Source organism: Pinus tabuliformis, chromosome 5_1 (assembly GCF_031772625.1).
Source record: "Pinus tabuliformis cultivar Carrire ecotype Pingquan chromosome 5_1, CPIR1, whole genome shotgun sequence".
NCBI lineage: Eukaryota > Viridiplantae > Streptophyta > Pinopsida > Pinales > Pinaceae > Pinus > Pinus tabuliformis.
The window spans coordinates 136,799,101-136,920,996 of NC_142305.1; the positions used below are offsets into that span (position 1 = coordinate 136,799,101).

The window sequence follows — 121,896 nt, forward strand, 5'->3', positions numbered from 1 at the left end:
CCGTCATCCTCACAAACATTCTGACAAACAATCGTCAACCTCCACCATCCCGACGAGTTTTGTTGGTCACTAGAGTAACACTCATAAAAATAAAAAATTGATTGGAAAGGATGCATGGTTAATATAATTACATATTATAATCAGCTATAGATAGTTTAATTTATTAATAGTTATAATATACTATTAATTATAGTTACAATTAATTATTAATTTAATAATATATGTGTGTTTGTGTGTGTGTATATATATATAAAGAAACAAATCAAACTTGAACAAAACACACCACCAGTTATTCGAACAATGATGATGAGCGAATTTAGTAAAAAATTGAACGATTTTGAGAGGAGATTCAAGCAGACTGACAAAAAAGTTACAAAACTAAAAGAAAAACATGAAAATTTAGAGAATTGTCTTAGGAAAAATTATAGTGCCATTCATAAGGACTAGAAAACCTACGAAACTTGATTGATCATAATCACAATCAACCGATGAGTATGTTGGGCCAAATCCATCAATCAAAGAATAACATAGCCACTCATCAACAAGACTCTTCAAATACATCAAATTTATCAAGCTCACATCACATTCATAAATCTAGGCATTCATCTACCATACTAGATCTACAAAACAATATACCAAATCTTTAATATATGATGATTTCAAACCAAATTCCCTCATACAATCAATCGATTGTCACATACCAATGAAGAGCAAAGCTCGAGTTGTCGAAATTTGATGGTAATGAGAAACATGGTGTAGCATGGTTTAATAAAGTAGAGGAGTATTTTGAGATTTACAATATTGACAATGACAATGAAAAAATCAAACATGCATCTGTGCAGCTTGAAGACGACTCATATAACTGGTACATGTGGTGGAAGAAATCAACATATGCAACCAGTTGGAGTAAATTTAGAGATAATTTCTTTAAACGATTTCCAGGTGTCAAGGAAGAAGAGTTCTTCACAAAATCACCAGAATACAACAAAAGGGAAGTGTGGACGAGTATACTAGAGAATGGGAAATTCTAGCTACACTAGTACCCGGATTATTAGAAAAATGTCTTACTCAATCATACATCACTAGACTTAAACCATATCTCCAAAATGAACTTAAGCTTCATGATGTTACATCTATGGAAGAAGCGATACGAAAAGCAAAAGCTGCAGAAAAGAAAATTCGAAAATATACCATTGCCAAAAGTTGAAAGAGTATATTCAAAACGAAGGATTCCCTAAACTTCTGACATGGAGAACACAAAATACGTTCCACCACATCTAAGAGGAGGAAAAACTAATCTAGAGGTGCAAAGAATAAAAGAAGGTAAATGAAAACGTTGTGGCGAAAAATGGGACCCCAAACACAAATGTTTAAAGTGAAATGATACCAAGAACTTATATAAATGTGAAGCAAAAAATAATTCGGATAGCGAAGAATCAAACATAGAAGAAGTTGAGGATTCTCAACAATTTTCCCAAGAATCAGACAACAAAAATGTTCTGCAATTATCCTTATCAACAATGACAGGAATAGCCTAGCCCCATATCTTAATGTTAAAAAGACATATCAAAAAGAACAATGTAATGGTTATAATAAAAACAAGAAGCACTCACAATTTTGTTGACGCAAATCTTGCAAAAAGGTTGAATCTTTTCACATATCCAATGCCTAATATGAAAGTGATTGTAGCAGATTGAAGGAAAATGGAAGGAGTGGAGAAATGACATAAGGTTAAACTACATATTCAGGACTACAATTTAGAATCCCCATTTTACACCATACTACTAGGAATGGATGTATTCTTAGGTATCCAATCGCTACAAACCTTAGGCACTTACTCTACCAACCATCAAAAACAATTTATAAAGTTTATATGGGAAGGACAAAATATAAGTTATATGGTTTTCAACCACCTAAAATCAGATTGTATAATCCCATCAAATGGTGAAGTTAAAAAAGGAGCACCAACATATATAGTGCAATGTCATCAGATGGAAATATTGACCTCAAAATTAATTAGCGAAAGCCCGCTGAGATTCACACTGAGATTCAGGAGTTAACTCAAAAACACAAGAAAGTATTCCTAGATTTACCACTAGTGAAACCTCCTATAAGAGAGATTGAACACATTATCGAAGCCAAAGTAGGCTCAAATCCTAGTAACATCAAACCATATCGGTACCCCATTATCAAAAAATAGAAATCGAAAGGATAATCCAAGACCTACTAAAGTGTGGTATCATTGCAAAAAGTAGAAGTCCTTATGCAACTCTTGTAGTCCTTGTTTAGAAGAAGGATGGATCTTTCAGGTTATGTATTGATTACAGAGGATTGAATAAGATAACAATAAAAAACAATTTTCTATAGATGAAATGTTGGATGAACTACATGGAGCTTAGTATTTTCTAAATTGGATTTGAGATCAAGGTACTACCAAATCAAAGTAAGATTTGAAGATATGGAAAGACTGTTTTTCGAACTCGTGAAGGACATTACGAATTCAAGGTTATGCCATTCGGATTAACTAATGCCCCAGCCACCTTCCAAACAACCATGAATGAAGTATTCCGCCCATACTTCAAGAAATTTTTGTTAGTCTTCTTTGAAGACATCTTGATATATAGTAAAACATGGGGTGAGCATCTTAAACGCTTGGAACGAGTTCTTTCTCTTTTAGGAAAGAAACAATTCTGTGCAAAGATGTCAAAATGCACCTTCAGTAAGGAAGAAGTAGAGTATTTGGGACATTTGATATCACATAAAGGACTGAAGGTAGATCCAAACAAGATTAAATATATTAAGAAAAGTCTTTCGGTAGAAATCACATAAGAGAAATTTTTGCCCAACGCGTTTCGAACCAACAAATGTGGTTTATCATCAGGACCAGATAACATTAACCCAAGCTAGCTAATATTTCTAAATTAAGAGGATTTTTGGGTTTAACGGAATAAGATCGAAGGTTTATTCGAAGTTATGCTCATGTCACCGCACCCCTAACAAACCTTTTAAAGAAGAACTCATTCCAATGGGATGACAATGCAAAAAAGTGTTTCAAAACCTAAAGAAATTATGCCCACTACACTTTTGTTATCAAATTCAAACTTTTCAAAACCTTTTGTAATCAAATGTGATGCCTCAGGTTTTGGAATAGGAGTAGTGTTGGTGCAAAATGGCCATCCAATAGAATTTGAAAACAGGAAGCTCAATAAAATAGAATGTTTAAAATCTACATACGACAAGGAAATGCTCACCATTATGCATGCATTAGCCAAACGGACACAATATCTCTTGGGAAGTAAGTTTTTGATATGAAAAAATCATAATAGTCTTCAATACCTTTTCCAACAAAAAATGCTTTCTAAAGAACAATAAAAACAAATCGAAAAAATTGCCACTTTTGACATGGAGATATTACATAAGAAGGGGAAAGAGAACATAATCACAGATGCTTTATCCCGAAAATATGAAAAGTCACCATTGTTTGCAATTTTAGTTGTAGTCCCAGAATGGCTTAATGAAATTCGAAGTGAGTATGCAAAAGATACAAAAACATGCGCTATAATCAATAATCCTGCTCAAAATTCAAAATTCAAAATTCGAAAAGAAAAACAATGTTCTTTGGTATAAAGGAAGAATTTACCTAAGCCCAAATTCAAAATTGAAGTCCAAAGTTCTCAAGGAATCCCATGATTCGTTAGCAGCAGGACGTGTGGGTTTCTATATAACCTACTATAATGCACATTAATCATTTTTCTAGAAGGGGATAAATAATGATATTCAAAAATACATCGCAAAATGTGATCAATACCAAAGAAATAAAAATGAGAACATTGCGATGAGAACATTACGACCCCCGGATTGCTCCATCCCCTAGATATTCCAAACCAAAAGTGGGAAGAAATATCAATGGACTTGATTGAAGCCTTACCTGTGTCAGATGGAAAAGACAAAATCCTCGTAGTAGTTGACAGGCTCACCAAGTATGTACACTTCATGGGAATAAAGAAATCGAACTCCGCAAAACAAAATCGTTGAGGTATTTTGCAAAAACGTCTACAAATTACACAGATTTCTAAAAGTAATTGTTAGTGGTAAGAGACCAAATTTAAAGGTAATTTCTAGAATGATTTTTTCAAACAAATTGGAACGTACCTCAACATGAGTTCAGCTTATCATCCTCATATAGACGATCAAACAAAAATTGACAGTAAATGTTTAAAAGCTTACCTTTGTTGTTATGCAACAGACAAACAAAATAAGTGGGTTCAATGGTTACACCTCACTGAATGGTCGTACAATTCCAATTATTACACTTCAACCAAAATGACTTCATTTTAAACTCTTTACCGTTATGAATCTCCTAAATGGAAGGAATTTGCCAATATCGAAACAAAATTTCCAGCAATAAAAGAGCAATTAGAAGAAACCCAAAAATTCTTTCAAACACTGACAGAAAATCTAAATATTGTAAGAAATCATATGAAATAGCAAGCCAACCAATGTAGAACATACAAAGATTTTGGGGTTGGATAATGGGTATTTGTTAAGCTTCAACCTTACAAGCAATTATCCCTAAAGCAACAAGGGAAAAACAAATTAGCACCAAAGTTCTACAGAATGTATCATATTTAACAGAAAGATCAACCAAGTAGCATATAGTTTGAGCCTTCTTGATAAAAGCCACATTCACAATGTTTTCCATGTATCTTGCCTCAAAAAGACACTTGCACAAACACTAAGCAGCCCACACGACACTTTCGATATTAAATGATGAAGGGAAGATCATTTTAGAACCAGAAGGAATCATCATCACTAGGGAAAAAAATTGCGATCATGAATAATTAAAGAATATCTTATTATGTGGAAGAACCTAACTAAAGAAGAAGCCTCTTGAGAGACAGAAAAATTTCGTCAACAACACCTTTCATTACCTATGCTTTGAGGACAAAGCATTTTTCTCGAGGAAGGCAGTGTTGTGTATAAAAATTAAATGGATATTGATTACGATTAATTAGGTATCAGGGGCGTGATTAAAAGATTATGATCTAAACACACCTGAGGCTATATATTTAAACAACAAAATTCATTTTTTTCATATATATATATTCAATTGTCTCTGCTTCAACAAGCTTTCTTTGCCATTTGTAGTAACGCCTACTTCTCCGTTCCATAGTGATGTTTTCCCTAAATAAACATCGGGGGAGTTTTATAGAGCTAATGTTTATGTGTGCCTACTGCACCCCCTTTTATGTAGATGGACCTTTTCCACATAATCCATATGGATTATATCAGTTGTAATCTGCCCTCTCAACTAACATAAATAAAGACGTGAGCCTAACCGTTAGTAAAACTGATTTGTGTCTGGGGTGTTTTTCAAAACCAGTATGTAGATGGACCTTTTCCATTTAATCCATATGGATTATATCATTTGTAATCTGCTCTCTCAACTAATATAAACTAATATAAATAAAGACGTGATCCCGACAGTTAGTAAAACTGATTTGTGTTTGGGGTGTTTTTCAAAACCAGTAAGGTGAACTCTTTCAGGATACATGCTTGTACCCACTATTGCGAGGCCTATTGCGAGGCCTCTTGTGGGGAATGCTAACTTGTGCTTTTCTATTTAAATTTTTATATTTTCATGTGCTCATATCCATATCATATTTCTGACCACTGTGCATTGTGTGAGGGATATCGTGATCAAGTGCTTCAGCTTCCTTTTACATGGTATCAGAGCTATTTGGCATCTGGTCCTAAATTCTATCATCTATATGGCTAACAAATGTAAACAATATGTTAGGCCCTCTAGCTGATCCTAAATTCTATCATGTAGATGGTTAAAAAATCTAAACAATAAGTTAGACACTCTAGCCTCCATATTAAGCAAAAAGTTAAAACACAATTATATAGAAGGCAAATGCATTAATATAAAGGCCATAAAGCCCAAAGTTGCAGTCCAGAATAGCATGTAAGTTGGCCACTATTCCAACCCATCCCTATGGACAACGAAAAAATATTTTACAAATCTTATTTGATAAATTTTGTTAACTTTCATCATTTTTCTCAGACGATGTTAACAATAGACTCCAATTTTTAGTGTAACACCCTTCAGTTACCCTGTATAAGTCTACTCTTGGTCTTCCAGAGATCGTTTCCGAGCTTTTAGATCAAGTTCAAGGCTGTCTGGCAATGGATGTGCTCTTCCTCGGCGAAAAAAGACAGCCAAAGCCTTCATTTTGCGGCACAAATCAAATACCTGCAGATAAAAAGGCACAATGAGAAATATAAAGCTCAAACTTCTTCAAGGAAACACAGCTCAGCTTGTTGCGGTGGCATGCATGTTAGTTAGTAGAAAACAACTTCTGAAGATAGTTGATATATATTCCGTGACAAATTATGAAAAAGTATAAAATTAATGACCATCAAATCTCCATTTGCAGAAAGGGTAGGGTAAAACCATTATATGGAAATGAGAACTAGTGACATCAGCCAATTTAATTGATATGCACAATGGAATGTTGGGATTTGCCACCAGTACATAATAGATAATGATAGACAACATAAGATAAGATATTTTTATTACTGTCCTTTAATGTTCAAAATCGGTCGAGAGAGAAGAGCAGGTCACAATCGTAACGTGGGAGTGCTTAGGCAACTCCTAATTGCCCAAAAAAAAACAAATGAGAATGACAAGAGTAAGCAGGAAGGGGTAAACCAAGAGGGGAAACCTTAACATAGAGAAAGACACTAAACTATACTCCAAGTAGAAGTAGATGTAAAGGTGAAAGAGGTCCCCATCATCATCAATGACTGACCAATGCAAAACTGCTCTTCACTCCAAGGCATAAATTGCAGTGCCGGTCTTGCACATATCGGCCAAGCAGATGGTGATCACTGATCAGTTTACACTATCTTCTGTCTGCCCTCAACTCCCAGGCAATACAAAGTAATTACTGCTAATTACATTCGGTCTTGACAGTTGTTATTATGACTTGACTGACGATATCAGTTCTTATTCCACTAGCCACAACACAAGTATATGAACTAATAGCATTAGTGGTTTGGGGGTAATGAATACAAGATACGCTAAAACACAAACTTGACCCACATAGTACAAGAGATAAAGATGAGCCTTTTTTACCAATGAGGTAAGTCCACATGCAAACCAATGATAAAGGCATTGAATTATCTAAGAACACAGGAAAACGCTGCAGGCTTCGATGCATCAGAACCTTTAATGAGACAAATAGAAAAACTACAAAAGATTCTCAGAAATAGAAAAACTACTGGTCAGATAAATAAATGAACCTTTTCGAGAGATCTTACTAAACATGTGCAACAGAATTTGACGGTTATCATTGCATTTAAGTTTGCTAATGCAAAGAAAAGCTTACCGATGATGCATCAAGTTCGGCAACACCAGCACAGCCCTGCCCACGCTGATTTTCCAACAAGTTGCAATAATTTATAGCATCATTTTCATCTTCAAATACCTGCCTTACATAAGAAGATAGATAAAGAATATAAACGCTATATTAGTTGAATATGGTGAAATAAAGATTTTTATCCATTAAAAACTGATACCATCATCCCTTTCATGCTAAACAGAAACTGTAAACCAGAGGAAATTTTAAGAATGCGACAAGTTAAAAAGTTAGTTATGCTGCGAAGAGTTAAAAAAGAAACCAAAGAGCCCTCAAAAGAAAGTTTAAAGTTTCTTCTAGATGCTTCTTAAAAAAAAATATTATAGCCAATGGATAAACAGAATCCAGAATATTTGTCAAGAGTTAAACAAGAAACCGGTAAACAGCGAATTGATAACTGATAGGCCAGGTGTCACTTAGGAATTTCCTGAAAAGAAAGTTTCTTGTTGAACATGTGTTCTATCATGGACTATGCACTAAAGGTCAGGAACGTTTACCGGTGATCTTGGGTGGTTTGGATAATGATTTCATTCATATGGGCCTACAAATGTGTTAACTCCTAGTTGTGTGTTACATATAGAAAATCTAAGCTAAATAATAATAAATACTAAATACGATAAACATAGAAATACAATAATTATTTTTTAAAGGAATACTATATAAGTCATATGTTAATTAAGAGACATGACTTTTAATGAAAAGACATACTTGACAATATTTATACAGGTCCTTATTGTAAATTTATCATCTTTATTCAATCATCTTTTTATACATCAAATGTTTTATTATTTTGAATATTTTCATATTTTATTGAGCAATTTGAGTGCAGTTACTCCATTGGTATCGAATCGAGGTTCCAATCAGCCATATAACTGCTGCATCTGTACCTCTATCACATCCATACAGCCATGGTGTCTGTACAACATCATCCGTCAGTCATACAGCCATCCCCATACGTACCTTCCACAGTTGTATGATTACAGTTCATCGTATGGATTACAGCTGCTTTCATACAACAATTCATACCTAAGATTAAACATTGACATACTATTCCATAGAACAATTCAAACATGTAATTTAAACAATGCAATACAGATTCTATGCAACAAGTCCACACAAAAATTAAACATTGTTGTACAAATTCTATATGACAGCTCATACAAGTAATGTAAACAGTGTCGTACATATTCTGCATGACATTGATGCACAATTGGAGTTTTTTTTTTTTTTTTTGTAAGCTTGTATACTTTATATTATATTTGCAAATACGCACAGTACATTCTGAAGATAGACTACAAGATCAAGTCTGATCTTGAATGATTCTGAGAACTCTGATCTGTTGAAAAGTGTAACTAGGTTTGGTCTTCATAATGACATGTAATTGTGATTTTTGTAAATGATGAAAAGAAGAAAAATAAAATTATTATTAATGCTTGCTTCATGGGTTTCATGAGCAAGAGATTTTACTTTTAGATGGCTCCCATTGAGAGCCTTTAGGATTTGTCATTAATGTCAAAAAGAGTCAATGTCATGTATCAAGAACCCTTCTTGGGCATATTACAAATGTATATGAGTCTATAGAATTGCCATGAAGCCCTCCAAAGACAAGCACAAGGTCTCCTCTTCAAGTCGGCCTCAAGATGAAATAGAAAACTCATGTCGGCTCACCTAAATGAAGACACAACGATTCATAATCTCATGTTGGCTAATTACATCGACGGACTACTATAAATAGGCAGCTCAGCCTATTCCACAGTCAACAAGTTCGGATCTCTCTGAAATTCAGGTGACAAAGTACAGTAACAAGTTCGGATACCTCTGTAATTCAGATAGGAGATTGCAGTGAGCCGTTTGGATCTCAGAGAAGAAAGGTTTCGGTGTCATAACAGAGAAGCACAGTTTGGACAAGGGTATTGAAGCTACAGTTTGGTGTAATTGCAGAGGTCACAGTGCGGATTGGAACAGAGAAGTTAGACAAAGTTTCGGTGATACCACAATGACATCCCCTCACTGTCTCAGTGCTATATCACAGTAAGGATCTCGGTGTAATCTTTGTCTCACAGAAAAGAGAATTCGGTGCCACCACAGCAAAGAGAATTTGGTTTCACCACAGCAAAGGGGATTCGGTGCTACCACAGGAAGAAAGTCACAAGTGTGTGACAAGGTCTCGGTGCTATTACATGAAGAAGGTCTCGGTGCTACGTCAAAGAAGAGAACTTGTGTCTTGGTCTTGGAGTGGCTAATAGGTCAAGGGTCTTGGTCTTGGTATTCGTCAATTGGAACCTCTATAAGAAGAATTGGAATCTCTATAAGCACTTCAAGGATAAAGATCACATAATCTTGGAGAAAGTCAAAACCCCTCCCTTATCCTTAAAGAAGATCATCCGAAGAAGCATCAAGACATCCTCATCAATCACCATCAACAAAGGGATCAAGTTGAAGATTTTATCTTCATTTGACAAGTACCTTTTCTTCTATAATCTAATCTAGTAAAATGACTTCTATAATCTAATCTTGGTATTCGTCAATTGGAATCTCTATAAGAAGAATTGGAATCTCTATGAGCACTTCAAGAATAAAGATCACATCATCTTGGAGAAAGTCAAAACCCTAGAAAAATTTATGGGATCTACACTCATTCACCACCTAAGAAGTCTAAGTATCTTGAAGGCTAGTTATCCAAAGAAGGCTAAAGGCATTGTCATCATCTTCAAAAGGCTATAAGGAAAGTTCCCTCTCAATAAGGACCCCTCCCTTATCCTTAAAGAAGATCATCCAAGGAAGCATCAAGACATCCTCATCAATCACCATCAACAAAGGGATCAAGTTGAAGATTTTATCTTCACTTGACAAGTAAGTACCTTTTCTTCTATAATGTAATCTAGTAAAATGACTTCGTTTTGCAAGGAGATCTATAAGCTAGTTGGGTCATCAAACTTCCTTGCATGGAAAAGGAGGATAGAAATAGTCCTCGAAGAAAATGAAGCCATTGATCATATCAATGGAAAAGTATCCAAACCATCTGAAGGTCAAGCATTATTTGAATACATGGAAAGGGATCAAAGGGCTCAAGGGATTCTTATGAAATTAGTCAAAGGTCCCCTCATTCCCTATATAACAAGATTGGAGACATCAAAAGAGATATATGATAAGCTGGTAGAACTATTCTCTGAAGATGCGATAAGAAAGGTCATATCACTTAGATCTGATCTACACAAATTGAAGGTATCAAAGGATGAAGGGATATCTTCATAAGATCTCAACTGCAAGATCTAGGAGAGATGATATCGGATAAGGAAATAATCTTCATTGTTCTAAATACACTAACTGATGAACAAGGTAACAAATGTCTATGAGGATAAGAAAGCTATCCCATTCAACAACTTGTGGTTTCTATGCAAGATAGGAGAAGACAGGTTGAGGGCAAAAAGTGTTCAAACATTTGTCGGAAGGAAAGGGAAGTTTGGAAAATTTGGTCCTCAGAAAGGAAAGAAGAACATAGCTAAGATTCAATGCTATGGATGTAAAAATTATGGACATTACAGGAAATATTGTCCTAAGCTCAAAAGGGACAATAACAAAAGAGGAAGAGAAGAGATCTCTACTATGACTGAGATACTCTTCCTCACCAAAGTTCATTTCATAGTTCCTAAGTCTTCTGTTATAAGATATGGCTATAATAAATGATGGGATGCATCATGGCATCATAGAAGCATTAGAAGCAAGAGCTCATGACATCTCCATAGGGAAACATGAAGGATAGCTGGAACAAAATCTATGGCAGTCAACTATGAAGGTTATAGCTCTTGGGAACCTCATTGGAAACTTAAGGAAAGGAAGAAGTCATCCAGGACAAGTCTCATCATACCTCAGTCAAAAAGGAAACATCTGTTGATGGGGATATTCAAGATCCTCAAATTTCTCTGATGAAATCTTCATCGAAAGGTTCACCGATCTAGAGAGGAAACAAAGTGTTTCATCAGGAATTCCAATTTGTGGAATTCATGGGATGATGGTATGATAGATGGAAGCAGATCAAGGGATTGAAGCTCTTTTCAATCAAGGAAGTTGCTAAAAGAAGCCTAGATGACCTAAAGGTAAATGAGGTATGTATGTTTGTATTCAATACTATAAAGTCGTGTCATATGGTTGCATGTAACATGGATCATTGCTCTATCTTGAGTAGCATGATCAAAGGAAAAGGATCTCCTCCTCTAAAAGTATGCAAGAAGGCATATGTCACACTAGATGAAATCAACATAATATGTCCTCATATGAAAATGAGGCGGTTGACAATAATTAGAGGGTCAATTTCTTGAGGAAAAATCAATTTCTCTGAGAGAGCGACAAAGAAATCGGATTTCTCCAGTTCAAGGATTACCAAAGGCAGAGAGAGCAGCCAGTATTTTCCTTGCAGAACAGATCTCTAGCTAGACGCAGTATTTTGGAGGAAGAAAGAGCACACACTGAGGGAAACTTTCCTCAAGGGACTTCTAGCTTCAATTTTCTCTTGCAGATCAACAGTCGTTGTGAGTGTTGACCTCTACCAGTCAACTACCCATGCAGTACACCCCCTTTTTCTTTGCAAGAAAGGGGCAGCACCTGATCAACGTGTCCGTGCCATCCAACAGTCATCAGCAGCTTGATCAATCTAATTGTAAACCCAGTCTGCATGTATTAATTGTAAATAATCTTAGCAGACATGAGTCGTGTATGTGAATTGCCTAGGTGGACCTAACTTTCTAGTGGTAATCTACGTCCCGGAAGGTTTTTCGTCTCACCGATCCATGGATCGGCAGAGTTTTCCTTCAAACCTGACCCCAAAGCCGGGATGGATTTTGTCATTAGAACTTTAGGAAAATCCTAGTGTGTTAATCTGCTAGATTATAGTTGTGTCGCAGAACTGGGTGATTTGTGAGGGTCTGTATTAAAGGGGTTTTCCCCCTTAAGATGTAAATTTGTAAAAGTCATCATGAAATGTGTCTTGAGGGTCGAAAAATGTTGTAAATCCCCTCATGAGTCCTAAGTCCTAGGTCCTAGGTGATGTTTCCGAAGGCTTAGTTCGATGATCCATTTAAAAAATGAAATAAAATAATAAAATAAATAAAAATTAAGAAATTTAAAAATTAAAAAATTAAAAAAATAATAAAAAATTAAAAAAAAAATTAAAATTTAAAAAATGAAATAAATAAAAAATAATAAAAAATTTAAAAAATTTTGAAATAAAATAAAAAAATAATAAAAAATTAAAAAAATAAAGCAAAAAACCTAACTAATAAAATAATAATATTTTAAGTGAATAAATCGGCGGATGAGATCAAGAGATGTCTTGATCCTCATCAACGGTCGAGATCATTTCTACATGGATCGTTCGAACTAGCCGTTGGGATCATTTCCTTTATATAGGGTCTTAGGTGGTCATTTCAAATTGGATCTGTGAGTCTTGTACTGAAGAAGCTCTCTTGTAAATCTGTTTCTGGTTAATAAAAGAAGACTTTGGGGTCCATATCTTGCTGGTGTTACTCTCTTAAAATGCTGTGAAATTGTTTCATTTTCTGCATATGTTATTTTCAGCCGTTAATAATAGCTTTTTGTAGAGTATTGTGAGCACAGGTATCTTGTTCACTTGCTGGGGTTTGGGTGCTATTAGGGTTTCTGAAGTAATGGCAGGTATCTCCATTACTTCCTGAGATCTAGCAGCGTTTTTGCCCTCTTTACTGATGGTTGTTTCTGAGCTGTGCAGAAAAACCCTTATTGAAGAAGATTTGGTGGGCGTTAGGGGAAGTTCTCGGTTGAACCAGCCAACTCCCGCAAGCATTTTTTGCTGAGCCCAGTGGGATTTGATCCTGGGTCTATCATTCGGTTTATTTTTCTAAGTTTGCATGAGAGATTTTCTGAAGTTCTTCACAATGACAATCTGAAATTTCTGTTCTTTAAAATGTTTTCCGTGCTTATTGCTAAATCTGGCTGTTAAAGGGGCCAAATTTGTACATTAATCGTTGTTCTAGGGTTTTAATTTTTGCTTTATGCAGTTTTCATTAGGGTTTAGGGTTCTTAGGTTCCATTTTATCACATGAAAATTTTCGAAATTATTTTGGGCAGGTAAATCAAATTTCACCCGTGGCTCCCATGCCCTGTCAACAGCCACTGCTCCATCAGCTCCATCCGCCATCGAACCTGCAAACAACATCCAAATCCTTCGATTTAATCGAATATGGCAGGCAGATTGAAAGCACATCTTGAGGCCATTATTATTACAAGAGCAGTGTGAAAATTCGTTTCAGAATCGATTCTTAAAAAATAGGATCACTTGCTCAATCAACTGAAGGCGCTGGTGGTGGTTATGACTCTCTAACAGGCGGGGGTGTTGCTGATAATATTAGAACAACTGGGTAAACGCTTAAAGCTACATTGATATCATATGCCGTGTGGAGAAATTGCGGCTGGACTGTACGTGGCAATCTTTTGTGCGTCGAAACCATTTCACCAGCATTTCAAAATCGACCCACGCATCTTTCTAAAAACGCCGTCGACAAGGCCTGCGGATCTGGTTTTCAGTTGATCTCATTGTATTGTGTATTATCACGTGGACCTGCAAACGAGTTAAGCGTTAAAGTCATTGTTGTGTGCGTTGTGCATGGAGATCAGGGTCACGATTTCCATTTCAGCCGTCGACTATAGAGACTCAGCGTTGGCTATCCGTCGAAGACTTTAAACCATCACGCAGGCGAATAATAATCCATCTCGCAGGTGAAATCGCTTCCACGCCGTCAAAATAACCTGCAAACTCTCATTTCAGCCACCAAATCGTGAAGACCAGGTATATGCGTTTCTCATTTTACTGTAGCGTGAAATCGTTTTTTTTCCATTTGCAAATGCGTGGTTTAGTTTAAGCGTAGGTAATGAGATCGATTTTTATTTTAGTTACGTTTTCATTTTTTTTTTAGTTATAGTTTCATTTCTTAGGTCATAGCTTAATATGTCTAGGTTTTTTTTAGATTCGTTGTGTGTTTTGTCATGAAAGTTTTATATAAAAAAAATAAAAAAGGTTCATTTTAATTAGATTTTGTAAATTTTTTTAAAAGTTTTAATTTTAGAATTTAATTTAAAGTAACGTAGATTTTAATTTATATTTAGTCTAGGTTTTGTTTTATTTAGATTTTAATTTAGTCTTTTAAATGTTACTTTTAAATATAAAAAATAAAAAGATTTTTTGGTTTAGTTTAATTTTTTATTTATAGTTTAGTTTTAGAATAAATTTTAAATTTTAAATTTTTAGATTTTTAATTTTCATTTTTATAATATTGAAAAATTTATAAAAAAAAAAAAAAGAAAAAAAAAAAAATTTAAAAAATTTTGTGGGAAATTATTTTTGCGAGTCTCAGGAATTTTCACGTTATATGTTTTATGCTGAGATGCTAAATTTTCAAGTTGAGATACAAAATATGATATCTGGTTAATGGTTCATGACTCGTGATGGTTTAAAGCATTCATCTTTCAAAATTTTTAATTGCTGGATATCGTTTTGGTCATTTTAAGAGCATTGTGATTTAGCTGATGACAAATGATTGCTGTTCACAGTTCATGTTTCTATATCATCTAACAAGTAATCGTTTTAACCACAATCTCTTAAGGCACTGGTCTGCTAAGTTAATCAAATCTATCTGGTGTTTTTCATATCGTGTCTCGTGTCTCCCAACCAACTGGTCGACAATTGGTCTCATCATCCCACAGGGACTACCCCCCTTAGCCGCGGGAGACAGGCTTAAACGGAGGGATCGGGGATCAGAGTGACAGCCCCCGGTCTGAGCGTTGTCGTGTCAATCCGCGCGACAACATTTTTTGGCGCTGTTGCCGCGGAATTTGTTTTCTCGGCGTTTCAACGACAATCTTCCTTCTCATTGTTTATCTTTTCATCTGGCCCGGCAACGCCAACATTTTTTGGCGCCGTTGCCGGGGATAGAGTTTTTCTGTCCTTGGTGTTTCAACATCTTTTCATCATTCATTGCTCATCTTTCTATCATTCATTTGAGCCGGCAACGCCAACATTTTTTGTCGCCGTTGCCAGGGATACTTTTTCTCGGTGTTTCAAACGACAATCATCCTTCTCATTTCTTATCTTTACATCTGGCCCGGCAACGCCAACATTTTTTGGCGCCGTTGCCAGGGACAGAGTTTTTCTGTTCCTGGAGTTTCATCGACATTCACCTTCTCATCTTTCTCATCTCTCATTTTGAGCTGGCAAATTCAACCTTTTGGGTTATCATTTGGATCTTTTATTGCCTTATTTTTCGCCATATCAGTAGCATCTCTTCGGTTTGTTTCTTGTTTGGGTGGCGACTCCACTTTCTCATTCTTCCCAGACAAGAAGCTTTCCTCATATCTGCTTGTGGTTACTTTTTGGATCCTAGAATCAGATTCATTGTTCAAGTGGCGACTCCACTGTTTTCATCTCTTGATTTTCTTGAGCAGATATCTAGTTCTATCATTCATCTAATCCCTTATCATTCATCATGGATTATTCATTTAAGCCATGTCGTTTTACTGAACGTCTCCATGATTTTCCGGAAGATGCCATTCCTAAGTTAACTATTTTCTCGGGTGGTGATCCAATCGCTGTTAGAAGGCATCTAGTCTTGTTTACTCGCATCATGATCATATACTGTAGATCCCCTCAGTTTAATCATGAAGATATCAAAATGCGTCTATTTTTCCTTTCTTTAGAAGATGATGCTTTGAATTGGTTTAACAATTTTCCAAAGGAATCTTTCACTTCTTTAGAAGACATTGTCGATGCTTTTAAAAATAGATATGGTTACCAAACAGCTTGCCTTCTGCCTCTAAAATTGTGCAACAGAATGAAAGTAATTTGATAAGAGGTCCAGCTGAAAGATCCCAAGACTATTCATCATGTCAGAATGTGTCATCCACCGGAAATATTGCAGATCAAGTTCATGATAGTGAAAAATCAGGGACAAATGACGATGAAAGGGAAGAGCAAAAACAAATTTTACGAGATCTAATGATGCTGGTGAGAAATATGGAAATCAATCAAACTAATTATGTCAATGATGTTAAAACTTTATGCACCCACCTGGAAAAACGTAATAGGGAGCTGGAGGTCACGCAAAATCAGCATGCTAAAGAAATTCAGGCCATAAAAACTAAGTATGAAACAGAAATTAGAAGTATGCAAAGTAGGATGTCAGGCTTAGAAGAAAATATGATGACCATGAAAGCTGATCATGATAGGGAAATCGATTCTATGCAAAACAGGTTGTTAACTATGGACGAAGAAATGACTATCATGACATTCGATCATAATAATCAGTTGGCCACCATGCACGCAAATCATAGAGAAGAAATAAACTCCATGCAGCATTGCTTGATGGACATAAAGGAAAAGAATGATAAAGTAATAAAACACATGCAAGAGCACCATGCCATACAAATCAGTGCTATAAGGGATGAATGCTCTAGTCAGATGGATGCCATTAGAATACAAGTTCAAAAGATTCAACAATGGTCAGATGATAAGAGAAACCAGGAGCCTTCTCATTTGCTGCAACAAGCTTCATCTTATTATGAGGAGGTCATTAGTTCAATTGAAAGATGGTTAATTGAAGGTGATCCGGATAGATTTAAGAATGATAAAGATCAGATGCAGGATAAAGAAAGACATATCACGCATACTTCATCTGATAGTTCCAGGTCATCAGTAATTCCACCTGCCAGAAAGAAAAAACGTAAGAGAAAGAAAATAAGAAGAAGATTTGACGCATCAGACGGCTGCGAGCAGCTTGATTTTCGGATAGGAAAAAGTCCTACCATATGCAAAATTGGACATGGCACATTCGACAAGCAGCCGACAGATTTGCCTGAAAGCAGGCAAATGCTTAGTATGCACTTTATTGAACACATGTGATGCCATGGGGCATCTTTTGTATCGTATTTCTAACTCTACTCCTTGTCTTTTCAGCATTTCATTTCTGTTTTAGGATTAGATTTACTTTTCATGTTATTAGATAGTTAATAAATGAAGAGCTTTTATCTTTCCTGTGTTTAATGTATATGATGATTTTGGATGGACGCTACTTATTTTTGTGTTGTATGGATGCAGATTCTGGATTCTCACATTCCTGCAAGCAGCAACGTGTCCCCAAGTAGAGCCAGATGTTGACCTCTACCGGTCAACTACCCATGCAGTACACCCCCTTTTTCTTTGCAAGAAAGGGGCAGCACCTGATCAGCGTGTCCGTGCCATCCAGCAGTCATCAGCAGCTTGATCAATCTAATTGTAAACCCAGTCTGCATGTATTAATTGTAAATAATCTTAGCAGACATGAGTCGTGTATGTGAATTGCCTAGGTGGACCTAACTTTCTAGTGGTAATCTACGTCCTGGAAGGTTTTTCGTCTCACCGATCCATGGATCGGCAGAGTTTTCCTTCAAACCTGACCCCAAAGCCGGGATGGATTTTGTCATTAGAACTTTAGGAAAATCCTAGTGTGTTAATCTGCTAGATTATAGTTGTGTCGCAGAACTAGGTGATTTGTGAGGGTCTGTATTAAAGGGGTTTTCCCCCTTAAGATGTAAATTTGTAAAAGTCATCATGAAATGTGTCTTGAGGGTCGAAAAATGTTGTAAATCCCCTCATGAGTCCTAAGTCCTAGGTCCTAGGTGATGTTTCTGAAGGCTTAGTTCGATGATCCATTTAAAAAATGAAAAAAAATAATAAAATAAATAAAAATTAAGAAATTTTAAAATTTTAAAAATGAAAAAAAATAATAAAAAATTAAAAAAAAAAATTTAAATTTAAAAAATGAAATAAATAAAAAATAATAAAAAATTTAAAAATTTTTGAAATAAAATAAAAAAATAATAAAAAATTAAAAAAATAAAGCAAAAACCCTAACTAATAAAATAATAATAATTTAAGTGAATAAATCGACAGATGAGATCAAGAGATGTCTTGATCCTCATCAACGGTCGAGATCATTTCTACATGGATCATTCGAACTAGCCGTTGGGATCATTTCCTTTATATAGGGTCTTAGGTGGTCATTTCAAATTGGATCTGTGAGTCTTGTACTGAAGAAGCTCTCTTGTAAATCTGTTTCTGGTTAATAAAAGAAGACTTTGGGGTCCATATCTTGCTGGTGTTACTCTCTTAAAATGCTGTGAGATTGTTTCATTTTCTGCATATGTTATTTTCAGCCGTTAATAATAGCTTTTTGTAGAGTATTGTGAGCACAAGTATCTTGTTCACTTGCTGGGGTTTGGGTGCTGTTAGGGTTTCTGAAGTAATGGCAGGTATCTCCATTACTTCCTGAGATCTAGCAGCATTTTTGCCCTCTTTACTGATGGTTGTTTCTGAGCTGTGCAGAAAAACCCTTATTGAAGAAGATTTGGTGGGCGTTAGGGGAAGTTCTCGGCTGAACCAGCCAACTCCCGCAAGCATTTTTTGCTGAGCCCAGTGGGATTTGATCCTGGGTCTATCATTCGGTTTATTTTTCTAAGTTTGCATGAGAGATTTTTTGAAGTTCTTCACAGTGACAATCTGAAATTTCTGTTCTTTAAAATGTTTTCCGTGCTTATTGCTAAATCTGGTTGTTAAAGGGGCCAAATTTGTACATTAATCCGTTGTTCTAGGGTTTTAATTTTTGCTTTATGCAGTTTTCATTAGGGTTTAGGGTTCTTAGGTTCCATTTTATCACATGAAAATTTTCGAAATTATTTTTGGCAGGTAAATCAGATTTCACCCGTGGCTCCCATGCCCTGTCAGCAGCCACTGCTCCATCAGCTCCATCCGCCATCGAACCTGCAAACAACATCCAAATCCTTCGATTTAATCGAATATGGTAGGCAGATTGAAAGCACATCTTGAGGCCATTATTATTACAAGCGCAGTGTGAAAATTCGTTTCAGAATCGATTCTTAAACAATAGGATCACTTGCTCAATCAACAGAAGGCGCTGGTGGTGGTTATGGCTCTCTAACAGGTGGGGATGCTGCTGATGGTACTAGATCTACTGCTCGTGGTGCTGAAACAACTGGGTAAACGCGTGAAGCTACATTGATATCATATGACATGTGGAGAAATTGCGGCTGGACTGTACGTGGCAATCTTTTGTGCGTCGAAACCATTTCACCAGCATTTCAAAATCGACCCACGCATCTTTCTAAAAACGTCGTCGGCAAGGCCTGCGGATCTGGTTTTCAGTTGATCTCATTGTATTGTGTATTATCACGTGGACCTGCAAACGAGTTAAGCGTTAAAGTCATTGCTGTGTGCGTTGTGCATGGAGATCAGGGTCACGATTTCCATTTCAGCCGTCGACTGTAGAGACTCAGCGTTGGCTATCCGTCGAAGACTTTTAAACCATCACGCAGGCGAATAATAATCCATCTCGCAGGTGAAATCGCTTCCACGCCGTCAAAATAACCTGCAAACTCTCATTTCAGCCACCAAATCGTGAAGACCAGGTATATGCGTTTCTCATTTTACTGTAGCGTGAAATCGTTTTTTTTCCATTTGCAAATGCGTGGTTTAGTTTAAGCATAGGTAATGAGATCGATTTTTATTTTAGTTACGTTTTCATTTTTTTTTTAGTTATAGTTTCATTTCTTAGGTCATAGCTTAATATGTCTAGGTTTTTTTTAGATTCGTTGTGTGTTTTGTCATGAAAGTTTTATATAAAAAAAATAAAAAAGGGTTCATTTTAATTAGATTTTATAAATTTTTTTTAAAAGTTTTGATTTTAGAATTTAATTTAAAGTAACGTAGATTTTAATTTATATTTAGTCTAGGTTTTGTTTTATTTAGATTTTAATTTAGTCTTTTAAATTTTACTTTTAAATATAAAAAATAAAAAGATTTTTTGGTTTAGTTTAATTTTTTATTTATAGTTTAGTTTTAGAATAGATTTTAAATTTTAAATTTTTAGATTTTTAATTTTCATTTTTATAATATTGAAAAATAAAAAATAAAAAAAAATAAAAAGATTTAAAAAATTTTGTGGGAAATTATTTTTGCGAGTCTCAGGAATTTTCACGTTATATGTTTTATGCTGAGATGCTAAATTTTCAAGTTGAGATACGAAATATGATATCTGGTTAATGGTTCATGACTCGTGGTGGTTTAAAGCATTCATCTTTCAAAATTTTCAATTGTTGGATATCGTTTTGGTCATTTTAAGAGCATTGTGATTTAGCTGATGACAAATGATTGCTGTTCACAGTTCATGTTTCTATATCATCTAACAAGTAATCGTTTTAACCACAATCTCTTAAGGCACTGGTCTGCTAAGTTAATCAAATCTATATGGTGTTTTTCATATCGTGTCTCGTGTCTCCCAACCAACTGGTCGACAGTTGGTCTCATCATCCCACAGGGACTACCCCCCTTAGCCGCGGGAGACAGGCTTAAACGGAGGGATCGGGGATCAGAGTGACAGCCCCCGGTCTGAGCGTTGTCGTGTCAATCCGCGCGACAACAGTGAGCAGATTTACTCACTCCAGCAAAGAGTGCGTAGAAGCCTAGCAACAACTGAGCAAAGAGAAGAGGAGGATTTCGACTTATTTTGTTGAGATGGCCACAGATGGGCAATTTCCGTGGAAGAGTAGTAGATTAGATCCAATTGCTACAGATTTTTCACATGGATCAATATCCTTGCTATGGGAGCCCAACATAATTAGTAGCAGGAGGATCACATTATCAGTAGGTGCAGTCAGTCATTTTGATGACAATTACATAGCTAGTTGTAGTCAGTACCTGGGAGATAGTTGCAAAACTAGTTGAAGTGACACGGGTAGTGTGAATTGGCCAGTTGCAGTATGTAGGTGCAGTTCCAGCTAGGGGATTCACAACGCAAACCTATATAGTCCAGTTTCTAGCACAGGAGGACAGTGTGAGTTGCCAGGAGGGAGCAAAGAGATTTCCCATAGGGAGATCCAGACTCGGCGGGAGTCTAGTTTCAGAGGGAGCAACCCTGTGGAATCTAGTACTTCAGGATCTAGGGAGATTAGACTCATTATTGCAGTAGTTGCAGAAGCATCAGCAGAGCATTAACAACAACAGTATGAATAGATCAGATTTCACGATGATGACAGCCATACCTCCAGGAGTGAGGTGGGGTGACTTGGTGTTGTAGCCCCAGAGTGCTATAGATGGGTAGGATTCATGAGGAGGTCCACCTCTTGAATCAGTACCTTGCTACAAGAGCCCACAATATTCAGTAGCAGGATGGATCACTGGCAGTAGATGCAGTCAATGTTGATTTCTCGTAGCATCAGATGTGTTCTAAGTCCCAAAATTTGCAGGGAGGCTTAGACACATGCATTCTCCAATACCCAGAAATCGTTATGGAAAATTCCACTCGGAGACAGTTTTATTAAAATAATTAATTATTTTTAATGGGACCCTAAGTCTAAACTTAGGAAATTAAAATAATTAAAGGGTATTAATCTAACTGTGGATGAAAATTCTAAAAGAAGACGAGAATCAAGCCAAAATGATCTAAGCCATTGATTAGAAGTTAATCTGGGTCGTTGGTTGTCCAACAGAAAGATATAAGAAGAGGCTTGAATGGCACTTGGAGAACACATTGAGTGAAGATCAGAGGATCGATTTTCTGAAACAGAGCAGCTACCAGAGAGAATTTCGAAGTGATCTTTTGCAGTGAAGGGTAGGGATAGTAGTCGGTGAGGAGTTTTCCTGGGCCGGAGAATACAAGGCAAAGAGGACAGAACGACGTCCAGGGAGAGGCTGACGCTGGCCCACGCAGTGGCAGCGCAAAGCCTAGAGGGGGATCGAATTCTTGCTGAGGAAATCGAGTTTCAGAAATCGAGAGCCGGGGTGTGAGACCGAGAGGCTGGAAAGCGAATTTTCTGGCCAGCAGAGGATCTGAAGGAGGAGCATAGTCCCTAGCAGAGGTGACGCAGTTTTGCGCAGAAGCTGACGCAGAAGGGACGTAGAGCCTCTATTCTAGTGAGATCAGAGTCAGATTCTTCCAGTGACAGGGTGAGAGCATCTCACTACATGTTTTGTCCAGTTTCTCTCTGTATAGGATTGCCAATTGGGCATCCAATTGTACTCAGAATTACTATTGCATAATAATAAAACCCTCAGTTGTTGCACCGATTTTCCCACATTGGGTTTTTCCGGGGACATTTGTCCAAAAATAACCGTGTAGATGTGTTGTGTATTTCTTTCTTGTTCAGTTTCTTGTTTCCGCATTTTATTTAAATGGTGAAGGCTACAGTGTATTAGTTTCGGTGTTTACTGTACGAAACAGTAAATAATTTTGTTCAGTAATTAAAAAATAGAAGAAACGTAATCAATTGTTGCAGTAGAAATTTGAGCATCCAACTTTTCACAAGGAATCAGAGTTGCAGGTGAAACAAGAGCAGCGCTGGAAGAGCCCAGCGCTAAAGGAAGAAGGGAAGTCGAAGTGTTGCATAAGCAGCAAATCAAATCCTGAGAGGGAGTGCGCCGTTCAAGCCAAGAGGGCAAGATTTTCCTGGTAAATCTCTCTGAGTGAGTCGACAGAGAGGTAGGATTTCCAGATCGATATTTGTTTGCGTCAGAGGGAGCAGCACAGCAAAAGCTTCAGCAAAGAGGGGTTTCTGGTGTGACGCAATTTTCTGCAGGCAGTTGCTGGGCAAAAAGACGTCAGAAGGAAGAAGAGAGACACTTGAGGGAATTTCTTCCTTAGAGAGTTCCTGGCCAGAGAATTCGAATTCTCATTTGTTGAGCAGCGACAGGAGAGAGGAGGTCATTTGACACTTTCGTTTGGTAGAGATGGCGGCCAGTGGGTTGAGAGATCAGGATCGGTTGGATGGTGCATCCAACTATGTGATATGGAAGGCAAAGATGTCATGCCTTCTGGATGACCATTTTCTCAAAGATCTACGTCGACAGCGTGGTAGTTGAGCCTGCAGATCCAGATCCGCTCAAGAAGTACAAGGGAGAAATGGCGAAGACCAAGAGAATGATCCTTGACGGAGTGAAGGATCATGTAGTCTGTCACATTGTTGGCAGAGACACTGCCAAGGAGATGTGGGATGCCTTGTCGACGCTATATCAGGGATCTTCCAAGCAGCGAAAGATGTACTTGGAGCAAAAGATGAGATCTATGTAGATGCAGAAGGGGGAACACATTGATTCGTTCCTTACTAAGCTTCAAGAGACCCGAGACAAGCTGGCAACTATGGGGTCAACACCTCAAGCTTCTGAGATGGTAAGATTGGCCCTGAATTCAGTTTCTGAGGAGTGGCAAGTTTTTGTCCAGAGCATCCTGGGCAGGGCGACTTTGCCAGACTGGGATGGAATGTGGGAAGCTCTTAAGCAGGAAGAGCTGAGGAGAGACTTGGTCAAGTGTAAACTTGACGAGAGCAGCAGCAGTGTGTCGAAGCCCAAGGAGGAGGAAAAGAATGCAACCCTCGCATCTAAGGGGTAGCGGGAGCAGCGGAAGAACAAGAAAGATGTCTCGAAGATTAAATGCTTCAGGTGTGGTGAATTCGGTCAATATGCTACACAATGTCCTCTTAGGAAGAAGGGCAAGGATTAGAAGCATGATCCAAAGGTTGCAGCTGCAAAGATCGAGGAGGAGTTTGTCATGACAACCCAGACATCTCCAGGAGGGAGGTGGGGAGATTTAGAGTTGTAGTTTGAGAGTATTGCAGTTGGGTAGGATCCTTGAGGAGTCCACCTCTCGGATCAATTCCTTGCTACGGGAGCCCAAATCAGAAGTAGCAGGATGGACCAATGTCAGTTGGTGCAAAGGAGTGTTGGAGTGACAGTTGCAATGGCTAGGAGCACCAGAGACTGAGCAAAGCAGAGCAGAGTGGCAGCAGTGCAGTTGGCACAGAGCAGAGCTCAGCAGCAGCGCAAAGGCTTCAAAGGGTCAGCGTAGAGACTAGCAACAGCCAAACTCCAGCAACGAGATGCGTCATACTGAACACTTGTTCAGTAATTTGGGATGCTTTTCCGTTACTGATGTAGTAGCAACAACAATTGGAGAAGGTTGCAGTGCAGATGTAGTATTGGCAGTGGCAGTGCCAGTAGCAGCACAGATGCAAAATTGAGAGGGAGTTGCAGTACGGATGCAGTGTTGACAGTGGCAGGGTCAGCAATAGTACGGATGTAGTGTTGATAGTGGCAGGGTCAGCGACAGTACAGATGCAGCATTTGCACAGTAGTTGGTGGACAGGATGTCAGACATCAGCAGCGCAGAAGGAGATGTTACAGAACACAGTGATGCTTCAACAGGGTGCATTGCTAGACATTCATCGCTAAGAGGGAGTGTTGATCTCTGGTAGCATCGGATGTGGTCTAAGTCTCAAAATTTGCAGGGAGACTTAGACACATGCATTCGCCAATACCCAAAAATAGTTTTGGGAAATTCCACTCGAAGACAATTTTATTAAAATAATTAATTATTTTTAACCCTAAGTCTAAACTTAGGAAATTAAAATAATTAAAGGGTATTAATCTACCTGTGGGTGAAACTTCTAGAAGAAGACGAGGATCAATCCAAAATGATCTAAGCCATTGATTAGAAGTTAATATAGGTCATTGGTTGTCCAACAAAAAGATATAAGAAGAGGCTTGAGGGGCACTTGAAGAACACATCGAGTGAAGATCAGAAGATCGATTTTCTGAAGTAGAGCAGCTGCCGGCAAGAATTTTGAAGTGATCTTTTGTAGTGAGGGGTGGGGATAATATCCGGTGAGGAGTTTCCCCGACTCGGAGAAAACAAGGCAAAGAGGACAGAACGACAACCAGAGAGAGGTTGACGCTGGCCCACGCAATGCTAACACATGAGCAAGGCAGAGTCTAGAGGGAGATCGAATTCCTGCTAAGGAAAGCGAATTTCAGAAGTCGGGAGCCAAGAGTCGGGGTGTGACACCATGAGGCTGGAAATCAAATTTTTTGGCCAACAGAGGATCCGAATGAGGAGGAGCACAGTCCCTAGTAGAGGTGACGCACAGACTGTGTGGGATTGGCACAGTTCTATGCAGAAGTTGACGTAGAAGGGACGCAGAGCCTCTATTCCAACAAGATCAAAGTCGAATTCTTCCAGTGACAAGGTGAGAGCATCTCACTACTTGTTTTGTCCAATTGCTCTCTGTATAGGATAGCCAGTTGGGCATCTAATGAATTGTAATCAGAATTTCTACTGAATAATAATAAAACCCTTAGTTGTTGCACTGGTTTTCCCACACTGGGTTTTTCCAAGGACATTTGTCCAAAAATAACTATGTAGATGTGTTGTGTATTTCTTTCTTGTTCAGCTTCTTGTTTCCGCATTTTATGTAAATGGGAAGGTTGCAGTGTATTTGTTTTGGTGTTTACTGTAGGAAACAATAAATAATTTTGTTCAGTAATTAACAAATAGAAGAAACATAATCAATTGCAACCGTAGAAATTTAGGCATCCAAATTTTCACAGTGAAATGCCAAAGTTGTTGAAGTTTCTAACTTTACTTAGTTTAGAAAACCTTCATGCACTTTTTCTGATTTATTCCTACCTACTTGTTATTATTCTTTAAGTTATTTACAAAGTAAATACTGAAAATAAACACCAGTGCATGCTCAACATATTACAGATCAGCAAATAAAAGAAACGAGAACAAACACACCACATGACACCATTATTTTTGGAACAATGTCCTCGGAAAAACCCAATGCGGGAAAACCAGTGCAGCCATCTAAGGGTTTTCTTATTAAGCAATATCAGAGTACAATTTGGGTGTCGTAACTGGCCTACCCAACAAAGAATTTCCTTAGCAACTATACCTCACAGTTTGAGAGAAATCTCCTGGCTGAAACCCCAGAAAACCCTTCTGGCAGCTCTTCAGCACAAAATGCTCCTGCAACCCCAGCGTCAGCCCCTCTGTCTCACGCTAGCCCTGCGTCAACCCCAGGAGGCCCTACACCAACTCTGGGAGCCTCTGCGTTAGCTACGCTAGCCCCTCTGGTGCTCTGCGCAGCACTTGGCTACCTCTACGTGGCCCTCTGTGAGACCTTGCTGGCTCTGCGTCACTCTCCTTGGCTGCTGCGCTGCTCTCCTAGCACAATCTTTACCTTCTTTGTTCCTCTATACTCAATGCCCCTCAGTTGCTCTCTCGATCACTAATTCTATCTCTCTTAGCAAACCCCACTCTAGAGAATAGAATCACTAATCATTTGCTGTGATCTCCAAGTGACCCTCAAGCATCCTCTTATACTTTTCCTGTTGACGATTCAATGGCCGAGATTAAGTCCCTAATCAACGACTAAGATTAGATCTAGCTTGATCCATGTCTTTTGGACCACTCTAACACAGATTCAAATTAATACACATTAATATTTTATTTTCCCTAAGTTTAGACTTAGGGACTCCATTAAAAATATTAATTATTTTAATATCTCCTGGTCTGTTTAGAATCTGCTCAAACCCTTTCTAGGTATTGGAGATCTCATGTGCTCCAACCTCTCCACCAAAGTTCGTGGCTAGAGCACATCAGATGCTACCCCAAATCAACACTCCCTCTTAGCGAGCAATGTGCTCTAACAATACTCCTCACTGAGTATTATTTTTATCATCCAGCATTGGTACCTGTGCTGATGCTAGGCCTCCCTGCCCAACATTCTCTGCAGTGCTGCCTCCTATACTGCTGCCCATGGTTCTGCCACTGCTGCATCTGTACGACAACTCCCTCTCATCCATGTTGTTGTTGGTCCTTTCTCCTAGCACTGCATCCGCACTGCACCTTCTCTCATCATGCTACATTGTGCTGCACACCGCTGCACTGCAACTCAGTTACTGAGAAGTGAGAAACTGACCTGACCTCCCTGTTGGGCTAGAAACACCCTCTGATGTTGAAGCTACCTCTACCGCTGACAAGTGCTCCCTCTCTGACCTCTGCGCTGCTACAACAACTCCTTGCATCTCGCATCGTTGGACACCTCTCTGGGCCTTCCTGCACTGGTGCAACACTTCTGTGCTTCTCGCACTGTTGCAGCCTACTAGCTCTGCGTTGTCTCGGGACTCCTTCACTGTAGCTCTCTCTGCCGCTCCATCCGCATCCGTCTCTACCCACCCAGCCAGTCCTACTACTCCTCGTCGAGGCTCCTGTAGCAAGGTCTAATCCAAGAGGCTAGGTACCTGAAGGATCTTGCCCCTCAACGCCTGTAGTCCTCCCGACTACAGCTCGATGTCTCCCCACTTCCGCTCAAGTGGCGCGTGTGCACTCATGGCACAATCATCGTCTGTCAAAACTTCCTTCTCTGCCCGTGCTGGCACTGCCTTAATCTCGGAAGACTCTCCCTTACTCCTCTTCCTTGGGCATTGGGTCGCATAATGACCCATCTCCCCATAGTGGAAACACTTTATCTTGGATAGATCTTTCTTCTTCCACTTCTCCTGCTTTCCCTCAGATGCTAGGGCCACATCCTCCTCCTCCTGCTGAACTTTGATCCCTTTGCTGATGCTACCTGTCTTCGACTGCCGTCTGATCTCTTCCTGGAGAAGAGTTGTCGACATCTCGTCCCATGGTAGGAAAGTCCCTCTGCCCAGGATGCTCTAGACAAACACTTCCCACTCTTCTGAGACAGCATTCATGGTTGTCCTCACCATAAGCTCCTGATTCGGTGTCACTCCTATAGCAGTCAACTGATCTCGGATCTCATTCAACCCTCTGAGGAAGGAATCAATCATTTGACCCTTCTTCATCTGATACGACCTCATCTGGTTCTCGAGCGGCATTCTTCTCTGCACAAAAGTACGCTGGTAAAGGTTCTTGAGAGCCTCTCACATCTAAACTGTCGTTTCCTTCTCGGCTATATGTGGTACCACATGATCCTTGACCCCGTCAAGGATAATGCACTTGGTCCTCGCCATCGCCTCTTTGTACTTGTCATTATCATTTGGGTCGACTGGGACAGTTATTATCTTCAAGGCGAAGTTCTTGACACGATTCCTGTCAAGCACTGATAAGATTCTGGTCTTCTAGACTGTGAAGTTCGATGCTCTGTCCAGTCTATCCTGGTCTCTTACCCCGTGTAGTGCCATGATGCTCCTCTACTTCCCTCTTGGAAGTTCTCTTCTGGACTCCCTCTGAGTCCTGATTTCCCTCCTGGAAATCCTCCTGCCACTTGTCGAGATGCCCCCTACTCTGATCATCTTGTGCAACTGCACTGCTGATCCAGGTTCCTCGGCTAGAAACCCTTGGTGACAACTCCTCTGGCCCTGCTCTGTTAGGTACTATTTTGACTACAATACCTCACCAGCTCCACTCTTCATTATTTCTGCAGCCTTCTAGACTCCAGCAACTGCCTCTCTATGGACTGCGTCAATCCCTCTCTGCCCCATGCTGGCTCTGCATCACCCCAGATGGGTCTACGTAAGCCCTGGGATGCCCTGTGTCAGCCCTCTGGCCCTCTGCGTCAGCAACGCTGACCTCTCTGAGGCGTTGCGCAGATCTCGGCTTCTTCTGTGTGGCTCTAGCTGGCTCTGCTTCACACTTCCTTGGCTTCTGCGCTGCTAGAAACAACTTTTGTCACCTCGGGACAGCCGTTTTCTGCTGCTATTGCTCCACTCGGCTGATGTCTTTTAGTCCTTCTGTGATCTGCAACCTCGCTCTGATACCATGTTAAAGTTTCTAACTTTACTTAGTTTGGAAACCCTTCATGCACTTTTTCTGATTTATTCCTACCTACTTGTTATTATTCTTTAACAAGTTATTTACAAAGTAAATACTGAAAATAAACACCAATGCATGCTCAACATATTACAGATCAGCAATTAAAAGAAACAAGAACAAACACACCACATGACACCATTACTTTTGGAACAATGTCCCCGGAAAAACCGGTGCAGCTATCTGAGGGTTTTCTTATTAAGCAATATCAGAGTACAATCTGGGTGCCGTAAGTGGCCTACCCAACATATGATTTCCTTAGCAGCTATAACTCATAGTTTGAGAGAAATCTCCTGGCTGAAACCCCAGAAAACCCTTCCGGCAGCTCTTCAGCACAAAACGGCTCCTGCAACACCAGCATCTGCCCAATCTGGATTGTGTCAGCCCCTCTCTGTCTCACGCTGGTCCTGCGTCAGCCCCAAGAGGCCCTGCGTCAGCTCTGGGAGCCTCTGCATCAGCTGCGCTAGCCCCTCTGGTGCTTTGTGCAGCACTTGGCTACCTCTGCGTGGCCCTGTGTGAGCCCTTGCTGGCTCTGTGTCACTCTCCTTGGCTTCTGCACTGCTCTCCTGGCACAATCTCTGCCTTCTTTGTCCTTTGTACTCAATGTCCCTCAGCTGCTCTCCCAATCACTGATTCTATCTCTCTTAGCAAACCTCACTCTAGAGAATAGAATCACTGATCATTTGGTGTGATCTCCAAATGACCATCAAGCCTCCTCTTATACTTTTCCTGTTGATGATTCAACGACCGAGATTAAGTCCCTAATCAACGGCTAAGATTAGATCTGGCTTGGTCTATGTCTTTTGGACCACTCTAACACAGATTCATATTAATACACATTAATATTTTAGTTTCCCTAAGTTTAGACTTAGGGACTCCATTAAAAATATTAATTATTTTAATATCCCCTGATTTGTTCAGAATCTGCTCAAATCATTTCTGGGTATTGGAGATCTCATGTGCCCCAACCTCTCCACCAAATTTCATGGCTAGATCACATCCAATGCTACCCCAAATCAACAAAAGTGACAAATGCAGAGTCTAGTTGCATGTCGGATGTCGGGGAGCGCAGTGCAGAGTTGGAAGTAGTGCAGTTGGCACAGTGCAGAGTTGGAAGTAGTGCAGTTGGCACAATGCAGAGTCAGTTGCAGCGCAAATGCCTCAGTGACAGCAAAGATACTAGCAACAGTCAGAGACACGGGTGACAAATGTATCAGACTAATCACAGTTGATTCAGTGTTTTGGATGCTTTTCAGTTGCAACAGCGGCAGATGAGAGGGAGTTGCAGTGTTGGCAGCAGTTCAGCAGAGTCAGCAGTAGCACATATCAGAGTTGCGCACTGGTTGGTAGGCAGCAGCAGCCAGACATCAGCAGCATGACAAAAGATGATGCAGAAACAAGGTGTTGTTTCAGTGGGTTACAGCACTAGAACACATTCCTCGCTAAGAGACAGTGTTAGTTTTTGTAGCATTGGATGTGTTCTAGCCACAAAATTTTGTGGAGAGGCTAGAATACATGAGATCTCCAAAACCCAAAAATCGTTTCTAGAAATTCCACCTAGAGATGACTTAATTAGATTATTAGTCGTTTTTTAAATATTTCCCAACTCTAAACTTGGGTAATATGGCTAATTAATCAGAATTAATTAAGTTATGGTGTGAATCTTCTAGAAACTCACACTGAGCCAGAAGGGGCCTGCATCATCCACGCAGAGACTGCAGGAGTGACGCAGAGAGCCAGAGAGGTTGCGCAAAGTCTCAGTAGGCTGACGCAGAGGGTTTCAAGCTAATGCAGAGGGTTTCAGGCTGACACAGAGGCCAACAAGGCTGATGCTGGGCTTCAGATTGTGCTGGAGAGGGATTTCATGGAGCAAGCTTTCCGAATACCTGTTTCCAAAGAGAGGTATTGCTGCCAGATTTTTGATCTATGTCGGGTTAGCCAGTTTGGCACCCAATGTACTCAGAAAAGAGTTGTTTAATAATAAAACCCTCAGATAGTTGCATCGGTTTTCCCACATTGGGTTTTTCCCAGGGACATTAGTCCAAAAAATAACGGCCTCATTTGTGTGCTTGTTTCCATTTCCTTTAGTTGATGATCTGTAATGTGTTGAGCATGCACTTATATTTATTTTCAGTGTTTACATGGTAAATAACTTGTTAATTAACAGAACAAGTAGGTAGGAATAAATCAATAAAGTGCATGGAGGGTTTCTAACTGGTAGACTTAGAAACTTCAACATGGTATCAAAGGGTGGTTGCAAATCACAGGAGAACTGAGGACATCAACAGAGCAGAGCAGCAGCAGCAGAAAACAGTTGTCCCGAGTAACAAAAGTTGTTCCTAGCAGCAAGGAAGGGGTGATGCAGTGCATGCTTCGTCAAGTTCGAGCCAAGAAGAGGCTATGCAGAGGCTGAAGGAGGCAAGGACAGGCTCACGCAGAGGCCAGGAGGGCTGACGCAGTTGGCTGAGAGAGCTAGTTTGCCGGTGTCGGGACTGCACAAAGCCTAGGAGCTCTCACCTTCAGGTTGTTGGGGTTTAGAAGGCTGTGGGTAAGTTGCGGAGTGGAGTTGGTAGGGTACTGTAGTCAGAACAGTACCTAAAAAGGCAAGGCTAAGGAGAAGGGAGTTGCTACCGAGGGTTTCTAGTCGAAAAATCCGGATCAGTGGTGCAGTTGCACAGACGATCAGAGTAGGGGGCATCTCGACATCGGCAGAAGGGTTTCCAAGAGGGAAATCAAGGCTCAAAGGGAGTCACATCGAGAACTTCCAAGAAAGAAGTAGAAGAGCAGCATGGCACTACACGGAGTAAGAGACCAGGACAGACTGGACGGAGCCTCAAACTTCGTAGTCGGAAGGCCAAAATCTTATCCGTACTTGACAGAGATCATGTCAAGCACTTCTCCTTAAGGACAATAGCGATCCCAGTTGACCCAACTGATAACAACAAGTATGAGGAGGCAATGGCGAGGACCATGAGCATCATCCTTGACGGGGTCAAGGACCATGTAGTGCCACACATTGCCGAGAAGGAAACGACAAATGAGATGTGGGAGGCCCTAAAGAAATTGTACCAGCATACTTTTGTGCAGAGAAGGATGTTACTAGAAAATCAGTTGCCGTCATACCAAATGAAGAAGGGAGAACCGATCGACACCTTCCTCGGTCGACTGAATGAGATCCGAGATCAGCTGACTTCCATAGGGGCCATGTTGGAATAGGAATTGATGGTGAGAACTCTGAATGCAGTCTCAGAAGACTGGGAGGTATTTGTCCAGAGTATACTGGGCAGAGCAACCCTTCCACATTGGGAGGAAATGTGGGTGGCTCATCGCCAAGAAGAGATCAGAAGGCTAAGCAAGACGGGAAGCAACGGCAAGGGGATCAAAGTCAAGCACGAGGAGGAGGATGTAGACCTAGCATCTAAAGTAAAGCAACAGAAATAGAAGAAGAAGGACCTCTCCAAGGTAAAACGCTTCTACTGTGGGGAGCTGGGTCATTATGCGACCTAGTGTCCAAGGAAGAAGAACAAGGGAGAGGCCTTTGAGACCAAGGCAGCGCCAGCAAGGGCAGAGAAGGAAGTGGAGACAGACGATGACTGTGCCATGAGTGCACACACGCCAATAGAGCAGAAGTGGGGAGACATCGAGTTGCAGTCAGACGGACTATAGGCGATGAGGGGCAAGATCCTCGAGGTACCCAGCCTCTTGGATTAGACCTTGATACGGGAGCCCCGAAGAGGAGTAGCAGGACTGGCGGATGTGGATAGAGACAAATGCGGATGAAGCGGCAAAGAGAGCTACAATGCAAAATTCCCAGGACAGTGCGAGGCTAGCAGGCTGCAACAGTGTGAGAGGCACGAGAGTGTTGCACCAGTGCAGGATGGCACAGAGAGGTGTGCAACGGTGCGAGATGCAGGGAGTTGTTGCAGCAGCGCAGAGGTTAGAGAGGGAGCACTTGTCAGCGACAGAGAGAGCTTCAGCATCAAGAGTACTCTAGCCTGACAGAGAGGTCAGAGTTGGGAGATCAGTTACTTACTTCTCAGTAACTGAGTTGCAGTGCAGCAGTTAGCAGTGGTAGTGCTATGGGCAGCACGATGCAGCATGATGAGAGGAGATGCAGCGCAGACACAGCAGTAGTAGTGGTAGGGCCATGGACAGCAGCACGAATGCAGAGGGAGTTGTCGTACAGATGCAGCAATGGCAGTGGCAGAGCTATGGGCAGCAGTACAGGATGCAATGGTGCAGAGAATGATGTGCAACAGGCCTAGCATCAACACAGGGATCGATGCCAGATAATCAAGGTGATACTCAGTAAGAAGTATTGCTAGAGCACAATCCTCGCTGAGAGGGAGTGTTGATTTGGGGTAGCATCAGATGTGCTCTAGCCACGAAATTTCGTGGAGAGGTTAGGGGACATGAGATCTCCAATACCCAGAAAGGGTTTGGAAATATTCTAAACAGTTTGGGAAATATTAAAATAATTAATATTTTTAATGGAGTCCCTAAGTTTAAATTTAGGGAAATTAAAATATTAATGTGAATTAATATAAAATTGTGTTAGAATGGTCCAAAAGACATGGATCAGGCCAGATCTAATCTTGGTCGTCGACTAGGGACTTAATCTCGGCCGTTGATTTGTCAACGAGAAAAGTATAAGAGGAGACTTGAGGGTCACTTGGAGAACACACCAGAGTGATCAGTCATTCTATTCTCTAAAGCGGGGTTTGCTAAGAGAAATAGAATCAATGATCAGTTGCACCGAGGGGCAGTGAGTACGAGGCAGAGAGACAGGAAGAGTGCCGAGAGACTAGCACAGAAGTAGAGAGAGGCAAACGCAGAGCCAAAGAGAGCCACGCAGAGGCAGCAGAGACTGCGCAGAGCCAGAAGGGGCCTGCATCATCCACGCAGAGGCTGGAGGAGTGACGCAGAGAGCCAGAGAGGCTGCGCAGAGTCTCAATAGGCTGACGCAGAGGGTTTTAGGCTGACGCTAGGCTTCAGATTGTGCTGGAGAGGGATTTCGTGGAGCAAGCTTTCCGAATTCCTGTTTTCGAAGAGAGGTATTGCTGCCAGATTTTTTATCTCTATCGGGTTAGCCAGTTTGGCACCCAATGTACTCGAAAAAGAGTTGCTTAATAATAAAACCCTCAGATAGCTGCACCGGTTTTCCTGCATTGGGTTTTTTCCGGGGACATTAGTCCAAAAAATAACAGTGTCATTTGTGTGCTTGTTTCTGTTTCCTTAAATTGATGATCTGTAATGTGTTGAGCATGCACTTGTATTTATTTTCAGTATTTACATGGTAAATAACCTGTTAATTAACAGAACAAGTAGATAGGAATAAATCAGTAAAGTACATGGAGGGCTTCTAACTGATAGACTTAGAAACTTCAACAATAATATTAAAACCCTCAGCTGTTGCAACGGTTTTCACGAGTTGGGTTTTTCCAGGGACTTAGTCCAAAAGTAACGGTGTATTTTGTGTGTGTGCATCTATTTCTTCCAACATTTTTATTTCTTCCACAGTATTTGTTTTGTGAAGGTTGCAATGTATTTGTTTCAATATTTGTCGTAGCACACAACAAATGATTTGTTTAATTAAATTAACAAATAGAAGAAATAACATCAGTGGTTGCAATAGGATTCGGGGTTAGCCGAATTTTCACAATATGATGCTGCTATACAGATAGGTTACCAATCCGATTCTTCTTATGAGAAATTCTTCATATTAAGAATGAGCAAGTACCATTATGAATACCTCCCTAGTTAAGAGGGAGTGTTGAAAAGTGTAACTAGGTTTGGTCTTCATAATGACATGTAATTGTGATTTTGTAAATGATAAAAAGAAAAAGAAAAAAAAAATTATTATTGTAACACTTGCTTCATGGGTTTCATGAGCAAGAAATTTTATTTTTAGATGGCTCCCAATGAGAGCCTTTAGGATTTGTCATTAAAGTAAAAAAGAGGTAATGTCATGTATGAAGAACCCTTCTTGGGCATATTACAAATGTATATGAGTCTATAGAATTGTCATGAAGCCCTCCAGAGACAAGTACAAGTTCAACTCTTCAAGCCGGCCTCAAGATGAAGTAGAAAACTCATGTCGGCTCACCTAAATGAAGACACAACTATTCATAATCTCATGTCGGCTAATTACATGGACGGACTACTATAAATAGGCAAATCAGTCTATTCCACAGTCAACAAGTTCGAATCTCTCTAAAATTTGGGTGACAAAGTACAGTAACAAGTTTGGATACCTCTGTGATTCGGAGAGGAGATTGTAGTGATGCGTTCGGATCTTATAGAAGAAAGGTTTCGGTGTCATAACAAAGCAGCACAGTTCGGAAAAGGGTATAGAAGCTACAGTTCGATGTAATTGCAGAGGTCACAATGTGGATTGGAGCAAAGAAGTTAGACAAAGTTTCGGTGATACCCCAGTGGCGTCCCCTCACTGTCTCGGTGCTATATCACAGTAAGGATCTTGGTGTAATCTCTGTCTCACAGAAATGAGAATTCGGTGTTGATTTTTGGTAGCATCGGATGTGCTCTAGCATTGAAATTTGGAGAGACTAAGGCACATGAGATCTCCAAGACCCAGAAATCGTTTTGAGAAATTCCACACGGATGAGGGGTTATTAAAATAATTAATATTTTTAATGGGTTCCTAATCTAAACTTAGGAAAATAAAAATATTAATGAGTATTAATAAAGATAAGGGTGGGAAGCTTCTAAGAGACGAGGATCAAGTTTGTTTTAATCTTAGCCGTTGATTAGGAACTTAATCTCGGCCGTTGATTCGTCAAGAAGAAAAGTATAAGAGAAGACTTGAGGATCATTTGGAGACACACCGACAAATACTCAATATCTCAAGGAAAATCGATTCTCAAGTAGAGGAGATTGATTTCAAAGGGAGAGTTGCAGGGTGGAGGAAGAGGAGGGCATCAGCAGCAGGCAGTGACTGAGGAGGAGGTGATGCAGGGACAGTGGGAGACAGCACAGAGAAAGACGCGATCCAGAGGAGAGACACAGAGCTTACGCAAGCTGACGCAAAGCCACTTAGAGCCACACTGGGCCACGCAGAGTGATGCAGGGGCGACGCAGAAGTGGGAGCAGGGTCTCCAAAGTGTCAAAAGGTCTCAAAGGGAAAGTCTCAGGTGTTTTATTTCAGTCCCTTTGTAAATCATTCCTTGTAAAACCAATTGTTGCCGAAGATTAATAAAGCCCTCATCTGCTGCACCAATTTTCCCACATTGGGTTTTTCCGGGGACAATTGTCCAAAAATATCTATGTTGATGTGATTGGTTCTTGTGCATGTATTTTTTCTCTGGGTAATTGTGTGATAAATATAGTAGAATTTATTTTAATATTTGTTGAAGGGATTTCGTAAATAACTTATTGTGAATAATAAGTAGGTGAAATAAATCAGTTGCTGCAGTAGTAGAATTTCAGTTTAGAAATTTTCACATGGTATCGGAGCAGAGATCCAGAAACAAGAGAGGAAAATCGATTATGGGTCAAGAGCATGATGCAGAGGCATCCACTCAAGAGGACTCGCGCAGATTTCTAGAAGAATGCACAAGGAACATAAATTACGATTATTCTATGTTAGCTTCCAAATTGGAAGAAGAAGTCGCTTGCTTAGCAAGCTTTGCCTCCTCAGAGGTTTGGTATATAGATAGTGGAGCTTCCTGGCATATGACAGGAATCCGAGAATGTTTTTCAGATTATCAAGAAGAAAGAATGAATTTTCAGATCACCATGGGAAATAAGGCAAAGTGTACTCCAATAGGAAGAGGTACTATAGTTTTTCAAATCGAAGCAGGAGAGCGGCTTCGAGCAACCAATGTGTTGCATGTGTCAGGATTGGGGATGAACTTACTTTTCGTATCTCACCTTCAAAACAAGGGCTATGACATTTTCTTCATTAAGGAGAAAGTATATGTCAAACACCCGAGTTGGAAAAAGAAGGCCCAGATTGGAATCAAAAGTAATAGGTTGTACAGGTTGTAGCTAGAATCACCAATGGCACTGATAGGCAGTAATGGAGAGAAAGATTTGAATGAACTATGGCACAAGAGGATGGGACACTTACACCATGGGGCTCTGAGAATTCTCAGGAAAATAGTATGAGGAGTTCCAGAACTAAGTACCGAACAAGATGATGTATGCATAGGGTGCGCTCCGGGAAAGTACGCCAAAAGCAGCGTTTTCCAGAAGTAACAATAGGGCTAAGAGTGTGCTAGGATTGATACACTTAGACATCTACGGACCGATGTCCACAAAAGCTCTTAGTGGTGTCGAATACTTCATCACCTTCATCGATGACCATTCCAAGAAGACTTGGATCTACTTTCTGAAAACCAAGGATGAGGTTTTCGGTCGATTCAAAGAGTTCAAGGCTCTAGTGGAGAATCTAATAGGAAAGAAGATAAAAGTGTTGCGCTCAGACAATGGTGGAGAGTATGTTGACAAGGACTTCACCGATTTTTGCGCTAAGGAAGGCATCAGAAGAGAGTGGACAACTCCCTACAATCCGGAGCAGAATGGAGTAGCAGAAAGGAAAAACAAGACTATTGTGGAAGCAGCTAGGGCAATGTTGTATGATCAGGATATGCCTAAATTCTTGTGGGCAGAAGCATGCAGCACGACAGTTTATGTCCAAAACAGGACTCCTCACAGGGCATTGGGCAAAATCACTCTAGAGAAGGTCTTCACCGAGAAGACACTTGAAGTTAATCATTTCTGGATATTTGGGAGTTTACCGTATTGTTGTATACCCGAAGAGAAGAGAAAGAAATTAGATCAAACTGCTGAAAAATGATATCTTGTGGGATATAGCGAGAATGATAAGGCATATAGAGTCTATCTTCCAGGGAGTAGGAAGGTAGTAGTTCGACGGGATGTAAAGTTCATGGAGGATAGAGCTTTCAGGAAATCTCAAGAAATGCCTTCCGAGGAGCAGTCGAAGGACGAACCGTTGGTCAAACGACTTCAACCAGCGGAAATTAGTACCAGAAATTCTCCTAAAGACAAAGCTTCAGCGCAATAGGAATCTCAGGAAGAGGAAGAGCTGATAGATGTGCCTACTACCAGTGGAAGAACGAGCTGGGAACTTCGACAAATTCTACGGGATGCAAAAGACTTCATTGGTGCACCCAGGGATAGTAAAAGGGAGCGAAGACAGCCAGACAGATACCAGGCCTTAGTAGCTCAGGTTGGGGAGCCTTCTAGTTTGGTCGTTCAGCATCAAGTATGGGTGGATGCAATGGTGGAGGAATATAGCTCTATAATGGTCAATGATGTCTGGGAAGTGGTACCTAGGCCTTAAGACAGATCAGTGGTAGGTTCGAGATGGATCTACAAGGTCAAATATGCTGCAGACAGTAGTGTGGAGAAATACAAAGCCAAGTTTGTGGCTAAGGGGTATGCTCAAAAGGAAGGGATAGACTATGAAGAAACCTTCGCCCCAGTAGCCAGGTATACTTCTATTAGAACCGTGATATCTCTTGCAGCACAGATGGGGTGGGAGATTCATCAGATGGATGTCAAGACGACATTCTTGAATGGGGTAATAGAAGAGGAAGTATACATTGAACAGCCAGAAGGTTTTGAGACACATGAGAAGAAATCTCATGTATGCAGATTAAAGAAAGCCTTGTATGGGCTTAAACAGGCACCTAGGGCATGGTACAGTCAAATTGATGGCTACTTGCAAAAGATGGGGTTCGTCAAGAGTGACGCAGACCCTAATCTCTACTATCTGGTCGTAGAGAATGAGCCTCTAATCCTAGTGTTATATGTGGATGATCTCTTCCTGACAGGATCATCCAGGCTCATCAAAGACTGCAAGAAGAACCTAGCCACAGAATTTGACATGAAGGATTTGGGACAGATGCATTATTTCCTGGGGTTGGAAGTTTGGCAGCAGAAGGGTGAGATCTTCCTTGGACAAGGGAGATATGCTACAGAAATCTTGAAGAGATTCAAGATGCAGGACTGTAGACCTATGGCTACTCCAATGATCACCAACTGGAAGAAGATTGATGCATCAGAAGATAAAGACGTTGATCCCACCTTGTACATGCAACTTATAAGGTCCCTGATGTATCTAGTGAATACCAGGCCGGACATTTGTTACGCTATCAACACCCTCAGTCAGTTCATGGTGGAACCTAAGAGGGTGCACTGGGCAGCAACCAAACATGTTCTCAAGTATATACAAGGAACAGTTGAGCATGGACTATTGTACACCAGAGGCAATGACATCAGGTTGAGTGGGTTCACTGACGCAGATTGGGCTTGAAGTTCAATAGATCGAAAAAGTACAATTGGGTACTGTTTCAATATTGGATCAGGAATGACCTCCTGGTGCAGTAGGAAACAGAAATCTGTGGCTCTGAGCTCAGCTGAAGCAAAATATATGGCAACTAGCATAGTGTCGTGCGAAGCCATATGGCTTAGGAAATTTCTTGTGAATCTATTCAGGAGAAGGATGGAAGCGACCAGGATCATGTGTGATAATCAAAGTTGCATAAAGCTCTCTGAGAATCCAGTATTTCATGATCGATTGAAGCACATTGATATCAGGTGTCACTTTGTCAGACACTGTGTCCAACAAGGGGCAGTACAGTTGATATACACTCCTACAAGAGAACAAGTGTCTGACATCCTCACCAAGGCTCTAGGAAGAACAAAGATTGTTTATTTCAGGGAGAAGATGGGGATAGTAAAGAATCCATTTCAGTAGCAAAAATGGATGTGTGAGGAGCTACAGTGCAGCAGTTAGCAGTGGCAATGCTATGGGCAGCATGATGCAGCATGTTGAGAGGGAGTTGCAGTACAAGTGCGGCAATGTCATGGGAAGCAGTACATGAAGCAGCAGTGCAGGGGATGTGAGGCAGTAGGCCAAGCATCAGCACAGGTACCAACACGGAAGATCAATGTGATGTTTCTATAGTGAAACATCAATGTGATGTTGCTAGAGCACATTCCTCGCTAAAAGGGAGTGTTGATTTTTGGTAGCATCGGATGTGATCTAACCTTGAAATTTGGAGGAGAGGATAAGGCACATGAGATCTCCAAGACCCAGAAATTGTTTTGAGAAATTCCACCCGAATGAAGAGTTATTAAAATAATTAATATTTTTAATGGGTTCTTAAGTCTAAACTTAGGAAAATAAAAATATTAATGGTATTAACAAAGATAAGGGTGAGAAGCTTCTAAGAGACGAGGATCAAGTCTGTTTTAATCTTAGCTGTTGATTAGGGACTTAATCTAGGTCGTTGATTCGTCAACAGGAAAAGTATAAGAGAAGACTTGAGGATCATTTGGAGACACACCGACAGATACTCGGTATCTCAAGAAAAATCGATTCTCAAGTAGAGGAGATCGATTTCAGAGGGAGAGTTGCAGGGTGGAGGAAGAGGAGGGCATTAGCAGCAGCAGTGACTGAGGAGGCGGTGACGCAAGGACAGTGGGAGACAGTGCAGAGAAAGACGCAGTCCAAAGGAAAGACGCAGAGCTTACGCAGGCTGATGCAGAGGGACGTAGAGCCACGCTGGGCCACGCAAAGTGATGCAAAAATGGGAGCAGGGTCTCCAAAGTGTAAGAAGGTCTCAAAGGGAAAGTCTCAAATTTTTTCTTTCAGTCTCTCTGTAAAATCATTCCTTGTAAAAGCAATTATTGTTGAAGATTAATAAAGCCCTCATCTGCTGCACCAATTTTCCCACATTGGTTTTTCCGGGACAATTGTCCAAAAATAACTGTGTTGATGTGATTGATTCTTGTGCATGTATTATTTCTCTAGGTAATTGTGTGATAATTGCAGTAGAAATTATTTTAATATTTGCTTAAGGGATTTCGTAAATAACTTATTGTGAATAATAAGTAGGTGAAATAAATCAGTTGCTACAGTAGTAGAATTTCAGTTTAAAAATTTTCACATTCAGTGCCACCACATCAAAGAGGATTTAGTGCTACCACAAAAAGAAAGTCACAAGTGTGTGACAAGGTCTTGGTGCTATTACATGAAGAAGGTCTCATTGCTATTACATGAAAAAGGTCTAGTGCTACATCAAAGAAGAGGACTTGTGTCTTGGTCTTGGAGTAGCTAATAGGTCAAGGGTCTTGGTCTTGATATTCGTCAATTGGAATCTCTATAAGAAGAATTTGTGTGGGTTTTCCTCTCAAAGAGTTAGAGGTTTTGGCTCTAGCTCATAACCTACATTCCGTGTCTCTTGTTTATTTATGTTCATGCATTGGTAGTTGTTTGATGAAGAAGAACACTAATAACTAAAGAAAAGAAGATCATAATCTAAAGTTGTAAAAAGCACTCACAAGTAGTTACTAATGGAAGAGAAATCATCTAATACTTGATGCCCTAGATTTCTCAACATGATCAATGCTTGACTCAAATCTTCCATGACTAGACATATAGAGCTGGTAGGATGCCAAGCTCATAGTAACATTACTTACAAAATTTTGGCTGTAAAAGCCATAGAAGCCTAATGAACAGAAAGAAAACAAATTGTAAACATAGGTGCTAGATACCAAAAAAGAAGACAGACATACTGCCAGTGTTACCATGCCTAGAATACCCAGTAAGTTAAACATCCAGAGCAAGGGAAGTCGGTGGACCAAGTGGTTGTTGGTCTCTATTATGTAGAAGAGCAGTCTCCATTCTTTGCATCCTTTCGGTCCATAATCTGGTATAATAGGTGGAGTTCTTCCATTCGAAGGAGGAGCTCATCTCTAGTGTCATTGCGATGGAAAAGCACTTTTCCCAACAAATTCTTAAAATACCAATAAAAGTCCACCATGTGCATATATTGGTTGTGCCTTGCTCTGGGAGCACCCAGATCTGGAACCCGGTGTTCCAACTCTGCCATAATTTCAGAATTTGAGAGTTCTAGCCGCTCGTCCGCCAATTCTTGTTGTATCCCCAACTGTGTATGATCTAGAAATCTATCTGCCAAGGCTTGGGCTTGGACCCTCGCCCAGGAATTAGTATGATGACCCCCACCCCTACGATGAGCCCAAACTCATTCCTTGCGCATTTTAACCGCAGGGGAGAGAGAACAAATAGACTAGAGAGAGAGTGTAGAAGCATTGATAGCCCGGATAATCATTGACCAATACTGATTGTAGAGACTAGTTGTTGCACCCTCGTAGGGTGGCCAAGTGAAAATTAAGAGAAAAGACAACGCTAAACATCAATATATCTTAAGCCTATGCCAACTGGAATGCGCTCAAGAGGAGTTGAAGGCGATGAAGCTTCAACAATCGACAATGATGGTTTAGAGTGAGTGTCCTTAGCTAGCACAAACTCAAAGAAGTAAAGAGACCGGGCCAGGAGGGCTTGGTCCTTCGTTTTGCTCTATCACGAAGATGTTACCCACAAAGCTTTTTCCTTGCCACTACCAAGCTTTAGCAGAACGATAGGTATAAATCATTGCTAACCAAAGAAACATTCCTAAAAGTAGGTCATGCTTCCCACAATATCCTTCGGGAATACCACCACATTCAATTCCCATCTTTATTACAAATTAACTGTTGTGCATAGGATAAACGCTCGAGTGAATGTTCCTCCTCTTGAAACGAGGGACACATTAATGCCATACATGGTTGAGATCCCAGCTGGCTTCCATTTTGAACCTCGAGTTGTGTAGCCTCTCTTGTATGATCTGGCGAGCAAGTGGTATCTGGAATGTTCACCCAACCACCAAAGGAGGAGAGTGCAAAGGAGCAGCAAAGAGAGGAAACCCAACCACCAAAATTTAAAAGGCAATTTTGGACAACCGTACAACAAGAAAAGCAGGCAGAGTAGTTGTACAAGAGCCAAATAGCATGGCCATCTTCACCAAGCCACTCAGTCTACGTAAGTTTGTCAAATTTAAACATAAGCTTGTGTATTTTCCAAATTTCAAAATGGCCATTAAGGAAGGACGTTAGTGTAATTATAGATAATGGTCATTTATTAGTATTAGCAGTTACTTTATGTAAATACATATACGTTAGCTACTTTAGACTCTAGAGTTAATAATGAATAAATAGGAAGAAGTGACGCAACATCTTTCTCCTCTTCATGTGTACATATGTAAAAAGACATTATGATTTGACGAATTCTAACTTGATGGTTCCCTTCTCAAAAGCTTGATCTCCTCTCTAATCAATCTGTGTATAATACTATAATCTGATAGGCATGTTAGCATTACTCACATAGGGAGGGCTTGTCTGCAATGTGCATAATCATTTCCTAGACCATGTCTGTACACTCTTATATATAGCTTGATAATATTTCTACGTAGTTATGTATATATAATGCACGTCTTTTTAAAAAGGGCATTATTTATTTACAACAGAGTCGTTTCAAAGATAACATGTTACTAAGTCGTCATAAAATCTAGAAAAAAGATATGTAAAGAAACTAATTTCCCAAATAATCTCTAAAAGGCATCCTGACTCTTTTGCCTTTTTGACACAGATACAGCAAATCTTGATTCAATGAAATAGAAATATTATGTCTAGAAGCATGATCATCATACTTACGAGTACTCCTTCCCTTACGTCCTCCACCAGCATACGAAATCGAGTGTTAGAGCCAGAATTTTTCCTTTGAGAGCCATTTTCAGTTCTCTTTTTTCCTTGTTTAGGAAACAACATCCCAAGCTCATGCTCAACTTCACTGCACACAAACAGAAACGCTCATTGTCTCAAAGTTTCCCAATATTTTCAGATTGAGATATATTGATGTATTATAACAAAATACAATCCACTTTTAAACATTGAACACACCTGCGAGTTCTCCGAGTTCTCATAGTCCATAACTGATTTTCCCCCTGGGCAAGCACATAGACAGCTTTTGAGTCCTCCCTTGAATCCCCCCTCCATGGATTTGCCTCCAACACTGTAAAAATATGAATAACATTAGTAACATGTCCTTTAAAAAACATTAATCCTCATTGTTTAAAGAATGGTAATGCTTCATCAAAAACTGATTTTATCAAGGTTATAATAGCATTATTTCCATCAGCATTAGGGTGGGCATTAATAGTGACATTTTTAAGCTGCTTATCATATTTATTATGAGCAGCTGAAGCTTAAAATTACCTCTAACAAAATTCTTTACACATAGCTCACCCTAACCTAACGATGCTCATTGCTATTTAGTACAGTGGTACTTTACATTGACTAGCATCAAATACTCAAATCTTATCACTAAATCTTCAGAGAACCTTTTAAACACCTGCAAGATATATGTGGCAGTCTATCATCTTTACTAGATGTATTTCTGACCCATCCTACTCAATCACACTGCTACTACATTTCTTTCTCATAAGCCTCAATAGGAATATGACCCTCAACTGTTACACAATAGTTGTCAAGGGGAACTAATCAACACTAATTGCAGAAGGATAAACAAGTTAAAATTATGCTCCCAGCATATTAGTCAAGGAAAGAAAATAGTTCGGAATCAACATTTACAGAAAAGAATTTAGTGGAATGCATATGTGTACTAGCCTCATAAAGTCATATTCCAGCAAACAGTAAGCGGGATAAACAAACCACTTAGAGTTGTGAATGTGAGTCGTGACACACTGCATATGCTTCTCACATAACTCAGTTTAAAAGGAAATAGTCAAAATTCAACCAGCAACATTAGTTTGTAAGTGAAATTCCATGAGACTGCACTTTGATTCATATCTATCCTTCATATACAGATGTTGACTCAGTAGAAAACTGTAGAAGAACCTAACTTTCTTCCCAGAAATTTAAGACATGTTTTACATGTATAAATTATGATCAGTTTTAGAAACACAAGTGCATATGAGGGGAATGATAAGAAATAATTGTTTGGAGGATCATCCTTATAAACAAGACAGACACAATACTTCCGTCAATGATTATATTCATCTATAATAGATTCATTGAGTCAGGTGACACAGACATGATGACTATCATGCAAATGAAAGAATTGTTAACTTTTACCCATGCCAACTGAAGCTAACAATACTTTTCAGTGTTTCAAGGGGCGATATATTATTCTTATGTAATGTTCCAGAAATCAGCACCTTGCCTCTAGTTCTATTCCCAAGTTCAACTGAGATAAACTAATGGTTACAATAACTTGTGTCTGAAATCCAGCTTTGTTGATAGAGAAAATCAGCAGATTTTTCATCTATCATGCAATATTTACAACGAGCATTTCATCCTTATAAGTAGTTAGCTATAGAGTTATTACCAGCAATTGATCTTTCCCTGGAACTTTTTTATTCAGCGTGCTTCAGTATGCCCTTATCATAACTATCTTACACTCGGAGTCTGTTCTAGAAATTTTTCAAAAACCATTAGAACTGAGCAATTTCACACCCTCACAGAGCAATCCTGTATCAGTGTTGAGTAGTCAGGCATGGAAAACAAACTACAGTCCTATAAATATCCAAAAAAGGGGCCTGCCTTTTGTATTAGTAACTATGCTTATCTGCGGGTGGGGGGACAGTATACTTCTTGACCCCAAGGGAAAACAAGTAAGTTCTGAATGGGGAATGGGTGGAGCTACCTACCTAGCAACCTCCTGGATGGACACACATAGGGCAGGGACCCGCTGTCACCTTGGCCCAAACCCCCACCTTTTAGACCTAACTACCTCTTAAATGGACGAGGAAGGGTTCCCCATAACCCCAACTAACTAAAAGTAATAGTAGTGCTTTAAATGGGGTCTAGAAATAGTGAGGGAGTAATTGTGGATACATGAGTTACCCAGGCCTTTGTTTTTCCACACCTCCTTATTTGCCTTTTGCCTTTTCTTGATTTTTCTTTGTATTACTGCTCAGAGCTTTGGGAAATCAGAGCATGCTGTGAACGATATAAAGCAATTACTACCCCCTACCTCAACCTACAGAGATGGTGAGGTTGGCCCTAAATTCAGTTTCAGAAGAATGGCAAGTTTTTGTCTAGAGTATCCTAGGCAGAGAGAAATTGCCAGATTGGGAAGGAATGTGGGCCGCTCTTCAGCAGGAAGAGATGAGGCAAGACTTAGTCAAGTGCAAACTCGATGGCAGCAGCAACAGTGGGACAAAGTCCAAGGAGGAGGAAGAGAATGCAGCCCCTGCATCTAAGCAGCAACAGGAGCAACAGAGAAAGAAGAAAATGTCTCAAAGATCAAATGTTTCCGGTGTGGTGAACTTGGTCACTACACTACGCAATGTCCTCTCAAGAAGAAGGACAAGGATGTGAAACATGATCTGCAGGCTATAGCCGCAAAGATCAAGGAAGAGGAGTTTGCCATGATTGCCCAAATACAGGGGAGAGGTGGGGTGATCTAGTACTGTAGTTCGAAAGAACTGCAGATGGACAAATTCCTTGAGGAGTCCACCTCTTGGATCAATACCTTGCTACGGGAGCCCATATCAGAAGTAGCAGGATGGACCAAGGTCAGTTGGTGCAGAGGAGTGTTGGAGTGACAGTTGTAGTGGCTAGGAGCGCCAGAGTCTGAGCAGTGCAGAGCTAGTGTTGGCAGCATTGTAATTGGCACAAAGAAAAGTCAACAGAAGCACAGTGGCTTCAGTGACAGCACAGAGACTAGCAACGGTCAGAACTCCAGCAACAGATGCATCATACTGAACACCTGTTCAGTAATCTTGGATGCTTTTCCGTCGCTGAAGCAATAGCAACAACAATTGGGGAAGGTTGCAATGCAGATGCAACGTTGGCAATGGCAGGGACAATAGCAACACAAATGCAACATTTACAAGGGTTGCAGTACAGATTAGTGTTGGCAGTGGTAGGGTCAGCAGCAGTATAGATTCAACATTTGTGCAGTAGTTGGTGGGCAATGATGTCAGACATCAGTAGCGCAGAGGGATATGTTACAAAGAAGGGTGATGCTTCAATAGGTTGCATTACTAGAGCACATTCCTCGCTAAGAGGGAGTGTTGATTTCTGGAGGCATCAGATGTGCTCTAAGCCCCCAAACTTGCAGGGATGCTTAGACACATGTATTCCAGAATACCCAAAAATCGTTTTGGGAAATTCCACCCGAAGACAATTTTATTAAAATAATTAATTATTTTTAATGGGTGCCTAAGTCTAAACTTAGGAAATTAAAATAATTAAGGGTATTAATCAAACTGGGGGTGAAACTTCTAGAAGAAGTCGAGGATCACGCCAAAATGATCTAAGCCATTGATTAGAATCTAATATGGGTCGTTGGTTCTCAACGAGAAGATTATAAGAGGAGGCTTGATGGGCATTTGGAAAACATATCGGAGAGAGATCAAGAGATCGAATTTCTTAGAGAGGGCAACACAGCAGTTGCTAGAGGAGAGCAAAGTGATTTCTGTTGATTTGAGGTAGCATCGGATGTGCTCTAGCCATGAAAAGTGGTGGAGAGGCTAAAGCACATGAAATCTCTAAGACCCAGAATGGTTTGGGCAGATTCTAACTGGTTTGGGAGATATTAAAATAATTAATATTTTTAATGGAGCTCCTAAGTCTAAACTTAAGAAAAAATAAAATACTAATGGGTATTAATATAAAACTTGCTTAGAAGGTTCCAAAAGTCATGGATCAAGCCAAATCTAATCTTAGCCGTTAATTAGAGATTTAATCTCAGTCGTTGATGGACCAACAAGAAAAGTATAAGAGGAGACTTGAGGGTCAGTTGAAGAACACACCAGAGTGATCAGTCATTCTATTCTCTAGAGCGGGATTTGATAAGAGAGATAAAATCAATGATCAGCATCCAGGGGCAGTGAATACATAGCAGAGAGGCAAAGTTGGTACTAGAGAGACAGCGCAGAGCCCGGAGAGGTTGACGCAGAGGCAGCCAGGAGCTGCGCAGAGCCCGGAGAGGTTGACGCAGAGGCAGCCAGGAGCTGCGCAGAGCCCGGAGAGGTTGACGCAGAGGCAGCCAGGAGCTGCACAGAGCCAGGAGAGGCCAGCGTGTGAGATGTAGACGGTCTAGGGGCTGACCCAGAGGCTAGCAAAGCTCTCGCAGGGCCAAGAGGCAGCGCTAGAAGGATTTCATGGGATAGACTGGGTGCTGGTGAGCCGGATAGGGTGACGCAGTCCCTATTAGAGTGACGCAGAGCGGTGGGACCTGCAATTGTTGTTGTGGGATCATTCATCCGGTAATTGATCAGTCGGAATATCCGTCTCCAAGGAGAGGTACTACTATCGAGGGCATTCTCTGTTGGGTGAGCCATTTCTGGCACCCTAGTTGTATTCTGAAAACTGCATAATAATAAAACCCTCTGAATGGATCGTTCACCCGGTAATTGATCAGCCGGAATATCTGTCTCCGAGGAGAGGTACTACTATCGAGGGCATTCTCTGTTGGGTGAGCCATTTCTGGCACCCTAGTTGTATTTTGAAAACTACATAATAATAAAACCCTCTGAATAGCTGCATCGATTTTCCCGCATTGGGTTTTTCCGGGGACATTGATCCAAAAATAATGATGTCACTTGTTTGCTTATTTTCTTTTAGTTGATGATCCGTAGATGTTGATACTGTACTTGTGTTTATTTTCAATATTTACACGGTAAATAACTTGTTAAGCAATTAAACAAGCAGGAAGAAATAAACCAGATAATACAGGAAGAATTTCTAACAGGTTAAACTTAGAAATTCCAACATGGTATTAGAGCGTGGTTGCAAATCACGGAATAAATAAAGGCATTAGCTAGTAGAGCAGTAGCAGCAGATTCAGCTGTCCCGAGTGACAGAGCTGATCCGTGCAGAAAGTGACAGAGGAAGGAGTGACACAAAGAGACTGCGTCATCATTCTGGGCCAAAGAAAGGCAGCGCAGAGGCTAATGGATGCAAAATCAGGCTCACGCAAAGCCACATAGAGGCCAAGAGGGCTGACGCAGTTGGCTAGGGGAGCTGATTTGTCGGTGTTGGGTTGCACAGAGCCAAGTGGCTCAATCCTTCAATTGCTAGGGTATAGGAGGCTGCGAGTAATTTGCGAAGAGAAGTTGGTGGGGTATTGTGGTCAGAACAGTACCTAACAGGGCAAGACCAAGGAGGAGGGATTTCCAGTAGGGAAATCGAGACTCAGAGGGAGCCAAACTGAGAACTTCCAGACGGGAAGTTGACAGACTCAACAGGAGTCGAACAGAGGACTTCCAGGAGGGAAGTAGAGAGACTCGGAGGAGTCGGATAAAGAGCAACATAATGGTCGTGAATTGACTAAGAGATCAGGATAGGTTGGACAGAGCACCCAACTTCGTGGTCTGGAAGGCCAAGATCCTGTCCATTCTAGACAAATATCGCATCAAGGACTTCGCCTTGAAAACAATAGTGATCCCAGTTGACCCAGCTGAAAATGAGAAGTGCGAGGAGGAAATGGCCAGAGCGAAGTGCATCATCCTTGATGGGGTCAAGGATCATGTGGTGCCGCATATTGCCGAGAAGGACACGGCAAATGAGATGTGGGATGCCCTGAAGAAATTGTACCAGCATACTTCCGTGCAGAGGAAGATGTTACTTGAAAATCAGCTGCGGTCATACCAGATGCAGAAGGGAGAGCAGATAGATGTCTTCCTCGATCGATTGAAGGAGATTCGTGACCAGCTAAATTTCCATAGGGGCCACGTCCTATCAGCAATTGATGGTGAGGACCGCATTGAATGTGTTAGCGTTCGAATTTGCCTCAGGCTGAAGAAGGCAAAACTCGAGGCAACATCAAACCAAGCTCAGCCTCGTAGCTAGCCCTACGAGGACAAGAGAGGGCTCTCTCTGGGTCTATCTCGGCAAAAAGGTCTTCAAAGGGGCTGAGATGACCGATATGAATACTGATTTTAGGCTAGTAAATTGATAAAGATATTTTGATTTAAGATTTTTAGGGTTTTGTTGGAAAACAGGGAAAGGCAATTTTGGGTGCGGGGATGTGACACAGTTTTTGCAGAGGTCTTTTTGGGGCAAGGTAGGCAATCGTCCTGATGTCTTTAAAGGAATTGAATGGATAGATATGACTGGTGAGGAGCTGAGGAGAGCGAGAAACTTTCAGGAGTTCTCCTTAAACAATGAAAACATAGATATTAAACAAACTTAAAGACAGAGCATACAAGATTATGAATTCTACCTCAACACTTCATTTGTTTAATTTGCAGAAGAGAATAGTAGGAAAATGATACACATAACAAACTTACAAGTACATGAGAGAAACACACCATCAACACAAATAACCACAGGAATCCCAAATAGTGCTGCAAAACCCTGGTCTTTCCTTTGCCAAAATTGCAGAGATACAATGTGTAATACAGTCTAAGCTTATCCCTCAAGAGTCCAACCATGAAAATGACTAAGAAGATACATAATATAGGCAAGCTAACACATTTCCTTGCCTTTAGGGGTCGAGCTCATCATCCTAGGAGCTGTTTCAACCAATTCTAAACAAAGCACTACAATCTAGGCAATCAAAACAACTTGCCTCTATAAGCTAGGAAACCAATTCATTCATTAATTTTTTGCTATTTTATGAATGAATCTTCTAGAATAGGTAAATAAGTGTCATGTCAACATGAAAATACATTAATTACATCAAAGAGGGTGAAAAATCCCATCAAAAGTCAAAACTGGTCAAATAGCTGCGTTTTCCTGTGCTGAAGATGAAAAACTTAGAAAATACCCTGATGCGTAGCGCGCCAAAACCCTACGCGTAGCGCGCCTTTCAGCTCACTTTTGGGGCACTTCCCGGCATCCAAATTGGGCTCAGGTGGGCTTGTTGGAAAGGTATGGATGTCTGCTTTCCAACCCAAGTGGAATTTTTCAATTTGGTGCCCATTTGCCCCTCCAAAAATGCATTCTCCCAAGACTGCTACCTGTGTGTCCAAAAAGGGGCAGTGAGGTCATTTTTTGCATGTTTTTTGACCTTTTGGGGACCCAAACCTTGATGAAATGCCTTGGCAGTGGTTGAGCAGATGTATTTCATCATGACAAATCCAAAAATGCAAATCTTTCTTGAATTGGACCTCCCCATCTTCAGGGTAGCGCGCGGCGCGCTACGCGTTGAGGGCAAAAACCTGTTTTTAATACAAAAATTTCAAAATTGACAAAAACCTCTCCAAATTTTTTGAGATTTGAGCTGGGGGTGTTTCATCAAGTACCATGCTCCTTCAAGGAGGCTTCGGCCAAAATTTGGAGTGGATCGGGCCTTTTTCGCCGTTTTAATGCCTTGCTCAATCGCCTCTTAAGGATCTTCATTTTCGCTTTGCAAACATGCATGCGGGCCCAGTAATGATTCTTCATATGGCGGAGCATATCTTTGTCTCTGTTTGCCTTGGCTAACAATTTCTCTAAATGAGTGTTCACCCGGATGAGCATAGACTCTCGCTCAATAGGTGTCAAATCACCGGGTCTCTTGCGGGCCAAGTTTCGGTCTTCTCGGATTCGTCGCAACTCATTAAGAGTGTGTTCATCTTCTAGCTATTTGTTGCGCTGCTCCAAGTAGTTGATTGTCCAATTGGCCATTTCCAATTTCTGTTGCAACAAGTGATTCTCAGCCTTTTGTTGTTGAATGCAATGTTTTAAGACTCCGACTCCGACTCCGACTCGGCCGAGGATCGACTCCGACTCCGACTCTGAAACAGTAATGACTCGGCCGGTTCGATTTCAATGACTCGGTCGTTGTAAAAAATACATTAAATATTTATTTTTTTTATAAAAAAACATAATTTTAAAGATTTTAAACATAATTTTAGAGATTTTCATTCATGTTTCCAAACACGCCTACAACTGAAGTCCTTACTGGCTGTGAGACTGAGGATGGTGGATTGGGATTTGCATTCAACTGAACAGCATGTTCAAGTTCAATTGATGTCTCGATATCTAAATCTAAATCAAGATCCTCATCAAGATCAAAGTTTGCTGGACGACTCTCCACTACCCAATCTCATGTTGGATCAATGTCTTCCAACACAATGGGATCTGAATCAGGTCTTTTGTTCAGCAAATGGTTTCGTCTGAGCCGAAGGTTGTATTGGACATAAACTAGATCATTTAACCGTTTTTGATCCAAACGGTTTCTCTTCTTTGTGTTACTTGGGAGCAGGAGTGAAAATGGGAGCGGGAGCGACATTTTCAGAAGCTCCTGGTTTGGGAGCGATCCCAGAGGAGTTCGACAACCAATGTCACTAACATCAAGGTACATAGAGGGATTGGTGCTCTTGATTAAATAAGAGTTCCATACCCTAATACATGACAAAATTCAATGGAAACATTGCAATCCTCCAATCCTGAAATCCTGAAAAACTGATAAGTCTGCTGGATTTTAAATGAAATCTAAAATTCTACTTTCTCCATATGAAATCCAATGAGGCCGAAACCACTCTCAAACATCCTGAGTCATTTCATGGTAATGTTAAAAATTTAAGTAAAAGGATGAAAATGAAGATTAAGGAGAATGTCACTTTTACTTTAAGAATTTAACATTACCATGAAATTTGAATAGCATATCAATAGTAGAGAGCATTTGAGTGTGTTAAATAGGGTTTGGGAGGGGGATGGAACCCAAATGACATTTAGCAAATTCATATAACACCTTGGAGTCCAAAACAATCAGAAATCACCTTAAAAATCCATTAAAAAAATATTAAATTGTTGTTTAAAGTGTTCTGGGCCGACTTTTTGTGACTCGGCCGAGTCATAACAGAAACGGCCGAGTTGGCCGAGTCAGCCATTGAATGACTCGGCCGAGTCATGGCTGACTCGGCCAAACGTACCGTTTCAAAGGCCGAGTCATGGCTGAGGGTATCGGCTCAGATCAACTCGGCCGTTTCGGTATCGAAACGGCCGTTTTTTAAAACAATGGTTGAATGACCTCCTTTAGCTCCGAGCTAGGAGAACTGATATCAAGATCAATAATATCCGTGTCCGGATCTCCTGAAGGTCCCTCATCCAACATGGATTGCTTGCCTCTATCCTGTACCTGTCCCTGTACCTGTGCTGCAGAAGGCGAGACCCTTTCCACCTGATGTGGAGATAATACTCGTTGTGCTGATGAAGAAGGCCCTGTGGCCTCTCTGATATGTAACATATGAAGGAGCGCTGACATGCTCGGGCTCAGGAATGTCAAACTGATGTGAAGGCCCTCCCTCATCATGGACAATCTCGGGAGGTGGCTGTGGCACCATGAAAAAGTCGCGAGAAATGAACTCCTCCCAAGCAATACCCAGTTGTGCCAACTGATGCATCACTATGATCTTAATCAGTGCATAATGATAGATGCTCTTATGCTGATGTGCTGGGCTCTTCCTTTGTACTAAAGGCACCATCCTCTCTATGTTGCGACACATGAAAAATGGAATGTTCATCATTCGTACCCTTGTGAAATGCATCAACAAACGGATATGGTACGAATATAGACGTGAAAATCTACCCTCACAAGTGAAATACCGAATAATAAGTCTCATCAACGGTGCATATTCATCCCTTAGGAATCTGAAAGGAAAAACAGCAGTTAAGTGCCTCATACACCCGGGTTTGATATATGGCTCATAGTGAAATCTGTCTAACTGTTGGCGCTTATTCCACTCCTCCCCTACATTTGGTATCCCGGTGGCCTGAGCAATAATCTCAGGTGACAAGGTGAAATCCACTCCAGCAAGGTTTACATGACCATTCTGCAAATGTAGGACAAATAAGCGAACTAGTTCTCGGTGATGTTGGATTTGTGAGATTCGCTCACAATATTCAAAACATGATTGGTACTGAAAACAGTTCATTGCAAGTGGACAAGCTTGCAAATGAGCCAAAGAAGTGGGCTCCTCCCTGACATGTCGACCACCTTTGCCACCCTTGTGATACCTCCTTGGCACCTCTATTTCTGGTGTAGAATCACTGTCATAGCTCTGCTCATAAGCTGATTCGGTTTGTGACATATTTTTGAAGACAAGATGGCTGAAATGTATATGCTGACTGTGCACACAATTGACTGCTGTTTGACTTTTTCCTTTTTCAAAATGTTGTTACCAAGGGGACATAAATACAAGGGAATTGTTAGGGAAAGGGAAACATGAGGGAATTAGGGACAATGAAAATAAACAAGGAATTTAGGGAAGGGAAAGGGCATATAAATTATGATATTGTAGGGTTTGGGATTTTGTGGAGGGATAGTGTAGAATTTTATGGGGAATTTTAAGGGAAATGTTGGTGAATATGGGAGGGAAAAAGAAGCACTAAAATGGGAAAACCTTGGGCAGCATATAACTTTGAAACCCTAGCAAACTAGGCCTTTAAATCCACACAGCAACTTAGGGTTTTTACATTTAATTTTCATGGCATATTTATCATAATTCTTTCACATTAATCTTGCAAAACCAAAACCAGCCATGGAAATGAAGCCTACCTGTAGTTTGCTTGAGTTAAGAAAGGATTTGAATGCTTGCTGGCAAGTTTCTAGGCGAAAAACCCAACGCGTAGCGCGCCTTGCCCAACACGTAGCGCGCCTCTAGTGCGTAGCGCACGAACAAATTAACACAGGAAAAATCGTGCTGATGCGTAGCGCGCCCACCCTGGTGCGTAGCGCGCCCACCCTGATGCGTAGCGCGCACTCAGCGACATAGTGCATTTTGCAGGAGGCTTTTGGAGGCCTTCCTGGTGTCGAAATCGGGCGCAGGATAGCTCGTTGGAAAGCTCCTTGTGTCTAGTTATCATTTGACTCATCAAGAAAGTTATTTGGCCAACCAAGCTAAGATAAAACCTGATTTTCCCAAGGTCACTTCAGAGGTGCATTCGATTCTCCTGAGGCAACAATATTTTTGACATTTCTCTAAAACCATGACACCTGTGTAAAAAGTGAAGGAGGTTTTTCTTCTTTGGCATGTTGTGGACAAAAACCTCTCTCAGTTTTCCAAAATTCATCTTTGATTGCTCAGAAACATCATGTGAGTAAAACCTATCCCGATGTGTGAAACAAGGGATTTTGTCGAAATGGAGCGAAATGAAGGGGATAAGGGGCTTCTAAATTCTTGGGGAAATTTTTGGAAGTAGGGAGGGATGTTAGGAAGCAGGGGAAAGTGGAATCTCGGAGATCGAGTGAGGGGAAGGGGTCCAAAAGGGCAAAACACAGGTCCAACCTAGAAAATTGCCAGGTTGTAGCAAGAAACTAGGGTTTGTGGAAAATTGAGGAATTTGGGGGATCTCAGAGATGGGAAGTGTTTGATAAGGTACATGAAGGATAGGGGAAGGTGTATGAACATCTGGATACAAGTTTTTCTAATGATTTGACCATCCCAGAGAAATTGCCTTCAAAACCCTAGGAGAGGGAAATGAACCTTCCCTAGGCGCAACTGAAGCATGAACAAGGTGTAAAATGACCTAATGGAACTTGACATGATGATGACAACCCTATGAATGATGATAGACTCAGCTGAATAGTGAAATAGACTGACATTTGGGCAATTTTGAAAGGAGTGAAAGCAAACCCTAGACCTAATGCCTAGTGACCAAATTTTGCTTGAAGACTCACTGAAATGACAAAATTTGACCTTGACACTCTGAGACCACTTTGTAAGAGCATATTTGATCACTGGAGGAAGGCTGGAAAGGCTGACACTAACATTGGCTCCAATGGGGATGGTAGCTCCTTGGAGGTGCCAAGAACCGCAGATCTTTGGGTGAGCAGACAGTGCCTTCGTCCATTGGGCTATGGAGTCATCATTTCGACAACCAACACAGACTTTGACACATTTATTGAATGAAAACTTGACTGAAAACTGACTGAAACTTAACTGAAGCTTGACTCAAACCGACTCGATGGCAAACTGAAATAACTTGAAAAAACTCACTCAACAGACCAAACACAAATGACTCATGACTGACTTAAAACAAGACTTTACAAAGCTTTTTGAAGGGCAGCAGTCCATCAAGATTTGAAATCATGATGACAACCACCTGTGTTTCTTACAAGACAATATATCCTCAAAATATATCAAAATGCCAATGCAACCAATCAAGAAGATGGCTTCTTGACTGATTCTTCTTATCAGATCTTCTGGTCAATAGTACAAACCTATCACTGGGCATCCAAAAACATAGTTGACCATGGCTGCAACAAAACACTGTAATAAACACTTTCACTGCTGGCTGCAACAAACTTGCTAGAGGATCGTAAAAAACATGAAGATTTGCCATTGCCACCTCCTGCTGAAAGATCAAGGTGTCCTTTGTTTCAAATTCTGATCTGCCTTCATCATGTGCTTCGGTAAAAGTATGCTCATGGGCTTCAAAAAACTCTGAACAGGTAGATGAGCAGATCTCCTCTTGTAAAAACATTTCAACACATGAGACATATGAAGAATCTGAAAGGTAATATTGTATGCTATGATCTTCTGTAGTCTGACAATATGGTAGGTCATCTTCATATGATATCACAACCAAATTATCAAGTTCCTTATTACATTCTTCAATATTATCAAGCACAATATTATCATTTATATCGTCTGCCACAAATTCACTCAAAGAAACTTTTTCACTTGCTTGAGCAAAGATCTCACCTTGCTGTTCATGAGCAGACTGAATGACCTCCTCATGAAGACTTTGTTCTGATGAGATGGGAGCACTTAGATTTGTAACTCTATTTTCTTCATGCCAGATGATCTCAACAGCCGAGTTTTTCTTTATAGGATTCGGCACAAGGTATTCTTGGTCATCATGATCTGAATGTTGATCTGAAATAGTTGACTTGACTGCATCACATGAATCTTGACTACCCTGCACGTTGTCTTCTTTTGTGGGCAGATCTGAAACGACACTTTCTCTTTCATTATTTTCAGCCATATGACCATCTTCAGCCTGCTGATCTTGATTCTGCTGCAAAATGTCCTGATCATCTGGACAAGTATCCTCTAAGTTTTCTTTATGCTGCAGAAACGGATTTTCTTACAGGGCCTCCATGATTTCATCATCCATAAAATTATCATCTTCATAATATTTCTCAAGGCTTTCAATAAAAGTAGAAGCATGTTTGCAACAGTCATGAACCAAATTTAATGATGGATAAGATGTTTGATATCTTTCAATGAACAAGGCATGAAAATCCTTTAAACAGTAAATACAAGCAGGCGGCAAACTTTCATACCAAGATTGGGCTTTACCTTCCAGAGTGGCCAAGAATATCTTCATCAAGCAATCTTCAGGAAAATCAACCTTCAACTTGCGAATATGCATGTGAAATCTAACCAGATGTAGAGCAGCGTCCTTCTTACCATCATCTTTAAATGTAGGCAAATTCCTTGACCAATCTACCTTCGGAATTTTATTTGGAAAACCAGGGATGTGATCTCGGCTCATGGGAGCGTATCTTCTTGCAACCCAATCCATTTTGAAAAGCTCAAAGCTACTAATCTTCCTGCAGTGAAGTCACCATGAAGCATTGATCTCTGGATTTTTCAGTGAATGAAGTCGTCAGGTGAATGATTTCAGCCTTCATATGTGTCTGACTGTTGTCTACCATCAGCATCAGATCTGCAACTTGATACATGTACTGGGGTAATTAAAATTAGATGTCACGTTTACAAGCTAGACCGGAGATTGACTGAAGCAGCGTTTATCTACTTCCGCTAATGCAAAGCAAAAGCGTTTCGAAGACTACCTGGCATAACTTCAGGCTCCGTCTGTAGCTTATAAAACAAATGACATCAACCAGCAAACCATTTGTTCTTCCCCAGTATGGTCGCCACTATGTTAGCGTTCGAATTTGCCTCAGGCTGAAGAAGGCAAAACTCGAGGCAACATCAAACCAAGCTCAGCCTCGTAGCTAGCCCTACGAGGACAGGAGAGGGCTCTCTCCGGGTCTATCTCGGCAAAAAGGTCTTCAAAGGGGCTGAGATGACCGATATGAATACTGATTTTAGGCTAGTAAATTGATAAAGATATTTTGATTTAAGATTTTTAGGGTTTTGTTGGAAAACATGGAAAGGCAATTTTGGGTGCGGGGATGTGACAGTTTTTGCAGAGGTCTTTTTGGGGCAAGGTAGGCAATCGTCCTGATGTCTTTAAAGGAATTGAATGGATAGATATGACTGGTGAGGAGCTAAGGAGAGCGAAAAACTTTCAGGAGTTCTCCTTAAACAGATGAAAACATAGATATTAAACAAACTTAAAGGCAGAGCATACAAGATTATGAATTCTACCTCAACACTTCATTTGTTTAATTTGCAGAAGAGAATAGTAGGAAAATGATACACATAACAAACTTACAAGTACATGAGAGAAACACATCATCAACACAAATAACCACAGGAATCCCAAATAGTGCTGCAAAACCCTGGTCTTTCCTTTGCCAAAATTGCAGAGATACAATGTGTAATACAGTCTAAGATTATCCCTCAAGAGTCCAACCATGAAAATGACTAAGAAGATACATAATATAGGCAAGCTAACACATTTCCTTGCCTTTAGGGGTCGAGCTCATCATCCTAGGAGCTGTTTCAACCAATTCTAAACAAAGCACTACAATCTAGGCAATCAAAACAACTTGCCTCTATAAGCTAGGAAACCAATTCATTCATTAATTTTTTGCTATTTTATGAATGAATCTTCTAGAATAGGTAAATAAGTGTCATGTCAACATGAAAATACATTAATTACATCAAAGAGGGTGAAAAATCCCATCAAAAGTCAAAACTGGTCAAATAGCTGCGTTTTCCTGTGCTGAAGATGAAAAACTTAGAAAATACCCTGATGCGTAGCGCGCCTTTCAGCTCACTTTTGGGGCACTTCCCGGCATCCAAATTGGGCTCAGGTGGGCTTGTTGGAAAGGTCTGGATGTCTGCTTTCCAACCCAAGTGGAATTTTTCAATTTGGTGCCCATTTGCCCCTCCAAAAATGCATTCTCCCAAGACTGCTACCTGTGTGTCCAAAAAGGGGCAGTGAGGTCATTTTTTGCATGTTTTTTGACCTTTTGGGGACCCAAACCTTGATGAAATGCCTTGGCAGTGGCTGAGCAGATGTATTTCATCATGACAAATCCAAAAATGCAAACCTTTCTTGAATTAGACCTCCCCATCTTCAGGGTAGCGCGCGGCGCGCTACGCGTTGAGGGCAAAAACCTATTTTTAATACAAAAATTTCAAAATTGACAAAAACTTCTCCAAATTTTTTGAGATTTGAGCTGGGGGTGTTTCATCAAGTACCATGCTCCTTCAAGGAGGCTTCGGCCAAAATTTGGAGTGGATCGGGCCTTTTTCGCCGTTTTAATGCCTTGCTCAATCGCCTCTTAAGGATCTTCATTTTCGCTTTGCAAACATGCATGCGGGCCCAGTAATGATTCTTCATATGGCGAAGCATATCTTTGTCTCTGTTTGCCTTGGCTAACAATTTCTCTAAATGAGTGTTCACCCGGATGAACATAGACTCTCGCTCAATAGGTGTCAAATCACCGGGTCTCTTGCGGGCCAAGTTTCGGTCTTCTCGGATTCGCCGCAACTCATAAAGAGTGTGTTCATCTTCTAGCTGTTTGTTGCGCTGCTCCAAGTAGTTGATTGTCCAATTGGCCATTTCCAATTTCTGTTGCAACAAGTGATTCTCAGCCTTTTGTTGTTGAATGACCTCCTTTAGCTCCGAGCTAGGAGAACTGATATCAAGATCAATAATATCCGTGTCCGGATCTCCTGAAGGTCCCTCATCCAACATGGATTGCTTGCCTCTATCCTGTACCTGTGCTGCAGAAGGCGAGACCCTTTCCACCTGATGTGGAGATAATACTCGCTGTGCTGATGAAGAAGGCGAGACCCCTTCCACTCTAGGTGGAGATAATACTCGCCGTGCAGATGCAAATAAGGCCCTGTGGCCTCTCTGATATGTAACATATGAAGGAGCGCTGACATGCTCGGGCTCAGGAATGTCAAACTGATGTGAAGGCCCTCCCTCATCATGGACAATCTCGGGAGGTGGCTGTGGCACCGTGAAAAAGTCGCAAGAAATGAACTCCTCCCAAGCAATACCCTGCTGTGCCAACTGATGCATCACTATGATCTTAATCAGTGCATAATGATAGATGCTCTTATGCTGATGTGCTGGGCTCTTCCTTTGTACTAAAGGCACCATCCTCTCTATGTTGCGACACATGAAAAATGGAATGTTCATCATTCGTACCCTTGTGAAATGCATCAACAAACGGATATGGTACGAATATAGACGTGAAAATCTGCCCTCACAAGTGAAATACCGAATAATAAGTCTCATCAACAGTGCATATTCATCCCTTAGGAATTTGAAAGGAAAAACAGCAGTTAAGTGCCTCATACACCCGGATTTGATATATGGCTCATAGTGAAATCTGTCTAACTGCTGGCGCTTATTCCACTCCTCCCCTACATTTGGTATCCTGGTGGCCTGAGCAATAATCTCAGGTGACAAGGTGAAATCCACTCCAGCAAGGTTTACATGACCATTATGCAAATGTAGGACAAATAAGCGAACTAGTGCTCGATGATGTTGGATTTGTGAGATCCGCTCACAATATTCAAAACATGATTGGTACTGAAAACAGTTCATTGCAAGTGGACAAGCTTGCAAATGAGCCAAAGAAGTGGGCTCCTCCCTGACATGCCGACCACCTTTGCCACCCTTGTGATACCTCCTTGGCACCTCTATTTTTGGTGTAGAATCACTGTCATAGCTCTGCTCATAAGCTGATTCGGTTTGTGACATATTTTTGAAGACAAGATGGCTGAAATGTATATGCTGACTGTGCACACAATTGACTGCTGTTTGACTTTTTCCTTTTTCAAAATGTTGTTACCAAGGGGACATAAATACAAGGGAATTGTTAGGGAAAGGGAAACATGAGGGAATTAGGGGCATTGAAAATAAACAAGGAATTTAGGGAAGGGAAAGGGCATAGAAATTATGATATTGTAGGGTTTGGGATTTTGTGGAGGGATAGTGTAGAATTTTATGGGGAATTTTAAGGGAAATGCTGGTGAATATGGGGGGGAAAAGAAGCACTAAAATGGGAAAACCTTGGGCAGCATATAACTTTGAAACCCTAGCAAACTAGGCCTTTAAATCCACACAGCAACTTAGGGTTTTTACATTTAATTTTCATGGCATATTTATCATAATTCTTTCACATTAATCTTGCAAAACCAAAACCAGCCATGGAAATGAAGCCTACCTGTAGTTTGCTTGAGTTAAGAAAGGATTTGAATGCTTGCTGGCAAGTTTCTGGGCGAAAAACCCAACGCGTAGCACGCCTTGCCCAACGCGTAGTGCGCCTCTGGTGCGTAGCGCACGAACAAATTAACACAGGAAAAATTGTGCTGATGCGTAGCGCGCCCCTGGTGCGTAGCGCGCCCACCCTGATGCGTAGCGCGCACCCAGCTACATAGTGCATTTTGCAGGAGGCTTTTGGAGGCCTTCCCGGTGTCGAAATCGGGCGCATGAGAGCTCGTTGGAAAGTTCCTTGTGTCTAGTTATCATTTGACTCATCAAGAAAGTTATTTGGCCAACCAAGCTAGGATAAAACCTGATTTTCCCAAGGTCACTTCAGAGGTGCATTCGATTCTCCTGAGGCAACAATATTTTTGACATTTCTCTAAAACCATGACACCTGTGTAAAAAGTGAATGAGGTTTTTCTTCTTTGGCATGTTGTGGACAAAAACCTCTCTCAGTTTTCCAAAATTCATCTTTGATTGCTCAGAAACATCATGTGAGTAAAACCTATCCCGATATGTGAAACAAGGGATTTTGTCGAAATGGAGCGAAATGAAGGGGATAAGGGGCTTCTAAATTCTTGGGGAAATTTTTGGAAGTAGGGAGGGATGTTAGGAAGCAGGGGAAAGTGGAATCTCAGAGATCGAGTGAGGGGAAGGGGTCCAAAAGGGCAAAACACAGGCCCAACCTAGAAAATTGCCAGGTTGTAGCAAGAAACTAGGGTTTGTGGAAAATTGAGGAATTTGGGAGATCTCAGAAATGGGAAGTGTTTGATAAGGTACATGAAGGATAGGGGAAGGTGTATGAACATCTGGATACAAGTTTTTCTAATGATTTGACCATCCAAAAAAAATTGCCTTCAAAACCCTAGGAGAGGGAAATGAACCTTGCCTAGGCGCAACTGAAGCATGAACAAGGTGTAAAATGACCTAATGGAACTTGACATGATGATGACAACCCTATGAATGATGATAGACTCAGCTGAATAGTGAAATAGACTGACATTTGGGCAATTTTGAAAGGAGTGAAAGCAAACCCTAGACCTAATGCCTAGTGACCAAATTTTGCTTGAAGACTCACTGAAATGACAAAATTTGACCTTGACACTCTGAGACCACTTTGTAAGAGCATATTTGATCACTAGAGGAAGGCTGGAAAGGCTAACACTAACAGAACGCAATCTCAGAGGATTGGGAGGTATTTGTCCAGGGCATACTGAGCAGGTCGAGCCTTCCAGATTGGGAGGAACTATAGGCGGCTCTTTGTCAAGAAGAAATCAGACGGGTGACCAAGGCGGGGAGTAGTGGAAAAGGGGTCAAAATCAAGAAAGTGGAAGAAGAGGATGCGGCTCTAGCATCTACGGGAAAGCAGGAGAAGAGAAAGAAGAAGGCCCTCTCCAAGGTCAAATGCTTCCATTGTGGGGAACTGGGTCATTTTGCGAACCAGTGTCCTAGGAAGAAGAGTAATGGAGAGGCTTTTGAGACCAAGGCAGCGCCAGCGAGGGCGGAGAAAGAAGTCGAGGAGGATGACGATTAAACAAGTGGGGAGACATCAAGTTATAGTCAAGAGGAATACAGGCGATGAGGGGCAGCATCCTAGAGGTACCCAACCTCTTGGATTATACCTGGTTACGAGAGCCCCGAAGAGGAGTAGCAGGACTGGCAGATGTCGGTAGAGACGGATGCGGATGGAGCAGCAGAGAGTGCTACAGTGCAGGAGTCCCGGGACAACGCGAGGCTAGCAGGCTGCAACAGTGCGAGAGGCACGGGAGTGTTGAACCAGTGCAAGATGGCACAAAGAGATGTGCAACGGTGCGAGATGCAAGGAGTTGTTGCAGCAGCGCAGAAGTAAGTAGAGGGAGCACTTGTTAGTGGCAGAAGGAGCTTCAGCATCGGGAGTGTCTCTAGCCTGACAAGGATGTTAGAGTTGGGTGGATCAGTTACTTACTTCTCAGTAACTGAGTTGCAGTGCAGCAGTTAGCAGTGGCAGTGTTGTGGGCAGCACGATGCAGCATGATGAGAGGGGATGCAGTGCTGGAAGGATGGACCAACAGCAACATGGATGCAGAGGGAACTACCATACAGATGCAGTAGTGGCAGCAGCAGGGCCATGGGCAGCAATACAGGATGCAGCAGTGCAGAGGATGTTGGGCAGGGAGGCCTAGCATCAGCACAGAGACCGATGCTATATAATCAAGGTGATACTGAGTGTGGAGTATTACTAGAGCACAGTCATAGCTTAGAGGGAGTGTTGATTTGAGGTAGCATCGGATGTGCTCTAGCCATGAAAATTGGTGGAGAGGCTAAAGCACATGAGATTTCCAAGACCCAGAAATGGTTTGGGCAGATTCTAATCGGTTTGGGAGATATTAAAATAATTAATATTTTTAATGGAGTCCCTAAGTGTAAACTTAGGAAAAATAAAATATTAATGGGTATTAATATAAAATTGGGTTAGAAGGTTCCAAAAGTCATGGATCAAGCCAAATCTAATCTTATCCATTGATTAGAGATTTAATCTCGATCGTTGATGGACCAACGAGAAAAGTATAAGAGGAAGCTTGAGGGTCAGTTAGAGAACACACCAGAGTGATCAGTCATTCTATTCTCTAGTGCGGGGTTTGGTAAGAGAGATAGAATTAGTGATCAGCAGCAAGGGGCAGTGAATACATCGCAGAGAGGCAGAGTTGGTACCAGAGAGAGCGCAGAACCCGAAGAGGTTGACGCAGAGCCAACTGGGTGCTACGCAGAGGTAGCCAGGAGCTACGCAAAGCCAGGAGAGGCCAGCATGTGAGACGCAGAGGGTCTAGGGGCTGACGCAGAAGCTCCAAAAGCTAACGTAGAGACTAGCAAAGCTCTCGCAGGGCCAAGAGGCAGCGCTGGAAGGATTTCGTGGGACAAACTAAGTGCTGGTAAGCCGGATAGGGTGACGCAGTCCCTATCAGAGTGACGCAGAGCAGTGGGAGCTACAATTGTTGTTGTAGGATCGTTCATCCAGTGATTGATCAGCCGAAATATCTGTCTACCAAGGAGAGGTACCACTGTCGAAGGCATTCTCTATTGGGTGAGCCATTTCTGTCACCCTAGTTATATTCTAAAAACTGCATAATAATAAAACCCTTTGAATAACTGCATCAGTTTTCTGGCATTGGGTTTTTCCGGGGACATTGGTCCAAAAATAACAGTGTCACTTGTGTGCTTGTTTTCTTTCAGTTGATGATCCGTAGATGTTGACACTGTACTTGTGTCTATTTTCAGTGTTTACATGGTAAATAACTTGTTAAGTAATTAAACAAGTAGGAAGAATTAAACCAGATAGTACGGGAAGAATTTCTAACGGGTTAAACTTAGAAATTCCAACAATTTCTTGCAGTGAGGGGCAGGGATAGTTTCCAGAGGAAGGGTTCCTAATTCGGGAATACATTGCAGAGGAGGTAGAGAGAGATCCAAAAGAGGCAACACAGAGGCCGTGTTGGGCAGCGTAAGGCCACGTTGAGGCAGCGGAGAGCTTGAGAGGAGATTTGAATTTGTTGGAGAAGTCGAGTTTCAGAGTCAGAAGCTGGGGTGTGAGTCTGGGAGCGCAAAAAGTCAAAAATCCAGAGGAAAATCGATCAACGAAAGGAAAGACGCAGTTCCCAAAAGCTGTGACGCAAAGCAGCACAGTGATTGCGCAGAGGCATCTAGGGGCTAGTCATTCAATCACTAGATCAGTACTGGATTGCCAGTGATAGTGTGAGGCATATGTCACTCATCTCTCTATCAATCAGATTCTCTGTATTGGATAGCCAGTAAGGCATCCAAAGATTGTATTCAGAAAACTATTGCTTAATAATACAAACCCTCAGCTGCTACACCAGTTTTCCCACATTGGATTTTTTCAGGGACATTGGTCCAAAAATAACGGTGTCATTTGTGTGTTATTTCTTTCTTGCTCAGATTCTTGTTTCCACATATAATTTTAAGTTGTGAATGTTGCAATTGTATTTAGTTCGATATTTACAGTAGAACACAGTAACTAACTTGCATGGGTTAACAAGTAGGAGAAGTAATATCAGTTTGTTGCAATATTGATTCGGGGATTCTCAAATATTCACGTCAAGAGCATATGTTAGAAGGTGGGAAATCCAACCCAAAAGGTATGTTTTTCATTGTGCAATTGTGTGTTTATGCTTGTTTTTCTTGGGCATCTTGGGCATGGATTAGTGGGTGACTGGAAGAAGGGCGGGCTTTGACCTTGGTTTTGTTCCCTCACTTTAAATGGTGGGTTAATCTTCAATCCTAGTTTCGTGGGATCTCCCCAATTGACCTATGGTTTCGGGAATGGCACTACTTGGGAAACCCTGATTTTGGTAGCGTGGTCCCGTTTTCTGTTCCACATTTTGCACTCCCCTTCATGTATTACAAGCCCTATTTCATCATTTTCCTTCTCTGGGTCCACAAGGCACTAGCACATCCCCTCCCTTTGTCCACATATCTAGGTCGGGCCTGGAAATGTTGCCTTGGAGATTGGTTCAACTAAAAGAAAGTTAAAAGCATATCATGGCCACAAGCAAGAAACAAAAAGAAAAGAATATTACAAAATGCAAAAGATGGTTGGAACATTAATTAGCACGTGGACAAAAGCCAAACATGAGCTCTACCCCTTATCATGGCCATTACCTTGGTTCCTAGGGCCCCATGAGTGCCCCCACATCATTAAGGAACCCATTGACGTACATCTTGAGATCATGCTCATCTAGAAGGTATGAGATCCTAGCCTTTCATATCACATAGTTGGATGCTCCATCCAACAGGTCTTGATCTCTCAGCCCGTTAGCTGCCATCTCTGCCAATAAAATGTCAAACTGCCTCCTCCCTCCTTTGCGCTGCAGCTAGGCTGGCCTATGCACTCCCTGCTAGAGTTAGTAGATCTGCTCCTCTCTACTGCTGCTCAACAAATGAGAATTTAGACTTCTTGGCTGGAAGTCCTCTGAGGAAGAATTCCCTCAAAATAGTGTCTCCTCCTCTCTTCTGACGTTTTTTCTGCCGCAACAACTGCTGCAGAAAAATGCGTCTCACCAGAAACTTCTCTGCGCTAAAGCTTCTGTTGCGTTGCTCCCCTTGTCACTAACAAATCTCGATCTGGAAATCTTACCTCTCTGTCGACTCACTCAGAGAGAGATCTTCCACAAAAATCTTGCCCTCCTGGCTTGGATTACGCAATCCCTCTAGGGATTCGATCTGTTGCCTATGCAACACTTCGATCTCCCTCCTTCTCTTCAGCGCTGGCTCTTCCGGTATGCTCCCTTGCTTCACCCATCGCTCTGATACCATGTGAAAATTGGAGAATCCCCAAATCACTACTGCAGCAAACTGATATTACTTCTCCTACTTGTTAACCCATGCAAGTTATTTACTGTGTTCTACTGTAAATATCGAACTAAATACAATTGTAGCCTTCATAACTTAAAATTATATGTGGAAACAAGAATTTGAGCAAGAAAGAAATAACACACAAGTGACACCGTTATTTTTGGACCAATATCCCCGGAAAAACCCATTGTGGGAAAATCGGTGCAGCAGCTGAGGGTTTGTATTATTAGTAGTAGTTTTCTGAATGCAATCTTTGGATGCCTTACTGGCTATCTAATACAGAGAATCTAACTGATAGAGAGATGAGTGAGATATACCTCACACTATCACCGGCAATCCAGTACTGATCCAACCACTGAATGACTAGCCCCTTGCTGCCTCTATGCAGTTTCTACGCAATCATTGCACTGCTCTACGTCACAGCTTCTGGGAATTGCGTCTTTCCTTTAGTTGATCGATTTGCCTCTAGAATTTCGACTTTCTACCCTCTCGATCTCACACCTCGGCTTCTGGGTCTGAAACTCGACTTCTCCAGCAAATTCGGATCTCCTCTCAGGCTCTACATTGATTGCCTCATTGTGGCCTCTGTGCTACCTCTTCTGGATCTCTCTCTGCCTCCACTGTTCCCAAATCAAGAACCCTACCTCCAGAAACTATCCCTGCCCCTCACTGCAAGAAATCACTTTGATCTCTCCTCTAGAAACTGCTGCACTGCCCTCTCTGAGAAATTTGATCTCTTGATCTCTCTCCGATGTGTTTTCGAAATGCGCATCAAGCCTCCTCTTATAATCTTCTCATTGAGAACCAACGGCCCAGATTAGATTCTAATCAATGGCTTAGATCATTTTGGCTTGATCCTCGTCTTCTTCTAGAAGTTTCACCCCCAGTTTGATTAATACCCTTTAATTATTTTGATTTCCTAAGTTTAGACTTAGGCACCCATTAAAAATAATTAATTATTTTAATAAAACCGTCTCCAGGTGGAATTTCCCAAAACGATTTCAGGGTATTCTGGAATAGATGTGTCCAAGCATCCCTGCAAATTTTGAGGCTTAAAGCACATCCGATGCTACCAGAAATCAACACTTGACAGATAGGCGAGGGGACATATCACTAATGCAGGGAGCAGAGATCAAATGGAACAACATATTGGCTACATCAGTCGCTATCAGGGGTTCCTGGCTGCCAGTTGAAGAGATAACTAGGAGAAAATTTCTCCTATGGGGTCACCCACTTTTGGTGGCTAACAGGTCTCATACCTTGAAACATGGGAGGGCTAGCACCACCTTGAGAGCCCTCAACATATGATGAGCATATGTAGGCATTCTGACCACCTAAAGCCCCGTGAAACCACTTTTGTGCCCCAAAACCAAAATTGGGGTCCACAAAAGGAGTTTGACAGAGACCTGGGGGTCAACCCCTAGGAGATGATTTTAGAGGGCCTCTACACATCATATGGCACTTTTAGACCTCAATGCAAGCTCTAAGAGGGTTGATGCATGCATGAAGTCAACATATCTACTATTTCGGCTCACATGTGGGTTAGATTTGATTTACTACATTGGCTACTAAGACGGCTTGTGACCTAGGCATGTTATGACACATTATTTTATTATTCTGGGGGTTACTAGGCTAAAATTAGGATTTGAATTCTTCATATAAAGGGAGGAATCGTTCATCCTCATAACTCAGCACATCACACCTAGATTTTTGGCCTTCTTGGGCATTTTCAACCTCTTAAACTTATGGGGAATTTGGATCTATTGATGCATTTTGATATTTGGAGCTAAATTGTTGTGCTTTGGAGATATTCTTTGGATGAATGGATGGATCTTTTGCATGTTATCTTGTAAGTGTACCTAATTGTTGAATATCTTTCTTTTACATGTCTAATGTATGGAATATTGTTGATTCTAGGGTTTGAATTGTGCCCTAATTTGTTGAAGATATATTGAATGTTATTCTAGATTATTTATTGCATGCATTACTCATACATAACATGTGAATGAATATCCTAGTGGTGATCTTTCATTAGCTCTCCCATGAAAATTCAATTTTTCCATTACATAGATGTTGCTAGGGGATCAAAATTTCGGCCTCCTTAGAGACTATTTGGCAAATTTAACACATCATAGACTCCATATTCCCAAGGAATAAGGGATTGGTCCATTTGGTTGGTGATTAAACTTTCCTTTAGTCCATAATTTATCTTTCTCCAAATTTGACACCTTCAAGGCCAAGTGAGCTAACTAGGGCTTGGTGTGAATCCTTAAGCAGCATGAGTTTGTGGGATTAGAGAGCCTAAACATTGTTAAATTTAGGTATGTTCTATGCTTAGAGCAATTTACTTCAACTTTCATATTAGCCCAATGTCAATATTCAGATTAGCAATGACATCAACATGATAGTAAAGTGCAGATAGAAAATAAACATAAACAGTGGAAGACAAGCCAAGACAAGAGGACACAAGACGTGGCACCAGCCAGGGACAAACCCCAATGTGGGGAAACCCTTGATCAATTCTTCTTATATTCTTCTGGAAAGAGATAGAGTACAATGATTTGAAGTCAATACTTGACTTGCCAAATAGGAGTTCCAAGATCTTCTCCATGAAGATGACACAATGAGGTTGCAATTCTGACACCAAGGACTGAAGATATACAACAGATGATAGGCCTAGAACAACTTAACCAATTACCCAGAGTACTGAGGATTTCCGTCCATAAGACTCTCCTTCCTTCGTTGCTTCACTGATCATGTCAAGGCTGTTAATCTATGCACCTTTTACATGCTGCAAGGATGGGTGCATTTCTTGACAAACTTGGTCACTAGTTAGGGCACAAACTCTATGTGCTACAACACCCTAAACACACCCAACAATCCACCTATTGACTGCGGCTAGCCTTCATACAGTCCCTCCAACTATACGTTGCCTTATAGGGTTGCTATCCTTCTGAACGCAGCTCCTAAAGGCCTCCAACTGCTGGCTATGGCCTGCGGCCTAGCCCAGCAGTGGATTGTAACTTTGGTCCCTTCAATCAGTGACCCAATCAGCCCTTAAACAACAGTCCCTTGCTCCTCCTTTAAGCGGCTTCTACTGCCCTGCAAATCGAGCTCAAGAACAACCTTATCATGCCCAAACAGCCTTGAATTAGACCACGCTGTCACCTACAACAATGTGGCTTTAACACAGATCCTTCACGCTGTTGTAGTACTCCTTTTGCTGCGGCTAGGTCCACACTTCTTGCTGCGTCTTAGGGTCCCTTTCAAGCTGTGTTTAGGGCTCCTCAAACTACGGCTTTAGGCCTTCTTATGCTGTGGATTAGGGCCTCACAAACTGCGGCTAGGTGAGCTGCGTATAAGGCCTTTTCATGACAGCAAATAGGAGCCTCTCTAGACTGCGTATGTGTCTCTCTTGACAACAGATTAGGGCTGTTGATTAGGCCTCTTGTTGCTACAGAATAAGGCCTGTGGTTAGGGCACTAGGGCACCTTCCAAACTGCGGTTATACCTTCTTTGTGACTGCGGCTAGGGCATGGCTAGATCTCCTCTAAGACAACATATAGGGCTTCTCCTTAGGACAACATATAGGGCTTCTCTTCTAGACCTCTCTTTCCACCAAAACCCAAAACAAGTGGAGAGAGATCACAACAGATGTGTGTGAAATGACTTGAAGACCTCTTCTATTTATAATGCAACGTTAAGGATAAGCTGGGGTAATTTAGTCGCTGACCAACCTTGACAAATTGTCAAATAGTACAAATAAATTCATATCTCCATAAATACATGTCAGAATCGGATGATCTTTAGATCAATCCTACACCTCTTGATGAGAGGAATCCAAGAAAACTATCAACTGCCATAAATAAGATGACCCACATGGAGTTTGGCCCTAGTTGCCAATTTTAACATTCCCTCTCAACTAGGGAGAACTTCATTTGTTAATCCATCTGCCAATCCGTACTATCTCTGCCATCAATGCAGTGCCCTGCACTGCTATGCTCTGCTGAACTATGAAGAAGTGATCGAGAATGTATCATACCATTCTCAACTGACCCGAAGTCAGTCCCAAATAGAGAGTGTCTCATACCACTCTTACTGGTTTGAAATCAGTTCCAAACTATGTTACCGGAACCGACAGGCAGAGGGCCAAGATCCATGGATCTGATCCAGATCCGCATGGAAACGTGTGAAATACGGCATGGTGGCGGTTCTTCACTTTTATGGAAACGGAAATCTTCTCCCGAAACGGATCCCGAGATTGTATGTTGAACCGCCAAAATGAAACAGAAAAAACACTTTAGGTTTGACTTGCGGTTTTAACTTTTAGGTTAAACAGTTTAAAGTAAGTCCCTCTTCGTTGTCGACAGCACCATTCTTTATAAGTCTCGAACAGAGCAGCAACAAAACCACACGGCAGACAGTAAAAAAGTTAAAACAGTCGAATGTTATTATATTTCATTGTTCTTTGACCATTCCAAACACCGTAGACAGCCGCAAGGATTATTCATTTTCTTCGACCATTCGGCAGTGGATAGATAGCAAAAACAGTCAGATATATCATTGTTCTTCGACCATTCCAAACACCACCGATAGCTGCAACGATTGTTCTACGACCATTTGACAATGGGTGGACAACAGACAACGACTATTCCAATTGGCAGTGGGCACAAGTTTGTCGGCGGACAGCTATTGTCAGCATCCACCAAGCAACTCAGACAGCTAGCCAGATAAAAAAATCACGATATGCATATGGTTGAAAAAATCCCGATTTGCATTATTTAATATTTTATTATTTAGTTGGCTATTGGTGCAATGATAGTTATAAGGGTCATTTTATAAGTGTATATATTAGATAATTTAGTAAATATTATTATAAATATAATTATATTATATAATGATTATTATAAATATAATTGTCATTTATTGATTTATAATGGTAGTATTTAAATTTTTAATATTCAACCATTCAGATTTTAATATTTTATTCTAATGTATTTTAATTGTGTATTTTAGATTTATATTTATTTTATTATGAAGTGTTAGAAAATTTCAAAATTATTTGTTAAATTTTAATGTATTTCAATTTTTTATTTTTATCATTATGTATTTTAATTTTTAATTGTATATTGATAATATATTATAATTTGAATTTTATATGCAGTTAGGTAACCTATAGTCTATAGACCATTATCATTATGGAACCATCACAACATGAGCAGAGTGAAGGGGAAATCATCAAAACAGACCCAAAATCTCCTCTATGGCAATATGTGGAGATTATTGGAAAAAATCCCGGAGGTGGTTCATTTAAATGGAAATGCAATGAATGCCAAGATATCAAAAATGGTTCATATACTAGAGTGAAGGCCCATCTCACTGGTCAAACTAACACAAGGGTGCAAGTATGCACCAGGCCAAAAGATGCAAATGGAAAACCTGGCAAAGGTTTGAGTTCTGGAAAAATGAAATTCTATGCATCTTTGCAAGAAGTTGTTGATAGGAAGCTTGCTAAGGGAAAACACCCTGTGCAAAGCTCTACAACTAGGCCTCCATTGCCATCTAGGCTTGCTGCCACAACTAATAAAAGGCCCACTCTAGGCCCTCTTGAAGCAGCTTTCAATAATCAAGGTAGAAACATAGTTGATGAACATGTAACTCATTGCATCTATGCAAATGGACTAGCATTCAATTTGGTGCGTTTCCCTTATTGGCAACAAATGATTAAGGTTGTTAATGAAGCGCCAAAAGGGTACAAAAGCCCTGGATATGAAAAGGTCCGCACTACTTTGTTAGCATCAGAGAGACAATCCCTGGATAGACAGCTACAGGCAATCTAGGATACATGGGCAGAAACAGGTGTGTCCATCATTTATGATGGATGGAGAGACCAAAGAAATCATCCATTAGTTAATGTTATCGCAGTATGCCCCCAAGGGGCAATGTTTTTAGAGGTTGTTGATTGCAGTGGAATTCGCAATTCTTATTAATGCAATAGAAAGTGTGGAGCCACATAATGTTGTCCAAGTCATTACGGACAACGCATAGGTTTCTAAAGCTATAGGTTTGATTGTGGAGGGTCGATATGATCACATCTTTTGGACTCCATGTGCAGTACATTCATTGAACCTTATGCTTGCCAAGATTGGTGAGATTGAATGGATTAATGAAATATATGTAGCATCAAAAGAAATCCAAATGTTCATAACAAATCATTCAATGTCCCAAGCCATTTATCGAGGTTTTGCAAAGTTGGAGCTACTGAAGGTACTTTTAAGTTTTTTTTAATCAATATTATTTGTATTGGAAATTCTTATTTTTAATTACAAATTTATATATGGTTTCTCATTTGAGATTTGACTTTTTGAAACTTGTAGGTTGTTGAAACTCGTTTTGCCTCCCACACTCTTGTCATAAAGAGACTTGTGGAGGTGAGACAAGCATTACAAGCAATGGTCATTGACCCTCTTTGGGAATCATGGAAGACTTCCACTTCTGATAGAGGACAAAAAATCAAGTCCATCATTCTTGATGATGCATGGTGGGACAAGGTCCAATGCCTTCTACGGTTCACTGAACCAATTTTGACCTTGATCAGGGCATTTGATACAGATACACCTTGCATGGAGGAAGTTTATGAAAACATTGATAGTATGTTGGAGAGGATAAGGGAAATTATCAGGGCAAGTGAAAATCACCCTTATGAAACATTTTATTATTTAGTGAAGGACATCGTTACAGAAAGGTGGAACAAAATGACCACACCATTACACCTTTTGGCATATGCATTGCACCCTAAATACTGTTGATTTGGGGTAGCATCGGATGTGCTCTAGCCACGAAAATTGGTGGAGAGGCTAAAGCACATGAGATCTCCAATACCCAGAAATGGTTTGAGCAGATTCTAAACAGTTTGGGAGATATTAAAATAATTAATATTTTTAATGGAGTCCCTAAGTCTAAAATTAGGGAAAATACAATATTAATGTGAATTAATATAAAACTGTGTTAGAATGGTCCAAAAGTCATGGATCAAGCCAAAGTTAATCTTAGCCGTTGATTAGGGACTTAATCTCGGTCGTTGAATTGTCAATGAGAAAAGTATAAGAGGAGGCTTGAGGGTCACTTGGAGAACACACCAAGTTGATCAAGAATTCAATTTTCTAGGGCAGGGCTTGCTGAGGAAATCGAAGGAGTGATCAGAGTTGCAGCTGAGGAGCAGTGAATACAGAAGCAGAGAAGGTACCAAGAGCATCAGCGCAAAAGCCGAGAGAGGGGCGCAGAAGCCAGGAGAGGGGCGCAGAGCCAGTCAGGGCCCACACAGAGGCAGCTAGGAGCTGCGCAGTGCAGAGAGAGCCAGCGAAGGTGACGCAGAGGCTCTAGAGGCTGACGCGGTGCCTCGAGAGGCTGACGCAATGCGAGTTGGGGTGACGCTGGTCCAGAGAGGCTGACGCGGTCCCTAGAGGCAGACACTGGGGATTTCATGGGGTGGATTGGAGCCAAGAGCTGTGGGATTTTTCATCCGAGGTTTTAGCGAAATATCTGTCTCCAACTAAGAGGTACTACTACCAAGATCATTCTCTGTTGGGTGATTCGGTTTGGCACCAAGATTGTATTCTGAAACTGCTTAATAATAAAACCCTCAGATAGCTGCACCGGTTTTCCCACATTGGGTTTTTTCGAGGACATTAGTCCAAAAACAACAGTGTCACTTGTGTGTTTGTTTTTCCTTCAGTTGATGATCTGTAATGTGTTGAACATGTATTTATTTTCAGTACTTACATGGTAAATAACTTGTTAATTAAACAGAACAAGTAGACAGAAATAAATCAGAAAGTACATGAAGGATTTCTAACCGTTAGACTTAGAAATTCCAACAACTACTATCATTCTAAAATTGTCTTTACTTAGTAGAACAGAACCAAACAAGGTTTCTAAAGTGGTACAAGGATATAAGACAGCTTTGAGGAAAATTTATAGAGATATGGGAGTTGCAGTGGAAGTTCGCCGAGAATTTGGAGGGTTTGTACAATCTACTAGTGGCTTTTTAGATCCAGTAGCTATGGATGATCGAGGGCATCTTGATCCTATTACTTGGTGGGGTTTCCATGGTGGGGATAACATTCATCTCTCTACTTTAGCCACCAAGTTGTTATCACAGGTTGTTAGTTCCTCATCAGCTGAGAGGAAACGGAGTACATATGCTTCATCCATTCAATGAAGCGAAACAGGCTAGGAGCGGCAAACGCTGAGGATTTTGTTTATGTTCATTCCAACCCCCGTCTTCTATCACATGTTGAACCAGAGTATAAAAAAGGTCCGAGCAGGATGTGGGATGTGGAGCTTGAGATCTCTGACTTGAACCTAACACTGAATGCCATGACTCACCTCAACCTACTTGAGGATATTGTTCCACCACTAGTCCAGCCTACTAATGCAACTTCCTACATTCCAGGACCCCGATCATCTATTCATGATGTAGAGTCGCAATATGCAGAAGATATAAATCCATTTGAGGATATGTAAATGTATTTACTATTATCATTTATGATATTATGATCCTTTTTGTTACTTTGTATGAGGGAGGATGCATCATTTCAGTGTTTCAATCTTCATATTTGTCATTCACTTTTCTAAAGTGTTTGATGGTTTCATGGAGTATTTGATTTTTTAGCTCTAAAGTATTTTTTTTAATTTTAAAATATTATTCTATTTTATTTTTTTGTGTACGTGATGTATCCTTGCCGTATCAGGATCTTGGATTTTCAAAAAACTTGCAGATCCGGATCCAGATCCGTATCTGGACCTTGGATTTTCAAAAAACTAGCGGATCTAGATTGTATCCGTATTTGTATCCTGGTAACATAGGTTCCAAATAAAGAGTGTCCCATGCCACTCTTAATGACCCGAAGTCAGTTTGAATTGATCCCAGATCAATATCATCCTAGCATAGGGAGTACGGTAGTACACGACGTGTCCATCAGTAGTACTATGGTCCCTATCCTCATTTCCCTACTCATTGGTTAGATGAGAGGTACTTCCCATGAGTCCCAGACTGCATGGGTAGGATGTCTCAGCAGGAGAAGGATGAACCACTCATCCTGCCTACATGTCGCCATGGGGTATCCCAGGGAAGGTTGAACCACTCACCTTGTTCGCAACAAATCACTAGGGGAACGCTGAGCCACTCACCCTATGACTGTGTTTCAGCAGGAGAAAGATGAACCACTCATCCTGCCTACATAGAAAATCACTAGGGGAAGCCTAAACCACTCACCCTATGGTTGCTCATCGCTCCAAAAAGTACTCCATGCCCCCCGGAGCTCCCAGAGCTCAATATCCATATCATACAGGACCCTTAGGAGAGGGTCTCTCCACGACTCCTAGTCGTTCACGGCAAGTCAAGAATTTGACATTTCCGAGGGGCTTCATCTGAATATCGGTGACCTGCACATCAGTCCCAATGTGATGGAGCCTTATTGCTCCTCGTAATACCATAACCCGGATAAAGTGGTATCTAATGTCTATGTGTTGGGAGCGGTCATGAAATACAAGATTCTCTGACAATCGAATCCCACTCTGGTTGTCACAGAGGATCACTGTGGTATCCAGCGCATGTCCAAACAACTCACTGAAGAGCTTCCTCAACTAGACAGCTTCACAGGAGGCCATACTCGCAACTATGTATTCGGTCTCAGCAGTGCTCAAAGAAACCGACTTCTGCTTCATGCTCATCCAAGATATCGAAACAAAACTCAAAGAGAAACAGTGCCCAGAAGTGCTCTTGCGATTCACCACACTGCCTGCCCAATCAGCATCAAAGTAACCATGTAGCCTCATAGCCCCAGCAGTGAATCTCAGTCCATGTGTGATTGTGCCCTGAAGATATCTCAGAAGATTCTTGGCACCAATCCAATGTGAGTGATGAGGCTCAGCCATATGTTGGCTCAACATGCCAAATGCAAAACATATATCCGGACGGAAGTTCACCAAGAACAACAATGCTACTATGAGTAACGAAACTTAGAGGCATTTCCCAATTCAGGCCCAGCAGCACTACCGCATAAATTCTTAAAGTTAAGCTCCATCGGAGTAGTCACAAGCTTGCAGTCCACCATTCCAAATTCGAAATCCAACTCCCTCTTATTTTTGTAAATGAGAGGGTCTGTACCTGCCTAAAAGAGGTCGTCCACATAAAGTACCAGAATGAGAGGTCTATCATCCACAACCTTAAAGCAATGGTTTGGATCGGCTTCACTCCTACTGAATCTCAACTTCAATAGATAGCTATCAATCCTCCAAGCCTGAGGTTCTTGCTTTAAATCATAGAGAGATTTCTTCCACTTGCATACATGAGATTTGCGATCATGAATCTCAAACCCCTCGAGTTGTTCCACATCTATGGTCTTGCTATTACATGAGGGGAATGGTCCCCTTGTAAGTTTTCCTTCAGTACATATCGGACATGTAACTTCATGCTCTTCTTTGAATTTAGGCATCCCCGTCATCATCTGTCTCATATCGGGTAGGGCCTTACAATGAAGATGTGCAGTGATAGTAAGTTCCCTATCAGATATAATTTCTCCAATCGATAGAAGATCATTCTTGATCTCGGTGATCCTTAAGTAGGATTGAATATCCTCGTCCTTGCCCTTCTTAATATCCTTCAACTTATTTTTGAGGAACAAAATTTTATTTGCATCACTAACCTTAAACATGCTTACCAATCTGTCGTAGATTTCCTTGGAGGTGTTTAGATCGGAGATGTAAGCCACCAGATGCTTGCCAATGGAATCTTTGATAATCTTCTTCGCTTTGACTTCACCCTTGGCGTACTTGTTCTTTGTAGCAGCCGGTGCATTTGATGGGGGCTCAGGTATTTTACCCTTCACATAATCCAACACTTCTTGTTCTTCCAATGTGAGATCAAGAGACATCTTCCATCCGTGATAGTCAGACTTTTCACGGAGCCTGTCTTCAACGGGGAAGTGGGATGAGGAACCCATTGAGCCTTTTGTCCTTTCCAACAGTCTTCGGTGATTGCTCTTTCACTCTTGCTTAGGCTTTGTCTTCACCTCAGCTCTAATACCATGTTAAATTTAGGTATTTTCTATGCTTAGAGTAATTTACTTCAATTTTTCATATTAGCCCAATGTCAATATTTAGATTAGCAATCACATCAGCATGATAATAAAGTGTAGATAGAACATAAACATGAACAGTAGAAGACAAGCCAAGACAAGAGGACACAATATGTGGCACCAGCTAGGGACAAACCCCAATGTGGGGAAACCCTTGACCAATTCTTCTTATATTCTTCAATAGTTCAACAGAGAGAAAGAGATAGGGTACAATGATTTGAAGTCAATACTTGACTTGCCAAATAGGAGATCCAAGATCTTCTCCATGAAGATGACACAATGAGGTTGCAATTCTGACACCAAGGACTGAAGATATACAGTTGATGATAGGCCTAGAACAACTCAACCAATTACCCAGAGTACTAAGCCTTTCCTTCCATAAGACTCTCCTTCCTTCACTGCTTCACTAATCATGTCAAGGCTGTTAATCTGGCACCTTTTACTTACTGCAAGGATGGGTGCATTTCTTGGCAAGCCTGGTCACTAGTTAGGGCACAAACTCTGTGTGTCACTGTTAAATTACGGTATGTTCTATGCTTAAAGCAGTTTACTTATCTTTCTTTTTATTATCCACAAATTAGCAATCACATTTACATAAGTAAAGTGCAAATAGAACATTAAACGATCAACAGAAAACAAGCCAAGACAAGAGACACAAGATGTGGCAGCTAGCCAGAGACAAACCCCAATATGGGGAAACCCTTTGATCAAATCTTCTTTTACCTTGAATAATTCAGCAGAGAGAAATAGTACAAAACTCTAATTTATATAAGCAGCAACAAACCCTAGATCAGCTGCATCAGTATCATTGACATCACTGGCATCAACATCATCGGCATCAGCATCATTTGCATCAGTGCCATCAACATCATCGACATCACCGGCATCAACATCATCGGCATCACCGGTATCAGTGTCATTGGCATCACCGGCATCAGCATCACCGGCGTCAGCCCTAAACTAGGGCAGTCAATATCTTCCAAACCGGAGGTCAGATCACCTCGATACCTGTGCCAAAAATTGGGGATTACCAAGGAGAGTTAGCTTAACCTACTGCACAGTCAAGAGAGAGAGAATGCTGGTCAATGTTGATCAAAGTTCCAATCTGCAATTTGTAAACCCTTAGAAGACTATGTCCTTCCTTCCCACGTGTGAGAGAGAGATCTATCTGCACAGGAGAGAGAGAGACTCTTTTCTGCACAGAAGAGAGAGAGAGATGGATGAGAAGTGTGTCCAAATGAGGAGGAGACATCCTGTATTTATATGCAAACGTTGATGATGAATAGATGTGTCTGTTGGGCTTCTGAGCCTACATAAGTTGCTGGCTGACTTTGACAATTTGTCCATAATCAAAATAAATTCATATCTCCATAAATACTTATCGGAATCGGATGATCTTTAGATCAATCCTACACCTCTCGACGAGATGAATCTAGATAAAATATTATCAGCCATGAACAAGGTGATCCTCATGGAGTTTGGCCCTAGTTGCCAATTTTAACACTCCCTCTCAACTAGGGAGAACTCCATCTGCAATTCGTCTAACCGTCTCTACTGTTCATCTATCAAATGCACTACCCTGAGCAGCTTGACCCCTACTCTGCTCTGCTCTGCCCTGCCTTGCTATGCTCTGCTCTGCCTTGCTATGCTCTGCTCTGTTCTGCTCTGCTCAAACTATGGAGAAGAACAAGAAGTGATCGAGGATGTATAATACCATCCTCCACTGACCCAAAGTTAGTCTCAGAGTGTGTACCACTGGTCCCAGACCAATCCTCTACTGACCCGAAGTTAGTGTCATAGTGGGTACCACTCTCACTGGTCCCAGACCAGTATCATTGATCCCAAATCAATGAAGGTCATCCTAGCATAGGGCGTACGGTATATACAACGATGCGTCCATCGGTACTACTATGGTCCCTATCCTCATTTCCGTGCTCCTTGATCAGATGAGAGGTACTTCCCATGAGTCCCAGACTGCATGGGTAGGATGCCTCAACAAGAGAGCGAATCATCCTGTCCACAGGAGAGCGAATCATCCTGTCCAGTGGATGCCACGGAGAACTAATTATCCTGGCCTACAGGAGAACGAATAATCCTGTTCCACAATTGCCGTGGAGAACACACCATCCAGGCCCATAGGAGAACAAATCTTGTTCCATAGTCGCCACGGAGAACAAATCATCTTGGCCCATAGGAGAACTAATCATCCTGTTCCATAGTCGCCATGGAGAACGAATCATCCTGGCCCACAAGAGAACTAATCATCATGTTCCATAGTCGCCACGGAGAACGAATCATCCTGGCCCATAGGAGAACTAATCAACTTGTTCTATAGTCGCCACGGGGTGTCACAAAGGAAGGTTGAACCTTTGACCCTGTACAAAGTAAACCAACAGGGGATGGTGAGTCACCCTGTGGTCATATGTTGCTCCAAGAAGTACCCCGCGCCCCCCATGGAGCTCCTAGAGCTCAATACATCATACTCTACCCTCATAAGAGGGTATCTGAACGACACCAAGTCGTTTTCGGAAAGTCAGGAATTTGACCTTTCCTAGGGGCTTTGTCAGAATGTCAGCGACCTGTTCATCTATACCGATATGTTGGAGCCTTATTGCTCCTCTCTGCACCATATCTCGAATATAGTGGTACCTAATATCGATGTGCTTGGAGCGATCATGAAATACGGGATTTTCTGATAAACAGATCCCACTCTAGTTGTCACAGAATCACGGTGGTATCCAATGTAAATCCAAACAGCTCACTGAAGAGCTTTCGCAACCAGACTGCCTCACAGGAGGCCATGCTAGCAAGCAATATACTCTACCTCGGCGATGCTCAAAGCCGCCGATTTCTGCTTCCTGCTCATCCAGGATATCGAGGCAAATCCCAAAGAGAAATAGCACCCGGATGTGCTCTTCTGATCCTCCGCATTGCCGGCCCAATCAGCATCAGTATACCCAAGTAGTCTCACATTTCCGGCAGTGTATCTTAATCCATGAGTGATTGTGCCACAAAGATATCTCAGCAGATTCGTGGCACCAATCCAATGTGAGCGACAAGGCTCAACCATATGTTGGCTCAAAGTGTTGACTGCAAAGCATATATCCGGACGGGAGTTCACCAAGAACATCAATGCTTCGACGAGCTGTCGATACTCAGTAGCATTTCGTAAAACGGGTCCGGCAGCACTACCGCTTAACTTCTTAAAGTTAAGCTCCATCGGGGTAGTTACAGGCTTGCAGTCCACCATGCCGAATCTTTCCAGTATCTTCACCACATACTTTCCTTGAGATAGGAAAATCTCCCCTGGTTTTTGCCAGACTTCGAGTCCTAGGAAATAATGCATGAGTCTTAGATCTTTCATCTCGAATTCAGAAGCCAGCTCCCTCTTACATTTGTGAATGAGAGGGTCTGCACCTGTTAGAAAGAGGTCGTCAACATACAACACCAGTATGAGAGGTTTGTCATCTTCAACCTTAAAGTAAAGGTTGGGATCGGCTTCACTCCTAGTGAATCCCAGCTTCAACAAGTAGCTATTGATCCTCTCATACCATGCTCGGGGTGCTTGTTTCAACCCATAGAGGGCCTTCTTCAACCTACACACATGAGATTTTCGATCATAAATCTCAAATCCTTCGGGTTGCTCCACGTAGACCTCTTCTTTGATTGAACCATGCAAGAACGCGATCTTAACATCCATCTGATGTAGTTTCCATCCTTGTGAAGTCGCAAGGGCTATGATCGAGCGGATGGTGGTATATCTGGCAACAAGTGCAAATATCTCGTCATACTCTTTTCTTTTGGTTCCCTGGTGTCAACTTCTTGAGAGCTCCTCACTGTGGGAAGATTGTTCACCTTGCTGAGAGCCATATCTTCGTCAAAGGTGACATCATGACTAATCACGACTTCCCTTTGACCGGCTACATAGATTCTATAGCCCTTAGTATTTTCACTATAGGCCACGAAGATTCCGTTCTTTCCAGATGCACCCAATTTATTCCTTTTCTCTTTCGGCACATGAAAATATATAGGGCTTCCAAAAATTCTAAAATGAGATATATCAGGTTTCTTACTGGTGAACATTTCTTCAAGAGTTTTGGAACCCAATGCTTAATGGGGGCATCGGTTTTGTACATATACTGCGGTGTTTGCAGCTTCAGCCCATAGAAACTTCGGAAGTCTTTGATCATGAAGCATGGCACGGACGGCTTCCACAATCGTACGATTCTTCCTTTCTGCCACACCATTCTGTTCAGGAGTGTTTGGTGTGGTAGTCTCCCTCTTAATGCCAGCCTCTTACCATCACTGAAAACCACCTTGTAACCTTTATCTTCCATTGCCAAAATGGACACCAGGTTCTTTTTGAGATCAGGTACATATAATACATCCTGTAGGTGGACTATATTACCTTGATTCAATTTAAGAGAGACATTGCCTACACCTTTCACAGGATATTTCATATTATCTCCAAGGACAATTTCCAGGTTGGTTTCTTTCTCTATCAGATTATGGAGAACTTCTTTGTAACTAGTGAAGTGCCTTGAGGCACCACAAGTCAATTTCCCAGCGAGTCCGGAGGAGCAGAGGTAGATAGAGCAGTTGGTAGATAATATTCATCCTGCTTATTGTCAACAATGTTAGATTCATACCTGGAATTTCTTACCTTCTTGAATGGTTGTCCTCTTCCTTGATTTCCAGCACTCCTTTTACCTCGGCCATTTGACCTGCCATTTCTTTGATTGCCTTGAGAGGGATTTTTATTGTCATCCCGGTGTGAGTTCCTTTTATCAGCACACTCCCTTGCATAATGACCTGGTTTATTGCAATGGTAACATTGTCCTTTCCTTCCACCCTATGGTCCAATCTTTCCTTTGGATTTAGCCTCGAAATTGTTTCTTCTTTTAGCATGAGAAGAAAAGGCAGCGGGTTGACCTTTAGGTGTGGGCATTTCCTGTTCTTCCATCCTTACTTCTTCTTGAATGCATTTTGCCATTAAATAAACTCACTAGTCTATCGTAGATTTCCTTGGAGGTGTTCAGCTCAAAAACATAGGCCACCAAGCGCTTGTCGATAGAGTCCCGGATGATCTTCTTTGCTTTGACTTCTCCGGATTTCCATTTGTTCCTAGCAGCAGCGAATGTATTTGATGGAGGCTCAATAATATTGCCTCTTACATGGTCCAACACTCCCTGCTCTTCTAAAGTCAGATCAAAAGATATCTTCCATCCGTGAAATCTTCTTCTTCTGCTTCACCTTGTTTTGTTTCCTCACTGTCGCTATCATCTTCCTTATTATTGATTTCCTTTCGATATGCTTTAACTTTAGCACATGATTTTTCTAATCTTGGAAATACTTCTTGAATTTTATTAAACTGCTCAACACAATCAAGACGTGAACGTAATGGCACATTGTGCGGTGAACAACGTTCAAAGACCTGCATGATTATATTGTGTGCCATGGCTCTGATACCACTGAAGCATAAAAACTGATAGCTTGTAGGCTTCAATGTAAAAATACACAAGAGGTATTTGTAATAATAAGTTATTAATATATAAAAATTGTACAAGTGATGAATGTTACAATGAGGACCCGCATTTATATACCTAAGCAGGTGTCCTTTCGTGACCAGGCATGTCTTTTAGACATGCATTTTCACTTAACTTAATGACTATTTAACATAATCAATATTTGATTATTTAATATTTATATCTTATTTATTTATTTACTTGTTATGAATTATATTCATAACAAAATCCAAGAAAAATATCAACTACCATCAATAAGATGAGCCACGTGGAGTTTGGCCCTAGTTGCCAATTTTAACAAACATAAAGGGGATAGCATCTGCCACAAAATCTATCCTTTTGGTGGGCATCCACTTCAATCTTGTCCATAAATTTTCTTGCCCTAAGGGGGAGCCCTAGTCTAGTTTTGCTTCGACTTGGGGGTTTCTTTGAAGGTTTCATGGGCCTTGGTTTTGCTAATATACCTTGTTGGAAACCTTTTCTCCTAGCCATGACCTTTGGTTACACCAACACACAACTCATCAATAAAACCCTAGGTCTTGGGCCTCATCAAATAGGCCTCTACAAGAAAGTGAATTGCCTCCAATTGGAGCCTTGAACCTAAATTGTGCCCTTCTTGTAGAAAGCCTTAGAGTGTCACCTTGTGCCCTAACCTTAGATGACCTTTTCACATACTGAGATTCCTCCTGTTGTCGCACAGATTGTCTAGGCAGCGCGACAACGCTTAGACTGGGGGTTGTCACCCTGATCCCCGATCTCTCCGTTTAAGCCGTCTCCCAATAGCAGGCTAAGGGGGTAGACCCTATGGGATAAATGAAGACCAACTGGGAATTAGTTGGCTTGGGAGACACAATAGGGGAAAACCAGCACTTGACCGATTTTAGAATTTGATTACATCTTTAAATGCTTAAGACCAATGCCTTATGGAGCCAATGAAAACCAAGTAATTAATTAGCTACTACTGCTTATAAAGTAATTTAATGATTGCTTGAAAATATTTACAAAATATCCAACATATAACGAACATAATATAATCCAAGTAATGATTAATTTCACCAGATGCAAAATATTCAATAGATGCGCAATGTTCAAGCAACTAAATTTCAAAAGATCAAATTCTTTAAGAAACCACGAAATTTTAAATGCTAACCAGCTCACAAAATGATTCACCACTTTCAATAGCTAATCTTTAAATAAACATTTAAGCGCATTTAACTATAGAGAAGTGGAACATAGATACCACAAAAGACACCAGAATGAATTTTCAATTTTATTAATATTTTCAAAAAAAAATAATTTATATATATATATATATATATATTATGAGATTTTTGTAGATTAAATGAAAATCTAAACCTAAAATAGATCAAACTCTAAAATTAATTGTTTATGCCTTTATATATATATATATATATATTAACTGTTTTTATTAAATTCAAATGAACAAAAATCTAAATCTAAATGATAACAAAAACAAAAAAAAATCTAAACTATACAATAAAAACAAAATTCCTAAAAAAAGCCTAAGGATTAACTTTTTATGCTTTTTTAGGAATTTTATATTGTTAGATTTTTTTATTTCTTTTATTTTTTTAACTTTTAGGAAAAATCATAAAAAAAATAAAAATGAAACTAAATAAATTCTAACTTAAGATGGATTTTACATAAACTAAAACAAACCTAAAATTAAATTAAGTTGAAACTTAACGAATAAACAAAAAAGAAGGAAATATATATAAGCATATATATTACTAACCCCAGCTATCTATACAAAATTAAACCTAAAAAAAAAGGATTTAACGCACATACATAAAATGAAACCAAAAGAAATGGAATTCGAATGTTTGTTTGGTTTGTTGTTCGCTGTAGGTTAACGAAGAGGCAAAGAGAATAGCGCGCAGGCACGAGAGGGTTTGAGGCAACATGGATACACGCAAATGGCAGATTTGCTGAGGAGAGCTGAAGGGTGAATGGCCAGCGTGGAGGAGAGAGAATCGATGGGGAAGAGAGACACGGGAGAAAGGAATCTGTAGATAAGGAATGCAAGCAAATCGTGAAGGGAGGTATGAAGAACGCTGAGGAATATAGGACGCTCATCGAACAACAGATATGTGTGAGGGTCTGCTTGCAGGTTGGACATAGGGAGCTGAGGAGATGAACGCAGGAGGGGCAGCGGTATGATGAAATGAACGCAGGAGTGCTGGATTAACTTACTGCATTGAGGAGAGTAAGACACTAGCAAAGGAGGAGGGAATGCACAGGGAGCTGGAATGAAATAGCAACAGTTTGCTGAGGAGAGTGGGTGTGCCAGCGTGAGGGATGACCTGAGCTGAGGATGGCAGCAAATCTGGAGGCTGCAGCAGGTAATAGTTTAGATGGCCAGCTGATAGCAATGATGTTTGCGTGAGGAAGAAGGGAGCAGCGGGGCTGACGGACAGCGTTGGAGCAATCACGTGGATGTAGGATACGCAGAGGAAGGAAGAGATGCAGCGTGAAACCCCATCAAGCAGCCAATCGATCAAAAAATTTCACCAAAACTTAAAATTATTTTCCAGAAATCTTAAACAACTTTTAAACCGCTCTGCTTCAGATTTCTCAACGAAAACTTTTGAATGATAGTTCCCAGCTTTAAAATATTCCAAAAAAAAAATTAGACTGCAGGAATAATGCCTCTGCAAGAGATGACTCTAAGGCCAGATCTTACCCTCCGGAGCCTAGATCTGGTTTCAAAATCAAATTTTGACTTCAGATCTGCAACCTGCAACCTGAAAACAAACAGCCAGAACCCGAATATGCAAAAAATAAATGAAACCCTAAAAACCAGCTAAATAATTACAGTAATTACAAACTGAAGGCTCTAAGCAGCGAGATTTATCGTTATGCCACAGAAATATTTTCAAAATTTTAAATTTAATATGAGGTGCTTCAGAAAACCCTTCATGCATTCACAAGAAAAATTCAAATGATAAGCCCGGGATCAAAACTGGCTGGGCTCTTTAGAAAATGCTTTCTCGGGAGTTGGCTGGTTCAGCCGAGAACTTCCCCAAACGCCCGTTGATCTTCGAAATCTAGATTTTCCTACACAGCTTACTTCAACCATTAACGAAGAAGGAGAAAATGATACTAAAATCCAAATGTAATGGAGATACCTGCCATCATATTCAGAAATTTAACTACCATTCAAACCCTAGCAACTAAACAAGATACCTGTGTTTAAAATCACTCTTCATAAAGCTATCATCAATGGCTGAAATTAAAATCATGCACAGAAATAAAACATCTTACAACATTTCCAGAAGAGTAACACCAGCAAGATTTCAACCCCAAAGTCTTCTTTTATTGCACATGAAAAATAACTACAAGAGAGTTTTTTTTAGCACACGACTCTAAGATCGAATGATCTCAAATGACCCCTGACACCCTATTTAAAGGAAAACTTCCCAACGGCTAGTTCGAGTGATCCATGTCAAAGTGATCTCGACTGTTGATGAGGATCAAAATCTCTTTTAATCTCATTCGTCGAAATTTTAAATGCATTTTAATATATTAAAAATTAAAATTTTGCATTTATTTCCTCAAAACTTTGACTTATTATTATTTTATTATTTTATTTTTATTTTTTTTAATTTTATTATTTTTTATTATTTTTTTATTATTTTTATTGGACCCTCGAATTTAGCCTTTGGGAAAATCACCCTAGGACCTAGGACTATTGATGGGATAAAACATTTTCTAGCCCTCAAGACACTTTACATCATGACCTTTACAATTTTACATCTCAAGGGGGAAAACCCATTTGACATAGACCCTCATAGACTACCCAGTTCTGTGACACAAATATAATCTAGCAGATCAAGCAATTTGTAATAACTTAACCAAATAATTAGGATTATTTCCAAATTACTTTTACATAGACTCAAAGCACACTAGGATTCCCCTAAGATTCTAATGACAAAATCCATTCCGGCTTTGGAGTTAGGCTGAAGGAAAACTCTGCCGATCATGGATCGGTGACACAAAAAACCTTCCGGAACATAGATTATCACTAGAAAATTAGGTTTGCCTAGGCAATTTACATACATGACTCAGATCTGCTAAGATTATTTACAATTTACACATACAGACTGGGTTTACAACATAACATGATCGGGCTAATGATGACAGTGGAATCGCACGGACACGTCGATCAAGCGCTATCCATTTTGCGAAAAAAAGGGGGGTGTACTGCTATGGGTAGTTGACACGTAGTGGTCAACATCTGGCTCTACTTGGAGACTAGTTGCTACACTGTAGGAATGTAAGAATCTAGAATTTGCATCCACGCAACACACAACAAAACATCAATAGCGTCCATCCAAAAAATCATCATATAACATTAAGCATAGGAAAGATATAAGCTCTTCATTCATTAACTATCTAGTAACATGAAAAGTAAATCTAATCATAAAACAGAAATGAAAATGCTGAAAAAACAACTAGGGTTAGAAATACAGAGGATGCCCCATGGCATCAAATGTGTTGAATATAGTGTATACTGAGCATCTGCCTGCTTTCAGGCAAATCTATCGGCTTCTTTTCGGATGTGCCATGTCCAATTCTGCATACGGTAAGACTTTTTCCTATCCGAAAATCAAGTTGCTCGCGGCCATCTGATACATCAAATCGCCTTCTCGTTCTCTTTCTCTTGCACTTTTTCTTCGTGGCAGACTGTATTACTGATGATGTGGAACATTCTGCTTCAAAACTCTTAGATGAAGTATGCAAGATATGCGTGACATGTCTTTCTTCATCTTGCATCTGATCTTTATCGTTTTTAATTTTATCTGGATCATCTTCAATTAACAACCTTTCAATCGAACCAATGACCTCCTCATAATAAGATGGAGCTTGTTGCAGCAGATAAGGAGGCTTCTAATCTGTCGACGTTTCCTGGATTCTTTCATCCTCCGACTACTGTTAAAATTTCTGCACCTGTATTGTAATGGCATCCATCTGGCTAGAGTGTTCAAGCTTCATAGTACTGATTTCCTTGGCATGGTCTTCTTCCATATCTTTTATTACTTTATCGTTCTTTTCCTTTATGGTCATCAAGCAATGCTGCATAGAGTTTATCTCTTTCTTATGACCTGCTTGCATGGTAGCCAACTGATCATTATGATCGAATGTCATGATAGTCATTTCCTCATCCATAGTTAATAACTTGTTTTGCATAGAATTAATTTCCCTATCATGAATAGCTTTCATGGTTTCCATTTCCTTATCTCGCTTTTCTAGGTGGGTGTATAAAGTTCTCATATCGTTGGCGTAATTAGTTACAATTTTTTCTTGAATGACCTCCATATTTTTTACCAGCCACATTAGTTCTTCTCTATAATTTGCTTCTGATTTTCCTTTTCATTGTCGACGCTGATTTTACAATTTATCCCTGCTTTTCCACTATCATGGATTTGATCTGCAACGGTACAGGTGGATGGCACATTTTGACATGAAAAATTGTCTTGAAATCTTTCATCAACAGCTGGACCCTTCATAAGATTACTCTCATTCTGTTGCACAATTTTAGGGGCACAAGGCGAACTATCTTGATAACCATATCTATCTTTAAAAGCATTTATATTTCTTGTAAAGAAGTGAAAGAGTCTTCCGGACAATTATTAAACCAATTCAAAGCATCACCCTCTAAAGAAAGGACAAACAGGCGCATTTTGACATCTTCATGGTCACACTGAGGAGATCTATAATATATGATCATTATACGAGTAATCTTGCATAAATGCTTTCTAACAGCGACTAAATCACGACTCGAGAATAAATGTAATTTGGAAATGGCCACTTCCGGAATATCATGGAAAAAATCAGTAAAATGACATGGGGTAAACAAATAATCCATGATGAATAATAAGGGACCAAATGGATGATAAAAAGAGATCTTTGCTCAAGAAAATCAAGAGATGAAAGAAGTGGAGTCGCCACTTGAACATGAAATCTAACTCTAGGATCCAAAAAAGCAACAAACAAGTAGATATGAGGGAGGTTTCTTATCTGGGAAAAAATAAATGAAAAGAAATGGAGTTGCCACCCAAACAAGAAACGAACTGAAGAGTAGGTGCTGAAGGTATGATTAAACGATATGACGAAAAATAAGGCGATGAAAAGATCAAATGACGCCAAAGAATGTTGGCCGTTTGACAGGCTAATGAATGGCGGAAAAGATGAGATGATGCCAAAAAATGTTGTCGTTGTCAACTGAAATGAACAGATGAGAAATGAGAAGAATGATGATGAAAAGATGAGAAATGAGAAGGATGAATGTCGTTGAAATCCCAGGGACAGAAAAACTCCTTCCCACGCAATGGTGCCAAAAAATGTTGTCGCACAGATTGTCTAGGCAGCGCGACAACGCTCAGACCGGGGGCTGTCACCCTGATCCCCGATCTCTCCGTTTAAGCCGTCTCCCAATAGCAGGCTAAGGGGGGTAGACCCTATGGGATAAATGAAGACCAACTGGGAATCAGTTGGCTTGGGAGACACAGCAGGGGAAAACCAGCACTTGATCGATTTTAGAATTTGATTAGATCTTTAAATGCTTAAGACCAGTGCCTTATGGAGTCAATGAAAACCAAGTAATTAATTAGCTGCTACTGCTTATGAAGTAATTTAATGATTGCTTGAAAATATTTACAAAATATCCAACATATAACGAGCATAATATAATCCAAGCAATGATTAATTTCACCAGATGCAAAATATTCAATAGATGCGCAATGTTCTAGCAAATAAATTTCAAAAGATCAAATTCTTCAAGAAACCACGAAATTTTAAATGCTAACCAGCTCACAAAATGATTCACCACTTTTCAATATCTAATCTTTAAATAAACATTTAAGCGCATTTAACCATAGAGAAGTGGAACATAGATACCACAAAAGACACCAGAATGAATTTTCAATTTTTAGTTAATCTTTTCAAAAAAAAAAAATTTATATATATATATATATATTATGAGATTTTTGTAGATTAAACGAAAATCTAAACCGAAAATAGATGTTTATGCCTTTATATATATATTTTAAATGTTTTTATTAAATTCAAATGAACAAAAATCTAAATCTAAATGATAACAAAAACAAAACAAAAATCTAAACTATACAATAAAAACAAATTTCCTAATAAAAGCCTAAGGATTAACTTTTTATGCTTTTTTAGGAATTTTATATTGTTTCTTTTTTTATTTTTTTTAAGGAAAAAATCATAAAAAAAAAATAAAAATGAAAATAAATAAATTCTAACTTAAGATGGATTTTAAATAAACTAAAACAAACCTAAAATTAAATTAAAGTTGAAACTTAACGAATAAACAAAAAAGAAGGAAATATATACAAGCATATATATTACTAGCCCCAGCTATCTATACAAAATTAAACCTCAAAAAAAAGGACTTAACGCATGTACATAAAATGAAACGAAAAGAAATGGAATTCGAATGTTTGTTTGGTTTGTTGTTCGTTGTAGGTTAACAAAGAGGCAAAGAGAATAGTGCGCAGGCAGGAGAGGGTTTGAGGCAGCGTGGATACACGCAGATGGCAAATTTGCTGAGGAGCGCTGAAGGGTGAATGGCCAGCGTGGAGGAGAGAGAATCGATGGGGAAGAGAGACATAGGAGAAAGGAGTCTGCAGATAAGGAATGCAAGCAAATCATGAAGGGAGGTACGCAGAACACTGAGGAATATAGGACGCTCATCAAACAACAGATATGTGTGAGGGTCTGCTTGCAGGTCGGACACAGGGAGCTGAGGAGATGAACGCAGGAGGGGCAGCAGTATGATGAAATGAACGCAAGAGTGCTGAATTAACTTACTGTGTTGAGGAGAGCAAGACGTTGGCAGAGGAGGAGGGAACGCACAGGGAGCTGGAATGAAATAGCGACAGGCTGCTGAGGAGCGTGGGTGTGCCAGCATGTGGGATGAGCTGAGTTGATGATGGCAGCAGATCTGGAGGCTGCAGCGGGTAATAGTTTAGATGGAGCGCTAATAGCAATGGTGTTTATGTGACGAAGAAGCGAGCAGCAGGGCTGACGGACAGCGTTGGAGCAATCACGTGGATGGAGGATACACAGAGGAAGGAAGAGATGCATCGTGAAACCCCACCAAGCAGCCAATCGATCTAGAAAATCAATCAAAAAATTTCACTAGAACTTAAAGCTATTTTCCAGAAATCTTAAAAAAACTTTTAAACTGCTCTGCTTCAGATTTCTCAATGAAAACTTTCGAATGACAGTTCCCAGATTTAAAATATTCCAAAAAAAAAACTTGGACTGCAGGAATAATGCCTCTTCAAGAGATGACTCTGAGGCCAAATCTTACCCTTCGGGGCTTAGATCTGGTTTCAAAATCAAATTTCAACTTCAGATCTGCAACCTGCAACCTGAAAACAAATAGCCAAAACCCGAATATGCAAAAAATAAATGAAACCCTAAAAACTAACTAAATAATTACAGTAATTACAAACTGAAGGCTCTAAGCAGCCAGATTTATCGTTATGCCACAGAAATATTTTCAAAATTTTAAACTTAATATGAGGTGCTTCAGAAAACCCTTCATGCACTCACAAGAAAAATTCAAATGATAAGCCCGGGATCAAAACTGGCTGGGCTCTTTAGAAAATGCTTTTTCGGGAGTTGGCTGGTTCAGCCGAGAACTTCCCCAAACGCCTGTTGATCTTCGAAATCTAGATTTTCCTACACAGCTCACCTCAACCATTAACGAAGAAGGAGAAAACGATATTAAAATCCAAATGTAATGGAGATACCTGCCATCATATTCAGAAATTTAACTACCATTCAAACCCTAGCGACTAAACAAGATACCTGTGTTTAAAATCACTCTTCATAAAGCTATCATCAATGGCTGAATTAAAATCATGCATAGAAATAAAACATCTTACAACATTTCCAGAAGAACAACACCAGCAAGATTTCAACCCCAAAGTCTTTCTTTATTGCACATGAAAAATGACTACAAGAGAGCTTTCTTTAGCACACGATTCTAAGATCGAATGATCTCAAATGACCCCTGACACCCTATTTAAAGGAAAATTTCCCAATGGCTAGTTCGAGTGATCCATGTCAAAGTGATCTCGATCATCGATGAGGATCAAAATCTCTTTTAATCTCATCCGTTAAAATTTTAAATGCATTTTAATATATTAAAAATTAAAATTTTGCATTTATTTCCTTAAAACTTTGACTTATTATTATTTTATTATTTTATTTTATTTAAAAATATATATATATATGTATATTATTTTTTAATTTTATTATTTTTTATTATTTTTTTATTATTTTTATTGGACCCTCGAACTTAGCCTTTGGAAAAATCACCTAGGACGTAGGACTATTGAGGGGATAAAACATTTTCTAACCCTCAAGACACTTTACATCATGACCTTTACAATTTTACATCTCAAGAGGGAAAACCCATTTGACATAGACCCTCATAGACTACCCAGTTCTGCGACACAAATATAATCTAGCAAATCAAGCAATTTGCCAAATTACTTTTACATAGACTCGAAGCACACTAGAATTCCCCTAAGATTCTAATGACAAAATCCATTCCGGCTTTGGGGTTAGGCTGAAGGAAAACTCTGCCGATCATGGATCGGTGAGACAAAAAACCTTCCGAAACGTAGATTATCACTAGAAAATTAGGTTTGCCTAGGCAATTTACATATGACTCAGATCTGCTAAGATTATTTACAATTTACACATGCAGATTGGGTTTACAACATAATATGATCGGGCTAATGATGACATTCGAATGGCACGGACACGTCGATCAAGCGCTATCCCTTTTGCGAAAAAAATGGGGTGTACTGCTATGGGTAGTTGACACGTAGTGCTCAACACCTCCCATTGGTGAAAATCTGTAAAGAGTAGGGGGCTTTTGTTGTGGTGACAGTGGGTCACTACCCCATGTTGTCTCTTGGTCTACTAGCCTTGTAGGGTGCCACTCTCCAATGCTAGATTTTGCAGCAACAGGAACCATTTGTCAAGGGAATCTACACTCGGAAGAAACTTCCCAATTGGGAGAGACTTTGGGATGACTACATCCAAGAAGAGACTCGGGAGGAGTCTAAGGCCAATGGGAAATGAGATGGAGAAGAGAACTTGGCCCTAGTCAGAATCGCCAAGAAGGGCAAAGGGAAGGGCTTCAAAGATAACAGTGAGAAGGTGTTAAATTGTGCAACTAGGGCCAAATTCCACTTTGGACAACTCATTTTAATGGAAATAATTATTGCATTGAATTCCTCTTTCCGAGAAGACTAAAATTGACCTAAGGTTCACTGAAATTAGACAAGGAGAAATATGTTTTTGAAGTTAAGCCCACACATGTGAAATTGTCAAGGTCGGCCACACCATCATGTAGGCTCATGAAGCCTAAGAGACGTGTCTTTTGACCCACATTGACTAATATAAATAAGAGAGACCTCAAACCTCATTTGGGATCATCACAACTCATCAAATCTTCTCTCTCCTCATCTATTAGGCCGTACAAGTTGCAGGCAGCCTATTTCTCTCACACGTGCAGTTTTCAAGAGACAATTTCACTGGGCGTTGACTTTTGTTTCAGCTAAGTTTGACCAGCGTTGACCAAGGCTCTCTTGACCAGATTTGACTACAATTTTTGGAGGAATATTTCTATTTGCCCAAGCTGCATTGACTAGCATAGAAACCGAGGATTTCTGGGCACTTTGACCTGCGTTGACCTCATGCTTGACTTCAGTTTGACCAAGTTTGATTGTTGTTTTGTTCATTGTTTTGGGTTGACTTTGACTAGTAAGGAAGGCCAAATTTGACTAGGTTTGACCGAGCTCCATGTGGATTGTTTGCTACTGCGTTGACCACTGTTGACTTTCTAGTTAGGGTTGTTTGACTACAGTTGATTGAAAGAAAAATAATGTTGTTTTCACATGGTTGTTTTGGACAGTGTATTGGAACACTATATTGTCAAGTCAACTTTGACTTTGACTTCATCATTGTACATTATTGGATTCTCTCTCTGCTAAACTATTAATAATAGATAAGAAGAAGGATTAAGTGTTTCCCCCTTGTGGGGTTTGTCCCTAACATTAGCCAAAATTTTGGTGTTCTCTTGTCTTGGCTTGTCTTCTGCATTTTACTTTTTATGTTCCATCTACAATCACTGTCAATGTGAGTTAATGGTTTATGTGATTGTTATTGGAAATTATCATTGGGCTAATAAAAGGACATTGAAGTAATTGTTGCAAGCATAGAACATACCATTGTTATCTAAAATTAACATGGTATCAGAGCCCAGGTGAGGACAAGCCCAAGCAAGAGAGAAAAGCAATCACTAAGATATCTGTTGGACAAAGAATATTTGACAAGTCTCCATGGCCTCTACATCTTACTTCAACACTAAGGACAAGCTCAATGACAAATCTAACTATCATGGATAGAAAATGACTTTGGACCAGACTTTGGAGGAGCATGAAGTATTGGACTATGTGCAGGGAAAAGTGGTGGAGCCTCCTTCAAATGCACCTACTGCTGCGAAAACAAAGTATAGAAAAGGTGAGGTCAAAGCAAAGAAAATTTTGATTGACTCCATTCAAAAACATTTGGTTGCCTACATTTCTAATCTGGGAACTTCTAAGGAAATATATGACAAGTTGGTTGGGATGTTCAAAGTCAAATTCGCTTTCTCAAAAACAAGTTGAAGGATATCAAGATGGATAAGAGGGAGTATATCCAATCCTACTTCATGAGAATAACTCAAATGAAGAAACTTAGAGGTCTTTCAAGACCTTGGGATATATTTACCACTACCATTCTCAACAATGACAGGATACCTAGTTTTGATGAGTTATTGGCTAGATGCACTCAAGAGGAGACAAGAATGATGGAGAGAGATAAATCCAACAATGGAAATCAACCTACCGTTTTTTCTGCTCATGCAGAAGAAGAATGATGTTGGTCCAAGGAGACAGGATTAAGGATCTAAAAAGAGATTCAAAGGAAGAGGCAAAGGAAGATGCTACAATTGCAATAGGTTCAACCACTATGCTAGAGAGTGTCCTCACAAGAAAAATCATCCAAAGGATGACAATAATAACAACAACAATTTCAAAGGCAATGGAAATCAAAGGAACAACAGGTACAACAACAAAGGAAAGAGGAATGCTCCCCCTGCTCGAGAAGGAAATAGTCGACCTCCCAAAAGGACAAAAAATACCAGGTATGATGAAAGTAATATTGTAGAAAAACAAGACAAGTTTTATCTTATTTCTACTCTATCTACTGCCTCTCCTACAAATACTTTGGATCATTGGTTGATTGCTAGTGGAGCCTCAAGGCACTTCACTGGATACAAGGAGGTCCTCTCAAATTTGGTTGAGAAGAAAACTAATCTAAAGATCATACTCGAAGATAATGCCACCTACCCTATGAAAGTGATAGGAACTATCACACTTCATTTGAATTATGGTCAAACCATACATCTACAAGAAGTATTGTATGCTCGATTTGAAGAAAAACCTAGTGTCTATTTCTGCGATGGAAGACAAAGGGCTTCAAGGTATAGCATTCATTGATGGAAAGGTATATATATGGCATAGAAACCCTAAAGGTGCTTGTACTCTTGGATTTAGAGTTGATGGTCTCTATCAAGTTGGTGGAAGGTCTTTGGGAGCTTTGGCGAGTGATACTTCTCTTCAATCTGAGCTATGGCACTGAAGGTTTGCCCATTTACATTACAAAGCCTTACCTTGGGTAATGAAGATGGTCACAGGGATGCCCGAGTTTAACATGAACCATGAAGGAGTTTGTCAGGGTTGTGTAGCTAGGAAACATACAAAGGGACCATTCCCTTCTAGTAAAAGCAAGACAACTGATATTCTTCAATTGGTCCATTCTGACCTGTCTAGTATCTTGTCCGTAACTTCATTAGGAGGATACTTATACTATGCAATATTTGTGGATGACTTCTCACGCAAAACATGGATCTATTTCTTGAAGAGGAAGGATGAAGTATTCAAATGGTTTCGTTCTTTCAAAGCATTGGTGGAGAACTAAACAGGGAAAAAGAATAAGACATTGAGAACTGACAATGGAACTGAATATGAATTCAATGACTTTTGCAGAGAGGTTGGCACTAAGAGGGAGACAATTGTTCCATACACTCCTGAGCCAAATGGTGTTGCTGAAAGAAAAAATTGAACGATTATGGAAGCCACCCATGTGAAAATTCAGATACCCGAATCCTATTGCAGCAACTGGAAATAATTCTCCTAATTGTTAAATTAATTCTTAACAATTTATTTATTGTTTGCTACAACAAATACTGAACCAATCACACTGCAACCTACACAAATAAACTGCAGAAGAAATAAACGTTGGAAGAAATACTAGCACACACACATAAAATGACAGTTACTTTTGGACCAATGTCCCCGGAAAAACCGAACTTGGGAAAACCAATGCAACAACTGAGGGTTTTATTAATATGCAGTAGTGAACTAATCCGAGTACAACTAGATGCCGAAACTGGCAATCCTACATAGAAAAACTAGCAAGAAAAATCTAGTGAGGAATTTCCTCACTCCACGGGCAAATCCAAGCTCTGACCTCGACGCAAATTGAGTCGTCCAAACTAGCTTTGCGTAGTCACTGCAGCACCCGAGCGCAATCACTTCTGCACTCAGCTTGGAACAACTTCTCCTCAAGCCATCTGGTTTGTTGATGTCTGGGAAAATGTCTCTCCCAACCTCTGGAACCTCTACCCAACTTCTGGCACTGAAACTCTGCTTCTCCCCAGCAATTTCGAAGTTGCCTCTAGAGGCTACTGCATTGCTTTGTGTCAGCCTCACCGTGGCTCCTCTGCCTCTCTGCAAATGCACTCATCGGAACTGGAATCCTTCTTTTGGCTTCACTGTCCCTACCCCTCTCTCACTGCTTCGATCTCTCTCGCTCTCTCTCTGACAACTGAATGCTGCTAGTCAAGAAATCTATTTGCTGATGAAATCGAACTGCTCAACTGATCTCTCCAAGCCCCATCGACTCCTCCTTATAATCCTCTGTTGAGACTTCAACAACCAAGATTAGATCTTAATCAATGGCTAGGATTAACTTGAAGTTGATCCGTGTGATTTTCTAGAACATTCACACCATAACTTAATTAATTCTGATTAATTAGTCATATTCCTTAAGTTTAAACTTAGGAAATATTTAAAAACTGACAATAATCTAATTAAGTCATTTCTAGGCGGACTTCCCAAAAATGATTTCTGGGTTTTGGACATCTCATGCATTCTAGCCTCTCCACAAAATTTCAAGGCTAGAACACACCCGATGCTACAAAAATTAACAACCCATGCCATGATCTATGATCAAGGTCTACCTAAAATCTTGTGGGGAGAAGTTGCCAACACTATCGTATATGTTCAAAATAGGAGCCCGCATCAAGCCTTGGATTTCAAGGCACCCGAAGAAGTCTTCACTAGTAAGAAACCTGATGTTTCTCATTTTAGAATCTTTGGTTGTCCGGTATACTTTCATGTGCCTAAAGAGAAAAGGAATAAGTTGGAAGCTTCCGGAAAGAAAGGTATATTCGTTGGCTACAGTGAAAATTCGAAGGCATATAGAATCTATGTACCTGGTCAAAGAGATGTGGAAGTAAGCAGAGATGTTACCTTTGATGAAGACATTACCCTCGGAAAAGCCAAAGATCTCCCCATCTCAAGGAAGGATGATGATGATGTTGTCGAAAAACAAAATGAACCTCCGATGGATGAGCATATGCCCAATGTTGATGGTCTAATGGATCCTCTTGATCCACCTCTTGGTGATTCCTCTACCTCAAGGAAAATACCTTTATGGCTCAAGGACACTCTTGAAGATGCTGAAAATCATTCTGCTCTAAGAGTGACATTCCGCGAAAGTAAGAAGCCGAACAGGTATCAAGGGTACTTGGCTGCCATGGGTGCTATTATTCAAGCAAAACCTTGCACGTTCGAAGAAGCCGTAAAGCACCAAGAATGGAAAGAGGTGATGAATGAGGAATATGAATCAATCATGAAGAATGATGTCTGAGAAGTGGTGCCTAGACCCAAGGACAAATCTATGGTCACTTTTAAACGGATCTACAAGATAAAACATGGAGCTGATGGAAGTGTTGAAAAGTATAAAGCAAGGTTCGTAGCTTGTGGCTTCTCTCAAAAGGAAGGAGTGGACTATGACGAAATATTTGCATCGGTTGCTCGATATGCCACTATCCAATCTATTATTGTTCTCACTACAAATCAAGGATGAAGCCTACATCAGATGGACATCAAGATTGCCTTATTGCATGGCTCACGAAAGGAGGAAGTCTAATTGGAACAACCGCAAGGGTTTGAAGTACAAGATCGAAGGACTCATGTATGCAGGTTGAAGAAAGTACACTATGGGTTAAAGCAAGCCCCTAGGGCTTGGTACAAAATAATTGATAGCTATCTTATGAAGCTAGGATTTACAAGGAGCTATGTTGATCCAAACCTATACTTCAAGGTTGAAAAGGACATGCCACTTATTTTGGTCCTTTATGTTGATGATCTCTTTCTAACTGATGCGGACCCTTTCATTTAACAATGTAAGAGAGAGTTGACTTCCGAATTCAAGACAAAGGACCTAGGTCTGATCCATTACTTCCTATGCTTGGAGGTCTAGCAAAAGCTAGGCAAGATTCTCCTTTCTCAAGGAAAATACACTGTGAAGTTGTTAGAAAGATGTGGGATGGTGGAATGCAAGTTTGTGTCTACTCCGATGGAACTCAACTTCAAGAAGCTATGTGGAAGCGTTACTGGTCCCGAATTGGCAAATCCTTATAAATATAAACAACTTGTGGGAGGCCTGATGTTCTTGGTAAACTCCTAACTAGACATATTGTTACTTTTAGATAACAATGGTATGTTCTATGCTTAGCACAATTTACTTCAATGTTCCTTTAGCAGCCCAATAACAATTTCCAATTATTTCCAGTAGCAATCACATTAACCATTAATCACATTGACAGTAAATGTAGATAGAACATAAAACAAATGCAGAAGACAAGCCAAGACAAGAGGACACCAGATTTGGCGTATGCCAGGGAAAAACCTTTGATCATATCTTCTTATTATTATTCAATAGTTTAGCACACACAGAGAGTACAAAAGTCAAATAGACTAGCCCAATACAAAGTCAAATCAGCCCTGTCAATTTCTGCGGTCAAACTTCAATCCTAACCAGAAAGTCAACTTTAGGCAAAATAGTAGTAAAACAGCTCCTTTGAAGCTTGGTCAAAGGCAGTCAAATTTGGCCTCCAGCAGTGGTCAAAGTCAAGCCAAAATAGTCACAAAACCATCGGTCAAACTTGGTGAACGCAGGTCAAATATCTCCAAAATCCTCGATTTTTGTGCCAGTCAATCTAGCCTAAAGAAACTGAAATTATGCCCTCAAAACTGTAGTCAAAACAAGTCAAAATCTCCTCGGTCAACATGGTCTCGAAGTCTAAAATTTGGTCTGTAATTTTTTTCCCAAAAAAATCATCCTCCTTGCCACACGTGTGAGAGAGAGAGAGGTTGCCCAAGCTGTACAAACCAATCTGATGAAGAGAGAGAAGAATGTGTGAGTGATTGATGTCCAAATGAGGTGTGAGGTCTCTTCTATTTATACACTTCATTGGGGGTGAAGAGACACATCCATTGGGCTTCTTCAACCTACATTAAGCTAAGGCCGACCTGAACAATTTGCACGTGTGGTCATAAATTCAAAATCACACTTTTTCTTGTCTGAATGAGATGACCTTTAGATCAATCTTGGACCTCTTGAAAAGAGGAACCCAATGCAGTCATCATCTCCATCAAATGAGTTGTCCCAAGGTGGAATTTGGCCCTAGTTGCCAATTTTAACACTCCCTCTCAACTGGGGAGAATTCCACTCGCCAATCCATCTGTCATCATCATGCCATCTTGTCGTCATGTACTACCTCTGTCATCTCTACTCTGCTCTGTTGAACCATGAAGTAATAATGAAGAAGAATTGATCGAGAGTGAGTCACAAGACCTTACCACTCTCTGCTGACAAAAGTCAGTCCAAAGGTAGAACCGCAAATGATCCTAGATCAAGTTGTTGAACACCATGCATCCCAGTCATAGGGAGTACGACAGTACACAATGCATCCATCAATAGTGCTATGGTCCCTAACCACTTTTCCCAACTCATTGGCCAGATGAAAGGTACTTCCCATGAGTCTCGGACTCCATGGGTAGAATGTATGTTGGAGCATCGACAGGAGAAGGTTAACCACTCATCCTGCTCATATGCCATAGGAGAAGGTGAACCACTCATCATGCTCATATGCCATAGGAGAAGGTGAACCACTCATCCTATGCATATGTCAATCGTAGGGGAAGGTGAACCACACACCCTACATACATGTGTCTACAATCGTAGGGGAAGGTGAACCACTCACCCTACACACATGTAAACCATCATGGGGTATCACAGGGGAAGGTGAACCACTCACCCTGTACCACTAGGGGAAGGTGAACCACTCACCCTATGGTCGCTCATAGCTCCAAGATGTACCCCAAGCACCCAAGAGCTCCCAGAGCTCAGTGTCCAACTCATGCGAGACCCTCATCAAATGGTCTTTCCATAACTCCAAGTCTCTCACGGAAGGCTAAGAATTTGACATTCCCTAAGGGCTCCATGAAAATGTCTACGATCTACTCATCTGTCTTGATGTGATGGAGCCTTATTGCTGCTCGTTGTACCATATCCCAGATAAAGTGGTACTTCATATCAATGTGCTTGGAGCAGTCGTGGAACACAGGGTTTTCTAAAAGCCGAATCCCACTTTGGTTGTCGCAGAAGATCACGGTGGTATCCAGCACGTAGTCAAATAGCTCATTGAAGAGCTTCCTCAACCAAACAGCTTCACAACAGGACATAATGGTAACATGTATTCGGCCTCGGCAGTGCTTAAAGCAACCGATTTCTGCTTCTTGCTCATCCAAGATATTGAAGCAGACCCCAAAGAGAAGCAACACCCAGACGTGATCTTACGATCCACCACACCACCAGCCCAATCAGTGTCAATATATCCATGTAACCTCAAATTCCCAGCAGTGTATCTCAAACCATAGTTGATTGTGCCACGAAGATACCTCAAGAGATTCTACGCAGCAATCCAATGTATGTGATGAGGCTCGACCATAAATTGACTCAATGTATTCACAGTGAAGCATATGTCCGGACGAGAGTTTACCAAGAACATCAGGGCCCCCACAAGTTGTCAATACTCAGAAGGATTTGCCAATTCAAGCCCAACAGCACTTCCACATAGCTTCTTGAAGTTGAGTTCCATCGGAGTAGACACGGACTTGCATTCCACCATCCCACATCTCTTGAGTAGCTTCACAATGTATTTTCCTTGAGAAAGGAAAATCTCACCTGGCTTTTGCCAGACCTCCAAGCCTAGGAAGTAGTGCATCAAACCTAGGTCCTTCATCTCGAATTTGGAAGCCAACTCCCTCTTGCATTGATAAATGAGAGGGTTTGCACCTGTCAGAAAAATATCATCCACATAAAGAACCAGAATGAGAGGCCTGTCCTTTTCAACCTTGAAGTATAGGTTCGGGTCAGCTTCACTCCTTATAAAACCCAACTTCATAAGATAGCTATCAATCCTCTCATACCAAGCCCTAGGGGCTTCCTTCAACCCATAGAGGGCTTTCTTCAACCTGCATCCATGTGTCTTACGATCTTGGACTTTGAACCCCTCAGGTTGCTCTACATAAAATTCCTCCTTAAACGAGCCATGCAAGAAGAAAGCAGTTTTGACATCCATTCAGTGTAGGCTCCATCCTTGAGAGGCAGCAAGAGCAATGATGGATCAGATAGTGGTGTATCGGGCAATCGATGCAAATATCTCATCATAGTCCACTCCTTCCTTTTGAGAGAAGCCTTGAGCAACGAACCTGGCCTTGAACTTTTCAGCACTCCCATCAGCTCCATGTTTGATTTTGTAAAGCCATTTTGAAGTGACCACTGACTTGTCCTTGGGTCTAGGAACCACATCCCAGACATCATTCTTCATGATCGATTCATATTCCTCATTCATCGCATCCTTCCAAACTTGGTGCTTCACAGCTTCTTCGAACGTACATGGCTTAGATTGAACAATGGTACTCATAACAGCTAAGTACCCTTGGTACCTGTTTGGCTTCTTACTTTCACGAAATGTCCCCCTTGGTGCAACATGTCTTTCAACATCTTCGAGAGTATCTTTGAGCCACAAAGGCCTTTTCCTTGAAGTAGAGGGCTCACCAGGGGGTGGATCAATGGGATCCATCAGGCCTTCAACGTAAGGCATCAAATCATTTATCAGAGATTCATCCTTCTTTTCTGCATCATCATCATTGTCCTTCCTAGGATAGGAAGATCCCTGACTTTCCCAAGGGCAGAATCTTCATCGAAGGTGACATCATGACTTATTTCCACTTCTCTTTGACCGAGCACATAGATTCTATATGCCTTCGAAGTTTCACTGAAACCCACAAAAGTTCCTTTCTTGCCAAATGCATCTAACTTGTTTCTTTTCTCTTTCGGCACATGAAAATATACGGGACAACCAAAAATTCTAAAATGAGAAACATCAAGTTTCTTACTGGTGAAAACTTCTTCGGGTGTCTTGAAGTCCAATGCTTGATGCGGGCACCTATTTTGAACATATACAACGGTGTTGGCAGCTTCTCCCCATAAGAACTTCAGTAGGCCTTGGTCATGAAGCATAGCACGGGTAGCTTCTATGATTGTTCGATTCTTCCTTTCGGCAACTCCATTTTGCTCAGGAGTATATGCAGTAGTGGTCTCCCTCTTAATGCCAGCTTCTCTACAATAGTCATTGAATTCATTTGACTCATATTCGGTTCCATTATTAGTCCTCAATATTTTGATCTTCTTCCCTGTTTGATTCTCGACCGAGCCTTTGAAAGAGCGGAACCCCTTGAACACTTCGTCCTTCTTCTTTAAGAAATAGATCCATGTTTTGCGAGAGAAGTCATCCACAAAAATTGCATAATACAAGCATCCTCCTAAAGATGTTACGAGCAACATACCTGATAGGTCAAAATGGACCAATTGAAGAATATCGGTAGATTGACTTTCACTTGAAGGGAATGGTCCCCTTGTATGTTTTTCAATTGCACAACCCTGACAAACTCCTTCATGATCTATGTTGAATTCGGGCATACCTGTGACCATCTTCCTTACATCACGTAAGGCTTTGAATGAAGGTGAGCAAATCTTCGGTGCCATAATTTGGATTGAAGAGAAGTATCACAAGTCATAGCTCACAAAGACTTCCTCCAACCTAATAGACACCTTCAACCCTGAATCCTAGTGTAAATGCATCTTTCAGGTTCCTTCGCCAAACATGCACCTTCCCATAACAAATGTCACCTTGAAACCTTTATCGTCCATCGCAAAAATAGATATCAAGTTCTTTTTCAAATCAGTACACACAATACTTCTTGTAGATGAAGGGTTTGACCTTGATTTAAGTGAAAAGTGAAAGTCACTATCCCTTTCGCAGGGTAGGTGCCATTGTCTCCAAGTATGATCTCCAAATTTGTTTTCTTTGCAATCAAATTTGAGAGAGCCTCCTTGTACCCAAAGAAGTGCCTTGAGGCACCACTATCAATCAACCAATGATCCAATGTATCCGAAGGAGAGGCAGTGGTGAGGGTAGAAATAAGATAAAATTATTTTTGCTTATCTACAACATTAGTTTCCTCATACCTGGAGTTTCTCGATCTTTTGGGAGGACGACCATTTCCATATCGAGTAGCAGGAGCATTCCTCTTTCCTTTGTTGTTGAACTTGTTGTTCCTTTGATTGTCATTGCCTTTGTAGTTGTTGTGGTTGTTGTTGTCATCATCCCTTGGAGTATCCTTCTTGTGAGGACACTCTCTAGCATAGTGGCCAAACCTATTGCAATTGAAGCATCTTCATTTTCTTCCTTCTTTGAATCCTGACTTAAATCCTTGACCTTGTCTTCTTGGACCAACATTGTTCTTCCTTTTAGCATGAGCGGAGAGAGCAGTAGGATTATTTCCACTTCAGGGCTTATCTCTTTCCATCATCCTTATTTCTTCTTGAGTGCATCTAGCCAACAATTCATCAAAGCCCGGAATCCTACCATTGTTGAGGATGGTGGTGTTAAACACATCCCATTCTCTTGTAAGACCTCCAAGTGCAATAAGATTAATCTCCCTGTCACCAACAACTTCTCCAATAGATAGGAGATCATTCTTGATTTCGGTAATCCTCATGAAGTAGGATTGAATGGACTCTCCTCTATCCATCTTGATGTCTTTCAACTTGTTCTTGAGAAAGAGGACTTGATTTGCATTGTTTACTTTGAACATCCCAACCAACTTGTCATACATCTCCTTAGATGTTTCCAAATCAGAAATATAGGCAACCAAAGGCTTGTGATTGGAATCTACAATAATTTTCTTAGCTTTGACATCACTTTTCTTGTACTTTGTTTTTGCAGCAGCGGGTGCATTTGAAGGAGGCTCCACCACTCATTCTTTGACATAGTCCATAGCATCATTCTCTTCCAAGGTCAGATCTAGAGACATCTTCCATGCATGATAGTCGGATTTGTCCTTAAGCTTGTCCTCGGATTTGAAGTATGATGTAGTCGTCATTGACACTAGCTCCAAATTCTTGTCCAACAGCTTCCCTTAGTGATTGCTTTTTCTCACTCTTGCTTGGGCTTTGCCTTCACTTTGGCTTTCATCCCATGTTAATTTTAGATAACAATGGTATGTTCTATGCTTAGAACAATTTACTTCAATGTTCCATTAGCGGCCCAATAACAATTTCCAATAGCAATCACATTAAACCATTAATCACATTGACAGTAAATGCAGATAGAACATAAAACAAATGCAGAAGACAAGCCAAGACTAGAGGACACCAGATTTGGCGGATGCCAAGGAAAAACCCCAATGTGGGGAAAACCCTTTCATCAAATCTTCTTATTATTATTCAATAGTTCAGCAGAGACAAAGAGTACAAAAGTCAAATAGACTAGTCCAATACAAAGTCAAATAAGCCCTATCAAATTATGTCGTCAAACTTCAATCCTAACCAAAAAGTCAACTTTAGTCAAAACAGCAGTAAAACGCCTCCTTTGAAGCTCGATCAAAGGCAGTCAAATTCGGCCTCCAGTAGTGGTCAAAGTCAACCCAAAACAGTCACAAAAATACTGGTCAAACTCGGTGAACTTGCAGCTAGCTCTGTGGTCAACGCAGGTCAAACAGCTCCAAAATCATTGATTTTTGTGCAGTCAATGCGGCCTAAAGAAACCAAAATTTTGCCCTCAAAACCGTAGTCAAAATAGGTCAAAATCTCCTCAGTCAACGCTGGTCCTAAAGTCTGAAAGTCAACCTATAATTTTCTGCCCAAAAAATCGTCCTCCTTACCACACGTGTGAGAGAGAGAGAGAGGTTGCCAAAGTTGTACGAACCAATCTGATGAAGAGCAAGAAGAATGTGAAAATTCCAACACTCAAGGAACCCCTACTGCAACAAAACTGAATTTACTTCTCCTACTTGATTTTAATATAGATTATCAAGTTATTTTCTGAATAATACCAAAGTAAATTACTTTTACAACCTGCACCATTTTAATTTGATTACATGAAACAAGAAACTGAGCAAAGAACAAGATACATAGGACACCGTTATTTTGGACAAAATAGTCCCCGGAAAACCCCAATGCGGGAAAACCAGTGTAGTAGCTCTGAGGGTTTTATTTATTAGGCAGTAGTTCTGAATACAATTTTGGATGCCCTCCCAGCAATCCAATTACAGAGAAAAATATAATGGCGGAAAACTGTGAGATTACCTCACTTCACCTGGCAATTTTTGGCTGATCCGGCAGCAGAACTAGCTAACCATGGCTATCTTTGCGTTCGCCCTGCGTCAACCTTACAGGCTCTGCATCAATTCTGCGTTGTCTCTTCTGCCTTCTGGAGCTTCTGCGTCAACCTCTCTCCGCTGTTTCTGCAGCTCCCTGGCAATTCTGGCTTTCTGCGTGAGGGCAACCTCACTTCTGCACTAGCCCTTCTCGCTCTGTGTCAAGACTGCATGAGCCCAAACTAGCCCAGCGTTAGTCCCTCTAGATGTTGCGATGCCTCCACTAGTGGCTCTCCGCCTCTCTGTCCAGTATTCCCAAACTATCCCTACCCCTCTACTGCAAAATGATCACTCAGTTCGAATTTCTCAGCTTCCTAGCCATAGAAATTGAACTCTAGATCAATTCGTTCTCTCCATTTGTATTTCTAAATGAACCCCAAGCCTCCTTCTTATACTTTTCTCATTGAGACTTCAACAGCCGAGATTCAGTCTCTAATCAACGACTAAGATTAAAAACTTGACTTGATCTGCTTTCTAGAACATTCTCACCCATATTTTGATTAATACCCATTAATACTTTAATTTTCCTAAGTTTAGTATTAGGAACCCCATTAAAAATATTAATTATTTTAATAAAATACAATCCGGGTGGAATTTCACCAACCAGTTTCTGGGTTCTTTAGAATTCATGTGCCTTAGCCTCTCCACCAATTTTCCTGGCTAGAGCACATTCGATGCTACCAAAAACTAACACTCCCTCCTAGCGAGAAATGTGCTCTAGCAACAATGTCCAACTGCATGTTGCTTTGTCTCTGAAGCATCTCCTTTCCACACTGTTCTGTTGATTTTGGGTAGCATCGGATGTGCTCTAGCTTTGAAAATTGGAGGAGAGGCTAAGGCACATGAGATCTCCAAGACCCGGAAATCGTTTTGAGAAATTCCACCCGGATGAGGAGTTATTAAAATAATTAATATTGTTAATGGGTTCCTAAGTCTAAACTTAGGAAAATAAAAATATTAATGGGTATTGATAAAGATAAGGGTGAAAAGCTTCTAAAAGGCAAGGATCAAGTATGTTTTAATCTTAGCCGTTGATTAGAGACTTAATCTCGGTCGTTGATTCATCAACAGGAAAAGTATAAGAGAAGACTTGAAGATCATTTGGAGACACACAGACAGATACTCAGTATCTCAAGGAAAATCGATTCTCAAGAGAAGGAGATCGATTTCAGAGGGAGAGTTGTAGGGTGAAGGAAGAGGAGGGCATCAGCAGCAGTCAGTGACTGAGGAGGAGGTGACACAGGTACATTGAGAGATAGCGCAGAGTGAGACACAATCTAGAGGCAAGACGTAACCCTCACGTAGGCTGATGCAGAGGGACGCAGAGGCACACTAAGCCACACAGAGTGACACAGAGGTGACACAGGAGTGGGAGAAGGGTCTCCAAAGTGTCAGAAAGGTTCCAAGGGAAAGTCTTAGGTGTTTTCTTTTAGTTTCTCTGTAAAATCATTCCTTGTAAAAGCGATTGTTGTTGAAGATTAATAAAACCCTCATCTACTGCACCGGTTTTCCCGCATTGGGTTTTTCCGAGGACAATTGTCCAAAAACAACTGCGTTGATGTGATTGATTCTTGTGCATGTATTTTCTCTGTGTAATTATGTGATAACTACAGTAGAATTTATTTTAATATTTGCTGAAGGGATTTCGTAAATAACTTATTGTGAAGAATAAGTAGGTGAAATAAATCAGTTGCTGCAGTAGAATTTCAGATTAGAAATTTTCACATGTTGCTACCATCAACACTGTGCTACTGCTACTACTGTACTGCTGCCATCAAAACTATGCTACTGCTGCTACTGTATTGTTGCCCATGACACTGCCACTGCCACTGCTACATCTGTACTACAGCTCCCTCTACATCTACTGCTAACACTGCCATTGCTAGCTCTACACTGAATCATTTTCCAATTGTTGTTGCTCAGCAACAGAAAATCATCCCAAATTTCTGAACTAACTATGTTCAGCATAATACCATGTGAATGTTGGAATCTGACTGCTACTAGTCTCTGACCCTCTGAATCTTTTGCGTTGTTGCTAACTTCTGCATTATGCCATCTGCACTGCTGCCAACCTTGCTCTGTGTTGATCAGTCTCTGGTCTCAGGCTACTGCATATGTCTCTCCAATCAACCCACTGCATCATCTGACACTAAGTCCATCTCGCTACTGTTGAATCTCGGGCTCCCATAGCAAGGAATTGATCCAAGAGGTGGGTTCCTCAAGGATCCTGCCCACATGTAGTCCTCCCGACTACAGTTCTATATCGCCCCATTTCCCTCTTGGAGATGCATGGGCACTCATGGCAAACTCATCTTCATCAATTTTTGTTGGAGCAGCCTTCGGATCATGTTTCTCGTCCTTATCCTTTCGCTTCAAAGGACACTGGGATGCAAAGTGGCCCAACTCGCCACATCTGAAACATTTCACCTTCGAAATGTCCTTCTTCCGCTTCTGCTTCTGCTATCCCTTTGATGCTAGAGCTGTGTTCTCCTCCTCCTCCTTGGTCTTCGTGCCACTCCCACTGTTGCCATTGAGGTTGACCTTAACTAGATCCCTCCTTAATTCTTCCTATTGAAGGGTTGCCCACATCTCCTCCCATGAAGGTAGTCTTTCCCTGCCCAATATACTTTGGACGAAGACTTGCCATTCATCTGAGACTCCATTCAGAGTTGTCCTTACCATCGAGGTAGACTAAGGAGTAGACCCCACTGCAACAAGTTGGTCTCTAGTGTCCTAAAGATGTTGAAGATAGGAGTTAACCCCTTCTCTCTTCTGCACCAATGTCCACTGCAACTTTTGTTCTAAGTACATCTTCCGTTGTTCGGAAGAACCTTCATACAGTGAATACATAGCTTCCCACATTTCTCGAGCCATATATTTGCCCTGCAAGTGTGAGACCACATGATCTCGAACTCCATCGAGTATGAACCTCTTCGCCTTCCCCTGCTCGGCCTTTTACTTCTTCCTCTGATCATTGTCTGCAGGAACAACCACAACACTCTTGACGTAAGCTTTGAGATCGTACTCCTCCAGAACAACTAAGATTCTGGTCTTACATATGACATAGGTGGAATCTCCTTCCAACTTGTCCTGATCTCTGAGCCCATGTGATGCCATCTTACCCAAACTGTCGAATTGACTCCTCTAGTCACTGCGCACCACTGGTTTGCTGCCCGGCAAGTGAAAAATTCGAACTTTTGGCGAGAATAGTCCTCGCTCTTTTCCGACGGACTTCTGCCCCAGCAGAAACTATGCCCTTCAAGCACTGCCTGAGCCTCTACGTCACTCCCTCTACCTCTCTAAGCTTCACGAACCGGAAATCGTACCTCTTTGTCGACTCTCTCAAAGAGAGATTTCCTCGGGATCTCTGCTTTATCGACAAAGACTACACAATCCCTTCAAGGGGATTCGAATTGCTTCCAAATGCAGCTATTGGCCTCTCTGCTCGGCATTGGATCTACTCTTCCTATTTCAAAATCAATGCTCTGATACCATGTAAAAATTCCTACACTCAAGGAACCCCTACTGCAGCAAAACTGAATTTACTTCTCCTACTTGATTTTAATATACATTATCAATTTATTTTATGAATAATACTAAAGTAATTTACTTCCACAACCTACACCAATTTAATTTGATTACATGAAACAAGAAACTGAGCAAAGAACAAGATACATAGGATATTGTTATTTTTGGACAAAATAGTCCCCGGAAAATCCCAATGCGAGAAAATCGGTGCAACAGCTTTGAGGGTTTTATATTATTAAGCAGTAGTTCTGAATACAATTTTGGATGCCCTCCCGATAATCCAGTTACAGAGAAAAATATAATGGCGGAAAACTGAGTGAGATTACCTCACTTCACCCGACAATTTCCGGCTGATCTGGTAGCAGAACTAGCTAACCCCAGCTATCACTACGTTGGCCCTGCGTCAACCTTACAGGCTCTGTGTCAGCGCTGCGTTGTCTCTTTGCCTCCTAGAGCTTCTGCATCAACCTCTCTCGGTTGTTCCGGCAGTTCCGCTTTCTGCGTGAGGGCAGCCTCACTTATGTGCTAGCCCTTCTGGCTCTGCGTTAAGATTGTGTGGGCCCAGACTAGCCCAGCTTCAGTCCCTCTAGATGTTGCGCTGCCTCCACTAGTGGCTCTCCGCCACTCTGTCCAGTGTTCCCGAACTATCCCTGCCCCCTGCTGCAAAATGATCACTTAATTCGAATTTCTCAGCTTCCTAGCCCTAGAAATCGAACTCTAGATCAATTTGTTCTCTCCGTGTGTATTTCTAAATGAACCCTAAGCCTCCTTCTTATACTTTTCTCATTGAGATTTTAACGGCCAAGATTAAGTCTCTAATCAACGGCTAAAATTAAAAACTTGACTTGATCCGCTTTCCAGAACATTCTCACCCATATTTTGATTAATACCCATGAATACTATAATTTTCCTAAGTTTAGAATTAGGAACCCCATTAAAAATATTAATTATTTTAATAAAATACAATCCATGTGGAATTTCACCAAACAGTTTCTGGGTTCTTTAGAACTCATGTGCCTTAGCCTCTCCACCAATTTTCATAGTTAGAACACATCCGATGCTACCAAAAACTAACAAAGAATGTGTGAGTGATTGATGTCCAAATGAGGTGTGAGGCCTCTTCTATTTATACACTTCGTTGTGGGTGAAGAGACACATCCATTGGGCTTCTTGAGCCTACATTAAGTTGAGGCCAACCTGAACAATTTGCACGTGTGGTCATAAATTCAAAATCACACTTCTGCTTGTCCGAATGAGATGATCTTTATATAAATCTTGGACCTCTCGAAAAGAGGAACCCAATGTAATCATCATCTCCATCAAATGAGTTGTCTCAAGGTGGAATTTGGCCCTAGTTGCCAATTTTAACACATATGCTTCGCTATAAATACTTTTTGTCAATTTATGGTTGAGCCTCATCACATACATTGGGTTGCTGCTAAGAATCTCTTAAGATATCTTCGTGGCACTATCAACTATGAACTGAGATACACTGCCAGGAATTTGAGGCTACATGGATATTCTAATGCTGACTAGGCTAGCAGTGTGGTGGATAGAAAGAGTACGTTGAGATGTTGCTTCTCGTTAGGATCTACTTCAATTTCTTGAATGAGCAGGAAGCAGAAATCAGTTGCTCTAAGCAATGTCGAGGCCCAATATATTGTAGCTAGTATGGCATGTTGTGAAGCTATTTGGTTGAGGAAGCTCTTTAGTGAGCTATTTGAGCACGTGTTGGATACCACTATTATCTATTGTGATAACTAGAGCGGGATTCGCCTTTCAGAGAATCTTGTGTTCCATGACCGCTCCAAGCACATTGATATCAAGTACCACTTTATCCGAGATATGGTACAACGAGGAGCAATAAGGCTCCAACATATCAGGACTTATGAGTAGGTTGCTAAATTCTTAACCTTTCGAGAGAGACTTAGAGTCGTGGAAGGACCCCACAATGAGGGTCCTGCTTGATATGGTACAACAGGGAGCAATAAGGCTCCAAGACATCGGGACTTATGACCAGGTTGCTAAATTCTTAACCTTTCGAGAGAGACTTGGAGTCGTGGAAGGACCCCCCAATGAGGGTCCTGCTTGAGTTGGACATTGAGCTCTGGGAGCTCCTGGGGGCCTGGGGTACTTCTTGGAGCTATATGCGACCATAGGTTGAGTGGTTCACCTTCCCCTGCGATACCCATGATGATATATGTGAGCATAGTGTGAGTGGTTCACCTTCCCCTATGGTTGATGTTATATGCATAGGATGAGTGGTTCACTTTCTCCTATGGCATATGAGCAGGATGAGTGGTTTAACTTCTCCTACGGATGCCCAACATACATCCTACCCTTGTAGTCTAGGACTCTTGGGAAGTACCTCTCATTTGGCCAGTGAGTTGGGAAAAGAGGATAGGGACCATAGTACTACAAATGGACGCATCATGTACTGTCATACTTCTTATGTTTAGGATGCATGATGTTCAACAACTTGATCATTTAGGATCAAGTTTGATTGGGGTTCTACCCCTGGTTATGTGGATTGACTTTTGTCAGTGGAGAGTGGCAAGGTCTTGTGACTCACTCTCGAAATCCTTCTTATTATCTATATCAATCTTCAGCAGAGATGAGACGAGATGCAGAGATGGTACATGATGACAGGATGGCATGATGATCGATGGTTAGATATTGGCAAGTGGAATTCTCCCTAGTTGAGAGGGAGTGTTAAATTGTGCAACTAGGGCCAAATTCCACTTTGGAAAACTCATTTGATGGAGATAATTATTGCATTGAATTCCTCTTTTCGAGAGGACCAAAATTGACCTAAGGTTCACTGAAATCAGACAAGGAGAAATATGTTTTTGAAGTGAAGCCCACACATGTGCAAATTGTCAAGGTCGGCCACACCATCATGTAGGCTCATGAAGCCCAAGAGACATGTCTTTTGACCCACATTGACTCATATAAATAAGAGACCTCAAACCTCATTTGGCATCATCACAACTCATCAAATATTCTCTCTCCTCATCTGATTGGGTTGTACAAGTTGAAAGAAGCCTATTTCTCACACGTGCGGATTTCAAGAGGCAATTTGACTAGGCGTTGACTTTCTGTTTCAGCGGAGTTTGACCAATGTTGACTAAGGATCTCTTGACCAAATTTGACTGCGATTTTTGGAGGAATATTTTTGTTTGCCCAGGCTGCATTGACTATCGCAAAAACTGAGGAATTTTGGGCACTTTGACCTACGTTGACCGCAGTCTTATTTGACCGCAAGGCTGACTTCAATTTGACCAAGTTTCACTGTTGTTTTGCTAACTGTTTTGGGTTGACATTGACCAACAAGGTTGAATTTGATTGGGTTGAAATGAGCTCCAAGTGGACTATTTGTTGTTGCGTTGACCATTGTTGACTTCTAGTTAGGGTTGTTTGATCACTGTTGACTAGAAGCAAAATATTGTTGTTTTCATAGGGTTGTTTTGGACAATGTATTGGATCACTTTATTGTCAAGTCAACTTTGACTTTGACTTCATCATTGTACATTATTGGATTCTCTCTTTGTTGAATAATTGATAATAGATAAGAAGGATTAATGGTTTCCCCCTTATGAGGTTTGTCTATGGCATTAGCCAAAATTTTGGTGTTCTCTTGTCTTGGTTTGTCTTCTACATTTCACTGTTTGTGTTCTATCTACAATTACTATCAATGTGAATTAATGGTTTATGTGGTTGCTATTGGAAAATAATTGGAAATTATCATTGGGCTAATAAAAGGACATTGAAGTAATTGTTACAAGCATAGAACATACCATTGTTATCTAAAATTAACAGAGGGAAACCTCTCAGCCAGGAAAGAAAAAGAACTTGAGAAAGCTCAAGTGCTTCATTTAGCACAAGAATGGGTACTATGCATCATAGTGTTTGGAGAAGAAGAAGGGGAAAGGGAAGTCGCAACAAATAGCAACATCAAAAGAGGTTCAACTTGATGAGTTTGTAGAGAAGTTCGAGAAAGACTTCTCATTTTTCTCTTGACTATCTACCAACACCATCATCAAGAGTAATTGGTACTTGGATAGTGGTGCATCAAGCCATATGTCAAAAGCACAGGAGTCGTTTAGCAATCTAATGGAGAAAGAATCAAATTTACATGTGTAGCTTAGAAATGATGCCAACTATGCAATAAAGGTTGTTGGATCCATTAAGTTCTAACTAGAGTCAAGCGGGATGTTGGAAGACAAGGACATGTTATTTGTACTAGGATTGAAGAAGAACTTGCTCTCATTCTCAGTAACCAATGATAGAGGATACAAGATCATGTTCAGGAATGGGTCAGTGCCCATTCATCTAGAGGAATCTAGCCCAAACATAATAGTAGTTATCGAGGTTAGAGAGAGCAACTTATATAGGTTGAAAAGCAAACTTGTTCAAGCATTAGTAAATGACAGTGACAACCTTGCCAATCCTGAGGGAGATTGTCACTAGTCCCCCAAATTGCAATATTGAGGAATTGGGCATGTGCAAAGGCCATGCACTTGGCAAGAATGCCAAGGCTTTTTCTCCAAGTAGGGAGAGTAGGTCCAAGGGGATCTTGGATCTCATTCACTCATATGTATGTGGGCCTATGTCAATGGCATCAATACAAGGAGCACAGTACTGTCTCACTTTATTGATGACTATTCTAGGAAAGCCTAGATCTTCTTCATGAATACCAAGGATGAGGTCTTCAGTCAATTCCAGAAGTTCAAGGCCTGGGTGGAGAACTAGACAATCAAAAAGATCAAGGTCTTGACGTCAAAAAGTGTGGGAGATTACATCTCCAATGACTTCAAGGATTTCCGCAAGGAAAAAAGAATCAAGAGGAAGATGATAGTCTCGTCCAACCCTCAACAAAATGAAGTTACAAAGAGAGAATCGGTCCATCATCGGTTCTGCTAAAGCTATCCTACATGACCAACAACTTCCTATGTTTCCTTGGGCAGGGGTATGTAGCATTGCAATTTATGTGCAGAATAGGAGTCCTCACAAGATATTGGGGGACAAGACTCTTGAGGAGGCATTTGCCATTCATAGGGGTGAAACCAACGATAGGACACTTGAGGATCTTTGGTTGTCCAATATGCAACCATTTTTCTATGGTGAAGAGGATAGAGTTGGAGCCTTTAGGACAAAAGGGGATATTGGTTGGTTATAGCGAGACCTCAAAAGCTTACAGGATCTTCATACCAGAGTAGAGGAAGATAGTTGTAAGTAGGGATGTTAAGTTCAAGGAGAACTTGGCAGTTAGGAAAGCTCATGAGTTGGAACTTTGCCGTGACAAAGAATGAAGAGCAAAAGGCTCTGAAGGTAGAGCAACATGCATAGACGTCCAGTTCAAGGAGTCAACCTTCAGGTGGGGAGGAGACATCAACTTCCAATTCTATTAGGAGACCCAGGTGATTTGAGTAGACATTGAGGGATTCTCAAAAGCATGTGGAGGCTCCTAGGAGCACATTCACGAAGAGCAAGCCTCTAAAGAAGTTTATGTACTACATGGCACTAATGAATAGTGCCATCAAAGAGGCGGCAAACCAAGAGGTTTGGAGGAAAGCCATGGTGAAGGATGATGCTCTCATATGTATAGAGAATCGAATTACATCCTTGGATCATTGTCACAACTTGAGATCATTTATCTCTTGGATTAGTCATCTTCTCTCGCATGTGATCGTTGTCACAACTTGAGATCATTTATCTCTTCAATTAGTCTTCTTCTCTCTTGTGCACTATGGAGACCCAATAGATTTAACTCAAAACCCCCAAACACTTGTAAAGGTTTTTCACAGTAGGCCAAAAACCTATGAATATACATGTCATACATCTACTTGATAGTGAGGAAGCAAACTCATTAACAAAAATTTTAGGAAAAGTCTAAGCACCAGAGATAAAGTCCAAGCAAACTTAGATTAAGGGTTGCTAGAGTGTTGAGCTACTAGACCACTAATCTTTGCAAGTTCTTTGGCAAATAGTGTTGCTGCTCCAAAGAAGTTAGAACCAAGCTTCTTGCTAGTTGCCCATCTTGAGGAACTGGAGTTACAACACTCAATGAAGAAGACTTGTGGCTAGATCCACCTACAAGAGGAGCAATAAAAGGTGGCAGTGCAGACTGAATGAGAATCAAACCTGTCAACAATTGGGAATTTGCAATTGCCACCAAGGGTGTCCTGCTAGATGAAACAACAAGAGAGCCAATTGCACATAGGACACCCTCTAGAGAGAGGAAACAAGAACACAAGCCGATTCCCACCTATCTAGACAAAGGCGTCATTTGATAAAATTCAGCTAGCTGTTTCTATAAAATTACAAAAACAATTATGCAACATCCCTGTCTGATGATGTTGGATCATCTGACATATTGTGGATATCATTGACAGTCAAAGTTCCAAATTGAAAACCCTAGCAATTTCAAAATATAAGAAGTAATGAGAGGAGTCATGAATGCACGTGGAAATGAAGCTTACTTGCCAATATATTATAGAATTCAATTCCTCCTTTAGGTCTCATATGGAAGCCAGCACTAGTAATTTGAAATATGCAGTATTAAAATAGGCCTTATCCAATTCTCTTCTATGTTATACTATGGCACTTAAGTTGACCTACTTTTCTCATATAGATATCCTCTTTTTCTTTTAACGTATGCCATCCTTTGACACATTAAAGAAGCATGATGTTAATTATGTGTTCATACTACCTCTTCTGAAGAGGGCCATAACACAAACCTGAGCACCAAGAGATAGCACACCTCTTAGTGTAGACCAGAAATGTGTAAATAAGTTCATTTTCTCTTGGATCAAATAGCCTCCAAAATGATTACATGGCACAGCAAACTCAGCTGATGGAAAATTAACCGTAGACCAGTGTCATAAAATTCATTGGATTACTTGGCAAATGCACTGTCAGCGAGTATGAATCCCCTGTTGTAAGTTTGATGCACAAGTACTCACAGGTTAAACTTTGGTCCATAAGTACTAGTACTCATCAAGTTTCTGACAAGTCAACGATATTCATGAACTGGATGAAAATTTCAGAGTGCCCTCTTTATATAATCTTCAACATGTCCTCATTCTACTCGTTTAATTTTTTGTCTTTGCCAATTTTTCCCAAGTTTTTTGCTAAGTCCAAGTTGAATACTTACTCCCCAGCCTCGCTGTGATTTTTCCAAGCCATGTCTTGTAACGTTGATGTGGACATTGGATTATAAATTATGAAATAACAACAATCTGCTTCAAATATATCAGCGATCTCAAGTTTCAGGAGGATTCAAATTTCAGTTTTATATGACATGATGTAGAAATCAGTGATGCCTCCTGGTGTCTGTAGGTCGCTTTGGGTCATCCATAACCTAAGTCAGATGGTTCAGGTTCAAGTTCGGGGTCAGCAATGACTAGGTTTGGTTTGAATCCAAATTTTTCAATGGTGTTCACCAATAGGTTCGTCTACTTACAATATATATATATATATATATATAAGCTTTAAAGTCAATTGAGTATATTGTTGTAATGGTTTCAAGTTGTTGTTGAACAGACTTGAGCCCTGAAGAATATCTTACCCTTGCTTACAGGCAGGAAGGTAGGGTGCTTGGTTACATGGAAAAAATATATATTAACTTTAAAATGAAATATGACATAAAATAGTAAAAAATCAACATCAATAAACATAAAACATGTCATGGTAGACTTGGAAACTACAAGGATAGATTATGAGCTTTAGTTGTGACATAATGTTACAACTTACATGCTTTTTCAGTTTTGAATTGGTCAATGAGCCTCAACCTATTTGGGTGAAAAGTAGTTGACTCTGAATGACTGATTAAATGAGTGAAGGTATACATTCATTGACATTTCCTTTCACAATATAAACTATTCAGCAAAGGCAACTGTATGGACCATCTTAGAAAGTGTATCACCCACCAGGATCAGCATCTGAACACCCACACTAGACAGTCAATAGAGAGTAGAATGTCCTCCCTGTACAGTCAATCAAAGATATAACGTCAACCCATCAAATACACAATAGCGCCCCAACTTGAGGTTTGACTGGTTAAATGAGTGAAGGTATACATTCATTGACATTCCCTTTCACAATATAAACTATTCCAGCAAAGGAAACACTGTATGGACCATCTTAGAAAGCGTATCACCCACCAGGATCAGCAACTGAACACCCACACCAGACAGTCAATAGAGACTAGAATGCCCTCCCTGTACAGTCAATCAAAGGTATAACGTCAACCAATCAAATACACAATAGCGCCTCAGCATGAGGTTTGCCGAACCTCAAAAAAAATTACGTTTGTCGAACCTCAAAAATATGTTTAGGTTCACCAAATTTCAAACCTCGAGGTTGAAGTAAAGTGAACCTTGTGGCATAGCAATGGTGGAATATGTGTTTAGACCAAGGTTATAGGACTCAAGATTGTGGATTAAAATTGGCAGAAGATTTCAATATGGGACAACAGCTGTTCCAAATTTAGGAATAGGGAATCAACATCCTCATTTTTTTTAATAAAAATATATATTAATAGGGAAATGAAAACAGAAATTCAGGAAAATAAAGTTGGAGAAAGTTGGAATTTTATATTGTAACATCATACAGCATCAATGTAGTTGACAGGGAATTGGGAGATGCCATGCGAATCACAATAGATGAAGACCATGCATCTCAAAAGCCTCCTAAAGCTGTAGGAGCTAGATCTAGCACCCACCCACACACACACACACACACAGAAGGCTAAAGAAAGATTGTTTGACTGTTACTGAAAGTATATATGAAGCAATCCCCTTTTTAAATCCTATTTCTGATTAGCGCCAAGACTTAAAGGTTATCCAGATCAGTTTTCTAGGCTATGACACTAGATCCTTTAAGATGCTGCAAGAAATAAGGATATGATCCCTTCGGAATCCCCCTATCTTCCCGATTGAAAACTCTAATAGGGAGAAATCTAGGGCTCATTCCAAGACAGATCCTGTCTCCACCATGTGACCTCTAAGAGATCCTGCTCTGAAAACTTGAAAGGTAAAAAAAATTGAAAGAAAAAAAATACAAAACATAACACAACAACGAACCCCTAGAAAAAACTTCAAAGATGCAACTACACCATGGCCATTTTCTAGATGTATTTTACCTTCTGACATTATTATCGTAATTTACAAATCATTTTAATTTGTATATGGTATTGTATAGTTTATATATTTTTGATAAAACCTAATCAACTCCTAATGATTCTAAATTTCTGAGAATTTGTTATTCTGATACCCATTTTTGCATCTTCTGGTGACACTATTACCACTTCCTAGTGTTATCTATGAAATAGAAAGCTAAGCATTTAACCAAAATCTGGAACATGAATGTTGTTACGTCTAACCTTGAATATTTTCTTCTGTTAGAGAATTTACCCTTTGAACGCTTAGCATTCAACCTAATTCTTAAAAAAACAGTTTCCTACATCTAAGCTTGAAAAAAATTTCCTGATAGTGAATTCAACTTTTGAAAAGAAAAAGGGAAAAAGAATGAACTGAATGTTGGAAAAGGTATAGTAACACCCTCGGCATGGAATAGATCTTCGAACATAAGAACCACCCTGCAACATGCAAAGCAGTACTTAACTGTATATTCTTTTTGAGGATTGCACGGATGTAATAGGAAAATAAAACTTGTATTGATACTTTATGGTAAAACCTAGATAAATGAATTGAAAAACATAAAACAAATTTTGCAACACAGAGAAAAGCCTCCCACGTGATTTTTTTCAATTCGTTTAATGCCTCCAGTCACAGGAAATGGCTCTCAGAATCTGTTGGAACCATTTCCAACTGAAAAACGTGAAAAATTGCAGAATCCAAAACAGATATAATCCGTCCCACATATGGGATTGGCACCCAGCCTAGGTGATTCCAGTAACTATGGGTTAGACCTAACACTGAAATATATATTGTTGTCACAAAAAATGGACAAATATCGTAGTGTAGAGTACTTAAGATGTTAGATACTAGGCAGAAGGGTAAAAAATCAGAACAATGAAGTAGTGCGATGTGAATTTGGTCCATGTTTAGCAGAAGAAGATTTTTAGCGACTTTTTTCACAAAATTCACAATCCCAATAATTACTCTTTAGTTAATGGGGTTGTGGATCAGTGGTGAAGATGGTGGCCTAACTCAGTGGGGAAGATGGTGGCATGTTAGGCCGCCCACCAAGGTTCAATTCCCATAAGTGGTCAAAGGCCAGGTGCAAGTTCTAAGTGAATTTGACTGAATAGTGTCCCCTGTCACGGCAGCTTAGGCAAACAGAAGTGCTTGTGTTAACGGTCCGTTCCTCACCGTCAGAAGCGGACTGCATGTGATGGCCAAACTCTTCGGGATAGTTGTAGTGATTATATTGAATTTAAAGGAAGGCCAGATGCAAGTTCTAAGTCAATTTGACAGAATAGTACCCCCTGTCATGGCAGCTTAAACAAACAGAAGTGCTTGTGTTACTGGTCCGTTCCTCACCGTCACAAGCGGACTGCATGTGGTGGCCAAACTCTCCGGGCTAGTTGTAGTGATTCTATTGAATTTAAAGGAAGCACTTCCCCTCAAAATAATTAATCTGCACAAAAGATAAACAGGAGGAACTCTGGAATTTTTGATTTCTTATTTTAAAATTCATATAATTTCTTATTATTTCTTATTTTGAAATCCATATATTCAAACAAACAATTGCTTCCAAAATGCAGAACTGTTGAAAATCTTAGTTATACATTCAACCTATTTTGCCAAAAAATATACAACCAAGTAAGCAATTTGTAAAACAATTATTCCTCCAAATTTGATGCAAAAACTTGTCAATATTCTCTATATGTCTGCCTCCTCGATGAGTGAAATAAACTAGAAAAACTAACAATAATTATTTTTAAAAAAATACCATCATAACTACTGGAGTCAATGCTCTGCTTCAATTGCCGTCTCATATCATAGGCCCTGGAGGAAACCTGCTTCACAAATTCCTCGGAAGTGTCTGGAATTTGGCCATCCATGTGAAGAGCGGCATCCACCTCATCATCCTCTTGGCGATCTGGAGTTCCATTCCCACCAGCTTTAGCTTCACACACCTGTGTGCTGCCATATTTCACAAACAACGAGGGGTAAGCCCTAAAGAGTTTGGAGGAATTCAATTGGACCTGTTCATCAATTGCCCTCCTCCTTGTCTGTAAACAGAATTTGGGATAATTATTAATATTATTTTTGTTAAGAATGAATTTGGTGATTGGTGAACTTAGGGCTATGACATCCATTGCCATGGTTGGGCAATAGAGACTTTGAATTGGATGTTTAGAGCACCAAATGGGTGGAATGAGTGAAATGGAATGATCGTAATTCTTTTGAATCCAATGAGATGACGTGTTAGATTCGGAGGCTTCTGCGACCGATGTGGAGGCGTTTGGTGGCACGTTTTAATTGGAATAGCCACGTCAACATTCTTAGTTTTTGGTGCTGGCTTTTGGCGTGGGACGATCAAAGTGTAATAGAATTTAAATTTGAATATTTTTATTAATGGTTATTATTTTCTGTTCAGGTCCGTGATTATTGGTTTTATCATATATATATATATATATATAATATGATTTTAAATAATTTATTATTTAAAATTTAAACTCAATTAGTATTACTAGCCTCCAGGTAAAAATTGTTGATTTTGTATTAATTAGGTTTTGATTATAATATTTTTTATTTTTGCTATATATTAATTTTATTTATTTATTTTATGAATGAAAAGAATTGAAGTTTTATTAGCAAAATTAAATTGGAAATAGAAAAGCTAAAAAAGAATGTAAATTTGAAAAAATACAATAAATGGAAATTAAAAGCCCAAAAAACTAAAAAACTTATGACAAAAGAAAAAGTTATTCTTTATAAGGTTTAAATCTCCTTTTGCTTTTAGGATAGATGATTCAATCCTCCTTAGGGATTCTATAAATAAGTAATGTTTTTCTTAATTTAGTTATCTTCTAACAAAAATACTCTTTTCATGTGTATTAATCATATTAA

At 40.5% G+C, this 121,896-nt stretch overlaps 1 protein-coding gene across 1 annotated transcript; it reads right to left on the minus strand.

The window, feature by feature from the left end:
- Positions 1–5,879: 5,879 nt before the first annotated feature.
- Positions 5,880–121,211, minus strand: LOC149163803 (plant/protein). The gene is made up of 5 exons (XM_089431873.1): positions 120,773–121,211; positions 43,901–44,012; positions 43,655–43,790; positions 7,395–7,493; positions 5,880–6,256 (listed from the first exon to the last, which is right to left on the minus strand). Exons 1-5 carry the CDS (start codon positions 121,146–121,148, stop codon positions 6,128–6,130), a joined length of 852 nt encoding a protein of 283 aa, XP_089287999.1. The 5' UTR covers positions 121,149–121,211; the 3' UTR covers positions 5,880–6,127.
- Between the last annotated feature and the right edge of the window lie 685 nt (positions 121,212–121,896).

Bases quoted from the DNA above. Each gene is read 5' to 3' on its own strand.
- LOC149163803 (XM_089431873.1), bottom strand. From the start codon at position 121,148: ATGGCAATGGATGTCATAGCCCTAAGTTCACCAATCACCAAATTCATT. The intron at 43,791-43,900 runs GTGTGTTCAATG...GTTTGTGTGCAG, and splicing joins AGAACTCGGAGAACTCGCAG to TGAAGTTGAGCATGAGCTTG. The intron at 6,257-7,394 runs GTAAGCTTTTCT...TTTTATCTGCAG, and splicing joins CCGAACTTGATGCATCATCG to GTATTTGATTTGTGCCGCAA.